Here is a 144,179-nt window from a genome sequence, read left to right on the forward strand (position 1 = left end):
ATTGTTTGGACTGTCAATGCAATGCTCTTCTTCCACCCTCGACACACTGATATCAACAACGTTGTATCTTCACAGCATAGACAATTGCCTTCAGATGATCGCAAGGATAGAAGTCTAAGTGGATCAGCCTCTGCTAGCATTTCTTCTGCGGTGTTGCTATCAGTGTATCAACACATTTTATAACACTTGTATGGGTTATATCATAAAGTACAAAAGTTACATATAAACCAAACACACCATCATAATTCAGCCTCCTTCAGCAAATTTATCTGAAAGCACCGGCCCTCTGCTGGAGATGTGGGTTGTTGGGGGCGAATGTGCATCGCATATTAGTATATTTCGATTGTTCCTTTTTGGTGTATGGTGGGACAGATTATTTTGCAGGGCTGTATGATTCCGTGGAGACGGATGTATGCCTGCTGAACGTTTTCCCAGCTGGCCTGGGAAAGCTTAGCTCAAAACTCCTGTTGCACATCCAAACCGTGGCGAGATGTTAAACTTGGTGCACCGTGTCTGATATATTTTGGACGTTGAGTGCAGTAATTTACTGCTTCGGTACGTCACCATGTTGCGAAATCAGAGTGTATCTGATTGCAAGGCAACACTCACCTGCTGCCATCACAGGACTAATTTGATTGGTCCTGCAATGTCGATTGCTGAAACTAGACAGTCGAAACAGATTGTGTCATGACAGATCATGTTATGACATATGATCCCCCAATCTCCAACGCCACCATTCTTTCCGGGAATTGCTTAATGTAATATCTAAAAATGACTCTGGTGAGAGTAGGGTAGATTTCCCAAAGTTTGCCTTCAGTACCACATTTCTGCGCAATCAGTATTTGAAGAGCTCTCTCTCTCTCTATGGCCCAACTTTATCAAAAACAGTGCAAACTGCACTATGTGCAGTTTGCCTGTGAAGGGTGCGCCAGATTCGGTTTCTGTAGCGCCCATTATTCATGAATCTGGCTCGCCGTTTTTTGGTGCACCTTTCACATGGGGTGTGCGACATTTATCATGCAGAATCTGACGGAAGAGTGTTGCACGTTCCAACTGTGCACCGGAATGCCCCTTTATGTGCAGAAATTTGTGTTGCGTCGGCCATGACAAAAATAAGTTGCATGCGCACCATGTGGAAAGTGGTGTTTCAGGTCAGTACCGCACCGCTATTCACTGGATGCATTTCAGGGTTACAATCCTTTTTCTCAACAGCAAATGATTGTGCTTTACTCTCACAAAATTGACATGGTATCGTAGAAAGGTGCCGTAAAAAACTGATAAACCAGTCATAAAAGCGAAAACAAAGTGAAAACATACTGACATATTTATCTGTAAATAAACATAAAAAATTAATTCCACCAAATAATTTTATTATCGATTTATTTAGAATGAAAAAATAAAAATAAGCGTTATACCATTTGATGATTTGCATTTTGGTTTTACTTCACTATGCATTTATTGAATGTACAAATGTCAATGTAACATTGGTAGGGTCACTAAACTTTTTAATCAAATTGCATAAATAAATATACTTTGTGCTACAGTTTGTGTAATCTGCTTTTCCTCCAGTATTTACACTGAAATTCGACAGATAAGATTTGTCACTAAACCTTCTAATAGGACTTCTTACAGGAATGAGAGAGACTGGCTTAGGATATAGACGCTGCACTACTAAGTCAAATTTGTATAAATCTACTCCTTTATGTATTTTGGCTCAGATCCCAAACCTTCGTTGTGTACTTGACAAAGATTCGGGATCTGAGCTGAAACATATTAGCCCAATAAAGAAGATTTATACCAATTTGACTTTATCACTGTTTTCCATGAACAATGACCTACAAAGCATTTCATGATGTTATTTGACAACCTACAATAATCAGTTTGTGTGGCACATAAAAAAATATGATCATCAAGTCCCAAGACCATATGGTTAGAATTATTCAACCAATTAAGAAAGAGATGTTAGGAAATTCTGAAAATCAGGCTTCTTGTTTTGTGGTTTCACTTCTTGATTCAGTAGCATTTTTAATCTTGAAAAATTTAGCTTTCCTTTCTTTGAAGACTTCATTGTTTTGGCGGGTAAAGATGTTGCAGATCCACATATCCTGCAAATTTGATAGCAACTGTATATCAAATTAATGAAGAATGGTATATAATCAATCACATTTACATCTTTAATTATCAAAAATAGATCTACTAAACATTAGGTATCTAACCTTGTGTAGTTTTAACTTTACGTTGTTTCAAGGGCGTAACTAAGAAAGGCAGGGCCCCGTAGCAAAAATGTGTTCAGGGCCCTCTCCTCGTAACAGGGTTTTCCAACTCTAAAATTCTAGGGTACCTGAATACATATTACCTACGGATATGCAGCCCAGCATTTCTGTGCATCCTCGGTTTAATACAGAAGCAGTGACGTGTATGGGATGCCATAATTCAGAAAAGCAAATCCATGCACACTAGTAGATTCAGATTGCAAAACATGATATTTTATTAGTGGCTTACAACCACCAATAAAATATCACGTTTTAAAACCAGAATCTACTGGTGTGCATGGATTTGCTTTTCTGAATTACTTGGGGTGGAACCCAATCCGTAGCTCCAGTTCACAAGCATTTGTTGTGCATCCATATCTGCTCGTAACAATCCCACAACCACATGGAGGAAAATAATCTGTAGCAGCAAAAGGTGGTATATGATTCACAGCAATTATAAGGTAATGCAACATGAAGATAGCATGCAGCCAGGTAGATGTTATGCACAGCAAAAGTACAAAATTACAAGGCACATGGCATATGTAACGGCACACCGAGGCACAGCACAAGTTCTGAATATACAATCAGACAGTGCACGATACATAGCGCATAATACAGTATATGAATAGGAATTATACATCTGTCTACTATTAGGCTATATGCAAGTGCAGTGTGTAATCCATGGGATTGACTTTTCTTTGGGTGCGTTCACATGAGGGGTTTGCATTGCATTGCTTGGTCTGATTGCATCTGCATTTCCAGTGAAACACATGCAATAAGTAATCAGTACCTGGTGTTTAGCATTGTGTACATCAAAAACACTTGGTGCTTGTTGCTGATTGCCAGCGTTTCACTGGAAATGTAGATGTGATCGGACTGAGCCTCACCCATTTATTTCAGCAAAAGGAAGGAAGGAAGGGAAGGGGGAATTGTAGGAGAAAGAAAGTTGTGAGTGTAATAAGATTTAACTTTTATTAGTTTATTTAAAATCTCGAGTATATTCTCACACTATAAAATAAAGTGTTAATTAAGCAACTAGTATGGCATTATTGTGCTTTACCATACTATGTCCTTGCCACATAAGTAATATTATTGTACTTGGGGATATAGGTTCAGGTGGGAGTCCCCTTATATTTTGTTTTATCCCACCTGTAATTATAACTGATGCCCACCGATGATTCCTTGTGTGGATCAGAGACTGTGTAGAATAATAATTTTCTATTGTAGAGATCGCAAGGAGTAGTTGTGTGTCTGTCCTCTAGCACAACACGGCACTGTGCTTCTGCTATCCATTGTTGTGCAGGGAGATTGCGGTAATGTAATCAATACGCCGCGTCTCCTATTGCTGCAGTAATGTGAGTGAGTGACTTGATCACACCGGCATAAATAGTGACTGTGTGATCAACTCCGCGATCGTCTGCGGGTGAGTAGCGCTACTAACACTGTCCCTTATGAGATTCTGTCCCTGAGTTGTGGCTACAGACATAAAAAAAAAGTCCCGACACGTGTTTCGCTGGGTCTCTCCGGCTTCTTCTAGGGGCGAGGGCGGCCGGGTTCGGGCGCCTTTTATTTGGGTAGGTAAGATTGACAGCTTAATTGGCCAATGAAATTCCACTGTTAGTTCTGTGGAACGCTATATTGTTTTAGTTATGAGAGTATCTAGTATGCTGTTATAATGTATCTATTATGTGCTCATTGTATGGAAATGCAACACAATCAATGTAATATGGTGTCATTGAATGATGAAGTGTTGTATACATCACCCAGAGGTCGCATTAATGCCTCACCACTCGTCATAGACGGGCGATGAGGCGCCTTTACCCCCTAAAATAATTGCCATGCGTAAAGTTACGCTTGGCAATTATTCCCTGTAGTGCGCAGGCTGACTGGCCCGGCGCGCGCTGCAAAAGAGATAAATGTCTGTAGCGCGATCACAGCGCGCGCCGGGCCACTCAGCGGGACACGTGACATATGTGGCCGTTTTTTGATGAGGAATTAATGTTCGTGACAGCCGAGTTGTTATTGTCATTGTCTGGATTTGTATCAGAATCGTAGTCTGTGGATGAGAACGATACTTTGCTCGCTGACCATGGTTTGTGCGAGCGATTGCGTAGAATGGATCGTGGTCTCCATGTTCCATGGTGTATACCTTGTTCTCATACCAGCCTATACCGCAAGCCCAATAGTGGCAACACCACGCTCAGGGCAGAGGGCTGTCATCCCCGTCACACAATCCGAAATTTGCCTATTGGCGAATTCATTCGGGCAAAAAGAGCCTCATCTACCGAAACTGCCTATCAGTCAGAATGCCACATTATGTCCTCACGTCTACATCAAAGAGGATACTCACCAGCAATATGCAATCGGGCCAAACGCATAGTTAATCTTAAGCCACGTTCACATTATCTTGCTGAAAAAGCGCAAAATTCTGCCGCTTCTTATGCCAAATCGACCAGTGTTCAGTACACAATTTTCTATGCAGTATCCACAGATAACGAACATCATAAAGAAAAATGTACCTATTTTAGAAACTGACACGGTAATAAAAAACATTCTATCTAATGGCATAACTTGTGTCTCGAGGCGAGCTCCTACTTTAGCTTCCTCTTCATCCCCTAATTTTTTCTCCAATAATACCTCTGCCACTACCTGGCTTATGTATAAAGGAAGTTTCTGTTGCGGCGGTTCCCACTGCAACATTTGTAAATTTATGCACAAATCCTCTTCCTTTTATTCTAAAGTTACTAAAAAAAAAAAAAAAAACTTCAAGCTCACCCGTCACCTGAATTGTGAAAGCACCTTTGTAGTTTACTTGGCTGAATGCACCACCTGCAGACTGCAGTATGTCGGTTGTACTTTCAAAAAGTTAAAGGATCGCATATCCGAGCACATTACGGGAGCCAATCCCCAGACAGTGGCTAGTACCCGCAATATTACAGGCTTGTCAAAACATTTCAGAGACTCCCATGGCGGCAATATGGCCAGCCTTAAAATTACTGCAATAGACCACATTCCAGCCAGCAAAAGAGGTGGAGATAGAATTAACCCCTTCCCGACATTTGACGTAATAGTACTGCATCGCGGGAGCAAAATGCAGTACTATTACGTCATGCTTCTGGCACCGGCTCCTGAACGGAGACGGCGCCAGAAGCTGCAGGTGTCAGCTATATATTATAGCCGACACCTGCCTCTAACACCCGCGATCGGAGATTTCTGCGATCGCGGGCGTTAACCCCTGACACGCCGCGGTCGCGCTGACCGCGGCGTGCAAGGGGCATTTCAGAAGAATCCCCCCCCCCCCCCGCGGCGCTTACCGGGGGTGTCCGCTGCTCCGATCGCAGCCCCGGGACTGCCGGTGCCCGGGGTTGCGCGATCCTCCTTCCTGTAGCCGGGTCCCTGCCTTCTGACAGGACCCGGCTGTAACACACTGAGCATGCGCAGCATTACACAGTGTAATACATCTGTATTACACTGTGTAATGTGAAGAAGAGCTTGAACAAGTGATCAGTGGATCACTTGTTCAAGCTAACCTGTAAAAGTTAAAAATGTTAAAAACATTACATAAAATAATTATTTTTATTAAAAATTAAATAAAGTTAAAGTCCCCTAAACACAAATATTCCCTATACACATGCAATAAAGTGAAAAAAAAACACAAAATCGCCAAAAAAACCCACATATTTGGTATCACCGCGTCCGTAACAATCCGTACAATAACTCAGAAACATTATTGGACCCGCTCTGTGAACGCCGTAAAAACAAAACCCGAAAAAGACGCCAAAAATGTACATTTTTCATAAAATCTCTACACAAAAATGTTCTAAAAAGTGACCAATAAAAGTTATGTGCACAAAAATGGTACCACTGAAAAGAACAACTCAACAAGTAAAAAATAAGCCCTAAACTAGCTCTGTCAACCAAAAAATATTAAAGTTACGTCTTCGAAAAGATGGCGATGCAAAAACAAATGAGATTTCCTCTATATTAGTTTTTATCCAGTAAAATTGTAAAAATAAATGAAAAACTATATAAATGAGGTATCACCGTAATCGTAGTGACCTATAGAATGAAGATAATATAATATTTTTAGTGTACGGTGTACGACCCCCAAAAAATACGAAAAGAAAGTAAACCAAAATTGATAATTTTCTTTTCACCCATACATTCAAGAGTTAATAAAATCTCATCAATAAGCTAATGACCCACTAAAATGAAGTATTTGTAAAGTGCATCTCATGTCGCAGAAAATAAGCCCTTACATGTCCAAATTGCCAAAAAAATAAAGATTGTATAGCCAATAAAAATTGACAATGCATAATCTGCTCTCAATGGCGCAGCTCCCTTCGATGCCCTGGCGTGTGCCCATACAGCAGGTTACCACCACATATGGGGTATTATTATACACGGAAGAGATTGGGTATCAAATTTTGTGGAGCGTTTTGGTATTTTATCCACTGAGAATTTGTACATTTTTTGAAAAACCTATTAATTTAGCCAAAAAAGTTTTACTTTCAAATTTGCATCCAATTTTGTTTTAACCCCTGTAAAACAATTAAAGGGTTAACAAACTTCATAAACGTTGTTTCACGTACATTGAGGGGCGTAGTTTCTATAATGGGGTAATTTATGGGGTTTACTTTTATTTAGGTCTCTCAAAGTGATTTGAAACCTGAACAGGTCCCTCAATAGCAGGATTTTGCGGTTTTAATGAAAATGTGAAAAATCGCACCTAACGTTCAAAGGCCCATAACATCCTACAAAAATAAGAGTATGCATAAAAAACCATGTCCACATAAATTAGACATTTAGTGAATGTTAGTTATTAAGTTTTTTTTGCGGTTATGACTATGTATGGGAAAAGTAGAACATTTTGAAGTTCAAAAATCAAAAATTTTTCCAAATTTTCACCAAATATCTGATTTTCTCATAAATAAATGCAAAACATACCACCAAAATTTTTCAAATAACCTGAAGTACGATGTGTCACGAGAAAACAATTTTAAAATCACTTGGATATGTTAAAGCGTTCCGAAGTTAGAACCACTTATAGTGACACAGGGCAGATTTGAAAAAATGGACCGTGTCAGGAAGGTGAAAAGTGGCTTCAGCGTTAAGGGGTTAAAGAATTGCACACTAAAGAAGCAAAGTGGATTCTAACTCTCTGTACTAGACATCCGCTAGGTTTAAATTACAAAAGAGATCTTTTGTACATTTACTTACACAAACCTTTGCATTTATATATTTTTTTTACCCTTTTTCATATGCATGGTCTTGACCCCTGTTCACACCTACCTTGTGTTTTCATTCAAATTATGCATTTGATTTCTTGATACAGGTTTTCTTTGCATTGCCAATTTTTCCTGAACTGCCATTGTCCCCCTCCTGCTGTGCAATATTTTCGCTGTATTATATGTCATCTGAGGTGATTTTATATTTTGCATAACAACTGGTATATCTGTTCTTTTTTTGCTTATTCTGCAGCCTCTCATTAGCTATCACTTGGTGTGTAGAGGTGGAGCACCTTCTGATCACGTGCTTCCTTTTCCTCTATATACCTGGTCTCCACATTTTTCAACTTTGAGGTATGACTAAGGACCCACGGATGGGGTCTGCAACGCGTAACCTGTGTTTTTGCCTGTGATCACTTTTAACTTTGATGTTCTTTCAATAAAAATGTTTTCCTGATTTTACCAACCCATTGCCTGATGCTGATGGACCTTCCGATTTTTGTGTGCCATTACCGCTAGTCCCCGGGATTGGACCGGGTTAACCCATCGAGCACGGCCCCGCACTTTGGAGCTACAGACTAGGTGAGCTGACACAATTTGTTTTTTCTTTGTTTGCATAACTACTATAATACTGCCCCCTATGTACAAGAATATAACCACTATAATACTGACCCCTATGTACAAGAATATAACTACTATAATACTGATCCCTATGTACAAGAATATAAAAACTATAATACTGCTCCTTATGTACAAGAATATAATTACTATAATACTGCCCCCTATGTACAAGAATATAACTACTATAATACTGCTCCCTATTTACAAGAATATAACTACTAAAATACTGCCCCCTATGTACAAGAATATAACTACTATAATACTGCCCCCTATGTACAAGAATATAACTACTAAAATACTGCCCCCTATGTACAAGAATATAACCACTATAATACTGCCCCCTATGTACAAGAATATAACTACTATAATACTGCCCCCCCTATGTACAAGAATAAAACTACTATAATACTGCCCCCTACGTACAAGAATATAACTACTATAATACTGCCCCCCCTAGGTACAAGAATATAACTACTATAATACTGCCCCCCCCCTATGTACAAGAATAAAACTACTATAATACTGCCCCCTACGTACAAGAATATAACTACTATAATACTGCCCCCTATGTACAAAAATAAAAAAAGACTACTACAGGCAGTCCCGGGGTTACGAACAAGGTTTGTTCTTAAGTTGAATTTGTATAGTCAGAACTGTATACTTTATAATTGTGGCCCCCAGCCAAAATTGTTTTGCTCTCTGTGACAATTGGATCAGTAATCAGTACCACGTGTTTTGCATTATTTTATATGGAAAATACACAGGGCTAGTTCCTGATCAGTAGTAACTCATCTCTAGTGCTTTTAAATTGAATTGTGTTTTAAAATGCAAACTTCCCAATAATGCAAAAATAGATTACTATTTTAGGTCATATGACCTTTATTTCTTAAAAGGTCATATGACCTAAAATCAGCATTAGTAAAAATCACAAAACATTACTAATGCTGATGTTATGGTCATATGACCTTTTAAGAAATAAAGTAACTTTAGCGAAAAAATAACCAAGAAGTGTGTCCAGCCCTAACATTCTTTGGGGCAACATTGGAGACCACAGAGTTTCCAGACCAACAGATCCTACATAGGCCAACCCCAGAACTTGGAGTTCGGCAAACAACCCCCTAAAGCTGCGGATCACCCATTCGCAGAAGAAAAGCAAAAAGGAGAAAAACTCCAAATGCGTTGTGCCAGTCTGCACAACGAAACAAGGTGAGAGTACATCTACTCTATGGATAATGCACATTCCGAATAAATAGTCTGCACATGAAAGCACTTATTCTTTCCCTTTCTCTTGCATTATATAGAGCTCTTGAATAACATAGCCATATAAATATAAAAGCAAGTATGTAAAACAAAGTAAGCCCAATTTTCAAATAATAACTTTAAAAAAGTGTTTTACCTGGGAGCTAACACAGGACTTTGTGTTTTGGAACTGAGTTTCTCTTCACTGTAAGAGAGGTTGACCTTTTGGTTAAATCCAGGCTTTCTTAAATCGGGGGATCCAAAGTTTCTCTTCCTCTGGGTGGTACCAGGACTGTTTGCAATAACAATTCTGCTTTCACCAGGATACTTTGAAACCACTCTGCAGGTATTGCATGTAACGACCTAAAAAAAAAAAATACACCAGCAAGATGAATATGAAGTTAACCCATATTATTTCCCACAACAGTCAACTATCCAATTACTTCCATAGTGAATCAAATAGTAACTGAAAAACACTATTAAAAATGTAGTTACAAGATTAAATTATGGATAAATGGCACTGCATTATTTGGGGCCAAATCCCAGAAATAGATTTAGCAGGAAGTAGTAGAATTCATTATATTCCCCTTTCATGCTGCATTCACTCTTGGATTTGGCTAAAATAAACTGGCAGAAGAAAAAACTGCCTATAACCAATCTCAGAATAAAAGAAAATGAAAAAATAAAATGGCAGTACTGAAGCAAAAGCGGCCATTCTGTGTAGAAGGATAATATGAGAGGTGTGGTGATGAACCTGGTTTTCTGTTAACAACCACTGCTTTATATAGCTAATGTAAACCCTGTTTTGTCAATAATGGGATAGCCTACGGTATCGATGTCTGGTCTAGTATTGATTAGTCAATCATGTGCTACACTGTAATATTCCTCTCATAAATTCTTCTCTAAACAAAACATGTGGGGCATTTTATACACACCTTGAGACACATTGGGGGACATGTATCACTCCTATTGCTTTATTTTTCTTTCACAGTTTGAGACTATTTAGGTGCAGAATCAAGCACAGTATCAAAGTTAGCTCCCTCAAGAATTTAATGCAGTATACCATATTTATCTTTGTGGCCCAGATGTTTGTTCAACTTGTGAGACTTTTGGCCCATGAAATCAGCCCATTGTTGTGCCTAATAAGTCCCAAAACAGAGCATGCTAGACTCAGGCTTACTTTTGGGAGTTACTATTTTGGGACTAAAAAGTAGCACACCACAAAGTCACAAAAGTGAGAATAAACAGGTAACTAATCACATTTATCACAAAGTGAAAAAACTTAAGATACATTGATTAAGTAGTCTAAAAAGTAAAAAGCACTAACCCCAGGTACTCTCTTCAGTACACAGGTAACAAATACAATTACACAAGTAATGGATAGCAGTGTGGGAGTTAGTGCCGTCATCATTCATGGCGAAATAGCAAAGGATTAATTTCCACTTACGAACTTTTGGGGAGCAGAGGATCCAAAGAGGAAAATCATACAGTCCAAAGAAAAAAGCACAGATCCTCTCTAACCCCAGTTGCTCGCCTCCAGGAGATGCCCTCCATTCTCTTCAGTACACAGGTAACAAAAGGTATTTCTCATCATGTCCTTGCAATATAGGAGTAGGAGTTTCTCTGATGTGCTATCACCTGTTCACAATTAGAACAAGGGCGTATCTTTAAGGCCAAGATGACATATCCGTAAGCTCACTTTCTCATGAGGTTATCTATGACTAAGGACCTCAATAGGTATGAAACACGTAAGATTTATCGCTTATTCTCATGGTTGTAATTTCTAGTGCATTTTATCATGGTTGAATAAATAACATTCCACGTGCATTGGAACAAGTGAGTGCCGACCCCATTTCCTTTTGTTACCAATAATTAAGTAGGCCGACTTCAGGAAACTTGAAAAAGTGGCAGCCAAAAAACTATGATAGATGTTTCCCATTGAAACTCTAATTGACCCATATAAAAGTCAACTCAGGTCCAGGGGAGTAACTACTGTGGTAGCAACCGCTGTGGGGCTCCATTATACGACCTGTAACTAAAGAATGGAGGACCACATGATAAGAATGCGTGTTTGTGTGTGTGTTTATGTATGTACATACATACTCAAGAATAGGCTAAGGTACCTAATTTTAACATAAAAAAACTGGGAAAACCTATTGACTCGAGAACAAACCTAGGGTGGGAAATGCATTGGTCAACCCCCTCCCCCCCCCCAATATAAAGCAGACCAGTGCATATCCCCCAGTATACAGCCTGCTAGCCCATGCCCCCTAGTATATAGCAAGCCCCCTGCCCCAAAGATTGCCAGCCCCTGCTCCCCTTGTCTGTAGCCTGCCAGCCCCTGCCCTTCCCCCAGTCTGTAGCCTGCCAGCTCCTGCCCTTCCCCCAATGAATAGCCTTCCAGCCCCTGCCCTTCCCCCAATGAATAGCCTGCCATCCCCTGCCCTTCCCCAAATATACAGCCTTCCAGTCCCTGCTCCTCCCCCAATATATAGCCTTCCAGTCCCTGCTCCTCCCCCAATATATAGCCTTCCAGTCCCTGCTCCTCGCCCAATATATAGTCAGCCAGCCCCTGCCCTTCCCCAAATATATAGCCTTCCAGCCCCTGCCCCTCCCCCAATATATAGGCTGCCAGCCCCCCCTCCCTCAAGTATATAGTCAGCCCATCCCCTGCCCCAAGTATGCCTTTAAAATAATAAAATAAGATTTATTGTGCCTGTTCCCTTTAAGACAATACTTAGCCATTATTTTAAACTTGAATGGTTGGTTGGCTGGCTTGCTTAAAAAAGTTCCCTTAAGCAAATGCCCTTGAAAGCTACATGTGAACTAAAGTAAATCCCATTATCGGTCTTTCACATGAATGAAAATTGATTAATTTACAAGTTACATAAAAGGATGTTATGTGCGTAAATTGTAAAACACAAGCAAACACTATATGTGAAAGTCAAACATGTCAAATTACTTTTTGAAATAGAAAACAAAAAGACATGCTTAACCCCTTAAAGACTTGGCCATTTTGCACATTCCTGACATGTTTTTTTGTTTGTTTTTTTTTTAATCTGATATGCCTATTTAAGTGGTTATAACTATGAAATGCTTTAACATATCCATTTGATTTTGAGATTGGTTGAGAAATGTAAGCAATATGTTTAGTACTTATTTATAAAATAAATGGAAATTGGCAAAAATTCTCCTTTTTGGAAAGTTAGGCCCGTTCCACACTTGCGAGTGTGATGCGATGAACTCGCATCACACTCGCAACGCAAGCTGCCGGGAACGCACGGCCAGAACGCTGCACCGCGGGAGTGAACTCAGCATGTCAGTTCACTCCAGGTTTGCAGCGTTCGGCCCGTGCGTTCCCGGCAGCTTGCGTTGCGAGTTCATCGCATCACACTCGCAAGTGTGGAACGGGTCTAAGTCATATCACCAAAATAACTTGATCTAACATTTTCCATATGTCTGCTTTAACTTGGGATGATTTTTCAAACATCCTTTTTTTTAAGGATGTTAGGCGGCTTATTTCTTTAGGTGCGATTTTTCCGACTTTGAGGGCCAATTTAGTTAGAAGTGATTTTATAAAGCCTACATGACAGAAACCCCCCACAAATTACATGAATTTTAGAAACTGCAACCCGCAAAATATGCAAAACAACCTTTGGGAATTTTGTTAACCCTATGAGCGTTTCATGAGGGTCAAAAATAAATGAAAGTGAAATTAAAGAAATGTAATTTTATCTTACAACAGATTCATTGAACACTAAAATTTGCACCTTCACAATGGGTTAAAAAGGAAAATGCCTTTTACAATGTTTAGTGCAATTCATCCTGAGTATGCCAATACCCATTGTGTTACTGCACACTTCTGTACCAGCACAGGGGGGCACTTGGAAGGGAGAGAGCGTTGTTTTGTTTTTGGAGGAGAAATATGGCTAAAAAAGTTTTCATGTGTCAGGATGAGACACCATTTTGGAAATTACACCCCTTGGAGAGTTAACAAGGTATAAATTTGTCCATTTGCCCCAACAGGTGTTTGATTCAATTAGGCTCCAAAAAAGAAAAAAGGTGAACATTTCTCAAAAAAGTCACTTTTACCCCAAATTTTTATAAGCCACAAGGGATAAAAGATGAAACAACCCCCAGAAATGTGTAAAACTATTTCTCCAAAGCGTAGAATTGCCCCTCATGTGCATATAAACTGTTGTATGGGTACACAGTAGGGCTGAGAAGGGAAAGAGAGATGTATGGGTTTTCAAAGCAAAATTTGACAGACATCCTTAATATGTGTCAGGATGCATTTGGAGAGCCCTAGTGGTACCAAAACCGAGGGGAACCACAACAAGTGTCACCATTTAGTAAAGTACACCCCTTGGAAAATTTTGCAAGATGTAATATGTGTACTTGCCCAAACAGGTGTTTGCTTCAATTAGGTCCCTAAAAGGAAAAAGATTTTCCCCAAAAAGTCACTTTTATACCTAATTTCTGTAAGCCATAAGGGAGTAAAGATGAAACAACCCGCAATAATGTGTACTACCATTTCTCCCAAGGATAAAATTGCCCCACACGTGCAAATGTTGTATGGGTACACAGTAGGGCTCAGAAAGGAAAGAGGGATGTTGGCGTTTTAGAAGCCAAATTTGACAGACATTCTTTACATGTGTCAGTATGCATTTTATCCTAGTGGCACCAAAACAGAGGAGAACCCCAACAAGTGTCCCCATTTAGGAAAGTACACACCTTGGAGAATTTATCAAGATGTGTATTATTTGCCCGTAAAGGTGTTTGGTTTAAAGGGAACCTGTCATCAGGAGACCCATTTTTAGCACTCCCCCAGTCTCCACAGAGCTTAGTACATACACTGCCAAAGTGTTTTTGTATAAAAAAAATTGGTTTTACAGAAAAGTTATATTGTTCCTTTCATTAGCATGTGCTGTGTGACTAGGTAGTTGCCAAAAGGGAGGGTCTGGAAAGGAGCAGTTTCCCCCACCCTTGGGAAACATGTGACCTTTTCAAATATATGAATAACTCCCCACACTTGGGATTGGCTGTAGAGGAGCAGGGCGCGTCGCTAAGCCAAGTGATGGGTGTTTTCAAGGGTGGGGGGAACTGCTCCTTTCCAGACCCTCCCTTTTGGCAACTGCCTAGTCACACAGCACATGCTAATGAAAGGTACAATATAACATATCTTTTTTTCTGTAAAACCAATTTTTTATACAAAAAACACTTTGGCAGCGTATGTACTATGCTCTGTGGGGACTGGGGGAGTGCTAAAAATGGGTCTCCTGGTGACAGGTTCCCTTTAATTAGGCCCTAAAAAGGAAAAAAATGTTGTATGGGCGCACAGTAAAAGGAAAGAGGGATGTTTGCCTTTTAGAAGCCAAAATCTTTTACATACATTTGGAGAACCCTAGTGGTATAAAACAGAAAAGAACCTGAAAATTAACCTTAATTTTTGAACGCACACCCCTTAGAGAATTTAGCAAATGTGTAATATACGTATTTGCCCCTACAGGCGAATGATCCAATTAGGACCTTATGAGGGTGCTGGAATCCCCATGAATTATGGTCAGAACAAGGACATCTGTCCTTAAAGAGAACCCGTCATGCAAAATAACCCCCCTAAACTAAATATATTTTCATAAACTGCCATTAGAGAGCATTGCCTCTATCCCTTCATTGTCCCTCTACATGCCTGTAAACCTAAGCAATGAGGTCCTAAAGCTGTATGCAAATGACCTGTGAAATGTCCAATGAAGCATTAGCATATTCAAGCTGTCCACTCTATTCATGAGTGGGAGGCACAGCCACACCCCCAGTGCATGACTGACAGCCTGTGTAATGATGTGAGGCTGTATAATGATGTGCTTCCTGGTGCTGGTGGCCACACCCCCAGTGCATGACTGACAGCCTGTATAATGATGTGAGGCTGTATAATGATGTGCTTCCTGGTGCTGGTGGCCACGCCCCCTGCAGCCTGTGTGTGCATGTGTGTGTGTTTAGGAGAGATACAGCAGCTCCATGCAGCCATGTTACAGCAGAACATGTCAGATTCATGTGTAGCTGATGTCTGTGTCTCTCACCTGTATATTAGGAGGATGCAGCATGTCAGCAGATGACATACACACACTAGCCATGCTTTACTATACATTACACACAGACATGAGCAGGGGGAGGAGAGGGGAGGGGTAACAGGAGTGACATCACTGCCTCTGACCATGTGACCAGCCTCATTTACATGATAAACAATAGATGATTTTACAATGAATAATGTATGAAATAACTAGATAAAGGCTGGGATGGGATCCTTGTGAGCTGCTCCAACAGGTAGTGGTGACAGGACTAGTGACACAGACCTGATGACAGGTGTCCTTTAACCCCTTAACGCTCTGCGCCGTAGCTCTACGGCGCAGAGTTGCAGGGGATGTATTAAGAGGGCTCACGGGCTGAGTCCTCTTCATACAAGGGTTGGGGTTGTTGCATATTGCAGCAAACCCCCACCGCTAATAACGGCGGTCAGTGCTTGCACCGATCGCGGCTATTAACCTTTCCATTGACGCTGGCAAAGTCGCTGTCAGCATTTAAGAGACGGCGGAGCGTGGGCGGTTGCCATGGTAGCCTCGGGTCTTTGTTTGACCGAAGGCTACATGGCTTCTGCAGATTCGTTACAATGAGCCAGTGGCTCATTTTAATGAATGACCAGCAAAAATGCCATATATTGTAATACAGAAGTTTTGCAGTATATGGTATGAATGATCTGACCATCTAGGGTTACTGTACCCTAGATGGTCTAAGAACTAGTGAAAAAAAAAAACCCTTTCCCTAAAACTGATATAAAACATAATAAACAGTAAAAATCAAAGATATTAGGTATCGCGCAGTCCCAAATGCCCGATCTATCAAAATATAAAACCGGTTACGGCCGGTGGTGACCCAAATGTCACCCAAATGTCCGAAATGCGACTTTTACACCTTTTTATATCACATAAAAAATGGAATAAAAAGTGATTAAAATGTCGCACAGACCTCAAAATGGTAGCAATGAAACCGTCGGCTCATTTCGCAAAAAATTACACAGTAAACAGCTCCGAGTACCAAAGTATAAAAAAGTTATTAGCGTCAGAAGATGGCGAACATTTTTTTTTGTACACATTCGTTTAATTTTTGAAAATGTATTAAAACGCAATAAAACCTGTATAAATTTGGTAATACCGCGATCGTACCGAACCAAAGAATAAAGTGGAGGTGTTAAAGTCGTAAAAACTGAGCCCACAAGAACGTGACACATGCGTTTTTTTTTTTCCACATTTGGAATTTTTTTTCCAGCTTCGCAGTACACATCATGTTAAAATAAATAACATTACGGGAAAGTAAAATTTGTTACGCAAAAAATGAGCCCTCACACAGGTCTGTATACGTAAAAATGAAAACGTTTTTGAAGGTGGAGAGCGAGAAATGAGCGAAAAAACCATGCGTCCTTAAGGGGTTAAATTTGACCAACACTATGTTATGATTGCTGAGTGCCTTGATGTCCCCCCTTTCTAAGTGGCTGCCTAACAAGGGTTCCAGGGGACCTCTATGGTTTTTCCGAACAGTGCGCACCCTACAGAACCTCTGTAACTGAGGGATTGGAATAAGTGGATTGCTGGGATAAAAGTTATTCACATACAAGTGGTAATACTTATCCAGCAGCGGATGCACAGATCAGTCAATTGGAATTCTCTGGGCGTTGGCATGATGCCACCAGACACGGCCCCTACCACTGATGATTGGAGCTGTCCTAGATAGCAACAATTATCGACGAGGGTTGCTCTTATTCACCCCAGTGATGCCCATGGTGACGAATATTGCCGCTATTGGCTAGTCCAGATCGACCAACCAATAGCAGCGAACAAATTTGGACAAAAAAGGGCTTTTTTTTTTTTTTTTAGACAGGATGCACTGTAAAAAAAAAAAAAAAAAAAAACCTTCATTTTAGTGGGTGTTTGGCTTATTGATGTGATTTTATTAACTCTTTACATGTGGAAAAAAATAAAATCATCATTTCTTGTTTCGGAATTTTAGCATTTTTATCACTAAGCTTAAGTAAAGGGGGGGGGGGGGTGATCTACGTCAATAGCCCCATGTTTGACCGCGGCGAGTAAGGGGTTAAAACCCACGGTCAGAGGAACCCACGTTCGCGGCTGATAAAAACGGCTCGGGTGATACATTTTGTACAGTGCCGGCTCGGAACGTGAGCCAGCACCTAGCATGCGCCATAATGGTAAGGCGAGGGTCGTTAAGTCACTTCCCGCCGCCCCTTACTATTACGGCGCGCGTCGGGAAGGGGTTAACCACTGCAAAAAGGTAGGAGTAGATGGACCCTCCTGCGAAGGCTACTTGTTTCTAACCATAGCATTATAAAAGAAAACCAAGACATATCTTCCTCTAGATTTAAAAAAAAAGGGAGTAGTCATCCACAAAAATAAGGACAAAATAACAGGGCCCTTTTGATCCATCACCTACTGGATGACATTACTAGATAATCAAATAAATACCAAACTGCAAACTGTCTTAAAAGGAAATCTAACACAAGGATAAAACTACCATGCTGGTGCCTGTGGCAGGGTCTGCTCTTTTAGCTTTTTACACCTTTGCTTAGATTATGCAAATTAGCGCGATGGGCTCTGGGCTCAATTGACAGCTATGGAAGGCCATTTGCATAATTTTAAAGCTTTTTTTGTAAGTCCTGGGATACGCAGAGACTCGTCAGGGCTCGGACCGGTGGACTTTTTCAAGTTCTTTTTTGAGTGAGGACCTAATTGGTCTGATGGTATCCCAGACCAATCTCTACGCTGCACAATATAAATCCCCAAACCCCACTTTTTATGCTCAACCCCACAGGTGGACCCTTGGCAGTACAGGAGAGAAGTATTGGGGCATAGTACTTCTTATGGGGCTGGTCAAAGCACATTGGAGCACAGACATACTGTACCAGACCCCGATGTTCCGCATGGCGATGAATAGGATGCGCTTTAAAGCAATCCATAAGTTTTTGCACAGAGATGACCCCAGTTATGATAGATTGTATAAGATCCGTCCCATATTAGAGTGCCGAGTGATGATTTATGGAAGTGTATACTCCAAAGAAGCACATATCAGTAGATGAGTCCCTGGTACATTTCAAAGGGAGATTTCAGTTCCGCCAGTACCTGCCCAACAAGAGGACACGCTATGGTGTGAAGATGTATAAGCTGTAACACTGTTAGGTTTAAGGTATATGAAAGGAAGGTGTTAAATATTGTTAAATGTAATTTGATACAGATAACTAAACTTTATGGTGTCAAACTGATTCTTCCCAAAATACGTCACTTGGGTGACACCAGAAGGACTCAGGGTAATAGTTATAAAAAGTCTCCTTTACTGCCGTCATCCAGGTTGCAGAATCCAGGATACAAGATACTTGCATAAGTTATCAGTCATGTGTCCTTGTCATTCAGTCTTTCGTTGAGAATATGTTTTGGTGATGGCCGGGAGGTTTCCCTCTTTTCCATAAGCTCCTCGTATATCTATCCACCTGTTGTGTGTGTGTGTCTTCCATATGTCTGTGAGAGACGTCCGAGACTTGAGAGCAAAAGAGTTTCAGTAGTGAGAGATGTCCAGCTGGCCTAGCTGTCGTAACCTTGTCATACCAGCCTCTCAGTACCAGCTGCCATGACATTGTATATAGTAAGACTAGAAGAGTGTCTTGTAGTGTTGCATGTTTGAATATTGTAGATACATAATATTTAACATAAGGACTCTAGAATAGTGCCCCCAGAATGCCCCCTCCGCCACCCGACCTTCCTGGGAATTGCTGGAAAGATAGTTTGCCAGATATTGGACTATTTATGGGGACCAAGAAACGAGGGTTACGCATGAAGGAGTGTTTCAGGATTTATCACACGTCCCTGTATATATAAATTGTACCCTAATGCACACACAGCTTATACTTCATGTCACACCTTCTCTGCTGAGCTCTGCCATGGGCACAGCCTGTATATTATTATCCCCTGAGGAAGCCTGCTTGACGGGCAATACGCGTGGGGCATCTGTGACCCCCCGGTTTCTCCAGCCCGGCACTCTACCTTTGGTAATGTGACTTCATTTATCTCTATTTAACATTGTTTGTCAAGCACTTTATATCTACGCTATATACCTGTGGTTTATCCTTAGTCACGCTATTATTGCATCCCATATCGGGGCTGGTAACTGGGGGATCATTTGTACTTCCCTAGTTTTGGGAATTTTAATTGTTTTTACCTTCATGTGTTATTTCATTAAATAAAATTTATTTCTTTGGCATAACATCTGTCTTTCTATCTGCATTATTTTGCCTGTAGATTATTGCCACATATAAGGTATTGCCGTACCCAGGGGAACCTGCATCATGATTTTTGGGGTGTTTGTCTCCCTTGGCAGGAGCTGGGCACAATAAAACAGAATGGATATTTTGTACTATGCACTATCCATTATGCATCCTCCTTGGGGTCCACCTGTGGGATAAAATGCTCACTGCACCCCTAGATTTATTCATGGAGGGGTGTAGTTTATAAAATAATCAGTTTTCAGGGGTTTCTACTTTACTGGTCCTTATTGGCATCTACAAATGTTTTATGATGCCAAAAAAAAAAAAAAAAAAATTTTTGCCACACATGGGGTATTACCATACTTGTAATAACTCGCAGAATGATTTTTGGGGTTTTTATCCACAGTGGCATCAGTTGCTCCGATTACATTTGTCACTACAATGGCACATTTGAGAAAACAATGCAATTTTGACACTGCTCCAGTCACTTTCCATTACATTTGGGCCAGCATCTCAGGGGTTAAAATGCTCATACAACCCTTGATTAATTCTTTGAGCGGTGCCTTTTCCTAAAATGGGGTCACTTCACAGGGGTTTCTAATGTACTGGTACCTCAGGGGCACCCCAACACCAGTCTAGTGAAAAGGATGCTCCAAAAGCCAGTTTTTATTTAAAGGGACTGAGGGTGCAGTCACACATCGTGTTTGCAACAGCTGAAGAGAGATTTGCCTAATTAAACAGCATTTAACACTTGCGTTTACAATGCACAAATGTTAACACATCTTAATGTGAATGTTAACATTGTGTTAACAGATTTTTAACATGCCATTAACAAATGCGGTAACAGTGTGTCAGTGCATCAGAGGCATAAATGTTGATTAAAAGAATACATAGAGCGAATGCAGATGCATCATACTGTGTTGATATGAAGCATGTCCCGATGCGTTTGAGGCTGCATGCGTAGCCAATAAAGAGTAAGCCTTCCCCCTTATCAGAATATTTGGCTGAGTCTCCAACCCAGGCTTGTGATAGAGATTGCAGCTAGAACATCTGCCACGTCTTTTAGAGGCGGTATGGTCAGGCGAGCAGCCAGAGATATTATGGGGCTCGTAAACAAGCAGCCAATCAGGCCATCTATGCTGATGGGCGTTACCGGTAAGCCTTTGCTGCAATATGCAGCAAAGACTTATCGACTAATACTACGTCACGTCGGTAAGGGGCTAAGGACGCAGAGTTTTTTTGCTCGTTTTTCGCTCTTTACCTCAAAAATCCATAACTTTTTCATTTTTCCATGTACAGAGCTGTGTAAGGGCTTATTTTCTGCGTAACATATTTTACTTCTTAGTGACGTTATTTATTATTCCATGCCGTGTACTGGGAATCTCGAAAAAAATCTCAAATGTGGTGAAGTTGGCAAAAAAAAAAAAACTTTCTTGTCCATATTATTATTTGTGAAATAAGCTAATGTTTTCATTGCTACCATTTTAAGGACTGTGCGATATTTTAAGGAATATAAAATAGTGTAGAAGCAGTATTCTAGACATTTGAGCACCATTTTCCAATATGGGATTAACCAGCGGGAATAGCAGTTTCTTTCATAACAAATTGTACTTCCTAGTGTCAGTATTTTATATTCCATGTTGTGTACTGAGAAGCACAGTAAAATTCTGAATGCGGTGAAATTGACTATGCATTCACACCATTTTCTTGTGGGCTCTGTTTTGACAGCTTTTACCGTCCACTCCAAAAGACACCTCCCCTAATTATTTTGGTTCGTACGATCACCAAGAGGTTTTACCTGTTTATACAAGTTTGATTAGGTTGTAATAGATCTATAAAAATGAAAACTTTTGGTACAAAGAAATTTCTAAGTTTTGCCATCTTCTTAAGCGAATAACTTTTTCATAATTCAGTGTGGGGACCTGTATAAGGTTTAATTTTTTTGGCGAGGCCAGCTGACATTTTTGTAATCCTACCAAGCTGGGGACTGTGCGACGCAATCGCGAGTCCCAAAAGTCATGACCTAACATGTTTATGATTATATTTGTTTATTGTTATATCAGTTCTAGGGAAAGGATATGGTTTGAATTTTATTAGGTTTTATTTTTTTTAGCCGCTGGTAAAAGAGAATACCATGCACTACTTAATTCCGTCTATTCAACATGTATTTATTACATAAAATATATTAAAATGTATTGTTGTACATCATATTAAAAACCTCTTTGTTATAATCTAAATCAATCTTGCCATGTGTATTATTGCAACATAATTTTCATAAACATACATCTGTAACACTGTAAAAATCCTTAAAGGAAACCTACCACTGCCCGCATGATGAAATCATGCGAGCAGACCACCCAGTAGGCTACTTAATGCTGATGCCGGCACATAGTTTTGTTAGGCTCGGCGAACTTTAGTTTAGCTAAAAAAAAAACCTATTTTCTTACATATTTAAATGAGCCCTCCGGTGCTACCCTGCGCCATCTTCGGGCTGGCGATGGCTTCCGATGTTTAATTATTCCTCCTTCAGGTGCCGAGAGCCGTGACGTCACCAAGCTCTCGGCACCTATCGCGCATACGCAGACACCAAGTCTCGCACAGCTGGCCGGCGATAGGTGCTTGGTGACGTCACGGCTCTCGACACCTTTTACAGTACTTTTTTTTTTCACTATTTTTTAGACCATCTAGGGTACATTAACCCTAGATAGTCAGATCGCTCCTACCATATACTGCAATACTACAGTATTGCAATATATGGCATTTTTGCAGGTCATACATTACAATGAGCCACTGGCTCATTGTAACGAACCTGCATAAGCCATGTAGCCTCGTGTCAAAAGAAGACCCGAGGCTACCATGGTAACCGATCGCCACCCCCCGATGACGTTCGGGGGCGTGGCGATCGGAAAAAAGATGGCGGCGCCGGCGGCGTTTAGAGAGTTAATAGCCGTTTAGAGGGTTATTAGCGGTGGGGGTTTTGTGCAAAATGCAAAAACCCCCACCTCTGTATGAAGAGGACTCAGCCCGTGAGCCCTCTTCATACATCCCTTATACCTCTGCGCCGTAGAGCTACAGCGCAGAGCGTTAAGGGGTTAAATGCTATTTGTGACGCAAAAAACTAGGTCTTTACATTGTAAAATTAAAAAATTATGGATTTTTGAAGGTGGGGAGTGAAAAATGAAAACCCAAAAACAAAAAAAGGGCCTCGGTGGGCAGGGGTAAAAGGAAATCAACCAGTTAAAAATGGTAAAAAACAGATACAAATACTCACCTATTCTCCTCTTCATCCCGATCCGAGCAGTGTTCTTCTTTAATCTTCTGTAATTCCTCCACATTTAACATCTGTTTCAGTTGGTCCTCAGTAGACCCAATTTCAACATCCATTGTTGAATAATGTCAATAATTCATTTCATTAAAGGAGTTTTCCCACAAGTCAAAGTTAACTTGGGAGTCTCAGTGATGACAGATCACAAAAAGGAGAGGTCAGACGGGGTCCCAGGTACTTCAGTCGGACCCCTCGTTGTTCCCGGAGAGCAATGGAGCAGACAGCTGGGTATGACGGTACTGCTCCATACATCTCAATGGAGCAGAGGGAAATTGCCGAGCGTCAGGAAATTGGAGTACTATGGAGGTCTGCAATATTTAGATAAATCCAGAGCGTATGGTACCAGAAGTCACACCTCTTCAGTTTCATCATATACATCAACAAGGTGGCAAGTCCAGCACATCTACATCTAGTCGACGTCAGTGGCCACATTCCGCAAAGAGAAAACTTTATACCAATCCTAAAACAGTTGCCCCTCCTCCGGCTTCCAATTGTCAACAATCGAATAAGGCACTTACCACTACACAGACTGAAGTCTTACAACTCAGGTTAACATTTCTTCCCTCAACACCCCTTGCACCTATTTGCAATAAAGTTGTTGTTCAAGAAGGCCTTTTATAGTAAAGCAACATAAACTGATCAACTGGAGCAGGAAACTACTACCATCATCTAAGAATGTTTCATTTTAAGTTAATCAAAATTGACCTCAATAATTGCTCCTTGAGCTATAGGCAGGTGATTCAAGAACTAGGACAGATGAAAGAAGTGTCATCTAAAGAAAATTAAATGGTATACAGCTGCACAAGAATATATTACATGTGATGTTAAATCATTGTACACCACCAAGAGTTAGGCAAATGGTCCCCACACTGTAGTTCCCATCTTACACAAAATCTCCTACAAGTGCTTCATTACCGGCAATTCATTTTCCTATATATATAGTTCCCTGGAATTAATGATAGCAAGTACAGCACCCACGATTTATTATATATGCGGCACAGATTACACACAGAAACCCCTATTAACAATGCATATACAGTATGGAGAATATGTTGCCCCCGCACATGCCCCCCACCCCCTTGGTAGGTAGATAGGTAGCCCAGCACACACTGCGCCACCCCCCTACCCGATAGGTAGCCCTGCATGCACTGCCCCACACCCTCCGGTAGGTAGCCCAGCACACATATCCCCCCCCACCCCCCGGTAGGTAGATTGGTAGCTTTTCACACACTGCCCCACCCAGGTAGGTAGATAGCTGAGCACACACTGCCCCAATTATATAAGCAACCCAGCACACATCCCCCCTCCCCCATCCAAGTAGAGAGGTATCCCACCACCACAAAAAAAACAAAAACAAAAAAAACAAAAAAAAAAAACCACCTAGTACAGGGGGCCCCCTACTTAAGAACACCCGACTTACAGACAACCCCTAGTTACAAACGGACCTCTGGAAGTTGGTTATTTACTGTACTTTAGTCCCAGGCTACAATAAACAGCTATATTTGTTATTAAATATGTCTGTTGTAAAGATTTATTGTTAATCCTGGTTCTTATGACAACCCAACATTTTTAAAATCCAATTGTCACAAAGACGGAAAAAAATGTGTTTGGGGTTACGATTATAAAATATACAGTTCCGACTTACATACAAATTCAAGTTAAGAACAAACCTACAGACCCTATCTTGTATGTAACCCCGGGATTGCCTGTACTACCTTCTGGCGCACTCCCATAGCTCCTCTTCTCCCCGGGATTCCTCAGTAGTGCAGACAGTGCCAGCTCTGTGTGCTCTGCTTGTGCACACACTATAACTTCAAAGTGTGTGTGCAAGCAAAGCATAGTGACCTGGGTCTGCCCACGATACTTCTGAAAAATCCCAGGGAGAAGAGGAGCTGTGGAAGAGGGCCAGAGTAATTTGTAAAAAATTTTTTAAATGTGCTGGTGTTCCCCTCGCACGGCATCAGCCATACCGAGGACTGTAGGCTCTGTGTGTATAGTTCCATGGGGTCAGGCACGGAGTAAAACTGCATGTACAACCACGACATTACTCTGCTTTCCTCTATTTTTTAAGAATTGTTGTATGGATTCCTGAATTTATTGGACCTTATGCGTGAAAGGATCATTGTACTGGTGACCATTCTGTGCTGTTTTAACACATCATCATCCCTTGACATCACGGATCTGAACCTTTTCAGAATCTCCTAATCTCTCTCTAACCACACCTTCAAACACCATCTCTACAGATTGCCTAATGCTGTTGGCATCCTAAGACCACAACTCTTCTCCATCTACAGTCCCATTGCTTTCAATAACACTCTTACGCTACATTCACATGACCATAGGGGGATGTATGCATGTCCTATGTCTCCCCGTGTTATGTCGCTGTGCATTGCAATGGAGAGGGGTCACCACCACTCCTCTACATCGCAGCGAATGAATGCCCGCCGGGCATACATTCGTGTGAATGTAGCCTTGTGCTGATGAGATGCATATTTATATATTTGGCTCAAACATCACCTCCCAGCTAGCCACAGTTCCCGTGAGTCTATTAGTCGTATCGCCCATCTTCTCTACCACTAACTATAAGTAAAATAACACTGAACATACCACTTGTACTTTTTATGTTAATCCCAACAGTGGTTTTCTTCAAGTTTGACACGCCGGTTTTCCCCGAAAAATCGGTAATTACTTATCAGTAATTTTCTTACCCTAAACCACAACAGCACCAACGGAAAGAAGGGTCTGAGTCATATGGATTTATATGTTAACTAACCATTCCCCCATCACACTTAACATCAGAAGATTCCCACTTTCCCATAAAAGCAGATCATGTGACGGGGATGCCCCACTTCCAGCATCTGCCGAAAGTGGGTCGAGAACATGGCATCCTGTGAGCATAAGCTCTGTCTAAGCGGGCAAGGAGCAGCCTAGGAGATCCCCCCCACACCTGCCAGACTTCAGCCACTACTGTGTAGCAAAACGAGCACCACTTTCGGCGCCCTGAACCTGTGCCAGGTAACTCAGGTGGGCTCACGGCCAATAGGGAAATGCTGGGGACACAGAGTCTCCCTCACTCTGATGAGCATCACAGAGGCATATCTTCTAGGAACCTCACTGAGATTCCTGCTGGGTCTCCCATAGGGACAGGAAACCATACTAAAGGCAAAAGCGGCGTGTTAAATTTTAAGGTCTAGAAACCTGGGGGCAGAACCCTCGCTCCGATGGTGCCGTCATGGTAAAAAGAATAAATACAAAGCAGGCCGGAGCGCGGGGATGCAATGTCTTGGCACTCTGGGCTGCTATTTATTCACACCTCTCACACCTATGCCGGGAGAGGAAGGGCACATCACACAAGATGTATGAATTAACGCCTCCTGCACGGTAGATATCTCTCTTTCCCATGTTGGAGAGGGGCGTTAAAATTGGAAGCCCAAAGCACTGGTCCTGCTTACTAGAAGTCTTTATCAAGCGATCCCAGCATGCCAAGCTTGAAGAAGACCACCGCAGGGATCAAGATGAAGAGGAAAATAGTGGAGTATGTTCAGTGTAATATTACTTATAGTTAGTGATAGACTTCCTTTAATGGCTGCCTTGGAGTCAGAGGTCGCAATAACATTTTTCCAGAAGGGTAATAATACTCCTCTCACCATTTTTGAGGAGTAATTTCAGCCGAGGAGGAGCACGAAATTTTCAGTAATACAAATATATAACTCCAAGTTTTATATAGTGTTAATAGACTATTGTTCGATATAATTATATTTTATTTGTAAATATCCCTTATGATATGTAAAGCGCTACGGAAATATGATATATGATTATTATAGAAGTCTATTTATAGAAGAAAATTGTTACAGCCCCTGTTTTTGTAGCTACTGGAGACAATTATAGAAATATCTGGGGCTGGTGTCGGCCCCAGAAACCCTTACAGAGCGGGACAGGGCCAGCGCTGGTCCCAGAGCCACCCACAAAGTGTGTTGATTCCCCAAACCTCTACAGAGTGGGCAAGGACTGACACTGCTTAATTTATTTCATTATTTTTTGTTATTGGGGCCTTGTGATGTCATTTTCTTTGCGGGATGAGATGCTTTTTCCAGTATTACCATTTTGGGGTTGGATTCTGTACTGGATTTTTTTTTTTATTGTTATCTTTATTCTATCAGTCGATACGATTACGGGGACCAGACTTGAATATTTTTTCTTACATTTTACTTTGCCAAATAAAACCTAAAGTGGGGAAAACAGTAGTTACTCACCGGTAATGATGTTTCCTCGAACCACGACGGCACCAACCAGAGAGAGGGATCTGCCCCCAGGGACAGGAAACCTGAGCATAAAAACATGCTCCTCCTATTCTGCCTCAGTGTTTACAGAGACTTGGAAGAGCCATATCATTAGTACATCAGAAACATATAAATCTATATATCGTTTTCCATGTATGCGTAATTTATATATATATATATATATATATATAATATATATATATCTTTTTTTTTTTTTTTTTTTGCAACACCCGTGAATTATCCTATAGAAACATAGATTTTAGGAAAGAACACCCTGGGTGGGAATATACCAGGTGCCGTCGTGGTTCGAGGAAACATCATTACCGGTGAGTAACTACTGTTTTCCCCTTCACCACGACGGCACCAACCAGAGAGATTTTCAGAGAAAAGTATTAGGGAGGGATAACAGAGGAGAGAACCTTCCTCCCAAAAGAAAGTTCAGATGACCCCGCCACATTCACCCGATAGTGTTTGAAGAAGGTGTGGGGGGTAGACCAACATGCAGCCTGACAAATTTGGTCTAAGGAGACATGTCTGAATTCTGCCCAAGAGGTGGCTAGTGCCCGGACAGAATGGGCGTGAATATTCTCTGGGGCAGATTTCTCGGCCAGTTCATAAGCCAATTGTATAGTGACTCTAATCCATCTGGCGATGGTTGCAGATGAAGCCTTGGAGCCTTTGTTTCTTCCTGAAAAGAGAACAAATAAACTATCTGATTTTCTCCAGGATTTTGAAACCTCTAAGTATTGGAGAATACTGCGTCTAACATCAAGGTTATGAAAAGATTTTTCACCTTCTGACCTAGGATTTGTGCAAAATGATGGAAGTATTACCTCTTGGGACCTATGAAAATTAGAGACCACTTTTGGAAGAAACTCAGGGTCGGGTCTTAGAATAATCCTATCATGTAGGACAGAAAAGTAGGGGGGTCTACATGACAATGCCGCTACTTCACCTACTCTCTTTGCCGAGGTGATGGCTGTTAAAAATACTGATTTTAATGTAAGCTTAATTGGGATACTTTCTAAAGGCTCAAATGGAGGACCAGATAATGATTTCAGGACCAATGACAGGTCTCAAGGGGGGAGCCTAGATCTAATAGAAGGACGAAGTTTCACTGAGGCCCTAATAAATCTAGATATCCAGGGATGACTAGCTATATCCTGGTCATAAAGAGCTGCTAGGGCTGACACCTGAACCTTCAAAGTTGCTGGTTTTAACCCTTTCTCAAGCCCCAACTGTAAGAAATCTAGAATAAGCTTAAAGTCTGGGTTATCTATGTGTATGTCGTGATTTCCTACAAATGAAAAGAAAGCCTTCCATGTTCTAAAATAAATTTTGTAGGTGATAGGCTTCCTGCTATTCTGCAGAGTGGATATTACCCGAGAAGAAAGTCCCCTATTTTGTAGGATCAACCTTTCAAGAGCCATGCCGTTAAATGAAGCCCTTTCACTTGAGGATGACAGATAGGACCCTGGAATAACAAGTCTTTCCTGTCGGGCAGTATCCACGGGTCTGCGATTGACATATCCCTGAGACTTGAAAACCAAGCACGGCGTGGCCAAAATGGGGCAATGAGAATCACTCTTGCTTTGTCCCGCTTTATCTTCCCCACTGTTCTTGGTATTAACACCATGGGAGGGAAGGCATAGAGTAGATGGTAGTGTCCCCAATTCTGGGAGAATGCATCTATGGCCAGGGGATGGTCTCTGCGATTTAGGGAAAAAAAGTTTTTTACTTTCCGATTCCCTTTGTTGGCGAAGAGGTCTACTTCCGGATACCCCCACAATTTTGTTATCATGTGGAATATTTTTCCGTTCAGAGCCCAATCTCCTTGGGAGATGATATTTCGGCTCAGAAAGTCTGCCTGGACATTTTCTGTACCCCTTATATGTACTGCGTAAAGGGATTTGAAGTGAACTTCTGCCAACTGAAAGATCTGATAAGTAATTTGCATTAGGTGTAACCCTCTTGTGCCTCCCTGTTTGTTTATGTAGGCTACAGTAGTGGTGTTGTCTGACCTTACTAACACCTTCTGTTCCCGCAAGAGTGGAAGTGCTACTTTTAGCCCTTTTAGTACTGCCAATAACTCTTTTGCATTGGAAGATAGGCCGTCTTCCTGTGGTTCCCAGTTGCCCTGAAAAGACTGATCTACTACTTGAGCCCCCCATCTCCAGGGGCTGGCATCTGTAGTAATTATTCTTTCCCAGTCTAACACCCATGGGAGACCCTGTGTTAAGTTTTGGGGGACTAACCACCAGTCTAGAGATTTTAGTACTACGTCGGGAATTCTTATTTTCTTGTCTAGGGTAGCTGGACGCTTGTCCCATGTGCTGAGGAGAAAATTTTGGAGTTCCCTTGTATGATACTGAGCCCAGGGGACCGCCTGAATGCTTGCTACTAGACAACCCAGAAGAGACATGGCCCCTCTGATGGAGATTTCGGGACTGGAGATTAGGTCGGTTACTCCTTTTGTAATTTTCTCTTGTTTTTCTAGAGGAAGGAAGGATTTTTGACACTGGGAATCCAGCAGTACACCCAGGAAACTTTTGTGTTGACGGGGTTATACAAGATTTTTCTAGGTTTCTGACCCAACCTAAGAAATCTAGGATTCTGCATACCCTGTCTACCTGGTTCCTTACTGCATGTTCTGAGGCACCAACTAGTAGGAAATCGTCTAAGTACGGGATGAACAGACCTGGCTCTTTTCTTATAAAGGTTGCCATTTCTGAAATAACCTTTGTAAAAACCCTTGGTGCGATGGCTATGCCAAAGGGAAGTGCTCTGAATTGGAAATGCAAGATCCTTTGATCTACTTGAACCGCAAGTCTTAGGTACTTCTGGTATTCCGGATGAATTGGAATATGGTAATAAGCGTCTGCCAGGTCTATTGACGCCATAAAGCATCCTGGGAATAGCAGATTTACCGCAGACTTTAAAGTTTCCATTTTGAAACTTGGGATCTGAAGATGTGAATTTAAACCTTTTAAGTTTATTATAGCTCTTAATGACCCGTTGGGTTTTTTCACCCAGAAAAGAGTTGAATAAAATCCTTGACCCTTTTCCCCCCGACGGTACCTGACACAGTACCTTTTTGGAAAGAAGAGTAGCAATTTCTGACATCATTGCTAGTCCACCTAGACGGGACTTTTGTAATTCTGAATCTCTGAGGAGGGAGAGTTGTAAAGTCCCAGGTTATCCCTTGTGAGATGGTACTTAGGATCCAGTTGCTGTCTGATATTGTTTTCCAGGCCGGGAGGAAAAAGGAGAGTCTTCCTCCTACCTGGGGCCTCATGTCATTGTGGATGGGAACGGGCCGGTTTGGACTGATTTCTAGACTGGTTAAATAAGAACCCTCTGTGGTCTGGAGGAATTTGGTCTGGAGTCTTTCTCTCTCCTTTCAAACCTTGCCCTACGAAAGGACCGAAAGGATCTTGATTTATAGGGAACATAAGGGGAAGGGAATCCTTTCCTCTTATCCCCCGCTTTTTCTAGTAAATCATCCAGGATGGGACCGAATAAAAAAATCTCCATTACAGGGTATATTACACAGTCTGCTCCTAGAGGCCAAATCACCCGACCAGTCTTTTAGCCAGAGGGCTCTTCTTGCAGAGTTTGATAGTGCCGCAGATCTTGCTGATAGTCTTAGACTATCAATCGAGGCGTCTGCTAAAAGAGCTGCTCCTTTCTGTATATTTGCAATAGAGGACTGCAGACTTTCTCTAGGGACTTTATTTTGTATATCATTCCCCAATTGGCCTAACCACATCAATACTGCTCGGGCCGTGCAAGCGGCTGCCACAGCCGGTTTAAACGCATTTGTCGAAGATTCCCAAGTTTTTTTAAGGTATCCATCCGCTTTCCTATCTAAAGGATCCTTTAGGGAACTAATATCCTCAAAGGGTAGGAAAGCCCCACGGGCCATTTTTATGATCGAAGCATCCACTTTAGGTGGAGGGCCCCAGGATGAAGTATGATCCAAATCAAAGGGGTATTTCCTTTTAATCGCTCTGGAAATAAAAGATTTCTTGTCAGGGTTTTCCCACTCCTTTGAAATTAATGTGGAAATAGTGTTGTGAATGGGAAAAGTGCGTTTTTTCTTTTCCGCTAAACTTTCAAACAATGTCCTGGACTGATTTTGGCTCTCTCTTTTCCTCAATGTCCATTGTGGCTCTAATCATTTTTAACAACTGATCAGTGTCCTCCATTAGGAATAAAGGACGCCCCGTCAATTCCTCCTCAGAGAGCGAAGAGGTTGTCTCATCCTGAATTATACCCTCTTCTTCAGAGTTTGAAGGGTCTTCCAGAGCTGTTACAGTGGAAGGACCCGGAAGATTTTTATCCGGTAATATAGGTGCCGGATTAATCGTTTCTTTTACTGTCAATTGGACCTCTTCTCTAATTACTGAACGAAGGGTCTCCAGCCATGAGGAGGATTCCTCTGAGATAATCTTTCCAATACAGGAAGAACACGTATTTTTTTCGTAACCAGACGGCAACTTCCTACTGCACATCCTACATTCCCTGTGGTGTGTTTTCCTAGTGGCTTTCTTGGGAGTATCTTCTCCCTAAAACCGTTAAGAATCAGAACATTAGTGTGTGTAAGTAAAAATGCCCCATCGGGTAACTCACCACACCTTCATTACCGGAGTTGGGTTCTTCAGGGGTTCAGGGAGCTCACGCTTATCCGCCATTCTCCTGGCCTGAGCTGCAAAGCACCAAATGCTTACTGTTGCATGGCGCTTAAATGAGAAAAAAATCCAGCCAGGCCACGCCCCCTTCCGGTTCCTGCTTTGTCGGCTCGATCTTCTATTGCATATACACATATGCACAGAACGAGCCCAGCCTGCTCAAAAAATACCCCGGTGGTTATCTCACCGGGGTTCTCTCCCCTGCCCTCACGCTGCCCACCTCCGTTCCGGGCAGCACCGATGCGACCCGGAAGTGAAGAGTGACCACTTCCGGTCGCGCGCATCCGGCACAACAGTGTGTCGCGCATCCGGCGAGGCGCAGGACAGGAGGAGATGGACCACGTGGAGCCAGCTTTCCCCAGAGAGACGCGACGCGCCCCTCGGTAAGTAGAAACTGTGGGCACCCGACGGAACCAACCAGAGGTTCCCTCAGCCCACGCTCAGGTCCCTTCCAGGGACAGGAAACCACTGAGGCAGAATAGGAGGAGCATGTTTTTATGCTCAGGTTTCCTGTCCCTGGAGGCGGATCCCTCTCTCTGGTTGGTGCCGTCGTGGTGAAGGGGAAAAATCTATAATTTTTGCATTGTCTTCCAAGTGGCATAACATTTTTACTTTTTTGGCTATGGAGCTGGTTGATGACTTTGCACCAGTATCATACTGGAGTACATGTGTTTTGTTTATCACGTTTTATTGCATTTTAACGGCGTTCCTTGTGCGGGTTCATTTATTTTTATTCTATGGGTTGTTACGGACGCGGTGATACTATGTATGTGGGGTCTGTGTTATGATTTATACTTTTACTTAGTGTTATATGTCTCTTTATATGTTATGGGGCTTAAGGGCATTTTTATTGGTTTATTACTTTCTTTTTTATTGATAAACTTTTTATTTTATTTTTTTTACTGTTTCCACCATCGGATATGAACAATAAATCATCTGATTGCTTGTTCATGATAATACCCTGTAATACTGATGTATTGCAGTGTCAGCCTATGCACATGAATAGGCTGACACTGTTCCCTTAAGATGAGGTCACAGACGCCATCTTTCAGGCAGTGCCTACAGGCAGCTCTGGAGTCCTGTTCGGACCCCAGGGCTGCCATGACAACGTGAGGGAGGGGGGGGAAGAAGATCGTGGGGGAAAGACCCCCAAAGGCAGGTTAAATGCTGCGGTCGCGCTGACTGCGGCAGTTAATGGGTTAAACACCAGCGATCAGAGTCCACTGTGCGGGCGTTACACTGGGGTGCTGGCTATTAGTTATATATGTCCCGATGCCGGTTTGGCTCAGTTCCATCAGCACGCGTCCGATACTTTATAGCCGGCGCAGGCAAGTACGCGCTCGGCGCTTACCATGCACGCGGCTCTCATTCACTTCCTATGTAGCCGCGTGCACGGTAAGCGCCGAGCGCGTACCTGCCTGCGCCGGCTATAAAGTTTAAAAAGTGTTTTAAACCGCGATACCGCGGTTTAAAACACTAACTAAAATAAGCTCCGGCACCAGCTCACCCTGAGCTGGTGCTCGGTATTGCCATCGGAACCCTGCCACTACAAGTGGTAGGTTTCCTTTAAAGGACACCTGTCATCAGGTCTGTGTCACTAGTCCTGTCACCTCTACCTGTTGGAGCAGCTCACAAGGATCCCATCCCAGCCTTTATCTAGTTATTTCATACATTATTCATTGTAAAATCATCTATTGTTTATCATGTAAATGAGGCTGGTCACATGGTCAGAGGCAGTGATGTCACTCCTGTTCCCCCTCCCCTCTCCTCCCCCTGCTCATGTCTGTGTGTAATGTGTATAGTAAAGCATGGCTAGTGTGTGCACTGTTTCTGCTGACATGATGCATCCTCCTAATATACAGGTGAGAGACACAGACAGCAGCTACACATGAATCTGACATGTTCTGCTGTACCATGGCTGCCTGGAGCTGCTGTATCTCTCCTATACACACAGGCTGCAGGGGGCGTGGCCACCAGGAAGCACATCATTATACAGCCTCACCCCATAATACAGGCTGTCAGTCATGCACTGGGGGTGTGGCTGTACCTCCCACTCATGAATAGAGTGGACAGCTTGAATATGCTAATGCTTCATTGGACATATCAGTGGCAGGTGGGCAGCCAATAACAAAGCCCCATACACGCTGCTTACGCTTACGCATGGCGATTATTTTGGGGGGTAATCGTGCCTCACCATGCGTCATAGACGCGTGGTGAGGCGTTAATGCGACCTCTGCTTGGAGTAATCTTTGATTTTGCATTATCCTTTACAGCTCACGTACAGGCCCGCATTTCAACCTGCCCCCTCCATCTTAAGAACAGCTCTTGCGTACTGTCTTTCTCAACCCAGATTTCTATTCCATGCCCTTGTAATCCAAGCTAACGCTCTACCGCCCCTCCAATCCATCTGCCTCTCCTCTCTGCCATTCTCTCCTTGGTTACCTGTTGCACAAGGATTATGCCACCAAATCCATTGAACACATAGCGATCTAAAACATTAGTCGGGAATCCCCATCAGCTAAACGAGAGATGCATGAAGCAGCACAGACATGCTGGCTGAGCAACTCCGTCAGACCTCTTGTTCTTGTGCTCTGTGGGAGTCTCATCATGGAGACCATGGGCGTCACTACTACATTTGCCAAAGAGAATCACTGTAAGACAGCAAAAGCTCACATAAGTTATAGACTTGTAACTAGAAGCAATTGCATTAGCCTTGATACAATGCCATTTACATTTGTTAAAGGAAATCTACCATTTGATTTGATAATGAAGCTCTTTCACTTCTGTCCTGGGACTTAGCACTTCTCTCACATTATGCACTGCTTCTGAGAATTATGTAATTACTGTGTTGTACCTGACAGGAAGAACTAATCAATCACTGCACCATCTCCCAGGTACTGCGTACGAGGGATCCAGTTCAGGTTGATTAGTCCTGTCTGTACAGTTCACAAAGCTCTGTGTAGTGTGCAGACTGAAGGCAATCCAGCTTTCCCAACGTCCTGGATGTTATAATTGATTTTTTAGCAAAACCACTCAGCTCATAGATTAAACAAGATATGTGCCTGCATCAGTGTAGCTACATCATTCTCAAAGTAGGTTTTGCTCATAATGCATGAAATCAAATAGTAGATTATCTTTAATTGTTTAGCTTATGAGACAGAAGACAAATATTAGAAATCATTTTTTACCAGGCAACTCCTAGAAAGTTTATATTTCCTAAGTAGCTTGGTTTGTTTCAAATTCAGTCTGTAGCAGTTGGCCTCCTTTTTGATCAGACTTTCAATCTGTGGGGTTATTTTCATTTTTGGCTTTAGACGAACTTTGTGATTATCAGGCAAAAGAATTTGATAACAATATGGACATATTCCTTTTTCTTCCATTTTTATCTCTGCAACAAAAATGATAAAGTATTAGCATGTAAAGTTACCGGAACTGAGTAATACTAAAAAACAAATAAGCAAATTTTTAGAGTGTTGAGTCAAACACTTTCAAAAATATAATAATTCGGCAAATGAATGTTATTGTTTGGAAGATGAAAAAGCATACAATTTTCTGATAGACTTTCAGCATCAATTCCTCATGGTTTTCTAGACCTCTGCTTGCTGTCCTTCTACAGAAAGCTTCATTGTTTATTTCCAGTGGAAAGAAATCTGACCATGGTCACACAAGTGAACAGCTCGTTATATCACACAGATCTGCTTATTCTCTATGATACCAATGAGCCTCGCACCTGTGTAACCATGGTATGATTTATGATTTTTCATTATACAAACAATAACATTAATTTGCTGAAATAGGAATACCAAGAGGTCGCATTAATGCCTCACCACGCATCAAGCGTGATGAGGCGCAATTACACCCCAAAATAATTGCCATGCGTAAAAGTACGCTTGCCAATTATTCCCTGTAGTGGTTCTTGCAAAAAAGGGAAATGTCAGTAGACTAAACGCAGCGCGCGCCAGACAGCTCAGCAGGACACGTGACAAAGTGATCCGTGTCAGGGGCGCATTGGAGAGGCCCGGAGCGAGAGTACAGGCCCGGGTGAGACGAGCAGGCTGCGGGGCTCCTTGCCCGCTCTGCAGAAAAATTGTAGTGAACCAGAGTATAAAGATAAAAAATTATTTTTACACTATGGTGAGAGTGAGTGTGTGAGTGTGTGTGTGTGATTTTGTTTATGTCCCCCTTGAAATCATTAATAAAATCTCAAAATTAATTATCTGTACATTGCATCAAATGTTGCAGAGCGTTTCATCATTTAATTTATTATGAAACTGTTTTGGCCTAAATGAATTTATTTTCCAAAAAAATTCTAAAGTTTCTGAATCGCAGGTCCATATTGTTTTAACCCATGTCAAACACTTAAAGGGTTAATAGACTCAATAGAAGTTGTTTAAGATACATTGAGGGGTTAAGTTTCCATAGTGGTGTAATTTATGGGGTTTAACTATTATTTAGGCCTTTCAAAGTCACTTGGAAGCGGAGTTGTCCCTCAAAATGTGAGTTTTGGGGATTTTCATGAAAATGAGAAAAATCGCACCTAGAGTTCTGCGCCTCATAACATCCGAGAAAAATGACAGGATGCATAAAATATCATCTCAACATAAAGCAGACATTCCATAAATGCTAATTATCTAGCTTTTTGGGTAGTTTTACTTCCTGTCGAAATTCGAAAGTCGAAAGATTTTACTCCGTAAATCCGAAAGAAGTTCCTTGGGGATTGGATGCCTTCTCCCTGTCCTGGGATCAGGACCTTCTCTATGCATTCCCTCCAATTCCTCTGATCAACAGAGTTCTCCCGAAGTTATTGTCCAGCCTGGCCAAGCTGATCCTAGTAGTCCCCTTTCGGGGACTACTTTCGGCCAAAGAGAAGTTGGTTTCCACTCCTACAAAAGTTGGCTCTAGACCTCCCATTCATTCTTCCCAGGATTCAAGACCTCTTACACCAGGGACCAGTCTTGCATCAGAACTCAGGGTTCCTGAATCTATCAGCCTGGATCCTGAAAGCGCCTTCCTGAATGCAAAAGGACTCTCCTATAGGTAATAAAGACTTTGAGGAATAGTAAAAAGCCTGTGACCCATGCTATCTATTTTAAGATATGGAAAAAATGTTGTGCCTGGTCAAAGGACCAACCTAACCAAGATTCTCCCAATATCTGCCAGGTTCTTGATTTCCTGCAGGAGGGATTCGATAAGTGTTTACAGCCTAGTACCCTGACAGTCCAGGTGTCGGCTTTAAGCGCATATTTTGATACAGCACTAGCGGAACACAGGTGGGTAAAGAGATTCTTTCATGCCTGTACCCGCTTAAGACCCACTGTAAAGGAATCTTCCCACCAGTGGGACCTTTCCTTGGTCTTGGATGCGTTAACTTCAAATCCCTTTGAACCTAATGACTCAAATAATATACGTTTTTTAACATTTAAAACAGCATTCCTAGTTGCCATCACATCTGCTAGAAGGATAGGGGAACTTCGGGCCTTGTCGATTTGTGAACCTTATTTATCAGTTTCAGAGGATAGAATTACTCTCAGACTTGATAGAAACAACTTTAGGTAAAAAATTTCTAACTTTCACAGGAACCAGAAGATCATATTGCCAACCTTCTGTCGCCAGCCTAAGAATGCTACAGAAGAGAAATGGCATCTTCTGGATGTAAGGCGCTCAGTACTTAGGTACTTAGAGGTCTCAAATCCTTGGAGAAAGGACTCAAACCTTTTTGTTCAATTTGCAGGAAAAAATAAGGGAACAAAAGCATCTAAGTCAACAATTGGCCAGTGGATCACAAATGCGATCAGGGAATGTTACGATCTTAACCCCATAGCGCAATAAGACGTACCTGTACATTTTATTGTGCATGGGGTAGTATGAAGAGGGTTCACGGGCTGAGCCCTCTTCATACACGCCGGGTGCTTGCTTCACAATGAAGCAAGCACCCGTCGCTAACACCCGCGATCGGTGCTTGTACCGATCGCGGGTGTTAACCCTTTCATCGCCGCCAGCAAAGCTGCCGGCGGCATTAACGAGCCGGCGGCGCGTGGGCGCCGCCATCTTGGCTCCGATCGCCGCTCCCCGTGACGTCATCGGGGAGCGGCGATCCGTTGCCATGACAGCCTCGGATCATGCAATGATCCGAGGCTATCATGTTTTAGGCCATCTATTACAATGTGCGATCTGCACATTGAAATAGATGGTGTGCAAAATCCCCATATACTGCCATACTGTAGTATGGCAGTATATGGTAGGATCAATCAGACAACCTAGGGTTAAAGTACCCTAGGGAGTCTGAAAAATAGTAAAAAATTTTAATAAAAAAAAATAAAAAATTATATTAAAAAAAACCTAAAAATTCAAATCACCCCCCTTTCCCTAGAACTGATATAAATATAAATAAACAGTAAAAATCATAAACACATTAGGTATCGCCGCGTCCGAAAATGCCCAATCAAAATATAAGAATGTTTTTTTACTGCGTTTAATCCCGTAACGGAAAATAGTGCCCAAAGTTGCAAATGGCATTTTTTTGCCATTTTGAAAAATATAAACAATTCAATAAAAAGTGATCAAAAGGTCGTACAATTCTAAAAATAAAAGCATTGAAAACGTCATCAAAAATCGCAAAAAATGACACCACTCACAGCTCCATGCACCAAAGTATGAAAAAGTTATTAGCGCAAGAAGATGGCAAAATGAAGAATTTTTTGTACAGGAGGTTTTAATTTTTGTAAATGTATGAAAACATTATAAAACCTATACAAATTTGGTATCCATGTGATCGTATTGACCCAATGAATAAATTAGACATGTCATTTGGAGCGCAGTGAAAGATGTAAAATCCACGCCCACAAGAAAACGGCGCAAATGCGTTTTTTTCACCATTTTCACTGCATTCAGAATTTTTTTCCCGCTTCCCAGTATATGGCATAGACAATTAAATGGCATCACTATGAAGTGCAATTTGTTACGCAGAAAACAAGCCATCACACAGCTCTCTACATGGAAAAATAAAAAAAGTTTTGAAGGTGGGGTGTGAAAAATAAAGACGCAAAAACGAAAAAGGGCCTGGTCCTTAAGGGGTTAAAAAGGTGTTCCTGTTCCTATGAAGATAAGAGCTCACTCTAGCCGAGCAGTCTCCACATCTTGGGCCGAAAGAGGGGGAGCCTCAATAGATGAAATTTGCAGAGCAGCCACTTGGAGCTCAAATTCCACCTTTGTCAACCATTACCGACTAAACATAGCCATAGCAAAAGAGCTGGCCTTCGGGCGTAAAGTTCTACAAGCTGTGGTCCCTCCCTAACTGGGGATAATTTGGTTTGTCTCCAGGCAGCTGTCATGGGGGACGACATGGAAAAAAGGAATTAGTCCTCACCGGTAATTCGGTTTCCATAAGTACACCATGACGGCCCTATTATTTCCCTCCCTTGTTGTTTTTGATGGTTTCCTCTTGTGATTACTGCATGTCACTATAACATGCTAAATAAAATGGAGTTGAAACCTGTACTGGTGTAGTTATTTGGTAAACACTGGTGGGAGGTGCCTTTAATAGGGGGACGTCATGGAAACCGAATTACAGGTGAGGACTAATTCCTTTTTTCCCCATATACCTGTGTACTAGATTACTTATAGGCAGGTAGGATCTATGGGCACATTGGTGCGGTAATTTTAACCGTTTTAAAGCGATATACTACTGAGGAGGCCTACGCCTTGCTTCAGTCCAAATCTGTGAATCTGAGTTTGAGACTGCATTAAAAATGGACTACTTTGAAGGCAGTGACAATGCCAGCGTCACTTCAGAATCATCCACAGGGGTTGTCCCTGGTGAAGTTGACGCAGCAGATCAGGAGGTTGCAGGACCTAGTAGCGCTGTAGCACAATGTGACGCGGTCCCTATAATTGAGACACCCACTCTCCCATGGGCACCAGCTCCATCTTTTGAACCCAGAGTTCATGCCTTTACTGCCACCCCTGGCATAACAGTGGATGATTCCAGTTTTGCCAAAATTGACTTTTTTCTTTTATTTCTAAGTGACACTCTGCTTGATCACATTGTCCTCCAAACCAATTTATATGCCACCCAGTATCTAAGACAGAACCCATCATCTGTCCATGCAAAACAATGGACACCAACAAATTAGCATGAAACAAAAATATTCTGAGACTAACCCTAAATATGGGTATTGTAAAAAAGCCCAAAATTGGGTCATACTGGTCTACAAATACCACCCAAGTAACACCTGTGTATTATGTCTAGGTCATGTTACGAACGCATAATGCGGTTCCTGCACTTCAGTGACAATTCATAAGCTCCTCCAAGCAGTGATCCAAACCGTGACCGCTTGTTCAAACTAAGGCCCCTTATAAATTTGCTAAATCAGAGTTTTATTGAAAAATATACGCCAGAGCAGAATGTGGTTGTTGACAAGTTTTCATGGCAGACTCAGCTTCCGCCAATATCTCCCTTCCAAATGGGCACGTTATGGAATAAAGCTATATAAGCTTTGTGAAAGCGAGTCAGGTTATACAACAGCCTTTAAGATTTATGAAGGACGTGACCGGACTTTTGATCCGCCTGGGTGGTCCACTAGCTGCAAGATTGTGTGGGAGATAATGCAGCTTCTTCTACATAAAGGGTACTGCGATAACTTTTATACAAGTGTGGCCCTATTCAGACATTTGCATGCTGCAAACACCAGAGCGTGGGGAACCATAGCAGTTAGTGGGGAAAGCCTTGAAAAAGGGGGAGTCCTCGGCATATGCTTGTGGCGAGTTGTTGGTGGTCAAATACAGAGACCGCAAAGATGTATATTAATTGAGCACCATCCATTCTGCGGAATCTGTATCAGTGCAGGAAAGAGGGGCACCAGCAGACAAGCAAAAGCCAGTTAGTGTGGCCAGTTAGTCAAACGAAAAATTAAAATTTAGTACAAAAAAGAAGCAATTTACCTGATTCAAAATCGGAATCCACAATGCCTTTGTTATTAATAAAAAGAAGGGAGGCAGAGACGCATATCTTGATTTTCAGGAGAAAATCATTGAAGGTCTCAAATTTGAACCTCAGGACACCAGACAAAGCTCTGAGTGTGAAAATGTCAAAAGATTAACTGAAAGGCATTTTATCAATCACATTCCATCAACAGAAACCCATACCTACCCCCAGAAAAGGTGTTGTGTCTGCAGTAAAAACGGGCATTCATCCCTGCTTTCAGAAGTACCACACCGTTCTGAATTTCTGAATTATTAGTAGTTCATTTTGAAATAGCCAAATGTGATTTTCCTTTTTTTCCAGAATTTCTCTTTATTTTGCCAAAGGGAAAAAGTATAAGGGGGGGGGTTAGGGTAAAGTGGGTCTCCCATTAAGTCAGCGGTTCTCAACCTGTGGTCGCGACCCCGGCGGGGTCATGTGTGTAATAAGCACTCACTGCGACCAGTCAGCTGCTGTATGCAGGGGAAGCTTGAGGACCTGTGGTGATTTCATCATCACATGACCCTCCAGCTTCTCCTCTACACAGACTCCTGCGGAACAGGCTGCTCTACTCACAGTGAGTAGAAACTAGAACTTGAAGCAGCAGGGGACACACACCAAAACTGGGGGCAGGAAGAGGGGCACTAGAACTGGGGCAGGAGGGGGGGGGGGGGGGTTCTAGAACTGAGGGCAGCAGGGGGGACCAAAAGTGGGGGCAGAAGGTGGGATGAAAACTAGGGGAGCTGCAGTTAAGCAGAAGTCTGGCAGCTCAGAATTCGGAACGAAGAGGAGGAGGAGAAGCCTGAAGACTCCTCTGTGTGACCCCAGGGCTGCTGCAGACACCACAGGGAGTGTGATGGTATGTGACATGTATGGATGTGTATTACTGATCTATATAGTGAGTGTATGGTATGTGTGATGATATGTTTGCTTGCATGTGTATCTGTATGTATCTGTCTGTCAGTGTGTGTGTTTGCCTCCATGCTTGCATATATCTATCTGCATGTAGCTATACTTGCTGCATGTGTGACTGTCTGTATATATGGCTTGCTGCATGTGCGACTGTCTGTTGGTTTGTATGTACATGAGAAGGAGAGAGGGTTCTGTGTCAGCAGTGATGTGTATTATGAGGTTCCGCTGCAGCTCAGGGGGTGTACTATGAGGTTCCGCTGCAGCTCAGGGGGTGTACTATGAGGTTCCGCTGCAGCTCAGGGGGTGTATTATGAGGTTCCGCTGCAGCTCAGGGGGTGTATTATGAGGTTCCGCTGCAGCTCAGGGGGTGTATTATGAGGTTCCGCTGCAGCTCAGGGGGTGTATTATGAGGTTCCGCTGCAGCTCAGGGGGTGTATTATGAGGTTCCGCTGCAGCTCAGGGGGTGTATTAAGAGGTTCCGCTGCAGCTCAGGGGGTGTATTAAGAGGTTCCGCTGCAGCTCAGGGGGTGTATTAAGAGGTTCCGCTGCAGCTCAGGGGGTGTATTAAGAGGTTCCGCTGCAGCTCAGGGGGTGTATTAAGAGGTTCCGCTGCAGCTCAGGGGGTGTATTAAGAGGTTCCGCTGCAGCTCAGGGGGTGTATTAAGAGGTTCCGCTGCAGCTCAGGGGGTGTATTAAGAGGTTCCGCTGCAGCTCAGGGGGTGTATAATGAGGTTCCTGGGGCTCTGTCGCCAGGGGTCTACTAAAACCTGGAGTCGGCCCTTGGTAGGAGGGAGGGGGAACTAGAACTAGAGGGCAGTATTGTGGCAGTGATATTCTTGTACATAGGGGGCAGTATTATAGTAGTTATATTCTTGTACATAGGGGGCAGTATTATAGTAGTTATATTCTTGTACATAGGGGGCAGTATTATAGTAGTTATATTCTTGTACATAGGGGGCAGTATTATAGTAGTTATATTCTTGTACATAGGGGGCAGTATTATAGTAGTTATATTCTTGTACATAGGGGGCAGTATTATAGTAGTTATATTCTTGTACATAGGGGGCAGTATTATAGTAGTTATATTCTTGTACATAGGGGGCAGTATTATAGTAGTTATATTCTTGTACATAGGGGGCAGTATTATAGTAGTTATATTCTTGTACATAGGGGGCAGTATTATAGTAGTTATATTCTTGTACATAGGGGGCAGTATTATAGTAGTTATATTCTTGTACATAGGGGGCAGTATTATAGTAGTTATATTCTTGTACATAGGGGGCAGTATTATAGTAGTTATATTCTTGTACATAGGGGGCAGTATTATAGTAGTTATATTCTTGTACATAGGGGGCAGTATTATAGTAGTTATATTCTTGTACATAGGGGGCAGTATTATAGTAGTTATATTCTTGTACATAGGGGGCAGTATTATAGTAGTTATATTCTTGTACATAGGGGGCAGTATTATAGTAGTTATATTCTTGTACATAGGGGGCAGTATTATAGTAGTTATATTCTTGTACATAGGGGGCAGTATTATAGTAGTTATATTCTTGTACATAGGGGGCAGTATTATAGTAGTTATATTCTTGTACATAGGGGGCAGTATTATAGTAGTTATATTCTTGTACATATTGGCAGTATTATAGTAGTTATATTCTTGTACATGGTTTGGGGTCACCGCAACATGAGGAACTGTATTGCGGGGTCACAGCATTAGAAAGGTTGAGAACCATTGCATTAACTGAATGCTGATACATTTTTCTGCATGTACATGATTATTTTTTTTTCTCTATTTTCCCCCAAAACTTCCTTATACCCCTAGATGAATACTTTGTAGATCTGCTTTTTATGAGTAGTTATTAGCAAAGAGTTTTATTGGCCACAACAGACAAAATTGCTTCCTTTTGTGCCAGGCCCATAGAGCAACTCACACACACATATTGGGTATCCTCATGCACGGGAGAAACAGCAGAATGTGAAATGAGGTCGATATTACCCACTTCCTGAACTGTGTGTGAAAAATGAACCCATTTGCTAAAATAAACATGAATATTTCATTTTTCTGAAAATGTTAAACCGCTTAATAAATAGCTTGAGGGGTCTACTTTAGGAGGTGACATGATTTATGGGGAGATTGCAATCCTCCTGCGGTCAAGGATGTCCAAAACGCTGTATATGTTATATTCAAACTGCCTCGATTTGTGCCAGGCCGTGGCACGTGCCCATACAGCAATTAACACACACATATTGGGAATCCTCATGCACGGGAGAAATAGCAGAATATAAGATTAGGTTAATTTAGCCAGAATCCCATCCCATACTTCAATTTTGAGAATGATACAAATATTAATTTTTACAAAGTCTACTGCATCAGGTTTTATAATGGCAATTTGCATATACTCCAGAATGTTATAAAAAGTGATCGGCTTAACAGCAATTAATTGCAAAGTCAATATTTGCCTAGAAAATGAACTTTTCCCCCCAAAACTTCGTTTCAACTTCATTGCAGGCCTGCCTAAAAACACATCCATAAATAAAGAATGGTACCAGAATGTCCTCCAAGAGCAACTTCTCCCAACCGTCCAAGAGCAGTTTGGTGATCAACAATGCCTTTTCCAGCACGATGGAGCACCTTGCCATAAAGCAAAGGTGATAACTAAATGGCTCAGGGGACAAAACAGAGATTTTGGGTCCATTGCCTGGAAACGACGGCCTGGTATGCCAATCAGTTTATTGCTCATCAGCTGTAATATGCACTAGATGATTACCTTATATAAGAATCGTCATCCCATTGGTCCCAAATGTGTCGGCATCCGTGCGCCTCGGGCATCATTGGTTCATGCCGGGCATCCATCTATCCCTATAGGCGAGTATGCTGGGTCTCGCGACAATCCCGGCTCTCGCATGCGCAGAACGCCAGTAAGTCTGTGCACACGCGAACTGATAGAAATTATTTCTCTCCAAGTACCGCAGTGCTTGGGAATTATGCGCAGGTCATCTTACGATAAGATGCCAGGAGGTGTAATGCGCAGTAGACCAATGGCAATACTTATTGTCGATTAATAGTGTACCTACAATAGCAATGTTAACTGTGTGGTGTCAATAATTTCCTTATCAAAGGTATACCCCGGTGGGGTACTTGCTTATAGAATCTCATCTCTCCGCTGTGAATACTGTGTACAGAAAATGATACATTTGCCATTTTTGTCCATTTAATAAATAACTGAAATGAACAGCTACTCAGAAAACACCGCCCTATTTGTTAACTAAAATGACATTAGTAAGAGACATATGGCAATTAACTGCTGAGAATTTTTCACCTAAAACAGCATATAAAAAAATTGTGACATTTTTACTGGTCATGAAGGTATATAATGGCTTAGTCCTTAACCAATTAAATAAACTAAACTATTTATAACATACTTACGTTTAGGCAAATGATGAAGTGACCTAAAAAAAAAAAAATACACAGACAACTGATTTGTTGAAGTTATTTTACAAAATAAACAATAGCACGCATGTACAGCTATGTTGTATCTTGTTTACTATATTTCCATACTATGCATTGCACATTTAAAGGAAATATACCATCAAAATCAAGCATAGTGATAAAGGAACAGCACTTGCTCATGGGTCCAGGCACTGTGACTGTGCTTCACTTGTTATATTTGAAGCTTCGGCACAGGAGGGCTCTGGCAACACCCCCAGAGCCCTTATGACTTATTAGTATAAATTTTAAAAGTTGGTTTTAGAAGGCAGTGATAAGAGGCCATGCTACAGTAGCTATGTTCTCTTGGTATCATTGACTTGGCCCTCTCCTGGATATCCTCATATCACTCACACTACTTCTTCACCTCACCAACTCTCTGTTGGCATTTTCAAGGTTCAGTCCTGGAACCCCTACTCTTCACACTGTGACATCTAACTACGGTAAGTACTATGGCTTTCAATACCATTCTTATGCAGATGACACAGATCTATATTTCTGGTCCAGATATCTCCTCTAATCTAGAGAGAATTCCATAGTGTTTATCAGCCATGTCCTCCTTTTTATCTTCCCGTTTTCTAAAACTTAACATGGACAAAACAGAACACATAATTAAAGTCATCTTTATCCTTCAAGCCTCACATACAGTCTCTTACTACAATCTGCCACCTCCATTTTAAGAACAGATCTCGCATCCGCCCCTTCCTCAATCCTGTGTTAACAAAATTAATAGTCCTTGCCCTTATCTCCCACTTGGACTACTGCAAAATTGTTCTCTGTGGTTTCCCAGCTAACTTTCTAACGCCAGCTAATGTCTCCTTGATTCTCCTCTGCCTCTCCTCTCTGCCAGTTTGCACAGCAAATTCAATTTAAAATACTAACCATGACCTACAAAGCCATCGAAAACCTGCCCCCTCCATATATCTCTTAACTCATCAGCCAACACCGCCCCACACCTTAACTCCATTCCTCACAGAACGATCAGCTGCACTCCATTACCATCCACTATTCTCACAACCACATCCAGGACTTCTCCTGTGCATCTCCCATACTCTGGAACTCTGTCACACTGTCCCCCACCACCCTCCCATATATAGATTGTGAGGGAAAAATGTTTAACCCCTTAAGGACCTGGCCCTTTGTTTTTTTAATTCCATTTTCACTCACCACCTTCAAAAATCTATAACTTTTTTATTTTTCTATATAAAGAGCTCTGTGTTGCCTTATTTTTTGCAGAACAAATTGCACTTCATAGAGACGGTATTTAATATTCCATGCCGTGTACTGGGAAGTGGGAAAAAATTCAGTGAAAATGGTGAAAACCCGCATTTGCAAAGTTTTCTTCTGGGCTTGGATTTTACAGCTTTCACTGTGCGCCACAAATGACATGTCTACTTTATTCTTTGGGTCGGTGTGATCACGGGGATACAAAAATTTGTATAGGTGTATAGCTGTGGGTGGTGTAATTTTTTTGGCGACTTTTGATGGCGTTTTCATTGCTATAATTTTTAGGACTGTGCGACCTTTTGATCACCTTTTATTGAATTTTTTGTATTTTTCAAAATGTGCCATTTTCGAATTTGGGTGTTATTTTCCGTTACAGGGTAAAGCGCAGTGAAAAACCATTATTATATTTTGATAGATCAGGCATTTTCGGACCTAATGTGTTTATGATTTTTACTGTTTATTAATATTTATATCAGTTCTAGGGAAAGGGGGTGATTAGAATTTTTATGTTTTTTTATTATAATTTTTTAACTTTTTTTTTATTTTTACTTACTATTTTTTCAGGCTCCCTAGGGTACTTTAACCCTACGTTGTTTGATCGATCCTATCATATACTGCCACCCTACAGTATGGCAGTATATGGGGATTTTCCTCCTCATTCATTACAATGATAGAACATTGTAATGAATGGGTTAAAACAAGATAGCCTCGGGAAAGACGGATCGCCACTACCCGATGACGTCATGGGGAGTGACGATCAGCGGCAAGATGCACAATGTTTTTTAAGCCGGGTGTTACCGGTAAGCCTTTGCTGCAGTAAAGACTTACCGGCTATGGAGAGGGCTTGGCCCGCGAGCCCTCTCCATGTTCCGGCTTGTGCCGTACTAGGAAGCGGTTAAAAAATGTAAATAATAAGAAAATGTATATTTCCCACCCATCCCTTGTCAATGTGCTGGGACAAGGGAAGGGCAGGCATGAAAGGCAAGCAGAAGTTGTCAGAGCCGAGCGGCCTGCCCCTTTAAAAGAAACCTACCACCACAGATTTACCGATTAAGGCAGATCCGATGGAAGGTGCCACTAACGTATGTAAGGATAGCCTTTTAGGGCCATTCCTTTAGTCCCCTTTATCTTTTTCAATCTTCAATTGTGGAAATATGCTAATTTAGCAAAGAGGCTTCTGGGCATAGAGTAGTCAAAGCTGAAGCTACATGGCGCAGCTACTCCATGCCCCAGTAGCCTCCTTGATCCTCCTACCCACATATCTTTAGCGCACAGCTCCGAGGAGCTGTGCGCCCTCATCCACAAAGCTGGAGTTCTGCCCATGCGCAGAATGCAGGTCAGCAGCTGCGCAGTCTCGCCTCCAAAGCTACTGTGCAGAACCCCAAGTTTGCGGACGAGGGATATCTGGGTAGGAGGATCAAGGAGGCCACTAGAAGGGCAGTAGCTGCGCCATGAAGCCTCAGCTCCAGCTACTCCATGCCCCAGTAGCATCTTTGGTAAATTAGCATATTGCCACAATTAAAAAAAAAATAGATAAAGGGGACAAAGCCCTACAAAGGGCTATCCTTACATACATTAAAGGCACCTACCACCAGATCTACCTTAAAGGGATTTTTCCACGAAGGAAATGGGATAGGGCCCACCTTGCTGCTCAGTGTGGGTTTCAGTGCTAAGACCCCTGCAAATTGCAAAAACGAGGTCCGTTGGACCCCTTGTTGCTCCGTCAGACTAATGAAGCAGACAGCAGCCGCACATAACCGTTCTGCTCCATTAATCTCTATCAAGCTGACGGAGATCAGTGAGCGCGGTGCTCATAAATTTCCGTCAGCTCCATAGAGATTAGTGGAGCACAACGGTTATGTGCGGCTGCTGTCTGCTCCATTAGTCTGACGGAGCAACAAGGGGTCCAACGGAACCCTCATTTTCGCAATCTACGGGGGACTCGGCACTTAGACCCCCACTGATCAGCAAGTTAGGCCCCATCCAGTGGATAGGGCCCAACTTTCCTTCGTGGGAAAATCCCTTTAATATGTAAAATGTGAAAGGTTTCCTTTACACAAAAAGGGCATGGGGTTTCAAAGGACAGCGGCGCTGGAGACCGGGAGCACCGCAGAACTACACAATTATTTTTTTCTACATCCCCCACCTGTAGACTTTTAATAAAGTTGGACACCCCTTTAATAAAGCATCCAACTCGCATATAGGCAGCGACATCGCATGTGTGTAGAGAACCGTTTAGCGAGACATCAACCGACCAGAAGCGGGATTAGTAAACGTCACGTAACATTCTCATTACACAGGGATCAATCGCTAAGGAACGCTTACGTAGCTGTCATTACTCACATGAGATGACGGGACAGTCCGGGACATATATCTTTCATGGCTACAGCCGCTTTCCTAAGGTAGCTCTCGGCCATGACGTTCGGCCTGTACGTGTAATTTCTTAACAAAGGCCTCACGAAGTTGTAAAAAAAATGGCAGCGGCTAAATCCTATAACTCAAAGGGACCTACTGACGTCAAAGAGCCACGTGACATTCTGAAATCACGTGACTCGTTGACGGCGGAAGATCCTTCTGCAGAGCACACGCAGCCTCACTTTATCCATTGACGGTTACTGGATCCTTTTAGTAGCGGGCACGGCAGGGGTGATGAGGGGTTACCATACCTCCCAACTTTTGTGGAGGAGAAAGAGGGACAAAATGGCGGCGCGCGAAGCGGCAATTTTTTTAGCCACAGAAGCCACACCCTAGCCACGCCCCCTAACCATACCCCCTGGCCACGCCACTGCTCATACCTTCAACGCATCCACTGGCACCAATGTATATTTATGTATATAATTGGGGGGCATATTCCACTCACCCCAGACAACGAGCATGTCCCCCCCCAGACAACGAGCATGCCCTCCTAGACAACGAGCATGTCCTCCCCTAGACAACGAGCATGCCCCCCCCAGACAATGAGCATGTCCTCCCCTAGACAACGAGCATGCCCCCCCCCCAGACAACGAGCATGTCCCCCCCTAGACAACGAGCATGTCCGCCCCCAGACAACGAGCATGCCCCCCCCTAGACAACGAGCATGTCCCCCCCTAGACAACGAGCATGTCCCCCCCAGACAACGAGCATGTCCGCCCCAGACAACGAGCATGTCCCCCCCAGACAACGGGCATGTCCGCCCCCAGACAACGAGCATGCCCCCCCCCCCCCCTAGACAACGAGCATGTCCCCCCCAGACAACGAGCATGCCCCCCCTAGACAACGAGCATGCCCCCCCTAGACAACGAGCATGTCCCCTCCTAGACAACGAGCATGCCCCCACCTAGACAACGAGCATGCCCCCCCTAGACAACGAGCATGTACCCCCACCTAGACAACGAGCATGTCCCCTCCTAGACAATGAGCATGCCCCCACCTAGACAACGAGCATGTACCCCCACCTAGACAACGAGAATGTACCCTCACCTAGACAACGAGCATGTCCCCCCCTAGACAACGAGCATGCCCCCCCCCCTAGACAACGAGCATGTCCCCCCCCTAGACAACGAGCATGTCCTCCCCTGTGGCTGCGTGCCCTTTTTGTGTGTTTGTGTTATTTTTGTCTTCCAGGACCGTGCCTGCTGTGGACTGCTTCGGATTCGAAGGATTACATCCATGACCGACATTTCTAACAAATAAAATGGTCAACGAGGGTGTGTCTGCGTTTTTTGTTCAATAAAATTTTCTGAAAACGGTGTGATTATTTATTTTTTTGCAACACTCTTCATAGTTTGCCGTAGTAGTGGTGCCGGCTAGGTGACGGTGCTCATTACTAAGGGCTGGCCTTAGTGTTTGCCTTAATTTTTTTGGCAAATTCACACTAACGCCCATACCATTACCCCGGTACCCACCGCCACCAGGGGTGCCGGGAAGAGCCGGGTACAAACCAGTACCTGACCGTCTATAGATGGTCAGGTAGTGGGGCGGCTGCAGGCTGTTATTGTTGCGCTGGAATAGCCCCCTAACAGTGGCCTATCCCAGCTCAGTAATGGCAGGCTGCTGCTGCTTTTTTGTATCAGGCTGATTTGAAAAATAGGGGGAGCCCATGCCGTTTTTTCTTCAAATTTTTGACAAAAATATGCGTGGGGTTCCCCCTTTAAAGGGGGCACCCAGGCTGTTTCATCCATTTTTACAAAAAAATGGGGGGAAAAACGGCATGGGGTGCCCCTATTGTTCAAATCAGCCTGATACAATAAAGCAGCAGCAGCCTGCCATTACTGAGCTGGGATAGGCCACTGTTAGGGGGCTATTCCAGCACAACAATAACAGCCTGCAGCCGCCCCACTGCCTGACCATCTATAGACGGTCAGGTACTGGTTTGTACCCGGCTCTTCCCGGCACCCCTGGTGGCAGTGGGTAGCGGGGTAATGGTATGGGCGTTAGTGTGAATTTGCCAAAAAAATTAAGGCAAACACTAAGGCCAGCCCTTAGTAATGAGCACCGTCACCTAGCCGGCACCACTACTACGGCAAACTATGAAGAGTGTCGCAAAAAAATAAATAATCACACCGTTTTCAGAAAATTTTATTGGACAAAAAACGCAGACACACATCGTTGACCATTTTATTTGTTAGAAATGTCGGTCATCGACGTAATCCTTCGAATCCGAAGCAGTCCACAGCAGGCACGGTCCTGGAAGACAAAAATCAAAAAAACCTACACACAAAAAAGGGCACGCAGCCACAGGGGAGGACATGCTCGTTGTCTAGGGGTCAGGGGTAGACATGCTCGTTGTCTAGGGGGGGGGACATGCTCGTTGTCTAGGAGTCGGGGGGAGACATGCTCGTTGTCTAGGGGGGGGGGAATGCTCGTTGTCTGGGGGGGGGACATGCTCGTTGTCTAGGGGGGGGGCATGCTCGTTGTCTTGGGGGGGACATGCTCGTTGTCTAGGGGTCAGGGGTAGACATGCTCGTTGTCTATCAGGGGGAAATGCTCGTTGTCTAGGGGGGGAAATGCTCGTTGTCTAGGGGGGGGGACATGCTTGTTGTCTAGGGGGGGGAGACATGCTCGTTGTCGCAGTAAAGGGGAGGGATCCTATGGAGCGCAGTAAAGGGGAGGGGTCCTATGGAGCGCAGTAAAGGGGAGGGGTCCTATGGAGCGCAGTAAAGGGGAGGGGTCCTATGGAGCGCAGTAAAGGGGAGGGGTCCTATGGAGCGCAGTAAAGGGGGAGGGGTCCTATGGAGCGCGCAGTGAAAGCCATAAAAACCACATTTGATATTTTCCTTCCCGCTTCCCAGTACAGGGCCTGGAATATTTAATACTGTCACTAGGAAGTATAATTTGTTACGCAGAAACAGGCCGCACACAGCTCTGTAAGTGGAAAAATAAAAAAGTTATTGATTTTTGAAAGTGGGGAGTGAAATATGGAAACGCAAAAATCGTTCCGTCAGAGTAATGGAGCAGGCGACCGTGTATGACCATTCTGCTCCATTACAGTCATAGAGCGATGACATGGACCTTATGTGGACCCCAACAGACCCCTCGTATTCATGATCTATGGGGGTCACATCACTGAAACCCCCACACATCAGCAGGTTAAGCCCTGTCCTATGGATAGGGCCTAACTTGTATTTGTGGGAAAACCCTTTTAACCCCTTAACGCTCTGCGCCGTAGCTCTACGACGCAGAGAGTATAAGGAGTGTATGAAGAGGGCTCACGGGCTGAGTCCTCTTCATACAAGGTGGGGGGTTTTGCATGTTGCAGAAAACCCCCACCGCTAATAACCGCAGTCGGTCATTGTCGCCGGCAAAGTCTTTTTTAGAATCGCTGTGCCCCCGAACGTCATCGGGGGGAGGCGATCGTTTGCCGCGGTAGCCTCGGGTCTTCTTTTGACACGAGGCTACATGGCTTCTGCAGATTCGTTACAATGAGCCAGAAGTATTGCAGTATATGGTAGGAGCGATCTGACCATCTAGGGTTAATGTACCCTAGAGGGTCTAAGAAATAGTGGAAAAAAAAGAAAAAACAGGTTTTAAAAATAAAAAAAATTTATAAAATATTAAAAATTCTAATCACCTCCCTTTCCCTAGAACGGATATAAAACATAACAAACAGTAAAAATCAAACATATTAGGTATCGCCGCGTCCCAAAATGCCCGATCTATCAAAATATAAAAACGGTTACGGGCGGCGGTGACCTCCGAGGCGGGAAATGGCGCCCAAATGTCCGAAATGCGACTTTTACACCTTTTTACATCACATAAAAAATGAAATTAAAAATGATCAAAATGTCGCACAGACCTCAAAATGGTAGCAATGAAAACGTCGGCTCATTTCGCCAAAAATGACCCCACCCCCAGCTCCGTGCACCGAAATATGAAAAAGTTATTAGCGTCAGAAGACGGCAAAAATTTTTTATTTTTTTTTTTGCACACATTCGTTTAATTTTTGAAAATGTATTAAAACACAATAAAACCTATAAATCCGGTATCACCGCGATCGCACCGAACCAAAGAATAAAGCTGAGGTGTTATTTTGAGTGCACAGTCAAAGTCGAAAAAACTGAGCCCACAAGAACGTGACACGTGCGGTTTTTTTAAAAAAAATTTCCACATTTGGAATTTTTTGCAGCTTCGCAGTACACGGCATGCTAAAATAAATAACATTACGGGAAAGTAAAATTTGTTACGCACAAAATAAGCCCTCACACAGGTCTGTACACTGAAACATGAAAAAGTTATGGATTTTTGAAGTTGGAGAGCGAGAAATGATAGGAAAAACCCTGCGTCCTTAAGGGGTTAAGTATATGGTACAATAAAAGCAGAATAGAAGGGCACTGGGGGGATTAGGGATGGGGACAGGGGGGTCTATGGGGGAAAGTGAAGTGTTTAACCCTTTAGCTGCTGCCTGCAGTCACTGTAGAGTACCTGTTATCACACTGCAGCAGCTGCACACACTCGGCTCTGCTTCATCAGACGAACTTCAGTGAGGAGCAGGAGGAGGTGGGGGCAGGGAGCTATTGATGTAGCAGAGCTGGAGAGCTCCTGCCTGCACGGAGGCTGATCCCCTGGGGCTGCTGTGCAGGGCCAGTGCAGAGAATATGACACTCTGCACTGCTCCATCCATCCATCCATGTGCCGAGTGGCAGCCTGAGGACAGGGAGGGCTCTGCCTCCCAGGGGAGGGGATGGGGGAGGTGCCGGCTCTGCAGCAGACAGCCCGGGAGCTGGAGAGGAGGAGGACGCTGCACCCCGCCCCCTGGCTTCTCTGTATCCTGAGCAGGACGGGGGCGGGACTCGGGGGGCGGGACTCGGGGGGCGGGACTCGGGGCGGGACAAAACGGAAAAATCCGTGAAAACGCAAAAAAAAACGGGACTTTCACTTAACGGTCCGTGCAGGCGGGACAAGGGTTAAAAAACGGGACTGTCCCGCCCAAAACGGGACGGTTGGGAGGTATGGGTTACAGAGGTATGGGTTGCAGTTTCCAGAGCAGGAAGGTGAGGTAAATATGGCGGCTGGGGGAGTTTATGAGACAGGGAGATATCAAGATAGCGACTGGGGGTAAGTCAGTGACGGTGTATTAGTGTCTGTGGGGGCCTGAGCCGAAGAGGTGAAGAAAAGACCGGTTAAAGAGAACCTGCCAGGCAAAATAACCCCCTAAACTAAATATATATTCATAAACTGCCATTAGAAAGCATTGCCTCTATCCCTTCATTGTCCCTAAATGCCTGTAAACTTGAGCAATGGGGTCCTAGAGATCTATGCAAATGACCTGTGAAATGTCCAATGACTCATTAGCATATTCAAGCTGTCCGGCTTATTCATGAGTCGGAGGCACAGCAACACCCCCAGTGCTTGACTGACAGCCTGTATAATGATGTGAGGCTGTATAATGGTGTGCTTCCTGGTGCTGGCGCCCCCTGCAGCCTGTGTGTGTGTGTATTGGAGAGATACAACAGCTCCAGGCAGCCATGTTATAGCAGAACATGTCGGGTATTGTGTAGCTGATGTCTGTGTATTAGGAGGATGCAGCATTTCAGCAGATACAGCAATGCTTTACTATACATCACATACAGATGAGGGGAGGGGTAACAGGGGTGACATCACTGCCTCTGACCATGTGACCAGCCTCATTTACATAATAAATAAAATATGAGTTTGCAATGATTAATGTATGAGTTGACTAGATAAAGGCTGTAATAAGATCCTCGTGAGCTGCTCCAACATGTAGTGGTGACAGAAATAGTGACAGAGACCTGACGACAGGTGTCCTTTAAGGACGCCGGGTTTTTGCTCTAATTTGTCGCTCTCCACCTTCAAAAATCCATAACTTTTCCATCTTTCCATGTACAGAACTGTGTGAGGGCTTATTTTCTGTGATATTATTTATATATGTCGTGTATTGGGAAGCTGGAAAAAAAATTAAAATGTGGAAAAATAAAAAAAAAAACGCATGTGCGTTCTTGTGGGCTCAGTTTTTACGACTTTCACCGTGCGCTCCAAATACCACCTCTACTTTATTCTTTGGTTCGGTACGATCACAGAGATACCACATACATTTTCAAAAATTAAATATCTACGAAAAAGAAAAAAAAACTTGTAATTTTTTTGCGAAATGAGCCGATTGCTATTATTTTGAGGACTGTGCGACATTTTGATCACTTTTTATTACATTTTTTTTTACATTTTTTATGTCATGTAAAATGATGTAAAAGTCGCATTTCGACATTTGGGCCCCATTTTCCGCTATGGAGGTCATCACTGGCAATAACTGTTATTATAGTTGATAGATCGAGCGTTTTGGGATGCGGTGATACCTAACATGTTTGATTTTTACCGCTGTATTTTTATTTATACATTTTTTTTTTTTAAATAATTTTTTTTCACTATTTTTTTGACCATCTAGGGCAGTGATAGCGAACCTTTTAGTGGCCGAATGCCCAAACTCCAGGCCAAAACCCCCCTTATTTATCGCGAGGTGCCAACCAAAAATTAAAGCAGTAACTTATTGCTTCCTGTTCTACAATTTTCAATCATATTGGCCTCCTGAGGAGAGCGACACAGTAGAAAGATGGAAAATTTCCAGTCTTCCTCTTTACAGAGAAATTCGTGGGGCCAGGGAAGGTCCTCGAGAGATAATAAGAGGAAAAAAATTCTGAATGCAGTGAAAATGATGAAAAAAAGCATTTGCGCCATATTCTTGTGGGCTTGGATTTTACAGTTTTCTCTGAGCTCCCCAAATGTTCTTTGGTTCGGTACAATCACGAGGATACCAAATTTGTATAGCTTTTATAATGTTTTCATACAAAAACATTAAAAAAAATTAAAACCTTCTGCACAAAAAAAAAATTCTTCACTTTGCCGTGTTCTGGCACTAATAACTTTTTCATACTTCAGTGCAAGGAGCTGTGGGCGGTGTCATTTTTTGCGAATTTTGTTGACGTTTTTAATGCTATCATTTTGAGGACTACGGCCTTTTGATCACTTATAGAATTTTTTATATTTTTCAAAATGGCAAAAAAGTGTCACTTTCGATTTTCCACTATAAACGCCGGGAAAAATCTCTGTTATATTTTAATAGATCGGACATTTTGGGACGTGATGATACCAAACATGTTTCTGATTCTTACTGTTTGCTTTTATTTGTGTTCTAGGGAAAGGGGGGTGATTTAAACTTTTACTTTTTTTACTATTTTTTAATTTTACATTTTTTTTTTTACCATTATTTCAAATACTCCAGGGTAATTTAACCATGCAGGATCCGATTGCTAATACTATATACTGCAATACTACCATATTGTAGTATATAACAATATTACAATTATTTCTAATAGCCTGCCATCTGTTGGATATTTGAGATCATTGCACATGGCAAGCCTGTGAGTCTCAATGAGACTGTAGGCTGCCATGCCAACCGATCGCCGCCCTCCGATGACGTCATAGGGTGGGGGCGGCGAGCAGCCATCAAAGATGGCAGCTCCCATGTAAAGGCAAGTTAGGTGCCACGGTTGGGTTTAACCGAGGCACTTAACAGGTTAACTGCTGCAATTGGTGCCAGCACCTGCAGTTATACAGCCGTCGCCTGCTGTGTATGGATATATAGTTTGTCCTCGGTCGCGAAGGTGTTAACCCTAGATAAGTGATGGCTAACATTTTAGAGATTGGGTGCCCAAACTACGACCAAATCCACTTATCTACCATAAAGTGCCAACATGACAATTTAAACAGTAAGGCTGGTGCCACACGCACCGCTTTGTCCGCATTTGAAAACGCAGACAAAGCCGCGCCTACCGGGGCGGTCCGCGGCCCGATCGCACCGGTGTTTCTATGGAACCGCCTGGGATCGGGCATGAGCCGCTGGTGTTTTGCGCTAATTTAATGCAAAACACCGGCGGCTTGTTCCCGATTGCAGACGTTTCCATAGAAACGCCGATGCGATCGGGCCGCAGCCAGCCCCGGTAGGCGCAACTTTGTTTGCGTTTTCAAACGCAGACAAAGCAGTGCGTGTGGCACCGGCCTAACTCATTGCTCCGTGTTCTTCCAGAACATTCAATATAGTTTAAAGCAGGAGGGCAAATTCTGACATCGTTGTACATTCTTTCCAGGGTGGCTTTGTAAAGGAAAAATCATGGGGCCAGCAAGGGGACCTTAAAAGATGTTCTGGTCTGCAGTTCCAATCAGTCAAAGGTGTGTCGCCTTAATAGAGCATTGGGAGCAGCATCTCAAGTTGTCTGGGACTGCAGGAATTTTCGAGTCCTGTCTATAGAACTCTGTCCTGGGATGGCAGCCTGGGTGCCCATATTTCCCATTTCTGGCACCCATGCCATAGGTTGGCCAGAACTGCCCTAGATGGTCTGATCCTGGGCTTGGGGAGCTGAAGCAACTGTATATTAATATTGACATCTTAAGATTCTGCATTTTAAAGGGCATCTACCACCAGGATAAAAGACTGCATGCAAATGAGCCTGAGGGGCTCCATAGGTGTTTATGGAACCTGGAGCCCCTAAGATTCATTTGCATACAGTCTTCATCCTGGTGGGGGGGGGGGGGTATGTATGTCTCTAGGGGGAAGGGCAGTTGAAGGTGGCAGCCGGAGGGATGTTTGTTGCGGGGGGGGGGGGGGGGTTGTTTGGTCTGTAGGAGAGGGGCAGGTGAGGATGGCAGCCAGGGTTATGTGTGTCTGTGGTGGGGGACGTGAAGATGGTGACCGGGGGTATGTGTGTCTGTAGGGGCGGGGGGCAGGTGAAGATGGCGGCTGAGTGTGTGTTGGGGGGGGTGAAGATGGCAGTTGGGTGTGCGATGAGGGGTTACAGAGGTTTGCGGTGCAGATTCTGGAGCGGGATGGTGACGTAAATATGGCTGCTAGAGGAGCTTGTGTGGCAGGGAGATGTTCGCATAGCAGTTGGGGGTATGTCACTGTGTCTGGGAGGGGGTAGGTTAGAGGTGAAGGTGCGGGTCGGGGCATGTGTGTCTGTGGAGGCCTGAGCCCCAGAAGAGTTGAAAAGACCGGGTCATGCATCCAACCCTTTAGGTAATTTAGCGTCGCTTTTTTTTCTGTCCACTAATAATATGTATTTAATTAAATAATGGAGCCTTGTCTATTTATTGATGGAGCCTGGAGCTGTATATATGCTTAATTAATGAAGCCTAAGGGGCTGTCAATTAATGGAGCCTGGTGGGCTGTCAATTGATGGAGCCTGGTGGGCTGAATATTAACTGGTTCACGACCGCCTGCCGTGAACCAGGCTGAGCCCTCTCCATAGCCGGTAAGTCTTTGCTGCATATTGCAGCAAAGACTTACCGGTAACACTCGCGATCGGTGGTAGCACTGCATGTGTTGCTTCCCCGTTTAGGTCTGATAGAGTTCACCTTCTTCCTGGTGCATGTAAGTGCATTGGATTGCGACACAATTTGAATGTTATATCCCACGCTCAGTCCGAATCAGGTGGAACGTTCCATTGTGCTACATTGAAAAAAAAAAAGTTGAATAAAGTTATATTTAAAAAATGGATTTATTTTTTTCTCACTTCAGATTCTAAAATATTCCCTAATGAGGAATAATATTAATACAAAAAGTTACCAAACAAAGACACACCCTAGCTTGACCCATAGAGAACAGACAGCATCACTTCCTACTCAATCAGATTACTGATTCCACAGGGAGGACCTCATCCTGACATCTCCATTTTAGTGACAAGAGACTAGATCACTTCAGTGGGGCTTTATTAATAATATCTCAAAACTGACAGTTCCGGTCTATCTGTCTCTGTCCAGTACAGCCTGGAATAGTGACAGCTCAACCTCACTGTAAATTGCTATACTATAAGGAAGACAACATGTCTACATGACAGAAGAAAAACTGCTACATTCTGCACAAAGAATGATCGTCTGCTGACACTATAAGGACTTATTTAATAGAAGTGTAAAACTGTTTTAGTTTACTGTTTTAGATGGAAAAGGTCCTTTTGGGTTATAGCAAATAGACATTTCTATATAAGATGGCTAAACCCCATAACTCAGAAGGGACCCACATGGGACCTTCTTACTGTTTGATAAATAGAAAAGGTCCATCTGGTTTATGGGAAGTAGACATTTCTATATGAGGGACCTATATCCTATAACTCAGACGGACATCTCATACATCAGCGGTCAAAACGCTGGGGTGCAGCCCACAACCAGGCTGCGGAACACCCATTCCCAGGCGCGGTCCGGCGGCTGAACTCCGCTGGTATATGAAACTTTAAAAAAATTAACCGGTTCTTACCTCCGGCGCTCCTGATGCGTTGACACGGCTCATAGTGGGTGCCTGCTGGAAATTTGAGGAGAGATGAATTCGGAGCTGCAGGGCAAAGAGTAGCATTGGAGTAAATGTTTTCTTTATTTTTTTTTATGAGGCTATGCTGTGGACAATTCATCAATGGGGAGAGCACTGCTAGGGACATTTTATGCTGAGCAGCACTGTTGGGAACAGTTATTGGGGGGGCACTACTATTAGTGAAGGAAGGCCGCTCCTGGGACATGTTATTAGTGAAGGCAGGCACTGCTGGGACATGTCATTATTGAGCTCAGGTTGCTACTGGACATGTTATTAGTGAAGGGAGGCCGCTTCTGGGACATGTTGTTAGTGAAGGGAAGCCGCTGCTGGACATGTTATTAGTGAAGGAGGCCGCTGACGGACATGTTATTAGTGAAGGGAGGCCGCTTCTGGGACTTGTCGTTAGTGAGGAGAGGCGACTGTTGTACATGTTATTAGTGAGGGGAGGGCGCTGCTGGACATGTTATTAATGATGGAGGCGGCTACTGGGACATGTTATAAGTGAAGGGAGGCCGCTGCTGGAACATTTTATTGGTTAAGGGAGGCCGCTGTTGGACATTTTATTAGTGAAGGAAGGATGCTGCTGGAACATTTTATTAATGAGGCTGGCTGTTGCTGGATATGTTATTAGTGAAGGGAGGCCGCTGCATTGGGGGAGAACTGCTGGGGGCATTGCATTGGGATGCTCTGCTGCAGACATTTAATTAATGGTGGGGAGGCTGCCGCAGACATTTTATTATTGATGGAAGGCCACTGCCCCCTTTTAGGTACCGGACCCTTCAGGTCCCCTCTCACTAGTTCTCAACACCTTGAAAAGAGCCTTTATTCTAAGGACTATGGTGACACGCGATGCGACTACATCACCTTGGACTGATTCCTTTAATTAATCCATATTTAGTACCCAACACAAATTTCTTTGGACTAATAAATACACGAAGCACTGTTGTGGTAAGTATAAATTAAATTGGATCACAAAAAATTGAGTATTGCTACTAATACCATTGGAGCAGTATAACAACTTACCTACCACGAATTTTCTGCAACCTTGGGTGGCCCTTACATTACCTCCAATTTGTGACACCATCTATCTCAGCTATAAAAACCAAAGTTGCCGGATAATCCTCAAGATATCTCCAAGCAATGAATCTTTTTCTTAATGGGCCTCTTTTACTTCGGAACTGACCCTTGAGAAGACTTAGGAGGAACATGGATCCCCCTCTTCTCTTTCCCATTTTATCCCAGGATATATATTATGTCTCGCTCTGGCTTTGGACAATCTTGATTCACGGACGATCACTTGATTACTAATAATGTATTATAAATACACCAAACAATATGTGGAGGTGGTTGTTAGGGCAAAACAAACCACCTCCCTTCCTTAAACATAAACACCTACTAAGTGTGTGTAAATAATCAAATACCAAAAATGGTTAACAAAATTCAATATGCTTTATTAAATGATCAAAAAGCTTCCCGTAGGGATAAAATATGGAAACACAAGGACAACAACAGAATGCAATATACAATGCACAAGACCCGGATATAAAAAAACATAATAGAAAGTGGTATTATCACTGACGGCACATCTGTCATTGAGGCTTCATGAATTAGATACTATTTCTCCCAATGGCCTCAATGAAAGTCTGAGCTTTGTGTCGTTCCTGTGATTGTGTATACCCTTGATCTTAAGATATTTGGTTCTTTGTGCCATATAAATCCTATAGTTTTAGGAACTTTTAACCTGACATTTTTTTAATCTTTGTTTACTAATATTTTTGTCATCTTTTTGTCTTTGTTTTGTTTCTCTTCAGTTTTATTGTGTATAGATCGGCCCATCTACTATAGGAGATCCATGGACGTTCTTGAAAAGAAAAAGGAAGACCTTATACATACTTACCTTTTACCCACGCAGCATATTCTATTACTCATGTGGCTAGCCATCTAAGGATTCGCTATCTATTTTTCATATTGCACTTATCTTGCTTTTATCACTCTGATTTTCACGATTATTCACAGCACGGGGTTTTTGCACTGCATGTCACCATCACAAAATATATTTTTTTAGCACTTCTCACATATTGTATGTATTTATGACTAAATGCTCATCAGTCTTTTTTTTTTAATTATTATTGATATGATGCACTTTATTAACTATGTATTCTGTATAAATTGTCACTTAGTTTTAACTGTTTTAACTTGTACGACTTAGATACGATTTATTTATAATATTGACTCACCTTCCGGATGTTTTATCTGCCTCATTCTAGGCACACTGAGACTCTTAGCACAAGCACTTTATAACACTGTATAAGCAGGTAGTCATGACAACCACAAAACGCTACCTGAAGATAGACATTGCGGCTAGCGAGTGGGATCACGAGCGAGATCTCGCAATATGTCACACACTTCCGGGATCTCGTGAGAGATAGCACATAGGAAATATGCTGGCACCAGCGAGATCTCGCGATGCAGCATGCCACATGACCGGAATCCGGCCAGTGGAAACAAGAGTGAACGCTAGCTCTCCCAGGTTTGGGTGATTTAAGGTTAATTATGTCCAGGTATGTGATAGGCTGGTCTATGAATAAATTAGTGTAACACTGTGTATGTGGCACTCCCCCAGAAGAAGCCTTGAAGGCGAAACACGTGTCGGGGTCCCTGCACATCACCGTGGTCTGTATATCTCACATTAGTGGTTTATCTATTGATACCTATATAAAAAAATCTTTTTCCCTGTTTGTTCCTCAGACCAATGAGGCATGTAGGATATATCCTCTATTAGGAGACTATGTACTGTGATGCAATTTGTTTGGACGGACTAGGTCCTTGTAGACAGTACTGATGTACCGTCAGTGATAATACCACTTTCTATTATGTTTTTATATATCAGGGTCTTGTGCATTGTATATTAGTCTGTTGTTGTCCTTGTGTTTCCATATTTTATCCCTACGGGAAGCTTTTTGATCATTTAATAAAGCATATTGAATTTTGTTAACCATTTTTGGTATTTGATTATTTACACACACTTAGTAGGTGTTTATATTAATAATGTATTATAGCAGGGAGGCGCTTGGCCATGGAGGCAAACGGACGCTGGGCACATTAGCTCCGTCTCTTTCCTAGGCCCCCAGTAGCTATAAGCCGACCCAGCACCCCAAATTGTACCCACACATGGGTCCTAAGAAGAGGAAGGTCTCCAAGACACCAGCGGTCCCCACAATTCGGGTCTCACCCAAAGGTATCGTCCGCTACCTACAGCCCCGGCCCGCGACAACACGAGCCACCACAGCAATGGCCCCTCCAGGATCGCGACACAGACCTCCTCTCCAGGCTCCACACCAGTCCCCAGGCCCCCCGGACGTACCTCCAGTTTGCGGTGAAACTTCTCCGCACGGCCCGGGTGGAATACAAGGCAGCCCGCAGGAGAATCCATTGGCGCAGCCTTCAGCCTGCAATGCCTCTCCGCGTGTGGTGCCGACGGACTCCCGATCTGTCATGGCCGCGGCACACGTGGCTCCCGGATCGCCGCAGGAAGGAGAAGCCACGACAGCCGAGCGGCTCCCGGCGGAGGGAAAACCCAGGTCAGTGATAGTGGCAGATTCCCTGGAGACCCCTAAACAGCCACGTGCGGTAGGGACAGAAGATGTGCCTGGCGGCCAAGCGGGTGCCTCAGCTTCTCTGAGGCGCTCAGCGGAATGCCCCGTTCAGCCTCCTTTCCCAAAGATCCTCCTACCCCGGCATGTCCTCTTACACGCCAGAAGACAGTGGAGGCGGAGGTGCACCTCCCCCCTTCTGAATGGGGCCATTGCTCACACCCCTTACTCCAGACCCCAGCCTCTCATCCCTATACTGGGGAACAAGAGGAGACCAGGTCCCCAGGCAGAACTGGGCAACCCAGCCCACCTGGTCACAGTGCTCCGGCTACTCCTTACCAGCCAGCACCTGCAATACGCCCCAACAGTGGCGCCATAAACCTGTCCCTTCCATGCTTGGACCCGGAGGCCCTCCCGCCAAATACTCCTTCCATACACCAGCGTGAGCCATACCTCCTGAGCCAGTCATCCAGGGCCTCGCACCAGTGGGAGATCCCGCCTACAGCTCTGCAGCTTAATTCACCAGCACTCTTTCCACACAGGTTCCTGGCAACTCAATCCCCTGCCGTAATGTCCTCTCCTCAGCCCTCTGAACTTAGTCAAGAAAGCACTTCTTCTCCATTCCAAGCACACATGTCTCCAACATCTGACGTGCATCAGAACTCCTTGTTTACTCAGCTCATAGAAGGCCTGTCAGAGTTACGTAATTTCAAAACACACTTGAAAGCCATGCCCACCAAGGAAGATATGGAATGCTATGTGTCAAGGTTGGAACACTCCTATAGTGCTGAGATTACTGTACTAAGAGAAGAGGTCCAACAACTTCAGGCAAGGACAGAAGCTACAGAGGCTGCTCAGAATACGGTGCGAGAACAACTGGAATCACATTCTGCCACTCTAGCTGAACACTCTCTACAACTCCAATACCTAACGGATCAATTTGATGATGCAGAAAATAGAGGCAGAAGGAACAATATCCGTATTCGAGGCCTCCCAGAATCGGTTGAGTCTGCTAACCTGCACACTGTCCTCCAAACGATTTTAAACTCTATCCTTGAAGTTCCTGAAGATACTGCGCTGGAATTAGATAGGGCGCACAGAGCCCTTCAAGCTCGACCGGAAGCAAATGGTCCTCCCCAAGATGTTATCTGCCGAGTTCACCGTTAGCAGTTAAAAAGAGGCCATTATGAACAAAGCCAGAACCAGGGAACGGATTGTTTTCCAAGGCGCTTTGCTACAACTTCTCCCAGATTTATCGAGAATGACTCTCCTCAAACGGAAGGCTCTACGCCCATTTCTGGATCAACTCCGCCAAAGAAATATACCTTATGCCTGGGTATTCCCCTTCCGTCTCCAAATCCGTCAAGCTGGCATCGCATACTTCATTAGACATCCCGTGGACGTCAAACCTGTGGCAGCCGCCCTAAACATCCCACCTCCAAATCTCACAGATTGGCCGGTCCTGCCGATCCCCAGAGATCGGGGGCGCCCCCCTCGCCCACAACATCCTCCAGGGAGAGTGGCTGGTAATGGCCAAGGGGGTCCACGCAGAAGACGGCGCCACCAAGGAGCACCTCAAGCGGAAGAACAAGGCTAAATTGGTTGTTCTTCATTCAACTACGACGGTTTTGTATCCTTTTCCATGTGTGGACCGTTCTTCCTCACCTATCAAACATAGCCACACCACAAAGTGTTTTTTCCATAGTGCTGGGTTTTTCCTGTTGACGTTCTTTTTCAGTTTTCACCACTTAGTAGGCTCCCTCCTTGGTTAGGTTATTTCCCGTGTGGGTTAGTGTATACGGCTGGCCTGTATACATACTTAAAACGACCTCTTTAGTTTCGGGGTTGAAACCCCGAGTTGTTCTTGTTCTTGTTTCTTCCTTCCATCTTTCCTTTCATTCCCCCTAACATCCCTTCCCCCCTCATTCAGCTTCTTTTGTTTTCCCGCCCTTGGCGTGAGTGAGTGAGTATTTGTCCCCCCCCCCTTTTTTCTTTTTCCTAATCCTCTCCTTACACTCCCACCTGTAACCCCCCCCCCCTTCACCCAGAGGGGGAACCTGCCCCAGGCTTAGCGTATTGCCTTACCATGGAATCTCTGAAATTGGGCTCACTGAATGCAAGGGGCCTACACACCCGCCAAAAAAGATCCCAGGTGTTGTACGGCATGCACAGACAGGGAGTTAAGATTCTCTTTTTACAGGAGACTCACTTCAAAACAGGCCACCTCCCAGTGATCAAGGACCGTTACTTTACGTCTTGGTTCCACAGCACCAACCCGACTTCTCGCTCAAAAGGGGTCTCGATCGCAGTCCACAAATCCCTCCCACACGTCGTCCTGGGCGAGCGGTTGGATGAAGGCGGCAGGTATGCATTCGTAAAGATAAAGATCTTTGACCAGTTGTTCACATTTGCAAACTTGTATTTACCCAACCGTGACCCGATCTCTAGCTGTCGGAGGATTCTTTCTGAGCTTGCAGGGTTCATGGAGGGGATGCTGATTTTGGGTGGAGATTTCAATTTCCCTCTCGATGTAGCTTGGGACACCTCATCTGGTAAGACGCATGCCTCTGCTAGGAGGGACCTGCACAAAAAGGGACCAGCACAATCTTCAGTTGGTTGACGTCTGGAGGATTCTCAACCCACAGACAGGGACTATACGTACTACTCCCCGGCCCATGACTCCTGCAGCCGTATTGACTATTTCCTAATTCAGCATAGAGTCCTAACTTGGGAACCAGTGGCGACTATTGGAAACATTGTCCTTTCAGACCATGCCCCGATATACCTGCGCGTGACCATCCCTTCAATTTCTAGAAGGCCGTGGACTTGGCGCCTTAATGACCACTTGCTCAAGGACGCCCTTTGTGTACAGGAAATTAGCCAGACTATAGACTCCTTCACACGATCCCCTAAGACCCGAATCCCTACCCCTAAAATGGGAGGCGCTAAAATGTGAACTACGTAGCCGTTTTACTGATCATGGGGTCCGGTTAAAGAAGGAAAATTACGGCCAAACTCAATTCTTTGTTACAGCGCCTACAAACTCTTGAATCTCGTCACAAAACCAAACAGACTCCAGAAGTACTGACAGACCTGTTGGTGGTTAGAGACGAGATTCGGGGCCTTTTAGATCGGAAATCGACGCACCAACTCACACGGTTTAAGGGTCGCTTATACGAGCACTCTAATAAGTGTGGCCAGTCACTAGCTCGCCTTCTTCACCCAAGATCAGGGGTGATGCACATCCCACGCATCAAATCTGACGTCATCATGCACAACCCGATTGATATTAGTGCCGAATTAGGCTCATACTATTCCTGACTTTACAACTTAAAAGGCCAGACTACTGATCTGGAATCGGTGTCCCTGACAAGACGAATTGAGAAATATGTAAAGGACACGGCCCTGCCCCAACTCGACAGTGAGGTGACCGAGACTCTAGAGACCGATTTTAGTGAGGAAGAGGTTAGCGAGGCAATTAAAAACTCCCCAGCAGGGAAGAGCCCGGGCCCTGACGGCTTTTCGACTGCTTTCTATAAATATTTTCGGAGTTCCATTTCCCCGTTCCTAACGAGAGTGTTTAACTCTATCTCCCAAGCGGCTGCATTCCATCCCCAATCCCTGGAGGCTAATATTAGCGTAATTCTGAAGCCAGATAAGGACCCTCTACTACCAGCGAGCTATAGGCCCATTTCTGTATTAAACATTGATTTGAAGCTATACTCTAAAATCCTAGCTGAACGCTTGGCCCCACACCTCCCGAAAGTTATACACACAGATCAAGTGGGTTTTATTAGAGGCAGGGAAGCTAGGGACAATTTAACCAAAACCTTCCTCCTGATGGATCACGCTAGGAAAAGATCTACTCCCTTAGGCCTTTTGTCCATTGACGCCGAAAAGGCGTTTGACAGGGTCCACTGGGGCTTTATGTCGGCTGCCCTATACCAGCTTGGTATAGGACCTAAATTCCTCGGGAGAGTCATGGCCTTATATGACCACCCGACGGCCAGAGTTAGGGCTAATGGAGTTTTCTCCAGCCCCATTCAAATAAACAATGGTACACGCCAAGGGTGCCCGCTTTCTCCCCTTCTTTATGTAATAGTGATGGAACACCTGGCAATTGCTATCAGGAATACTCCCAGCATCCATGGCGTCCAGATAGGCCACAGACACTACAAAATGGCCCTCTTCGCAGATGATTTGCTGCTATACATCTCCCAGCCCAGAATCTCCCTCCCCTCTCTCCTCAAGGAATTCGAGACCTATAGTCAATTAAGTAACTTTAAAATTAATTACAACAAATCCGAGGCTCTGAACGTCTCCCTCCCGGGTGACGAGGTCCAATCCATTAAGGAACACTTTCCCTTCCGATGGTGCCCTTCTTCCATCAAGTATTTAGGGATCCGGGTTCCTTCAGACCTAACCAAATTGTATAGCCTCAATTATTTACATCTGCTGGAGCGTACCATGAAAGACCTAGCGGCTTATGACAGGAAGAACCTTTCCTGGTTCGGCCGGATCAACGCCATTAAGATGGACATATTGCCCCGCTTTCTCTACTTATTTCAAGGAGTCCCACTAGTCCCCCCTGCCACATTCTTCAAGTCAATCAGAACAGCGCTACTGCGCTTTATTTGGGGCGCTTCCCGGCCTCGGATCGGTTGGAGATACTTGATACGCCCCAAGTCTGCTGGTGGCATGGGGCTCCCAGACTTTAAGCTATACCACCAGGCATCCATCCTAACACGTTTGATAGATTGGCACTATCACATAGCCTCCAAACAGTGGGTCTACCTGGAGCAATACAGCTCAACGATACCTATCAAACTGCTGCCCTGGGTTTCCTCCCAGAATGTTGAAATAGAACCCCTTACTTTATTCTTGGCCCAAACCTTAAAACTCTGGGGTTCCCTCACTCAACGCTCGATATTATCCAGGGCTTTTAGCCCACTCACACCCTTATTCAGAAACCCGGATTTCCCTCCGGCCCTCTACAGACTTAACTTCCTAGGACACTCTGCACATGAGGACATATGTATGTACAATATAGTGGGTGAGGACCCAATCCCGACATATAATGAACTAGCAGACCTGTCTGCTTCGGCGAACATCCCATGGCTCGAGAGTGCTCAACTAGGCTCTTTCCTTAGACAACCAGGTAACGCAGCAGCTTTCAATGCCCCTCTCAAGCCCTTTGAGGACTTCTTCCGTTCAGCATCCCCTCCGGAACATTGCATATCCCAAATATACGCTGTCCTGATAAAAGAGTCCGACACTTCAACCCTACCATATGTGACAAACTGGGAAAGAGATCTGGGAGTCTCTATCTCCCCTGAAGGTTGGGAAAAATCATTTTTGTATACCCACAAACTGTCGGTAGCATGCTCCGCTCAAGAAAGAAATTACAAGATCCTGTCCAGGTGGTACAGAGTTCCTGCCTTCCTACATTCTATATACCCCTCAACCCCAGACACATGCTGGAGATGTGGACTGGACAGGGGTGACTTCCTACATATATGGTGGTCATGCCGTAGAATTTCTCCTTTTTGGGAACAAGTACGTAAAACTACAAGTGACCTCACAGGTAACGTAGTCACTTTGACCCCAGAGGTGGCCCTCCTTTCCATTCTACCTGGGTCCGTAAAAAAACAAAAAAATAACTTGTTAAGATTCTCGCTCATAGCAGCCTGAACGGTCATCTCTAGGAGGTGGCGTTCATCCGTGTCTCCTTCAGTCTCAGATTGGGCCCAAGAACTACAACACCTCTTTAGAATGGAGGAGATGGTGGCAGACACCTCGGGTTCTTCGGAAAAATTCCTAAAGCTTTGGCAACCTTGGCTGACCTTCCGGGAATCCCAGGGATACAGAGATATTTTGGCCCAAACCCAAGGCTAGAGCGACTTGGAACGTCCTCCCCTAATGCCCTCTATTGCTAGCCATCCTCAGTTCAACCCTGTACATGTGCTCCTTAAGTGCTACAACTCGCCTCTCGTTCCCTCTTGTTTCCCCGCCTCCCTTCTCCTCTGCCTCAATCCTGTTCTCTACTTTGAATGAATGTATGAATGTACCCCCTCCATTACTTCCTTCTGTATGTAAATATGAGCTGCTGTGGGCTCCCACGCCTAAAATGTCCATGACCGATCAATACACACGAGCACTGACTTCCCTTGGGGGACATAATATCAACCCCAGCAGAGACCCGAAGCGCCCTTCACGAGGAGTAAGAATTGTCAGCTCTTCGTTCATACGGACTTTGACATTGGCCTGTCTCGCCATGCTCTGCCCCAAGCAGACATCCCGCAGGACTCATGAGGTCTTTCTCACCACGTGAACTAATATTGGAAACGATCATTTTCCTAACAACCAAATAAGAAACCACAAGCTCTTATTCTTTTTGTCTAGTTTATGTCTCCTTTCCACTTCTATGTAAAATAATTGTCATTACTGCTTATGGTTATGATAAATAAAATTGATTGAACAATAATTTATTATAGCAATATACGCACCTGGATTGATTATTGCCACATTTTGTACCGAACAATTATGTTTTTAATTAGCTTTTTCTCCACCATTGGTGTCCACCATCCCTAGCACACATGCATAACTTTCTAACACCATAGATAATGTACCGCTTAAAAATTTTTCCTTATCAGTAAAAGCTATTTTATAGTAATTATATATAAGGTTAACTACACTTGTATTTTTCTTCCATTACTAACTCGGCATCCTCACCTGGCGATTTTCTATTTTTAGCGTCGTTCTGTGCATTTAGCCGGCGCACGCGCACAATTATGACTGCCATTACGACTTACCTTGTACGCCTACTTTTTGAGACTGAGTGTCTGCGCATGCGCCTTAATTGAATGTGTGAGTTGATATTACGAGATCTTGCGCATGCGCAAACTTAGCCTGTTATCTCGCGTTCCGAGACTTAGGTCACATGATCAGAATCAAGTGACTGGATACCGTCCACCAGTCAGCGCCGACAATATATCACGCAGGTGTTTGGATTCGATTATAGGGTATGCAAACGGTTTATTATTGGTTTGGTGGACACCTGGGGGAGGTATTTATAGGAGATGTACATGTTGTTTAGTTAATGGACCCCTGAGGAAGTCGCTGCTTGCGACGCAACGCGTGGGGTATTCCTACACATTGCCTTCTACCCATTTAGCCCTTTTTGGTTCCATGGACCTCACGTTTTTGATGTGGTAATTACAATCCAAAGCGAAGTGCTAGATCTTCTTAGGTTGTGCCATCTCTTTCATTCCTATCATGTAGTTATATGTTGTTATTTTTCAGCATCTTCTCTTGCACATTTATGGGGCTTGTGGCCATGGCCGCATCTGCCATGAGGCGGGATGAAAATTTCGCCTCAGGCGGCAGATGCAGAGCCCTGATGGAGGCGGCACAACAGCTGTGGGTGATTTGGGCACTCGCCCGAATCATCCACTAGCACTACGGACCTTCAGCAGTGCTCTATGGCTCTGAAGGACGCAGGGGGCGTTTGATGATGTCACGCCGCCTGCGTCCATGCACAGCAGCGCTGCCCGGCAGGAATAGGGACAGCCAGACTGCCAATGTTTTGTATGGGGAAGGTTCCGGTGGGCTGCTCCTTGTCCGCTAATGAAAGAGAAGGGCCCTGTGCAGAGGCTTCACTGACTGGTGGAGCAGCAGTCACCTGGAGTGTTATCGCCTTGCTGCTGCTCCATCCCGGCCTCTGCACCTGTTTTGTGAAAGAAAGCCTCTGTCCCAGCAAAGGATCCTCCGGTGACTTGCTGCAGAAGATCACATTAGCAAGCTCCGCCCACCAGCTCGGAGCCTCTCAAGTTCAGCAGCAGCTATGTGTGCTGCTGTGTATGATACTGTGTGTATAATGCTGCTCTGTGAATGCTGTGTACTGTATAATGCTGTGTGTATGCTGTGTGTATGATGCTGTGTACTGTATAATGCTGTGTGTATGATGCTGTGTACTGTATAATGCTGTGTGTATGATACTGTGTGTATAATGCTGCTGTGTGAATGCTGTGTACTGTATAATGCTGTGTGTATGCTGTGTACTGTATAATGCTGTGTGTATGCTGTGTGTATGATGCTGTGTACTGTGTAATGCTGTGTGTATGATGCTGTGTACTGTATAATGCTGTGTGTATGATGCTGTGTACTGTATAATGCTATGTGTATAATGCTGTATGTATGATGCTGTGTACTGTATAATGCTGTGTGTATGATGCTGTGTACTGTATAATGCTGTGTGTATGATGCTGTGTACTGTATAATGCTATGTGTATAATGCTGTATGTATGATGCTGTGTACTGTATAATGCTGTGTACATGATGCTGTGTACTGTATAATGCTGTATGTATGATGCTGTTTACTGTATAATGCTGTGTGTATGATGCTATGTACTGTATAATGCTGTATGTATGATGTTGTGTACTGTATAATGCTGTGTGTATGATGCTGTGTACTATAATGCTGTGTGCATGATGCTGTGTACTGTATAATGCTGTATGTATGATGTTGTGTACTGTATAATGCTGTGTGTATGATGCTGTGTACTGTAAAATGCTGTGTGTATGATGCTGTGTACTGTATAATGCTGTGTGTATGATGCTGTGTACTGTATAATGCTGTGTGTATGATACTGTGTGTATAATGCTGCTGTGTGTATGATGCTGTGTATGTATAATGCTGTGTGTATGATACTGTGTGTATAATGCTGCTGTGTGAATGCTGTGTACTGTATAATGCTGTGTGTATGATACTGTGTGTATAATGCTGCTGTGTGAATGCTGTGTACTGTATAATGCTGTGTGTATGCTGTGTACTGTATAATGCTGTGTGTATGCTGTATGTATGATGCTGTGTACTGTGTAATGCTGTGTGTATGATGCTGTGTACTGTATAATGCTGTGTGTATGATGCTGTGTACTGTATAATGCTATGTGTATAATGCTGTATGTATGATGCTGTGTACTGTATAATGCTGTGTGTATGATGCTGTGTACTGTATAATGCTGTGTGTATGATGTTGTGTACTGTATAATGCTGTGTGTATAATGCTGTGTGTATGATGCTGTGTACTGTATAATGCTGTGTGCATGATGCTGTGTACTGTATAATGCTGTGTGTATGATGCTGTGTACTGTATAATGCTGTGTGTATGATGCTGTGTACTGTATAATGCTGTGTGTATGATACAGTGTGTATAATGCTGCTGTGTGTATGATGCTGTGTACTGTATAATGCTGTGCGTATGATACTGTGTGTATAATGCTGCTGTGTGAATGCTGTGTACTGTATAATGCTGTGTGTATGCTGTGTACTGTATAATGCTGTGTGTATGATGCTGTGTACTGTATAATGCTGTGTGTATGATGCTGTGTACTGTGTAATGCTGTGTGTATGATGCTGTGTACTGTATAATGCTGTGTGTATGATGCTGTGTACTGTATAATGCTATGTGTATAATGCTGTGTGTATGATGCTGTGTACTGTATAATGTTGTGTGTATGATGCTGTGTACTGTATAATGCTGTGTACTGTATAATGCTGTGTGTATAATGCTGTATGTATGATGCTGTGTACTGTATAATGCTGTGTACATGATGCTGTGTACTGTATAATGCTGTATGTATGATGTTGTGTACTGTATAATGATGTGTGTATGATGCTGTGTACTATAATGCTGTGTACTGTATAATGCTGTATGTATGATGTTGTGTACTGTATAATGCTGTGTGTATAATGCTGTGTGTATGATGCTGTGTACTGTATAATGCTGTGTGCATGATGCTGTGTACTGTATAATGCTGTGTGTATGATGCTGTGTACTGTATAATGCTGTGTGTATGATGCTGTGTACTGTATAATGCTGTGTGTATGATACTGTGTATAATGCTGCTGTGTGAATGCTGTGTACTGTATAATGTTGTGTGTATGCTATGTATGTATACTGCTGCCTGCTGTGTATGATGTGTGTGTATACTGTGTATGTATGCTGCTGCCTGCTGTGTACATGATTCTGTGTGAGTGTATGCTGCTGCCTGCTGTGTGTGTATGATTCTGTATGTATGTTGTGTGCTGCTGCAGTTGACCCCCTTAGTTACCCTTTTGCCCCCTCCATCTACTACCTGCTGATGTACCAGCAAGATCCACTAAAGAAGAATGGTAAGTCGTGATTCATTACAAGAGAATGTGTAGATTAGAAATGTGTATTAATAGGAAATGTTAATGTTGTAAGTTGTATATATATATACATATATATATACACTCACGGCCACTTTATTAGGTACACCATGCTAGTAATGGGTTGGACCCCCTTTTGCCTTCAGGACTGCCTCAATTCTTCGTGGCATAGATTCAACAAGGTGCTGGAAGCATTACTCAGAGATTTTGGTCCATATTGACATGATGGCATCACACAGTTGCTGCAGATTTGTCGGCTGCACATCCATGATGCGAATCTCCCGTTCCACCACATCCCAAAGATGCTCTATTGGATTGAGATCTGGTGACTGTGGAGGCCATTTGAGTACAATGAACTCATTGTCATGTTCAAGAAACCAGTCTGAGATGATTCCAGCTTTATGACATGGCGTATTATCCTGCTGAAAGTAGCCATCAGATGTTGGGTACATTGTGGTCATAAAGGGATGGACATGGTCAGCAACAATACTCCGGTAGGCTGTGGCGTTGCAACGATGCTCAATTGGTACCAAGGGACCCAAAGAGTGCCAAGAAAATATTCCCCACACCATGACACCACCACCACCAGTCTGAGCCGTTGATACAAGGCAGGATGGATCCATGCTTTCATGTTGTTGACGCCAAATTCTGACCCTACCATCCGAATGTTGCAGCAGAAATCGAGACTCATCAGACCAGGCAACGTTTTTCCAATCTTCTACTGTCCAATTTCGATGAGCTTGTGCAAATTGTAGCCTCAGTTTCCTGTTATTAGCTGAAAGGAGTGGCACCCGGTGTGGTCTTCTGCTGCTGTAGCCCATCTGCCTCAAAGTTCGACGTACTGTGCGTTCAGAGATGCTCTTCTAAACAGTGATTGGAACCGGGGTTCAGTATGATTGTCCAGCGAATGATGGCGCAAAGAGGAAAAGAAAGGAAAGGCAGTCCAATATTCCTTGCTAGTAAAGAAAAATCTGTAGGTTTTTCCTCTGCCTCTACATCATTTGGACATATAACTATCTAGGTAAATGTCAAGGTATAGCCAGTGAAAACAGTACCTTTGGTAAGGTGGGAATGAGGTTAATAAAAGCCCTCACGTTCTCAAGCAGATCCTTCCTTGTGATGCGATTGTTAGTCCGCTCGCGGGACGCAGCGAGCAGCTGTGTTGGTCTCTTTTCCTTCCGGCTCAGAAACCGAGCGACCGCTCTTTTTCGTTCCACCTTGATCCAGAAACGTGTATATAGAACGAAATACAAAGCAATAGTGTAGCACAGCTTTGATTGAAGACAGTAATCTTTAATTTTTATACTCACAATGATAGGAATTAAAAAGGCCTTAAGTAAAAAATCTTTAAATAAAAGAATTCTCATGCACATTCGGCGGTAGTTGCCCGACTCGAGTTTCGCCAATTGCGGCTTCTTCCAGGGCTAGCCGCCGTGCATGCATAATGGATTTTTATAGCTCAATGTGCAATATGCTCATTTGTAAAAAGGAAACAGCTGTGTGTCCACAAACGATGTCCAACTGGATACAAAGTAACCCATTAAAGTGTCAGTGCAGAGTGCAATGGCTTATAAAATAAACAATTACAAAATTACAATTATAAAATTACAAAAGTACAAAATTACAAGGAACATCAAGATTAATAAATAGTGAACAATAGGCATATGACATTCTATAGCTGTTATTCTTTTTTTTTTTTTTTTTTTTCCAAAAGTGGAAAAGAATAACAGCTATAGTAAAGCAAAAGAGAAGACATCAGATAAATTGACCATTCCCTTCATCACCAATCATACACGGGATTCACACAAGATAAGAAGTATCATCAAAAAACACTGGTATATTCTACAGCACGATCCGATTATAGGACACATGTTAGATGAACCAAGAGTCATTCACTATAGATCACAACATTTACGAGATCACATTGTTCACAGTAGTCTCAATATAAATTCACGTTTACTAGAGAAATCGCATACAGGTTTCTATAACTGTTCAAGATGCAAAGCATGTAAAAGTATAGGTAAAATAGACACGGGGGGCACACATAACTTTTCATCTTCTGATAACCGAAAAGTATTTGATATAAAACAATTCACTACTTGTGACGCAACTAGAGTCATTTACATGATTATTTGTCCGTGCGGTTTAAAATATATCGGAAGAACGGTAAGAAAACTAAAAACACGAATAGGGGAGCACCTTAGAAATATTAAAAAAGGTAAAACTGACCATTCTCTATCTGCACACTTTTTGAAGTATCATGACAAAAATCCTAAAGGTATTTCCTTCTTAGCCATAGAACACATATCCCCCCATTGTAGAGGTGAAGACACAGAGAAAAAGATTAATCAACGAGAATCATTTTGGATTTTTCAGTTAAAAACACTACTCCCCTACGGCTTAAATGCCGAGTTCGAAATTAAATGTTTTCTCTAACTTTCTCTTTGACTCTATTCACACACAAGTCGTATAAAACTCCTACTGCTTAAGGTATATTGAGCAAAGAATGTCATATGCCTATTGTTCACTATCTATTAATCTTGATGTTCCTTGTAATTTTGTACTTTTGTAATTTTTCTAATTGTAATTTTGTAATTTTGTAATTGTTTATTTTATAAGCCATTGCACTCTGCACTGACACTTTAATGGGTTACTTTGTATCCAGTTGGACATCGTTTGTGGACACACAGCTGTTTCCTTTTTACAAATGAGCATATTGCGCATTGAGCTATAAAAATCCATTATGCATGCACGGCGGCTAGCCCTGGAAGAAGCCGCAATTGGCGAAACTCGAGTCAGGCAACTACCGCCGAATGTGCATGAGAATTCTTTTATTTAAAGATTTTTTACTTAAGGCCTTTTTAATTCCTATCATTGTGAGTATAAAAATTAAAGATTACTGTCTTCAATCAAAGCTGTGCTACACTATTGCTTTGTATTTCGTTCTATATACACGTTTCTGGATCGAGGTGGAACGAAAAAGAGCGGTCGCTCGGTTTCTGAGCCGGAAGGAAAAGAGACCAACACAGCTGCTCGCTGCGTCCCGCGAGCGGACTAACAATCGCATCACAAGGAAGGATCTGCTTGAGAACGTGAGGGCTTTTATTAACCTCATTCCCACCTTACCAAAGGTACTGTTTTCACTGGCTATACCTTGACATTTACCTAGATAGTTATATGTCCGAATGATGTAGAGGCAGAGGAAAAACCTACAGATTTTTCTTTACTAGCAAGAGATGCTCTTCTGCCTACCTTGGTTGTAAAGGGTGGCGATTTGAGTCTTTTTTTGTTTGTTGCCTTTCTATCAGCTCGAACCAGTCTGCCCATTCTCCACTGACCTCTGGCATCAACAAGGCATTTCCGCCCACAGAACTGCAGCTCCCTAGATGTTTTTTTTTTCGGACCATTCTCTGTAAACCCTAGAGATGGTTGTGCGTGAAAATACCAGTAGATCAGCAGTTTCTGAAATACTCAGACCAGCCCTTCTGGCACCAACAACCATGCTACGTTTAAAGGCACTCAAATCACCTTTCTTCCCCATACTGATGCTCGGTTTGAACTGCAGGAGATTGTCTTGACCATGTCTACATGCCTAAATGCCGCCATGTGATTGCCTGATTAGAAATTAAGTGTTAACGAGCAGTTGGACAGGTGTACCTAATAAAGTGGCCGGTGAGTGTATATATATATATATGTACAGATAGAATGTGTTGTGGATTTATATGCTTTTAGTGTAAATACTATTTAATTCATGGGGGACACTTATCACTGCTTCTATGCCAGTTTCTGGGGTAGAAGCAATGAAATAATCACAATTTTTGCAACGGTAAGCAATCAGAACCTGGAGTGGGCTAAATATAGAAGGAGATCAGGGCTAAGATTTTTTTTTTTTGGGGGGGGGGGCAGCATTTCAGTTTTCGCCTCAGGCAGCAATGTAGCTAGAATCGGCCCTGCTTGTGGCAATATCTATTGAATTAATTATTATTTATGCAATGTGATGTGTCTACTTATCATGGTTAGATACACTGGTCTTTGTAATATGTACTTATGTACTTTTTAGATGGTTTTAACTGTGTCTTGTTTGGTACTGTGTTATGTAATTAAATAAACTTTGTATATTTTTTGGCCCTTATACACACGTCCTTTTTTTCCTTCTTTCTACTAATTGCTAGCATTGTGTGTGGGCCTTTTCACATCATGGAAAGAATTCGTATGTATTGAGCTGTGCAAGGTTTTTCTTCCAATATTAGAATTGTTGTTTTGGGCCTCATCTTTCTGTGGAGACCCGTTTCTACAACCTTTTTGCACGCAGTCCATTTGGACGATTGTATTTAAATATTGTAATCAACTTTCAATATGGATCTTAAAGCTTGTGAATCATTTTGGTCCAGTCAGACTGGATCCTTGTTTGATATGCCTAGAGATGGGGCTGGCTCAAATGAATTTCAGGATATTACAAGGGGCTTAACGGAAGCACATAAAACCTTAACCAAGACCTATTGGAACATTAGGAGTCTTTAGGAATACATGAAATCGAGTTTGATTCCTAGGGGACTGAGAGTCCAAATTTTTCCCTCTTGGGAAGTGGATGAGAAGTTTAAACAGACCTGGGAAAAGGGTTTGTCACAATGTTCTCATATTATTATGCATATGTTGTTAACACATGATAAGGAATTGATGGCACAAACTAGGGATCAAATAAAAGATCTGGAGAGTAAATTGAAAAACTTTGACCATGCAAGTATGGTACAGCCCTTTAAGAACCAATTAAAGGAGACCATAGAGAAACTAGAAAGGGAAGTCATACAGAAAAAAAGGGAGAAAATGTCACGTGACAAAACGGACTTTGATCGTAATAGACCTTACAACTGAAACCACAAGGGAAATAGTAGAAGATTCTTTAGGGGACCCCTTAGGACACAAAATACTACAGACAGTACATCAAGTGATGATTTTTTTATCAGGAAGCAGCGGCATGGACGAAAGACCCGCAGGGGTAAATCGAGATCCCATCAACACCAGAAAAAGACAACCACGGAACAGAACCAAATTGCCCACCTACAAAAGGGGAAAACAACGGAATTAGAATCCACCTCTGATGAACAAGGTACTACGACCAATAGATTACGCATTATTAATCTATCCCAGCATACATTAAACCCTGTGGAGACTGACGTTTTGACTAAGGGATTAACTTTTTCTCCTATGAACAAACTCGATAAATTTGAGTTGACAAAAGATGTATTTCTTTTCTGCAGGCAACTGGCGTTTAAGGTGATGTTTCAACAACCGTCACTCATTGACAATATACCAGATGAGGATCGCCAGACCTTTAGAGAACTCCTTGACCTACTACAAGAAAATGAGGAGCTGAACCACACAGGTAGGCAACCCTGCCCTTTGAGAATACCCTCCCAAATTACCCCAAATCTGGGCCTAATCCCGGCTCTCCAATTATTCTTTAATAAGGTTGCATTGGACATCGAAGCCCTTCCATCTAATAACCATACACAGGAAAACTCGGAAGGAGAGGATGGCCATCAAGTCCCTTAAAGAGAACGACAATATCATAATAAAAGAGGCCAATAAAGGGGGCAACGTGGTGTTGTGGCCCACTGAGATGTATCTGGAGGAGGCCAAACGACAACTGGGAAACAGGACCTTTTACAGCCCTTTGCCATCGGATCCCACTGAGGTATTTAAGAGAAAAATGGATAAAATACTACACTCGGCTTATAACTATGGTATAATTACTAAGAGTGAGCATCGATTTTTGACAGTGGAACATCCTGTGGTACCTACATTTTACATGTTGCCGAAGGTCCACAAGTCCCTGACCCGCCCTCCGGGGAGGCCTATAGTGTCAGGGATTGGGGGCCTCTGCGAGAAGGCATGCATGTATATTGACTATTACCTCCAACCCTTGGTACTGCGTCAGCGTTCTTATATTAGAGATTCAACGGATCTGATTTGTAAGATATCCGACCTGACAGTACCGGATGACACATGGATTGTTACCCTCGATGTCGAGGCCTTATATACCAATATAGCACATCATGACGGTATTAGGGCGGTAGCCTATCTGGATACATTTTGTACAGGAGATCGACTACATGATTCCTTTCTTTTGGAACTAATGGAATTTGTATTGAGACAGAGCTATTTCATCTTTGACCTGCAATACTATAGACAGGCTTCAGGAACCGCAATGGGTGCACGCTGTGCGCCCTCCTATGCCAATCTCTTTTTGGGATGGTGGGAGGATGCACAGGTGTACCCATCCGGTGTTTTTCAGCAGCACATACTAGGATGGTATAGGTTTATCGACGATGTGCTGCTTTTTTGGAGAGGTCCCATTGAGGGTTGTCATAAATTCATAAAAGAACTAAATAACAATGGACTGAACATTTTCCTTATCTCTCATTTCTCACAGAACTCCGTTGATTTTTTGGACTTGAAGATTAACATCCGGAATAACCACATCCACACAGATCTGTACAGGAAGGACACTGCCACCAACTGTCTCCTACATTACAATAGTTTCCATCCACAGCACTTGAGGAACAGCATACTGATAGGACAATTTGTACAAGTGAGAAGGAACTGTACCATGGATGAGGACTTTCGTAGAAACGCTTTGGAATTGACTGAATGTTTTAAGAACAGGGGATATCCCAAAAGGATTATCTCCAGGGCCTACCAAAGGGCAGCCCAAAGTAGAAGGGAGGATCATTTAAGACCACGCGTAAAACCCATGGAATTCAAAGGGGGAATAGTTACCACATACAACAATCAGTGGGGAGCTGTCAAGAAAATCTTGGATAATAATTGGAACATCTTAATGGCTGAAACACGTCTGAAAACTCACATCGCTCAGAGACCCCGTCTTATAGCAAAGAGAGCAACCAATTTGAAGGATAACTTGATGAGAAGCCACTTTCAGAGAACAAAAACTTCACTTAATTGTGGCACCAGAATAACCGGCTCCTATGCATGTGGTGAATGTATGATTTGTCCCCTGATGAGGCCAACGAAACAGGTAACCAATCCTAAAAGTAACAAAATCTTTACCTTACATAACTATATAAATTGTAAAAGCCAAAATGTGATCTATGGCTTAATCTGCCCATGTGAGAAAATATATGTGGGCCAAACAACACAACAACTAAGGAAAAGGGTACAACAGCACCTTTCGAGTATCAGAAATGCCACCAAACATTTTGGTAAGGGGAAAACGTTATCCACGGTAGCCACTCATTTCAGACAATTCCACATGGGACAAACAAATGGGATTCGGATCATTGGTATTGACAAGGTCCAGATGAACATTCGGGGGGGAGACACCACACAGGAGCTACTACGCCGAGAGGCACGTTGGATTTACAACTTAGGTTGTGCGGCACCCATAGGAATAAATGAGGACCTACTCTTCTCAGGATTCTACAAACAACGTTAGGACAAATAAACACCAAAAAAGAAAGTTCTCCTTAAATGGTAAGTTATGAAACATTTTATTTATCCATTCACTCACATCAGACACCTGTCTTCTTTTCCTTTTTCTTTTTATGGTTATTCATAGAACTCACTTTTTGGAAATAGGTTTGTGACAGGGACATTCCCTACTCACACTTCTTTTTTCCTCATATTCACTTTTTCTTTATCACATCCGGGGTGTTCTGTATTCTGTATTTTTTATTCTTCTACCCCCTTTTAGGTACCGGACCCTTCAGGTCCCCTCTCACTAGTTCACAACACCTTGAAAAGAGCCTTTATTCTAAGGTCTATGGTGACACGCGATGCAACTACATCACCTTGGACTGATTCCTTTAATCAATCCATATTTAGTACCCAACACAAGTTTCTTTGGACGAATAAATACACAAAGCACTGTTGTGGTAAGTATAAATGAAATTGGATCACAAAAAACCATCTATCTCAGCTATACAAACCAAAATTGGAATTTACCCAAAGGAGTCTTCTTGAGAGATGAGAGAGTGCCTCTGTCTTGGTTGCCGGATAATCCTCAAGATATCTCCAAGCAATGTATCTTTTTCTTAATGGGCCTCTTTTACTTCGGAACTGACCCTTGAGAAGACTTAGGAGGAACATGGATCCCCCTCTTCTCTTTCCCATTTTATCCCAGGATATATATTATGTCTCGCTCTGGCTTTGGACAATCTTGATTCACGGACGATCACTTGATTATTAATAATGTATTATAGCAATATACGCACCTGGATTGATTATTGCCACATTTTGTACCGAACAATTATGTTTTTAATTTGCTTTTTCTCCCCCATTGGTGTCCACCATCCCTAGCACACATGCATAACTTTCTAACACCATAGATAATGTACTGCTTAAAAATTTTTCCTTATCAGTAAAAGCTATTTTATAGTAATTATATATAAGGTTAACTACACTTGTATTTTTCTTCCATTACTAACTCGGCATCCTCGCCTGGCGATTTTCTATTTTTAGCGTTGTTCTGTGCATTTAGCCGGCGCAAGAGCATAATTATGACTGATATTATGACTTACCTTATACGCCTACTTTTGGAGACTGAGTGTCTGCGCATGCGCCTTAATTGAATGTGTGAGTTGATATTACAAGATCTTGCGCATGCGCTAACTTAGCCTGTTATCTCGCGTTACGAGACTTAGGTCACATGATCAGAATCACGTGACTGGATACCATCCACCGGTCAGCGCCGACAATATATCACGCAGGTGTTTGGATTCGATTATAGGGTATGCAAACGGTTTATTATTGGTTTGGTGGACACCTGGGGGAGGTATTTATAGGAGATGTACATGTTGTTTAGTTAATGGACCCCTGAGGAAGTCGCTGCTTGCAACGGAACGCGTGGGGTACTCCTACACATTGCCTTCTACTCATTTAGCCCTTTTTGGCTCCATGGACCTCACGTTTTTGATCTGGTAATTACAATCCAAAGCGAAGTGCTAGATCTTCTTAGGTTGTGCCATCTCTTTCATTCCTATCATGTAGTTATATGTTGTTATTTTTCAGCATCTTCTCTTGCACATTTATGGGGCTTGTGGCAATATCTATTGAATTAATTATTATTTATGCAATGTGATGTGTCTACTTATCATGGTTAGATACACTGTTCTTTGTAATATGTACTTATGTACTTTTTAGATGGTTTTAACTGTGTCTTGTTTGGCACTGTGTTATGTAATTAAATAAACTTTGTATATTTTTTGGCCCTTATACACACGTCCTTTTTTTCCTTCTTTCTACTAATTGCTAGCATTGTGTGTGGGCCTTTTCACATTGTGGAAGGAATTCGTATGTATTGAGCTGTGCAAGGTTTTTCTTCCAATATTAGTCACTGCTGAACATGTTATTTGTGAAGGTAGGCCACTGCTGTACATGTTATTAGTAAAGGGAGGCCACTGCTGGATATGTTATTAGTAAAGGGAGGCCACTGCTGGACATGTTATTAGTAAAGGGAGGCCACTGCTGGACATGTTATTAGTGAAAAAGGCCGCTGAAGGACATGTTATTAGTGAGTGGAGGCTTCTGATGGTCATGTTTCCCAGAGGCCTCTCCAGAGTCTCCTCTGGCCTTCCCAGAGGCTGCTCCAGAGTCTCTTCTGGGCTTCCCAGAGGCCGTTCCAGAGTCTCCTCCGGCCTTCCCATAGGCCTCTCCAGAGTCTCCTCCGGCCTTCCCAGAGGCCGCTCCAGAGTCTCCTCCGGCCTTCCCAGAGGCCGCTCCAGAGTCCTCCTCAGGTGTCTTACCACCAAGAAGAATCCTTGGTACGGATCGTGGGTGCACCAGTGCCTGCACGCGTGGTCCCCTCTCCCCCAGGTCTCATCCGGCTTTCCCAGAGGCCGCTCCAGAGTCTCCTCCGGCCTTCCCAGAGGCCGCTCCAGAGTCTCCTCCGGCCATCCCAGAGGCCGCTCCAAAATCTCCTCTGGCCTTGCCAGAGGCCGCTCCAGAGTCTCCTCGGGCGTGTCAACAGCTGTCTCGGTCTCCAGTGTGCCAAGACCTGCCCAGGCCTCCGCAACTTCCCAGTGCTGCTCCAGTGGCACCGCAGCTTTCCAGTGCTGCTCCAGTGGCATCCCAGCCTGCGCAGCTTCCCAGTGCTGCTCCGGCGGCGCCCCAGCCTCAGCAGCTTCCCAGTGCTGCTCCAGCGGCTCCCCAAGAGTCGCCCCAGCCTCCGCAGCTTCCCAGTGCTGCTCCAGCGACTCCATAGCTTCCCAGTGCTGTTCCAGCGGCTCCCCAAAATACACCCTAGCCTCCTCAACTTCCCATTGCTGCTCCAGCGGCTCTCCAGGAGTCGCCCCTGCCTGCGGTTTCCTGAGGGCCACTCCAATCTCTGGCCAAAAGACGTTCTAGACGTCCTCAAGATGTCCTCAGCTTGTTCCATCCCAGGTCCAAGCGCCACATGGTTTGTCCTGTCTTAACTGTTCCTGCTCTCCTCCTAAGGTGTCTCACCACCAAGAAGAATTGGAGAAAGCGGAGAAAGAAGAAGTGGAGGCTGAAAAAGAAAAGAAGAGGGGCCCTGAAGGAGGGGGTAAACTGTCATGGTTACACCTGCAATGGGATGGCATTTCCGGACTTCTATATAGCCCAGCGGCTCCCAGCATCCCTGGCCGGATCTTCAAGTCTTTCCAAGGTAGAGAAAGCCCTCTGTTTCCTGTGTGTTTCCAGATGCCTCCATGTTTCTGTGTTCCTGTGGCGGTCCTGTATCCCGGTGGCCATCCTAAGGTCCTGCCATCCCAAGGTCCTTCCATCCCGAGGTCCTGCCTACTCGAGGTCCTGCCTACCCTGTGTCTCTACCTTGGCTGCCACCGCGGGCCTAGTTGCACCCGTGGAGTGACCTCGTGGCTCCCTGCGGCAGCAAGACCATTCCACTTTGCGGCGGGCTCTGGCGAAGACTAGGGGTCCACTTAGTCTCCGCTCCCGGGTTGTGGCTAGTACCATCATTCCCCGTAGTGGTCCAGGGAGTCCACTGATTTTAGCCTCAAGAAACTCTTCCCTTACCCCCCGTGAGTGACATGGGGGTTGCCATAGAAAAAGGGGTTTTATGTCCCCCTTTCTTTAGCCATCTTCTTATCAAAACATTAACAGGGGATACAGTAAAAAGGGCAGCTGCAGTTAAGGTGACATTTTATACCAGGGGCTGCAGGAAATAGCACATTATTTGTGTTGGGGTTAGATATGGAATATTTACAAGCAACACAATTTTATTTTCCAGCGACCACGGTAAGAGGGTTTTTGGTGCAGTCGGTCCCAAAAAGGTTGGGGAACACTTTCGTATATGACACATTTTCACTATATAATAGATAGAAAAGATCCTTCTGGGTTATATAAAATAGACATTTCTATATGAGACATCTGTATCCCTCAGAAGGGCGTCTCCTACATGAGATCTTCTTACTGTATAGTAGATTGTAAAGATCCTTTTGAACTATGGGAAATAGCAGCGGTTGGTGCTGTAGTGTATGTTAAAAACTGAACCAAATATTTAAAAAAAAGTCAATTAACTATGAAGAAACTAAAGAGTATGATAGACCAGGAAAGGAAATACTTTGTCCTTCCAGATTATGGTAAATAGACAGCTGCTGTAGAGTTGCCTAATTCCCATGACGGAGGACCAGGTCCTTCTGAGTTATAGGAAATAGCCATTTCCCCCTGAGATGACTAAATACTATAACTATTCAGGACCTCACCACTAGGGGGTGAATAGGTCCTAAACATTCAGAAATGATGCAACACTTCTTGACACCTATTATATCCAGTGATGGGAATTACTCATAAGCCAGCTCCCTATTACATGTTGTATCGGGTTAAAGGGGGGCGTGGTGAGCCTGTTTCCAGCCGGGTTGAGTGAGGGAAGCAGGCTCGTTCACAAACAACACATCACTACACATCACAGCGTGTGACAGCAGTGTGGGAAAAACCCATCAGTCTGCAGAGAAGATTACTGCTACTCGGACTGCAAAACAAAATGTGATTAAAAAGACCTTTCACCATGTTTAATTTTGTTTCCAGCCACCAACGTTGCAGTCTCAGTGTCTGATCCTTGTTACTTTCAGAGAGGAGGGCCTGTGTTTGGATAGTATTAGAAAAAATTATCATAATCAGCAGAAGATACTGAAGCCACGGTGTATGAGCAGTGTGATCTTGCTGTGCTTCAGCCAGCTTTATCGCATTACCTTCTGCTGCTGCTGCTTGCTTCCAGCAGAGAGCCACATCACTCAGCCCACACACATCACACTACCTAATGCTAGGGTCAGAGACTTAAAGCCATAGATGCTCCACTAGGGAATTCTGGGAAGAATGCAAATAAGTTTTCCAAGGTGTTAAATGGAAAACAATACCTCCTTTTGCTACCCTGAAAGGCAGCCCCCTTAACATCAAGTATGACCTACAAGAAGTCTAAAAACATGATGTGGGATTAAGCCAAACCAGTATATCTATTCCATAAAGAACAGACTCCCAACTGTAGACCGCACTGGAGGTATTGTTTTCCATTTAACACCTTGGAAAACTTATTTGCATTCTTCCCAGAACTACCTAATGCTGGCAGGCGGGATTCTTACAGAAGGATATGCAGAGGGGTGAAGTACCAATGTGTAAAGCCCCTATGCAATGTGTAAGTCATTCACAGTAATATGGCACAGCATTAGTAACCCTAAGCAACAAGTATTTGATGGAGCTGAAGCCCCTAGGCAACAATCATTTTCACATAGCAACTTCCTTAGTATTAGCCCCCTGACAATTAGTATTTTAAAGAGCTAAAGTCCTCTAGCAACAAGGATTTTCCCTTTGCAAAAAGTAAGTAATATAGTGTTGGCCACTAAGCCATGGAATCTTTGGCCAATGCAATCTTATTCAATTACCCAGTTCAAGGGTTACAACTATGGTAGGTGATATGCATCATAAGATGGATAGTACTGCAGATGACCTAGTATTATATGTAATTCAACCCCATACTAGCTATTTTATTTTGAATCATTTTTATTCACGAACATAATACATCAACGAGACGATAAACATTGTCTTTACAGAATAGCAAATGAAGAAGAAAAATGATCGGTTTGAAAATGGCTGAGCACATAGAGATGATAGTCATGGGAGAGATGGGGGAGGGGAGTTCCCCTCTGCATGTGATCCCTGGGTCTAGTCGTTTTATGGGGTGCTTATTGCTAAAGGGGCGTGAGGCTTCTTCGCGAGCATTCACGCTATGGATCTCTGGGGCTCAACAGCCTTAGGAGGTACCTCCTTTTCCCTTCTATTATAGGATATTGCTTGAAATAAGCTACAGACGGCTACTACTGCGAATGAACTCCAGCTTACTGACATTTCCAGTGTCAAAAATCTAAGCATCCAGCGGACTTCAAATTATCCCAGAGTCGTGTTGAGTAAAACAACCCCTCTTGTAGTGATTCTAGTGCCTCTTGCTAATAAACTATCAGTTCAATAATTTGAGGACCAAACAAAGAAATAACAATTCTACAGAAATACACACATTAGGGAAAGTACATCAGGAAAGAAAACAAACAAGAACAAAAACAGGGACAAAAGCAGGGGGGCAGGAGGCATCCTACCAAAAATAACAACATACGTGGACTAATGAAATTAAAATACTCAAGGGTCAGCTGGTTGCCTGGGCCCAAACAGATCCCGGGACTCCTGTGAATCCTTAAATACCAGCCACGGGCTCCACACCTTCAGATATCTCTCATAGGCATCTGGTTCTATTGCTGACAGCTCTTCCATGCGTGACAGTACCAACATCTCTTGAGCCCATTCCATAATGGACGGACAATGTCGGGGGATCACTGCTCTGGCCGCAATCAGACAGAACCGCAGAAGACTTTTCTTTTGTAGGCCTATAGGGCCTGGGAGGATAGATAATAGAGCAATATCAGGAGAAGCGACCACCTGCCTACCTGTGATCTGCGTATATGCTGTGAATACCTGATCCCAAAACTGCCGGAGAACAGCGCAGGTCCACCAGATATGCAGCATATCCCCTCGCTCTGTGCCACAGCGCCAACATGAGTCCGGGACAGATGGGAAGGCCTTATGGAGTACTGTTGGTACACGGTACCATCTCGACACAACCTTGTAACCTTTCTCCTGAGCAACACATGCAGAAGACATTTTGTGGGTAAAGAGAAAAGAGCGTTGCCATTCCTCCTCAGATTTAGAAGCACCCATCTCCCGCTCCCAATGTTTAACAAATGAGAGCTCAGACATGTCTGAGCCTTGGGACAAGAGGGAATAGACTTGTGAGATAATGTGTGTTGGGGGGGGGGGGGGATCCGACCTAAACAAGTCCTCAAATGTTGTGAGAGGTGTCCCAAAGGCTGCATTTGCACCAGCGCTAGCTATAAAGGACCTGAGTTGCGAATATTCAAACCATGATGGTGGTTGAGCGCCTGGACATGGGGGAAACTCTTCAAGAGGAGGTAATGGGGAGCCTTGCAGTATGTCAAATATCCTAGGGTCCTCCAAAATTCCCCACCCTAAAAAAGACAGCTTAGACATTCCAGGAGGAAATCTTGGGTTTCGAAATATCGGGGTGAGCGATCTAAATTGTCAGGAGAGGGGGCCTTTGGAGATTAGGGCTCTCCATATTCTTAGTGTTGTGGTGTGATGGGGGATAAATGGTGAGGGTTCACAAGCTGAGCTCTCTCCACTCACAGCAGCTGTCAGCTGTATAACACAGTAGACACATGCCTCAGACTAACCTGCTAACTGGTTCGACTGCTGCACTTAAACAGCGCTGCCAGTGGTTGCCGCCATCATTGGTGGTTGATTGTCACCCCCTGTGACGTCAATGGAGGGCGCCGATCAGTTGCCATCAGGACCGCTTCTGCCATTAGACGGGATGATGATCTTACCTCAGGTGTCAGAATGCACCTCCCTGAAGGAATCAACATCATCTGGGCAGATGTGCTGAGAGCCGCAGAGAGAAATCTCTGTTATGACCCTCTTCACACATCTGACTTGCTGACTCTGACTTTGGAGAATGCAGACGGCCTGATATCATCAAACTACGCCTGTATCCTACAGCACAGATGCGACGGCCCGGGAGAAGAGGAGGATGGCCTAAGGGTGGGAGATCAGAGAGGTGAGGTATCTGTATCACACAGTGGATATTTTATATGGTCAGTTGTATGTCAGTTGGGGTGTATATTATTTAGAAACAATGGGGCTTATTTGCTAAGGGTCCCACATCCGCATTTCCGTTGGGCTTTCCGATGTTTTCGGGGATCGCACAGCTGTGAAAAGTACTTAGCAGGCAATTTTGTTGCACGCGATCGGATTTAGGCCCAATCGCCCCAGCTTTCATGCAACCGCGGGATTTAACTTAAAAATTGTGTCGCAAGCCATACCTTTACATACACCGGGAGGAAGATGGTGAACTCCGGCGGACCTGATCGGGGAAGCCCCACATTCAGCAAATCAGGCGCAAAATCTTCTTGAATCGCGGCACAGTGCATTGTCGTCGGACAATGTACTTTCAGGATCTCCTCCGGACCGGATAAGTAAATGTGCCCCAGTATAATATCCAGGTGATATTATACTGTAAGTAAATTTTTTTATGACTGTATTTTTACAGGTACAGTGTGGAGACATGCTTGCATGAGCTGAAGACATCTAGTGACAAATTCAACAGTGATAAACCATTGTTGGGAGAAGTTTTAACAAAGCCTTCTGAGCCACTGACGCTGGTTATTATTAGTAAAAGCTAATTAAATATTGGTCTGTAAATTCAGATGGAATGTAGCAATTAAGGGCTATTTTAATCTTTGCCTCAGGCAGCAAAAAGGCCGGAGTCGGCCCTTGTTGCCGTGACATCTTACAGCCTCATAGAGACTTGAATACCGATCTGAAATTGCCTTCCAATGTCCGTTCTATCAAAATTTAAAAAAAGATTACCATATATCCTCTCGGATAAGCCAAGTTTTCCCTAACTGAGCTTATACTTGAGTCAATGAAAAATTAACACTGTACGCACCTTTCCGACGCTCCACGTAGGTCCTCTTCTTGCTTCCGATGCTCCAGTGCTTCTTTGGGTCTTTCCGCTCCTCTTCGGCTCCCTTTTTTGGGTCATACTGCTCCTCCTCGGGTCCACTCAATGCCAGCGGCTCACAAACAATGACAATGCAAGTGACTGACGTCATTCTGTGCACCGGCCAAGCGCAAAGAGAGCTAAAGGACCCAAAGAGGAGCCAAAGAAGACTGAAGGACCCGAAGAGGATCCGAAGGACCCAAAGATGATCTGAAGCAAGAAGAGGATCTACGGGGGCGTTCGGAAAGGTGAGTACAGTGTTAATTTTTTTTTTTTACTACAGGGGGTAGTCACGCTATATACTATGGGTCTGGAAGGCTATATACTACAGGGGCTGGCAGGCTACATACTAGAGGGGCTGGCAGGCCAGGTGGGCTTAGCTGATCTGTTAAATTTTAAGTGCAGTAGACAGAATTCCACCTCTTGTGATAATTATAAGGGACAATGAGAAAGCTATTCTCTAGGGACTTTTAGTGATTGTGGGTGTGCTAACCCAACAGGGACATCTCTTCCTGGTGTATTGTGGCGTGTACTATACGCGATCATTCATTACAGAGGGAACTGATCAAACCCTCTGCATTCACAAGACTATACAATCTCAAGGCCGGAGGCCCTGTATCCCGGATAATCAAAAGTGTGGATACTGTCTAGCTGTGTTTTTAATACACGACTCACTGTTCTTAAGTAGCATATCTAATAAAACGTACTTTTTAATATTTACTAATAACCTGTGGATAAAATAGGGTTTATTGGTCACAAGCCGGGCGACTATTGGAAAATTAGGGATTTGTATAAGGGCAAAACTATGTCTTTATCATGAGAATCTATTCCTATCTTTATACATCCCATAATTTTATTTGCTTTAGCAGCAGCCGCCTGGCTCTGGTCACTAAAATTAAGTTTACCATCCACCAATACCCCCAAGTCCTTTTCAGCTCCAGTTTTACCAAGTAATTGACCGTTTAGAACATAATTTTACTTTTTGCTTCCATGGCCCAAGTGCATAACTTTACATTTATCTACATTAAATCTCATCAACCATTTCTCTGCCCACGCCTCAAGCTTCCACAAATCCCTCTGTAATGCTAAACTATCGACCTCAGTATTTATTACTTTACACAGCTTAGTAGGATCTGCAAATATTGAAACTTGACTGTGTAAACCCACTAAAAGGTCATTAATAAAAATATTAAAAAGAAGTGGCCCCAATACTGACCCCTGTGGCACTCCACTGGTAACGTCAACTCAATCTGAGAATGTGCCATTAATGACAACCCTCTGTTTTCTATCACTAAGCCAATTACTTACCCAAATACACAGATTTTCTCCTATTCCCAGAAGTCTCATTTTATATACCAACCTTTTATGTGGCACGGTGTCAAATGCCATGCTTTATCTTTCTCGCTTAAAGGCGGTAACGTGGTCTTATGACCAAATGCCATGTATTTGAAAGAGGCGTATAGGCAACTACGCGACACTAAATGTTATAAGAAATTAACATTTAACCCTCTTTCCTCATACAGTTCCCAATTGGCTAATATTATCAATGAGGCAATGGATGACAATATAATTTCGAAGACACTTGCAGAAGCCCTACTAACAAAGGACCCAACCATCTCCACGCTAAACTTATTACCGAAGATCCATAAGAACGTATCAACACCAGCTGGACGACCCATTATCTCGGGAAGAGGTAATATTACAGATAATATATGCAAATATATTGACTCACTTCTGCAACCATTGGTGCAAAATCTACCCTCATACTTAAGGGACTCAACTGACCTCCTTCGAAGGCACGATGGTGTGCAGTTAGACCCGGAGGACATATTAGTGACATGTGACGTCGAGTCACGATACACTTCAATTGTACATAAGGATGGTTTGGAGGCAGTCACATATTTTTTACAAACAACAGACTACACTGGTCCAGAACAGACATTTATTGTGACGCTCCTTGAATTCGTGTTGAGTCACAACTTCTTCACGTTCAATGGCTCCTTCTACCTGCAGCTCCAGGGAACCGCTTTGGGGGCAGCATGTGCTCCCTCATATGCAAATTTATTCCTGGGGCTGTGGGAGAGGGAGCTATTTTTGTTGGATGATTCATCAATGTGCCGGATCCCATTATGGGTCCGGTACATTGATGATATACTATTCATCTGGCGGGGGACCCAGCCAGATCTTAAATCCTTGATTGATATACTGAACTGTAACACCCGTAATGTCAAATTGACATACGAGTGTGATTGCACTTCAGTCAACTTTCTGGATGTAACGGTGACCCGCGACTCGAATTGTTTTCTTCATACTAACACCTATAGGAAAACAACATCGGCTAACAATTATCTTCATTACTCCTCAGCCCATCTGAAGCGTGTCCGGGATGCCATTCCAACCAGACAATTTTTGAGGATAGAACGGATATGCCCAACCGATGCTAGATTTGAAGAACAAGCGTCAGATCTTCGTCCACGATTTATAGACCGTGGTTACAGCAAACGGTCCATCAAGAAAGAATATAGAAGGGCCAAATACACCGAACGTTCATCCTTACTATACCCACAAGCATCCTCTACAAAAAGTAATCGAACCATAAAACCTCCACGGCTGGCAACCCCCTTCCATGATCAATGGAACGAAATGACGAGCATCCTTAAAAATTATTGGCCAATACTTTTATCTGACCTGATTCTCCAACAAATACTCACCAAATACCTGGCGCAAAAAAGCCTCCAATCTTCGAGATATTTTGGTCAGAAGCTACTTTCCACCGGTCAAGACTCAATCATTACTTTTTGGGGCATCGAAACCAAAATGGGGCAGCAAACCATGTGGCCGATGTATTTCCTGTCCGAATATGGACCACGCAACTTCTTTTTCTGATTTGAGAGGGGGTCAGGAATATAAAATCAAATGCACAATTTCATGTGATACTAAAGGCACAATATATTTTGCCCAATGTCCCTGTCCAAAGATATACATCGGGATGACAACCTGCGAATTATGACTACGAGTCCGTGAACATGTCAATGATATTTTGAAAGCATCATCGACCGAGCTATCTCAAATTGATAAATTAAAACCAATACCCCGGCATTTCAAGCAACATCATGCAAGCAACTCAAAATTGTTGAGAGTTCGTGGAATCGATTATGTGAATCTTGATATGAGGGGCGGTGAACTAAAGAAGAGACTCCTTCAAATTGAATCTAAATGGATTTGGACTCTAAACACTGTATATCCCTTAGGGCTCAATGAAAATTTGGGGTTTTCTGCCTTTTTGTGATCATCTTGATCTTCTACCCAGATTTAGTATGACCTTTGCCTGCTAAGCCTGCGAATATTCCTAATTGTTGTTCTTGTTATGTTTGTCACTGTCATTTTAATAATTCCAGTTTGTTTTTATCAAAATATTGGTGGTTGCACACCTCCAGGTACTATTATCTCTTTCCACTATAGCGGATCATTTACGTGGATACAACGCACTATTGTACAGGGGATTAAAATTCAATTCTTTACTGATATACCTCCGGTAGTTTCAGTTGAGAGTGTGCCCCATGGGTACACTCCGGTGCCGCACTCCAGATACAGTTAACTTCTCATTAGATGATCATTGCATGTCTTTGAGTACTTGTAACCCTGCACATGTATATGAGCTCTTATCTTTTCACCAAATTGACCCAGTATCATTCCTTAACCAATATTCATCCAAGGAATATGGAACGTTAAGTATAAACTCACTTTTTGTGGAACCCCTGGCAAATGCACTGAGATCTAACCCTGACATACGTGGCCTCTTGGTGGGCGGGAAACATTGCAAACTATCAATATTTGCAGACGATTTATTATTATACATCACATCCCCGAATATGTCCTTACCCGCAATATTGAAGGAATTCAGTTCTTACGGAGAGGTGAGCAATTTTAAAATTAATACGCACAAGTCAGAACTTCTAAATGTCTCCCTCCCTGCAATCGAACAGGCATGGCTACAGGCTAACTTCCCCTTCAAATGGGCAACTGAATCTATACATTATTTGGGTACACATATCCCCTCTGACATGACCTTGCTCTTTGACCTCAACTATAAACCTATGCTCCAGACTATCGGAAAGGACTTAGAGAAGTGGGCACAACTCCCCATATCATGGTTTGGGCGGATTAACGTCCTGAAAATGGATATACTGCCCCGCATCCTATATCTTTTCCAAACGATACCCATCCCCCTCCCTAAGTCATACTTTGATAGACTCAGACGCATAACTCAAAATTTTGTATGGCGAGGCTCGCACCCACGCATCAGGCACACAACTCTCACACAACATAAACTTGATGGGGGAACAGGGCTCCCCGATTTCTATAGCTACTACAAGGCAACAATTGCCACCTATATTCTAGACATCTTCCACAAGCGTTCCTCGAAACTTTGGGTAGAGATGGAGCTAGAGCAGAGCCCCACTCAAGCCCTGGGAGCATTTTGGTGGCCTTCACTACCGCCTAATGTAGACTTCTCTCCCTTTCTAACACTCATTCTAACTTAATGGCGGAAATTTGCACGCGCCTCGGGACTAATCAAAATCCCAGGCCCACTCACCCCACTAATTGGTAACCCAGCTATTGCTGGACTTTATTCATTAGCACACACAAATCTACCACATCTTCCCAGAATGAGAGACATTGTCACAGACACAGGTATCAGGGCCCAGAAGGAGGTGACGACCTTACTTGGCGTCCCAGCCACCAGATGGCTTCTATATTTCCAGATTCGCGACTATGTTTCTTCACTGGGAAAGGTAGAACAATTCTTGACCAATACCCCATTTGAAGATATTTGCCTTTCAACCACTGCACCTCCACACGCGATCTCCTTGGTCTATTCCATGCTGACACAGTTGGATATTGCGGATGCCCGCCCGGATTGTGCAGGGGTTTGGGAGAGAGAACTTAATAAATCCTTTACTCCTGCACAATGGCAAAAAGCGTTAATCTTGACGCATAAGTCATCCATTTCCTGTCGTATGCAGAAACTGAACTACAAAATTCTGACTCAATGGTACAGGACTCCAGTGAGGTTACATAAAATGTTCCCCTCTGTCCCGGACACCTGTTGGCGTTGTGGTACAGGAGTGGGCTCCATGCTTCACATTTGGTGGGAGTGTGGTCCTATTCGGGATCTTTGGCGGGCTGTCTTTGACCTCTACAACTCTATTTACAAGGGGAACATTTCTCAAACCCCCGAGGTGGCGCTTCTATCCATGCATTCTGGAACTATCGCTAAATACAAAAAAAGAGCATTACGCCACTTCCTCATGGCTACACGACAAATAATCCCCAGGCTCTGGAGATCGCCCGTGACACCCACCAGGTTGCAGTGGATAGAGGCGCTAGACGTAATTAAACAAATGGAAGAATTGAAGGCGAGTGATGAGGGCAGATACGAACAATTCAACAACATATGGTCTGCTTGGATTGATTATCGAGATACCCCTGCCTTGCGTGATTGGTTAACCTCAGGTAACAGTGTGCATGACCCACAAACATAGGTGTATGGCAGAATGCACGGTCCACCCCCCCTCTTTTTCCCTTCCTCTAAACCTTAAATCCTTGTATGTGTTGTCTTGTCTTATGTTTGACACCCAGTTTCATGTTTTCCAATTACCTTTGACAGGCCGTATGGTCGTTTTGATAATTGTTGTTGTTGTTGTTGTTCTTAAAAGTTTACACTTTTCACCAAATGCGATGTATACCACTATAAAAGTACATATGCACCAAAAGTGTAAATGTATACGTATTTCTACATGTTGCAAACCAAACAATATATCGCTACTTTTTGTATCACCATGCAACAGTCAATAAAGCCTGATGTTGAACCATAAACTCACTTTTTGCACCTTCTCATTCTGCACATCACCACTCACTGTTTTGCACTAGTTTTGCATTTCACATTTGTTTTTCCACTTTCACGTCGCACTTATGCCTGTCACCGACTACTCCTCTTATACACGCAGCAGATCACACAACTGTATCTTTATCCCCATATACCTAATTCCTGTTGGCATACCTCACTCACAATTCTTGAACACACGCATCATCCTTCAGTCATCATCATTTTTACACATCCCTCAGTTCATTAACCACATTTCTCATCACCCATTACACCCCCATTCACATCAATTCCTCGATGTCACAACACTGGAGATCGCACTCTTATTTCCATTTGTAATCATATTATGCGACATTATATAACACAATACACCCCACGCTCTAATTCATTCACACGTCACTCTTACATATTAATAACTTTCTTCACTCTCTCATCGTATTTAACATTATGTACCATCATCCATTAAGTCGATCGTATCATTCTGGGCCATTTGTTTCTCTGAGTCATATTACAATTTGATGATTACATAAACACCATGTTAACAATTACGGCGCATCCTCTTTATTCATACATAGGTTTTGTGTATTCCACGTTCCCTTACCTACTTTCACCTGGTGCGCATGCCCGGTCTGTCGCGGCGCCGAGGTTTGCGTGCGGGAGGCGTGTCCGGGAGGTCATGTGAGACGGAGCTTTTGCTCTGCCCCCATGATGTTGCGGGCCCGTCCCCGCCGCTGACGCGGGGCCGGCAGGCTGACCATGCGCCTCACACATAGGTGAACGCTATCCCCCAATCTGATCCGGGCCATTCATTGGCCACCAGTTAAATTTAATCCTGGAGTCTGTGCAACAACACCACCCCTTGAGAAAGACCAGGCGGGTTGAAACGCGCGTTGGGGGCTACAGGCACGCACTTGATACACTGCATACTATATTTAATCCTGCAATTCCCATCATGGTATGATGCTATATAACAGGGTATAACCACAGGCTAATACAGGCAATATGTGATTAGTGGTATATTTGATACATTGTAGTATTTTATTGTTAATACCATCCAAGTATATGTATGAATTAATATTTTTCATGGACTATACCCTTGGCATGCTTGATCTTTTATGTCTCTCCTGAGATGTCATTTTATATTACATTTTTATCTATTTTTGCATTCAATAAAATTACGTTTTATTATTATTCTTCAGCTTGTTGTATCCTCTTTAGTCCTTAATTTGTAATATGCAAGCATACCCAAGAGGTACATTTACAATAGTACAATAACACTCACTTATTATGGTTTTGCTTTTGAGCCACAATAGCACATAACCATCACGCTGAATAATCAAACACTTGGTCCTCTTATTCACGATTACCAAAATTATTTAAAATGACACTTCAGGCACACAGATATACTTACCTTTAGCAACGCGATCTTCCTTCCGCTGTGGGCGCACACCGGGACTCAACCACCGCGAGACCGCGACACAGCCACAAAAGGTACCCGCCCATGGCAATGACGAGGCTGAGGAGGACACTCCCCGAGCCGAGTCAATTGCGCATGCGCGGGCCCGGCTGGCTCTGCTCGCGGTCTAATTTACAACAGCGAGACTTGATCTCAAAGTGTGCGCCAATCAACAGTTGGAAACACCTACATTAACCTCCGTTGACCCGTAATTCTCCTCCCACTAATGCATTCTTCGATCCCATTGGACATTACATTACTTAAATGATAGGGCATATTCACCTGTATTCATTCCTCCTGACAAAGCCGTCTGGCGAAACGCGCGTCGAGGTAACTGAGGGGCAGGGAACCTTCCACTGGTGACCGGCACACACCACTTATTTCTACACAAAAAGAAGGTAATGAATATCTATTTCATAGTGAGCATTTAGATAATAAGTACAAGTGCAATAGTAATTTAACTAGGGAACGATATTGTGGCCGGGCACATAATGATGCAATAAATTTAAGTTTACAAACACCAGATGGAAACTGTTTTTCCCCCCCTGCTAAGTGCATAACTTTTTAACTTTCATCACTTTGTCTCTTAATCTTTTTTCATGTTTTTTAAAAGTGTATTCTGTACCCACCTAAACTTTTCATTGTACAATTGTTTGGCATGTTTTTAACAAAGTAAAAATCCATGTATTACAAAAAAAATTTTCCTTTTGAAGTTTAATAAAATATATATCTTCTAGTACTCTACTGCCACCTGGTGCTACTTTTTATAGGTGCGGTCGATAAAACAAAACTGTGGTATAGAGTCTCCTATACTGGTGGACACATTGATGTCTGTGAGAGGATAACCCTCTTGTTTTGAAATACCCAAGAGGGCAGCTATAGCGTTCCGTGCGCTATGTAAATGTGTTTATCAACTGAATCTCTTTAGATCTGTTTATTCATGATTGTCACACCTTCTTGAATTTTGTTGATCTGGGCAATGTAGTTTCCTCCCCTCCAGCTTGGATTCACTTTTTCTAGTGAAAAAGTGTCATATATTGCATTAGATGCCCCTGTAATAAACTCTATGTGGGTCGGACTAAGAGAAAATTAAAAAATTGCATCAATGAGCACAGACGAAACATCATAAAAGGATCGGAAGAACACCCCCTATATAAACATTATAATTTATTCCATCAAAAACAATTTGCGGGTTCAAAGTTTTTCGCTATAGAAAAAGTCCTTTGTTGCCCGAAAGCGAGGCTACGGTGGCGCTCTGTACACACTCCACGCGGGGTCCAACCCCCCAGCTTTTCAGGCTTTTGCTCCCGCAAAAGACCCCCGCGTGGAGTCTGTACGGAGCGCCACCGTAGCCTCGCTTTCGGGCAACAAAGGATATTCACACACCGTTCCTGGATCCTGGTCCATCAGTGAACGTGGAGATTCGAGGTCGGCAGCTATGTTCTTCTACTTGCTCATATCATCCAAACCAAGGTGAGAGTTGTTCCTTCCACTCCTACCATTGAGCCTAACTTTATCACACGATTGTTGCGCCTTTTTCCCTTTTTTTCTGTCTTGGGCACCGGGGATTCTTTCCACACCACCCTGATCCCAGGTCAAATTAGCTATAGAAAAAGTGAATCCAAGCTGGCGGGGAGGAAACTACATTGCCCAGATGTCTAGGACAGAAACTAAATAGATCTTCTTACTTGACTCTTTAGCACCCTGTAAAATATTAATATCATCAAAATGACTTTAGCATAGGGTGAGACCATATGATTACACGTATATGATATTGTGTTATTCTTAAAAGTATTCATGTAGGATAAACATTCATTCAAGATGAACAAATATAAATTCATGATAGTATTATGTATTATGGTATTATTGTATGTATTATTATATCACTAGTAGAATGTAGGGTTATGTATAATATATAGATATGCTTTATATTGGGAATCATAGACATAATGAATGAGATAGTTGGGATATTCCATTGTACATAAAGGCAGATGGTATATGGTCAGTGCCTTTGGTAAAATGCAAATTTCTTTTATTGTTCTGAACTATTGTCATTTATCTTGACTTGTCATGGTACATTATGGTCTCAGAGTTCCCATGGAATGCTGGTATCTGCCAGACGAGACAACCTTTATAATAGCACATCTATATGTTAATAACATATGTATATATAAGTTAATTAGTTTAAGTTTACATATTTATGAACTAGAATGAGATCATCTATGGTCCTCAGATGGTATACGGACTAATATGAACCAATAGGAGATTGGGAATATTCACTTGGGAAATGTTAGTTTGTGTATAAAAAGTTATCATACTAGTGACTAAGGGGGATGACGGTGTGTGAGAGAGGGTGAGGAGGAAAGAGACATCATTGGACATTACCATCCGTCTTTTGTCTCTTTGTTTACACACAACACAAAGACTCTTCATTCTCAAAAGCTTTGTTCCACACCAGGTCTTTTTAAATTTTATCTTTAAGTTATTTTGCTTTTTGTAACTTTATATTTATTTATAATTTTTATCCAATTGTATATTGTAACTTTATTTTTACTTATACTTTTCATCCGAATTGTATATTGTTACTTTATTTTTATTGAAGTCCATTAAATCCTTTTTACTTTACATCTGGAACAAAGGATCACTTCTGATTTTTTGAAACATTGCTCATCATCGTGGTTCCTAATTCTCAAATTAGGAATTGCAAGAAATATCTATTTATATTGATATTTAACAGTTAATGGCGAGCCAGCCAGGAGACCAGAAGTAACATTTATGATGAGCACTAGCTGTTGTTTTTGCGGCATTGTTTTGTCATCTCTTTCGTTTGGAGAGAAGAGAAAGTACAAGAGACAAGATTTTCAAAGAATCTAGAAGCAAGACTGGTGAGCACGTGATCTACTACAAGCTGCATGTGTTCCAGTGTCCTGTGACAAGTGTGAACCTATGCGAGAAGACCTCAACAAAGAAGACCTCTGCATAAGACAGACTGAAGTAGAGACGACTCCAGCAAGACATTAACAGAGTGAGTAATGGATTTCATTAATACCTTTTCAGATAAACGTAACATTGATTTTAAGTTTGTGAGCAGTCATAGTAATGCTCAGTTATGGAATTCTTTATATTCACAATGTGAGACAGAGAATTCAAAAATAGACAAAAAAATATTTTGTGTGAATAAGCAAAAGAAAAAACTTAGGAATGTACTGTATTTGGTAAAGGTATTTAACAAAATGGTAATTGAGGATAGACAGACAATATCACAGACCCAAAGTGTATGTGTAAATAGCAAGAGTATTGTAAATGATTGTACAAAGGAAGATACAGAGGAGAATGATACAGAAACAAGTTTTTGCTCTCATTGTGAAATGCTGGCTGAACAAATTGAAATTTTGGAAGATCAAATTGATATAAGGACTCAATTAATATCAAAATTACGCAATGAGAATAAAAAAATATCTGTTATCACAAAAAAAGGTGACAAAAGTAGTGAATCCTTTCTTCCTAGTCCACAATCCTCCCAAGCTGATGAAGAGTTAGAAGAGGAAGAAATCAAACGTAGGAGGTTGCATGAAAGGGCGGCAAAATTAAATTTAAAAATTCACGATCAATTGATGAAAATTTTGAAAGATGTTCCAATTTATGATAATAAAATGGACAGTTTTCATAATGCAGACATTTTTGAGTTGCATACTGATAAATTTAATTTGACCAATGAACAAAAGAATAAATTATTCCGTGTGTGGTTGCCATCACATATGGCTAGAAGATTAGAAGTTACCCCAAGGTTTTGTCATGATAATGTAGTTATACACAGTACTGAATCAGATCGCTTAAGACAGCTGATTCTATTTACAACAGGAGAATCTAGTCCTTCTGTAGATTTATTAGATAGTCTTAGACCAACACTACAGGACGATCCTTTTGCATTTTTGATGAAATTTGAAAAAGCTTATAGAATGGTTATGGGTGTAAAGGAGGATGAGGAACCAGAATCCATGATCAAAGCTTTTGTCAGAAAGTTCAAATATTTAGATCCGGTATCAGTGCAATTTGCTTCTGAAAAAGATACATTAGAAGAGGCTGCAATATTCATTGATCAGATTAGAAGATCAATCAAACAAAATAATGTTAAAATAAAAGTATCTGTTGTCCAGGAAAAGGTAGATAAGAAATGGGTAAAGTCAAATTAGGACAGTCGTTTTAAATCTCAGACTACTCCTGCTCTGAAAAAATATGAATTTACAAAACAAAATGGTATCAGAAGAAATGTAAATTGTTATTTCTGTGGAAAGAAAGGGCATTTAAAGTGGAATTGCAGACTATTCTTGAGGGAACAGCAGGGGGTTGGAAAAGAAAATGGGATAATGGCTTCAGCTCCTCCCATTCTAGACCACATACAGTCTAGGTCACCTTATGCTCCCTTGATAAAAGAAATTCATGAATTGTCCATGAATAGCAATATGTCCCATAGGAGAACAAAGGATGATGTCAGAGAAGACAGGGAAACCCTAATGCCTTCTCAATGACTAAAGAAAAATGTAACCCCATGTTCACTGAAATATTTAGCTCCAATTTCAATGGACAAATGTGGGAGGCCTTTTGTGAAAGGTTTTTTACAAGGGAAAAATGTTACATTTCTGATTGACACAGGAGCTCAGCTAAGTGTGACTAATCAAAACTTACCTGTACTACCAAATTCACCAGTTTGTACAATTGTTGGGTTTAGTGGAAAAGGCAGTACTCAGGCAACTTTGGTTTCTGATGTTTTGTTTGAAATACCTGGTTATTTGAGAACTGAGATTGACATTTGGCATTGTCCTAATTCAGAAAACATCATAGGGACTGACATAATGAAGAAGAGAGGTTGGATTATTGACTTAGGTAACCAAGTGATTTGGAGAGATTCTGATGGTAACAAACCTGTAATTATTGATCCAAGAGATTACAGTTGTGTTGCTGACATTTGTTTAAATGAAATTGTGTCTTCTGAGCATGTGTGGCCTGAGATTGGTGATGATATGGATCTCAGGGAAATTGTACAAAGCTTTCCTTCTTTGTGGGCTCAGTTTCGAAATGAAGTAGGCACAATGAAAGATGTGGTTGTCAAGGTGGAAGGGAAAGATGCCCCTCCCCAAAACAATATAAATTGCCTCCAGAATCCTTAGGTCCAATGTCAAAGATAATTCAGGAATTGCTTCAACAAGGAGTTATACGTAAGGCTAATTCAGTGACCAACAATCCATTATGGTGTGTGAAAAAACCGGATGGTTCTTATCGAATGTTGTTGGATCTCAGGAGATTTAATAAGTGTACTCCCAATGTAGCACCTATTGTCGCAGATACACCTGATATTATGTCAAGATTGAATGCAAAGGCAAAGTTTTTTTCTGTGTTGGATATCAGTAATGTTTTTTTCAGTATCCAAATAGAAAGGAGTTGTCAGTACAAATTTGCTTTTACGTTTTTGGATGAACAATATGTGTGTTGCAGATTGCCACAAGGGGCGCACTTATCACCGAGTGTATTTCATCGGGCGTTGGCCAAAGTGTTGTCAAAGTTTTCTCGGCCTGATTGTATACTACAGTATGTGGATGATATCTTTTTGGCAACTGAAACAAGAGAATTGCATCTGACTTTGTTAGCTGAATTGTTTGAGTTGTTACATGAAGCTGGATTGAAGTTAAATCCAAAAAAGGTCAAGATGTTACAAAGTGAGGTTAAATATCTTGGAGTTTTGATCAGTGCAGGCAAAAGAAAACCATTGCAGGAAAGGATAGAAGCTATTATTTCACTTCCTATTCCTACATCATTCAAATCTTTGAGACAATTTTTAGGACTTGTCGATTTTTCCAGAGAGTTCATTGAGGGCTTTGCTGAAAAAGCAAAACCATTATATGATTTATTGAAGAATAATGATGATGATGACTCTTTTGGACCCTGGGGAGAGGAGCAACAAAAATCATTTGAAAAGTTGAAGCTTGACTTGCAAATGGCACCAGCTTTAGCTACTGTCATGCCTTCCAAACCATTCGCTCTACAGGTTCATACCTCAGAGATAGCAATCTCAGCAGTTTTACTGCAACTGCAAGGTAAATGTTGGAGAATACTGGGGTACTTCTCCAAACTTCTCTCACCTGTTGAGAAGGGTTTTGAAATCTGTGCTAGACATTTGGTAGGTGTACATTTTGCTGTCAAAGCAACTGAACACATTGTTGGGTTCAATAAAATTACATTACAGACTCCACATTCTACTTTAAAACTTCTTCTGGAAAAGAACATTCCAGGTGTGTCAAATCAGAGATTTGCACATTGGTTGTTGTCTTTATCACCAAAACAGATAGAAGTAGATCATAAGGCTAAGTATGTACTTCCTCAATTGATGCAATATGAGGGACAGTCACATGAGTGTATACATACATTTCAAGAAGAAATCTCCTCTCTTTTCAGAAGAGAAGCAGAGATAACAGATGAAACTGTGTTTGTTGATGGTTCAAGATTCTGTTCAGGGGGACAGTATTATACAGGGTATGCTATTTGGTATCCTGAAAGGAATTATGCAATTCAACACAGGTTACCAGCGCATTATTCCGCCCAAAGAGCAGAATTGGAAGCTGTAAAAATGGTATTGGAAATTGATGAAAAGGAAAACAGAAGTCCACTGGTGATCTATAGTGATAACAAGGAAGAAATGAAATTCAGCTCACCACTTTTCCTGCCCGTCTTGTGATTCCTGCCGATGCACGGACATTCTGTGCGGGGACCAGAGTCAGTAGAACCAGGAAAGAAAAGTCAGTCCGGCGTCCAGGCAGAGAAAAAATCTTATGGTGAATCGTTAAAATTTCCACTTTATTTGAAAATAATTCGTTAAAAACAATAGAGGCGTCTCATAACAAAAAGAAATCTGACGCGTTTCGGACTATGTATAGTCCTTAGTCGTAGCCTTTTCATATGCTGTTAACACAATGTATTTAAGCATTGCCGGCAAACCGGAAACAAGTTCACACAAGGTCATGTGATGTGCTAACCTATAGCTTGAAACGGAGGATTTTCACCCGGTAAGTTTACATTTTAGTAGATCTATAATAAATCATTTCTGTAATTAAGACCTAGGGAAAATCGTGTTTTTAATCCAGTATGCCTCTCGTGATTTTAGTGCCTTAGTCCAGTCTCCTCCTCTTTTAGGGCGGAATACTTTTTCTATGGGAGTAATGCATAAATGTGAGATGTAATACAGAATCTCCCCAGAGGAGAATACATACGTGCCAAACGCATATGTTCAGATAGGGATGCCTATAAAGAAGCTGCCACACAAATTTCACAACGTCTACTCAAAAGAGGTTATAATAGTAATCACGTACGTAGGATTGAAACAGCTGTAAACATCAAACCAAGAATAGAATATTTTAAAAAGAAAAAATCTCAGAAAAATAGTAGTAATGATAACATCAACCATCAGTCCATCACATTTAGTACCACATATAGCAAACAATACAACCAAATATCACGTGTCATTAAAAAACATCTGCCAATATTATATCAAGATGATAAACTGTCCCAGGTTTTGAACAAAGGAGTAAGATTTGTAGCTAAAAATGCACCAAACCTGGGTAATCTATTATCTCCTAATATGTTCATAACACAAAAGGACACACAACAAATATGGCTTAAATACAAAGGCAGTTACAAATGCGGAGGCATACGATGCAATTTGTGTCATATATTACACAAAACCACTTCCTTCATGTCCACACAAACACAAAAACAATACAATATCAAATCATACATGAATTGCAACAGCGATCATGTGGTTTATTTAGCCACATGCACATCATGCAATAAACAGTATATTGGATGCACTACCAGAAAATTAAAAATGAGAATTTCAGAACATATCACAGCATCAAAAAAACAAAAAAGCTCATTTCACTCTAACATGTCAGGGCTTTCTAAACATTTACATGAACAACATAAAGGAGATATCTCACATTTATGCATTACGCCCATAGAAAAAGTATTCCGCCCTAAAAGAGGAGGAGACTGGACTAAGGCACTAAAATCACAAGAGGCATACTGGATACTAGCATTAAAAACACGATTTCCCCTAGGTCAGTGATGGCTAACCTATGGCACTGGTGCCAGAGGTGGCACTCAGAGCCCTTTCTGTGGGCACTCAGGCCATCACCAGAGATGACTCCAGGTATCTTCCTGCAGTCCCAGACAGCCCAGGACTTGCTGTGCCCAGAGCTATTTTAAAGTGACAGCTCTACCTGGGACTATTTTCTGCTTTATTGGTGTCCTCAGGTGCTGATATGAATGAAAACTGTGACAGAGAAGGGAGTATAAATCACAAATTAAATTTCTGTGTTGGCACTTTGCGATAAATAAGTGGGTCTTTGTTATAGTTTGGGCACTCGGCCTCTAAAAGGTTTGCCATCACTGCCCTAGGTCTTAATTACAGAAATGATTTATTATATATCTACTAAAATGTAAACTTAGCGGGTGAAAATCCTCCGTTTCAAGCTATAGGTTAGCACATCACATGACCTTGTGTGAACTTGTTTCCGGTTTGCCGGCAATGCTTAAATACATTGTGTTAACAGCATATGAAAAGGCTACGACTAAGGACTATACATAGTCCGAAACGCGTCAGATTTCTTTTTGTTATGAGACATCTCTATTGTTTTTAACGAATTATTTTCAAATAAAGTGGAAATTTTAACGATTCACCATAAGATTTTTTCTCTGCCTGGACGCCGGACTGACTTTTCTTTCCTGGATCTATAGTGATAGTTCATATGTTGTACGATCACTTACAGATTATCTACCAGTTTGGAAGAAAAGAGGTTTTGTAGATTCCTCCAACAAAGTGTTAGCTCACAGTGACACATTGCAATCTATTTTTGATTTAGCATCTAAGAATCCTAATGGTTATGCTGTAGTTAAAGTTCAGGGACATAGTAAAGGGACACATGAGTTAGCAATTGGAAATGCTACTGCGGATTCCCTAGCAAAAGAAGCAGCTTTGACAGGAGAAAAGGTAATTGAAACAGAGACCTGCAAAGTCTTGCCGGCTAGGAAGACGGACACTAATGTGCCATCGTTCATAGAGGAACAAGCAAAGGATCCGTTCATTGCTGCTTCTAAGGTTAATATGACACATCCCTTTGTTTGTGAAAACGGTGTGTTATGTTATGACTCACAAGGCCATTTACGTCCAGTTGTGCCCAAACACTTGCAAGTTGAATTCACCCGTTATAATCATGAGAGTTTAGGTCACTTGGGTCAGCAAAGATTGCTGGAAGTTCTCAAGGAGAAATTTTATTGGGACAAAATGGAAGACTGTGAGACACTGAAGGGGTTAACTGTGGATGGGCGGTATGTTTCCCCTAGGTTTTGCTTCTATGCAAGGCCTTAGTGCTGAGGTGGGTTTGTCCAGCACCTTGGACACAGGTGATGGGAACAGCCTAATTAGCCTGGATAAAATGACTCAGCAGAGTTGAGTGGGTTGTCTCTCTGTGGAAGGAGGCTGAGAGGACACAGCTCTGACCTGTGTGTCTGGAGCAGCCACGTGATCTTTGTTTAGTGTGAGCTAGTGGACTATTTGTATAGTTAGCACCCTGACGGGTAGGTTTTCTTTTGTTTATTCAAATACCTGAGTGTAAAGGCTGGTTTTATTTTGCTGCAATAAACGCAGGCGAGACCTGTTTGGACTGTACCCTGGTGTCCCTGTCTTGAACTGCATCCCAGCACCCCGCTACCACGGTCTCTACTGGGCCAAATCCCCACATATGGTGCTTCGGATTGCGGGCAGTTCAAAAAAGACATACACCTGAAAGGCTTGATACATCCTGCAACATTGCATGGCCTGGGTGAAAGCAGCAGGCAAATTGCAGGATACAGCCAAGATGGAGGACTTTATTAAATACCTGCAAGAGGAGGCCAGAGCTAATCGGCAGCAGCAGCAGGAAGAGTCCCAGGCTAATCGGCAGCTGCAGCAGCATGCCATGCTCCAGCAGCAGGAGGAGAGGTCCCGTCAGCAGCAAGCCATGTTCCAGCTGCAGGAGGAGAGGTCCCGCCAGCAGCAGGAAGAATCCCGAGCCATGTTCCAGCTGATGATGGAGAAGTTTTCTGGCATGATGGCAGCACCGCAAGCGACGACTACTGAGGGGTCCCATACTGGTCTGCAAGGGTACCCGGTTGTCCAGCATTCCGCACGGGCTGCAGTACAAAAGGCTTTACAAAAAATGGCGACGACCGACGACGTGGAGGCGTTTCTCACTGTGTTCGAGCGAGTAGCTGAGCGAGAGGAGTTACCGGCTGAGCAGTGGGCAGATGTCCTGGCACCGTTCCTGACCGGCGAGTCGCAGAAGGCTTACTACGACCTGAGTGAAACGGAGGCCCGTAAGTACCCCCAGCTAAAGGCGGAGATTCTGGCTCGTCTTGGGGTCACCGTTCAAGTTCGCTCCAGCCGGGTCCACCAGTGGGCTTACTCAGAAAAATTACCCCCACGCTCCCAAATGCATGACCTGATCCATCTTGTCCGGAAGTGGCTACAACCAGAGGACTGCACCCCAGCACAGATGGTAGAGAGAGTGGTCCTCGACAAGTTCACCCGTTCTCTGCCCTCTCGGCTCCAGCGGTGGGTTGGACAGGCCGGTCCCACAAAAGCTGAGGAGCTTGTGTCCCTTGTAGAGAGGTATCGGGCTACGGAGGACCTTCTACTTACCTCTCCCATACGAAGCAGTGCCAGTGACAGGGTCACCAAACAAGCTGGTAAGACTACTACTGCGGAAAAGGGGAGACATGTCAGGTTGGGAGGGGGTTCATTGGGGGGCGTGGATACCCAGAAACCCAGTGAGGCTCGTGACAGAGGTCATGGCCGTATCCAGTGCTGGCGGTGCCATGAAATGGGCCATATTGCTGCCAACTGTCCACTGTCAGTGGAGCCAATGGACTGCAACCAGACCCGGCGAGTGTCACTGTTTGCCCGGCCAGTTCTGGCGGCAGAGTCAGTCACGGGTGCAGAACCCCAAGTATGCATGGTCACAATCGGTGGTCACACAGTGGAAGCCTTGCTAGACTCAGGGAGTCTGGTCACCCTGGTGCGGGGAACTTTGGTTGATCCTGGACTATACAGTGGGCGGAGAGTGGGAGTGTTGTGTATACATGCGCGAATATCCCACTGCTGTCATCAACCTACATACCCCTTGTGGTACTGTTACCCATGAAGTGGGGGTGGTGGGGACCCTTTTTCATGAGGCTATTATCGGCAGAGACTTACCGGTGTTTTGGGACCTCTGGAGACGAAGACCCACCTCAGGTGCTGTTGCAGATAATGGACATCAGGTATGTCCGGCCTTGGCCCCTGAACCCTTTGAGGCCGATGTACACACACCAGCAGTAGGGGTGACCCCATGTGATGAATTCTCTCCCCTAGAGGTCCTAGCTGGTGAGGTCGAGGGCCACGAGGAGGTGGCCGACATGCTGGACCTTGAGATTTCCCGTGACAATTTTGGGGCTGCACAGCTACAGGACCCTACCTTGGTTAAAGCACGGGAGAATGTCAAGGTGATAAATGGGGTACTCCAAATACCAGGGGCTGATAAAATATACCCCCGAATGGTGATTATTGGGGAACTGTTGTACAGGGTCGACCAGATACGGGGTGAGGAGGTTGAGCAACTTGTAGTACCCCAATCTCACCGTAGGCTAGTGCTAGAGTTGGCACACAAACATGTGCTGGGAGGGCACTTAGGTGCTGAGAAGACCCGAGAGAGGATCCTGCAGCGATTTTTCTGGCCCGGGGTATGGGAGGAGGTAAACCGGTATTGTAGCTCCTGCCCTGAGTGTCAACTTACTGCCCCGGTCTCCCACTTCAGGAGTCCTTTGGTCCCGCTACCGATCATAGAATTGCCCTTTGAACGGATTGCAATGGATCTGGTTGGCCCCATAGTCAAATCCTCCAGGGGGCACCAATACATCCTAGTTATCCTGGACTACGCTACGCGGTATCCCGAGGCGATTCCATTAAGGAACACCTCCTCCAAAAATATTGCTAGGGAGCTGTTCCAGGTGTTCTCACGCACAGGCCTCCCCAAGGAAATCTTGACTGACCAGGGTACCCCATTCATGTCTAGGGTAATGAAGGAGATGTGCAAGTTACTACAGGTAAAACAGCTCCGCACCTCTGTGTATCATCCTCAGACAGATGGCCTGGTCGAGAGGTTTAATAAGACCTTGAAGGGGATGCTTAAGAGGGTGGTCAGCAAAGATGGGAAGGACTGGGATTGTTTGTTGCCCTATTTGATGTTTGCCATACGTGAAGTTCCCCAGTCCTCCACGGGTTTCTCACCCTTTGAGCTGTTATATGGCCGTTCCCCACGTGGGCTTTTGGATGTAGCCAAGGAGACCTGGGAGCAGGAGAGGACCCCCCACCGTAGTGTGATAGAACACGTCTCCCTTATGCAGGACCGCATAGCGGCGGTAATGCCCCTTGTAAAGGAACACATGACAAGGGCACAAGAGGCCCAGTCTAGGGTCTACAATAGGTCAGCCAGACTCAGGACCTTTAACCCAGGCGACAGAGTGCTAGTTCTGGTGCCCACCGTGGAGAGCAAGTTCTTGGCCAAATGGCAAGGGCCATATGAGGTCATGGAGAGAGTGGGGAAGGTAACCTACAGGGTATCTCAGCCGGGGAGGAGGAAACCCGAACAGATATACCACGTGAACCTCCTAAAGCCATGGAGGGAAAGAGAGTCCCTGATGGCCATGGGAGTAGAGAAGGCGTCTGTCTCCAAGAAGGGGACACCGGAGGTAGGTGTACCCGATGCCAAGGTGCCTGAAGTACGGATCTCGGAGTCCCTCTCCAGGGCCCAGATTCAGGAAGCGAAGGAGTTTGTGCTCCGAAATATGGAGGTGTTCTCTAAGTTACCGGGACGTACTTCAGTCATCAAGCATGACATCATAACCGAACCCCACATCCGGGTACACCAAAAACCTTACCGGGTCCCTGAAGCGCGCCGGCTTGCCATATCCGAAGAAGTCAGGCAGATGTTAGACCTGGGGGTTATCGAGGAGTCTAAAAGTGACTGGTCGAGTCCTATTGTGTTGATTCCCAAACCTGATGGTTCCCTACGGTTCTGCAATGATTTTAGGAAGTTGAACGAGGTGTCCAAATTTGATTCCTATCCCATGCCCAGGGTTGACGAGTTGATAGAACGACTTGGACAGGCTAGGTTCTTCTCCACCCTTGACCTGACGAAAGGGTATTGGCAGGTACCCCTGACTGACAGGGCTAAAGAGAAGACCGCTTTTGTTACCCCTGATGGGCTTTTTCAGTACGTGGTACTCCCCTTTGGGCTACATGGGGCTCCCGCCACATTCCAGAGGTTAATGGATCTCGTGCTAAAACCTCACTGGAGTTATGCCTCGGCCTACTTAGATGACATTATAGTCTATAGTAACGACTGGGAGAGTCATCTAGCCAAAGTACAAGCAGTGGTAGACTCCCTGAGGGCAGCAGGGCTGACGGCGAACCCCCAAAAGTGTGCACTGGGTCTGGAAGAGGCCCGTTACTTGGGGTACCGTATTGGGCGAGGGGTCATCAAACCCCAAGTAAATAAAGTAGAGGCGATCCAGCAGTGGCCACGACCTTTGAGCAAGAAGCAAGTGAGGGCTTTTCTGGGCATAGTGGGCTATTATCGCCGATTTATCCCCGATTTTGCGACAATAGCGGCACCTCTGACTGACCTGACTAAGGGTAGCAGGGCGGTGATGGTAAAGTGGAGTGAAGAGGCTGAGGGGGCGTTTCAGCGACTTAAGACGGTTTTGTGTGAGGGACCGATACTGATCACCCCTAACTTCACCAAGACCTTTATTGTGCAGACTGACGCTTCTGACGTGGGCTTGGGGGCTGTCCTGTCCCAAGTAGTGGAGGGTGAGGAACATCCTGTAACATTCCTGAGCCGCAAGCTCACACCTCCTGAAAAGAACTATAGTATAGTTGAGAGGGAGTGCTTGGCGATCAAATGGGCTCTGGAATCCCTGAGGTATTATTTGGTAGGGCGGCAGTTTACACTGGTGACCGATCACTCTCCCCTAACCTGGATGAGTCAGGCCAAGGAGAGGAACGCCAGGGTCACAAGGTGGTTCCTAATGCTCCAGAATTTTAAATTCACGGTGGAACATCGAGCAGGAAAATTGCATGGGAATGCCGATGCCCTATCCCGTACCCACTGTCTGATGGCCAAAAGTGTTCGTCCCCACAGGGTCAAACAGAGGGGGAGGGTATGTGAGACACTGAAGGGGTTAACTGTGGATGGGCGGTATGTTTCCCCTAGGTTTTGCTTCTATGCAAGGCCTTAGTGCTGAGGTGGGTTTGTCCAGCACCTTGGACACAGGTGATGGGAACAGCCTAATTAGCCTGGATAAAATGACTCAGCAGAGTTGAGTGGGTTGTCTCTCTGTGGAAGGAGGCTGAGAGGACACAGCTCTGACCTGTGTGTCTGGAGCAGCCACGTGATCTTTGTTTAGTGTGAGCTAGTGGACTATTTGTATAGTTAGCACCCTGACGGGTAGGTTTTCTTTTGTTTATTCAAATACCTGAGTGTAAAGGCTGGTTTTATTTTGCTGCAATAAACGCAGGCGAGACCTGTTTGGACTGTACCCTGGTGTCCCTGTCTTGAACTGCATCCCAGCACCCCGCTACCACGGTCTCTACTGGGCCAAATCCCCACATATGGTGCTTCGGATTGCGGGCAGTTCAAAAAAGACATACACCTGAAAGGCTTGATACATCCTGCAACATTGCATGGCCTGGGTGAAAGCAGCAGGCAAATTGCAGGATACAGCCAAGATGGAGGACTTTATTAAATACCTGCAAGAGGAGGCCAGAGCTAATCGGCAGCAGCAGCAGGAAGAGTCCCAGGCTAATCGGCAGCTGCAGCAAGCCATGCTCCAGCAGCAGGAGGAGAGGTCCCGTCAGCAGCAAGCCATGTTCCAGCTGCAGGAGGAGAGGTCCCGCCAGCAGCAGGAAGAATCCCGAGCCATGTTCCAGCTGATGATGGAGAAGTTTTCTGGCATGATGGCAGCACCGCAAGCGACGACTACTGAGGGGTCCCATACTGGTCTGCAAGGGTACCCGGTTGTCCAGCATTCCGCACGGGCTGCAGTACAAAAGGCTTTACAAAAAATGGCGACGACCGACGACGTGGAGGCGTTTCTCACTGTGTTCGAGCGAGTAGCTGAGCGAGAGGAGTTACCGGCTGAGCAGTGGGCAGATGTCCTGGCACCGTTCCTGACCGGCGAGTCGCAGAAGGCTTACTACGACCTGAGTGAAACGGAGGCCCGTAAGTACCCCCAGCTAAAGGCGGAGATTCTGGCTCGTCTTGGGGTCACCGTTCAAGTTCGCTCCAGCCGGGTCCACCAGTGGGCTTACTCAGAAAAATTACCCCCACGCTCCCAAATGCATGACCTGATCCATCTTGTCCGGAAGTGGCTACAACCAGAGGACTGCACCCCAGCACAGATGGTAGAGAGAGTGGTCCTCGACAAGTTCACCCGTTCTCTGCCCTCTCGGCTCCAGCGGTGGGTTGGACAGGCCGGTCCCACAAAAGCTGAGGAGCTTGTGTCCCTTGTAGAGAGGTATCGGGCTACGGAGGACCTTCTACTTACCTCTCCCATACGAAGCAGTGCCAGTGACAGGGTCACCAAACAAGCTGGTAAGACTACTACTGCGGAAAAGGGGAGACATGTCAGGTTGGGAGGGGGTTCATTGGGGGGCGTGGATACCCAGAAACCCAGTGAGGCTCGTGACAGAGGTCATGGCCGTATCCAGTGCTGGCGGTGCCATGAAATGGGCCATATTGCTGCCAACTGTCCACTGTCAGTGGAGCCAATGGACTGCAACCAGACCCGGCGAGTGTCACTGTTTGCCCGGCCAGTTCTGGCGGCAGAGTCAGTCACGGGTGCAGAACCCCAAGTATGCATGGTCACAATCGGTGGTCACACAGTGGAAGCCTTGCTAGACTCAGGGAGTCTGGTCACCCTGGTGCGGGGAACTTTGGTTGATCCTGGACTATACAGTGGGCGGAGAGTGGGAGTGTTGTGTATACATGCGCGAATATCCCACTGCTGTCATCAACCTACATACCCCTTGTGGTACTGTTACCCATGAAGTGGGGGTGGTGGGGACCCTTTTTCATGAGGCTATTATCGGCAGAGACTTACCGGTGTTTTGGGACCTCTGGAGACGAAGACCCACCTCAGGTGCTGTTGCAGATAATGGACATCAGGTATGTCCGGCCTTGGCCCCTGAACCCTTTGAGGCCGATGTACACACACCAGCAGTAGGGGTGACCCCATGTGATGAATTCTCTCCCCTAGAGGTCCTAGCTGGTGAGGTCGAGGGCCACGAGGAGGTGGCCGACATGCTGGACCTTGAGATTTCCCGTGACAATTTTGGGGCTGCACAGCTACAGAAACCCTACCTTGGTTAAAGCACGGGAGAATGTCAAGGTGATAAATGGGGTACTCCAAATACCAGGGGCTGATAAAATATACCCCCGAATGGTGATTATTGGGGAACTGTTGTACAGGGTCGACCAGATACGGGGTGAGGAGGTTGAGCAACTTGTAGTACCCCAATCTCACCGTAGGCTAGTGCTAGAGTTGGCACACAAACATGTGCTGGGAGGGCACTTAGGTGCTGAGAAGACCCGAGAGAGGATCCTGCAGCGATTTTTCTGGCCCGGGGTATGGGAGGAGGTAAACCGGTATTGTAGCTCCTGCCCTGAGTGTCAACTTACTGCCCCGGTCTCCCACTTCAGGAGTCCTTTGGTCCCGCTACCGATCATAGAAGTGCCCTTTGAACGGATTGCAATGGATCTGGTTGGCCCCATAGTCAAATCCTCCAGGGGGCACCAATACATCCTAGTTATCCTGGATTACGCTACGCGGTATCCCGAGGCGATTCCATTAAGGAACACCTCCTCCAAAAATATTGCTAGGGAGCTGTTCCAGGTGTTCTCACGCACAGGCCTCCCCAAGGAAATCTTGACTGACCAGGGTACCCCATTCATGTCTAGGGTAATGAAGGAGATGTGCAAGTTACTACAGGTAAAACAGCTCCGCACCTCTGTGTATCATCCTCAGACAGATGGCCTGGTCGAGAGGTTTAATAAGACCTTGAAGGGGATGCTTAAGAGGGTGGTCAGCAAAGATGGGAAGGACTGGGATTGTTTGTTGCCCTATTTGATGTTTGCCATACGTGAAGTTCCCCAGTCCTCCACGGGTTTCTCACCCTTTGAGCTGTTATATGGCCGTTCCCCACGTGGGCTTTTGGATGTAGCCAAGGAGACCTGGGAGCAGGAGAGGACCCCCCACCGTAGTGTGATAGAACACGTCTCCCTTATGCAGGACCGCATAGCGGCGGTAATGCCCCTTGTAAAGGAACACATGACAAGGGCACAAGAGGCCCAGTCTAGGGTCTACAATAGGTCAGCCAGACTCAGGACCTTTAACCCAGGCGACAGAGTGCTAGTTCTGGTGCCCACCGTGGAGAGCAAGTTCTTGGCCAAATGGCAAGGGCCATATGAGGTCATGGAGAGAGTGGGGAAGGTAACCTACAGGGTATCTCAGCCGGGGAGGAGGAAACCCGAACAGATATACCACGTGAACCTCCTAAAGCCATGGAGGGAAAGAGAGTCCCTGATGGCCATGGGAGTAGAGAAGGCGTCTGTCTCCAAGAAGGGGACACCGGAGGTAGGTGTACCCGATGCCAAGGTGCCTGAAGTACGGATCTCGGAGTCCCTCTCCAGGGCCCAGATTCAGGAAGCGAAGGAGTTTGTGCTCCGAAATATGGAGGTGTTCTCTAAGTTACCGGGACGTACTTCAGTCATCAAGCATGACATCATAACCGAACCCCACATCCGGGTACACCAAAAACCTTACCGGGTCCCTGAAGCGCGCCGGCTTGCCATATCCGAAGAAGTCAGGCAGATGTTAGACCTGGGGGTTATCGAGGAGTCTAAAAGTGACTGGTCGAGTCCTATTGTGTTGATTCCCAAACCTGATGGTTCCCTACGGTTCTGCAATGATTTTAGGAAGTTGAACGAGGTGTCCAAATTTGATTCCTATCCCATGCCCAGGGTTGACGAGTTGATAGAACGACTTGGACAGGCTAGGTTCTTCTCCACCCTTGACCTGACGAAAGGGTATTGGCAGGTACCCCTGACTGACAGGGCTAAAGAGAAGACCGCTTTTGTTACCCCTGATGGGCTTTTTCAGTACGTGGTACTCCCCTTTGGGCTACATGGGGCTCCCGCCACATTCCAGAGGTTAATGGATCTCGTGCTAAAACCTCACTGGAGTTATGCCTCGGCCTACTTAGATGACATTATAGTCTATAGTAACGACTGGGAGAGTCATCTAGCCAAAGTACAAGCAGTGGTAGACTCCCTGAGGGCAGCAGGGCTGACAGCGAACCCCCAAAAGTGTGCACTGGGTCTGGAAGAGGCCCGTTACTTGGGGTACCGTATTGGGCGAGGGGTCATCAAACCCCAAGTAAATAAAGTAGAGGCGATCCAGCAGTGGCCACGACCTTTGAGCAAGAAGCAAGTGAGGGCTTTTCTGGGCATAGTGGGCTATTATCGCCGATTTATCCCCGATTTTGCGACAATAGCGGCACCTCTGACTGACCTGACTAAGGGTAGCAGGGCGGTGATGGTAAAGTGGAGTGAAGAGGCTGAGGGGGCGTTTCAGCGACTTAAGACGGTTTTGTGTGAGGGACCGATACTGATCACCCCTAACTTCACCAAGACCTTTATTGTGCAGACTGACGCTTCTGACGTGGGCTTGGGGGCTGTCCTGTCCCAAGTAGTGGAGGGTGAGGAACATCCTGTAACATTCCTGAGCCGCAAGCTCACACCTCCTGAAAAGAACTATAGTATAGTTGAGAGGGAGTGCTTGGCGATCAAATGGGCTCTGGAATCCCTGAGGTATTATTTGGTAGGGCGGCAGTTTACACTGGTGACCGATCACTCTCCCCTAACCTGGATGAGTCAGGCCAAGGAGAGGAACGCCAGGGTCACAAGGTGGTTCCTAATGCTCCAGAATTTTAAATTCACGGTGGAACATCGAGCAGGAAAATTGCATGGGAATGCCGATGCCCTATCCCGTACCCACTGTCTGATGGCCAAAAGTGTTCGTCCCCACAGGGTCAAACAGAGGGGGAGGGTATGTGAGACACTGAAGGGGTTAACTGTGGATGGGCGGTATGTTTCCCCTAGGTTTTGCTTCTATGCAAGGCCTTAGTGCTGAGGTGGGTTTGTCCAGCACCTTGGACACAGGTGATGGGAACAGCCTAATTAGCCTGGATAAAATGACTCAGCAGAGTTGAGTGGGTTGTCTCTCTGTGGAAGGAGGCTGAGAGGACACAGCACTGACCTGTGTGTCTGGAGCAGCCACGTGATCTTTGTTTAGTGTGAGCTAGTGGACTATTTGTATAGTTAGCACCCTGACGGGTAGGTTTTCTTTTGTTTATTCAAATACCTGAGTGTAAAGGCTGGTTTTATTTTGCTGCAATAAACGCAGGCGAGACCTGTTTGGACTGTACCCTGGTGTCCCTGTCTTGAACTGCATCCCAGCACCCCGCTACCACGGTCTCTACTGGGCCAAATCCCCACAAGACACTGTACAAGAAGTTGTTCAGTCATGTCTCATTTGTGCTCAAGTGAACCCAAGGCCTAAAGGACAGAAACCTCCACTTCTGAGAATTGCACCTGCAGATGGTCCATGGTCATCCCTTCAGATTGATTACATAGGTCCTTTACCGTCTGGTAAACATGGTCTCAGGTATGCTCTAGTTGTGGTAGATGTGTTTTCAAAATGGGTTGAAGTTTTGCCTGTCAGGAAAGACGATGCTTTGTCTACAGCCAAAGTATTGATTAACCATGTGTTTTGTACTTGGGGGTTCCCAAAGTTGATTTCTTCTGACAGAGGAAGCCATTTTACTGGCAAAGTGATGCAAGCTGTATGTTCTATCCTAGGAATTAGGCAAAGATATCATGTGGCATATCATCCTCAATCCGCTGGAATTGTGGAAAGGATGAATAGAACAATCAAGACTAGAATAGCAAAGATGTTACTGGATAAAGGAAACACTTGGGTAGATGCTATACCGTTTGTACTCATGAGCATCAGAGGAACAGTTTCTTCTACAACTCAGTATACTCCATTTGAGTTAATGACAGGAAGGAAAATGCCATTGATTTACCCACATGAACCATTTTTATCAACTCCACAGAAAGATGCAATAGCGAGGTCACGGTGGTTGCAGTTATTGCAGGAGAACTTAAAAACAATTCTCCCACATGCAGCATCTCGCATGCAGCATATGGTACCACCTTATTCTTCCAAATTTGTGAAAGGAGCATTTGTTATGATCAAAACTTTTAGGAAGAGTGGACCTTGGGAGAGTAATTGGGAAGGTCCCTTTGAAATAATTGACACAATGGGACAAGTGATGATACAAGTACAAAGAACGTCAAACATGACAAAGAATGCTCGTAGACAGCAGAAATTCTGGGTACATGTAGATCAATGTAAATTGTTTGTTTCAAAGTAATGATACTGCTATTTTTGCAGGCACAAACTTCAATCAAAAAGATTTGTAATTTCTTTGGACAAAGAAACCAGAAGTTCCAAGGATCCTTCCTAAGCAGAAGCAAGTCATCGAAAGAACATGGAACTTCATTTTCACTGATATGTTTTACAACTGTTATTGTGTCAGAATTGTTCAATTTTCACCAATGAAAGAACAATTATTTCCACTGAGAATAAGAGAACTTCTCATTGATAATTTACTATCACAATTTTATATCAGAAATTCCAATGTGGATTAAGTTTAAGAAGTCAATCAATAAGTGGACAAACCTTTCTGCAGTTGTGAATATTTTATCAAATCCGATAGTTATTATGTTTTTTATAGTTTTAGTATGCATTTTATATCAAGTTTTTGTAATGTGTAGAATAAGAAAGTTTTATAGTGAGATAAAACAAGAAATATCTAAGGGTGATATACTTATAAAAGAAATGTTTGGTAGGATACAGCATGTTAATCCAATCATGAATATAGAATCGGAAATGACAAGTATCAACAAACGTTAAAGTATGGTCTCTTGGTAATGTATGAGATACGAATGAGACATGAATGAGGAATGAATCTTTTTAGAATAGAAGGTTATGATAAAATTGGTATTTAATCATAATCAGGGGGAAATGTAAAATATTAATATCATCAAAATGACTTTAGCATAGGGTGAGACCATATGATTACACGTATATGATATTGTGTTATTCTTAAAAGTATTCATGTAGGATAAACATTCATTCAAGATGAACAAATATAAATTCATGATAGTATTATGTATTATGGTATTATTGTATGTATTATTATATCACTAGTAGAATGTAGGGTTATGTATAATATATAGATATGCTTTCAAACAGAGAAGAAAAAGCACCAGCGCTTCAGGAGATGTATGGCATAAAATCTTCTTTATTCAATCCAAAAAATGATACATGGCTTGGTACATAGGTAGATGGACCAACAGGTTAAAACCAACGCGTTTCGCCCCCTGCGGGCTTAGTCATGGTTAAACAAGCTACTAGCTATGTGAAAACTATTTAAAGATTGCGCCCTGGGTGGGCGTGTGACGTAACCGGCACGTGATGTAAGTCACGTGATCGGAACTAAATACTTCCTCTCATTCGTTAACCCTTACTCCCAGGGCGTAATAAAGTTAAAAACTTCTATCAAAGATAAGAATAAGAACAAAATATCAACCAGGGTAAGATTACTATGAAGAACTAATGTGTATATAAGGAGCATTTCTTATTGGATATAAAGAACTATTCCAAATGAATATATATATATATCCACGGATGACCAATACATTGTACGGTGAAAGAATACAGCCTAATATGATGACACAAGAACTTTTAGATCGGAAGTGGGAAGAGGAAGAAAATAGAGGTTGAAGAACAAATTGATACACCCATTAATCATAACATAGGATCAAATCCTGACGTAGATTCAGACCCGTGGGTTGTGTCGTTTTAAGTATAAACATCCAATAGGTCTCTCTGCTCATAAGTTTCTTCCTATGATCTCCTCCTCTATCCGGTCGTTTGACTTTTTCTATTCCCTGCCATGTAAAGTGTCTATTGTCACCATTGTGGACATCACGAAAATGTCTCGAAGCCGCAGACAAATTAGTTAAATTACTATTTTTTATGTCAGATAAATGTTTCCTTATGCGGACTTTGAGGGCATTTGTGGTGTACCCCACATATTGTTTGTTACAAAAAGTGCATTTTATGCTATATATGGCAAATGATGTATTGCAATTTAAATATGAAGTAATTTTATAACTCTTTTGGGTAGTACACGATGTGAAAGAGTCTGAGACGTATACAAATTTACATGCTATACATTTTTGATGTCCACATTTATGACTACCTGGATGTTGTAACCAGGTGTGTACGGTAGGGTTCATGATGACACTTTTGAATAAGCTGGGAGACAACATGGATCCAAGGGTAGGGGCTTTTTTTGAAATGCATCTAATACCTCCTGAGAGACAAAATTTCAATTCTTCATTCTGTTCCAGGATGGGTAGATGCCTTTCAATAATCCTTTTTATATGGCGAAATTGATTGCTATATGTGGTTATAAATGTAACCGGTTTATTGGTTGACGTCTGTACCCTCCTTTTTGGTGCGTCAGTCAAAAGTATCTCCCTTTTGACATTAGCAATTCTTTTTTTAGCCATATTAAGGACATGTGGTTTATATTTACGTTCCCTGAATCTCTTTTCCCAAACATTTACTTGTGTGTCAAAAGTGGAGTCTAGTGAACTGTTCCGGCGAAGTCGAACCAATTCACCATAGGGGACATTGTCCACAACGTGTCTGGGATGGCACGATGTGGACAACAGGATTGTATTACCCGCAATTGGTTTGCGGTATGGTGATATATGTATTTTTCCATTTGTCCCTTTCAGGGTAACATCTAGATAATTAATTTCTACCCCTCCAAAAAAGTGTGTAAATCTCAGATTCATGTCATTTTGATTTAAATATGACACAAAATTGTCAAAATCCACACTAGACCCTTCCCACACCCATAACAGGTCGTCAATGAAGCGACCAAACCATTTCATTGTGGGGTACACCACAAATGCCCTCAAAGTCCGCATAAGGAAACATTTATCTGACATAAAAAATAGTAATTTAACTAATTTGTCTGCGGCTTTGAGACATTTTCGTGATGTCCACAATGGTGACAATAGACACTTTACATGGCAGGGAATAGAAAAAGTCAAACGACCGGATAGAGGAGGAGATCATAGGAAGAAACTTATGAGCAGAGAGACCTATTGGATGTTTATACTTAAAACGACACAACCCACGGGTCTGAATCTACGTCAGGATTTGATCCTATGTTATGATTAATGGGTGTATCAATTTGTTCTTCAACCTCTATTTTCTTCCTCTTCCCACTTCCGATCTAAAAGTTCTTGTGTCATCATATTAGGCTGTATTCTTTCACCGTACAATGTATTGGTCATCCGTGGATATATATATATTCATTTGGAATAGTTCTTTATATCCAATAAGAAATGCTCCTTATATACACATTAGTTCTTCATAGTAATCTTACCCTGGTTGATATTTTGTTCTTATTCTTATCTTTGATAGAAGTTTTTAACTTTATTACGCCCTGGGAGTAAGGGTTAACGAATGAGAGGAAGTATTTAGTTCCGATCACGTGACTTACATCACGTGCCGGTTACGTCACACGCCCACCCAGGGCGCAATCTTTAAATAGTTTTCACATAGCTAGTAGCTTGTTTAACCATGACTAAGCCCGCAGGGGGCGAAACGCGTTGGTTTTAACCTGTTGGTCCATCTACCTATGTACCAAGCCATGTATCATTTTTTGGATTGAATAAAGAAGATTTTATGCCATACATCTCCTGAAGCGCTGGTGCTTTTTCTTCTCTGTTTGGATTCGTATGCCCTAGGTCCATGGGGTTGTTGCTGCTCCGTGCGCGGGAGAAACTGTTTGGAAGAGGTGAGCTGCACTAAGCTTTTCTGTATTGTCATAGATATGCTTTATATTGGGAATCATAGACATAATGAATGAGATAGTTGGGATATTCCATTGTACATAAAGGCAGATGGTATATGGTCAGTGCCTTTGGTAAAATGCAAATTTCTTTTATTGTTCTGAACTATTGTCATTTATCTTGACTTGTCATGGTACATTATGGTCTCAGAGTTCCCATGGAATGCTGGTATCTGCCAGGCGAGACAACCTTTATAATAGCACATCTATATGTTAATAACATATGTATATATAAGTTAATTAGTTTAAGTTTACATATTTATGAACTAGAATGAGATCATCTATGGTCCTCAGATGGTATACGGACTAATATGAACCAATAGGAAATTGGGAATATTCACTTGGGAAATGTTAGTTTGTGTATAAAAAGTTATCATACTAGTGACTAAGGGGGATGACGGTGTGTGAGAGAGGGTGAGGAGGAAAGAGACATCATTGGACATTACCATCCGTCTTTTGTCTCTTTGTTTACACACAACACAGACTCTTCATTCTCAAAAGCTTTGTTCCACACCAGGTCTTTTTAAATTTTATCTTTAAGTTATTTTGCTTTTTGTAACTTTATGTTTATTTATAATTTTCATCCGAATTGTATATTGTTACTTTATTTTTATTGAAGTCCATTAAATCCTTTTTACTTTACATCTGGAACAAAGGATCACTTCTGATTTTTTGAAACATTGCTCATCATCGTGGTTCCTAATTCTCAAATTAGGAATTGCAAGAAATATCTATTTATATTGATATTTAACACACCCGAAGGACTAAATCAGGAGATAGAACTATTTGCTTTTCTGTAATGGGTGTCTTAAAATAGATTTTAACTCTTGGATACACCATGTTTTTTAGGTATATCATGTATGATATTATAAATAAGCAGTTGTAGTGCCTTACAAAGAACACTTATATTTTTAATGTAGACCCAGGTACTATTTTAACTTTTAGTTTTGAGTAAAATAGTTTTTAACAAAACATGTAGAAAGATAGATTTTACTACCTAAGAGGTTTTAGTTCAGTATACTTACTTGGACATGTTATCGCTATAAAAACACACCACATGCACAGTGACACAAATTCCCTGACGAAGAAGGCAGCAGCCTTTGAAATGCGTAGGAACAAGTTTGTCTCTCTGGACTTACCGTATTTGGTGATGTCACCACACGGATTGCAAACAGAACTGTGTATGGAGCAGTAGCCGCCGGCCGGGGCTCTACTCCGCGTGCGAACAGCGATCCTCAAGTCTAAGAAAGCTACGTTGGATTACCTGTGGAAATTTTTCTGGAAAATCTTATCCGTGGATTCATTTACACCTCCACACTCCAGTACCGAGAAGGACCGGCTCCACATCCGAATAGGAAGTCTGTTGTCCTCCCCCACCAGGAATCCACATAGTCATTTACTGTCCACACTCCACTATATCTGATATATATATGTGAACGAGCTCTATATTATATTGTATGAGTTTCATTTTATGGCTACGACGGTATAGAGGTGGTTGTTCTATTGACAGACTGATTGGCTCAGGTACTCAGTTTTTATGTATTGTATACTATATGGCGGCTCGCTGTGTGTATTTTATATTACATGGCGACACACTGTATGTATTATATACTCTATGGTGGCACACTGTCTGTATTATATACTATATGGCGGCACGCTGTGTTGATTAAATACTATTTGATGGCACGCTGTATGTATTGTATACTATATGGCTATACAAGAAAAGATGTGGACGTTTGACTGAGTCCATATATCGATACTATTCACAAAAAAGGCCTTGGGCCTCACTGAGACTCATTTGTCATTAAAACTTCACTTTTATTAGTATTTCCTTTAAAAGGTGTTGTTAACTACAAACACTTAGGTGAATTTTTGACTTGGACAAATGCCTGACTTATATTAAAATTATGCAGACCATCGTGGAGACTTTATTGTGTGGTACTCCATGAAATGAGGAAGACTGTATTTAGGAAATCATAGGATCTTAATATGTAGACTTTAACACCACTAGGTGTCAGTGTTGTACTATTAGTCTGACGGTAATTTTCAATTTTGTTTTACTGATGGTGAAGCTACAATGTTGCAGCTCTTAAAATGACTGTTCTATGAATAGATACAGTATCAGTTCGTTAAACCATCTCATATGCCGTCTCATGCACACACATAACCCTGGTGTTCCATCTTTAAATGCATGTATAATCTCATGCCCAATACTCTGCTTTGAAGTGAGCCAGTGAGTGTATTACTAGCAGTTGACATTCACTGCCAGTCAGCTCGCTACACTACAAAGGTACTAGAGATCCTATGTATACTAAAATTAGTGGTAGATTTTTCTAACTATCTTCTGCAGTATCGATAATTCTATGCTGATCTCTCCCTCGTATTCATTCAGTCAATTTAGGTCCACACACACACTTTGTCTGCTAGCTAAAACTTGTTCACACTGACACCCCCCCGACATGTTTCGCCCCGGCGTCCTCAGGGGTTCCGGGGCTAGAATGTGCTCTCCCGAGCCGTGCTCTGATTCTTAAAACCTCCGTTTGTGTCGTCACTGTATCCTCCCCATCATTACCAACCTATGGTGATTCCTGTTGTAAATAGGTTATCCAATCCGGAACGGAGAACTGAAGGTGTGAGGGCATGATTGCACGCCCCCCCTGGATATCCCGCACGCGCGCGCAAGTCCTGTTCATCCAGCTTTCCTTCCGACGTAAGAATATTCAGGTGCGCATGCGCGGAAACTTTAGATTATACACTAGCTCACCTGATAGAGTGCGCATGCGCGGGGACTTAAAAGTTTTCGCTGCGCTGACGGAACTTCACATTATGCGCACGCGTGGGGACTTCAATTCAAAAGCTGGTATTTATACGTATCTATACAGAGGTTCACATTACTTTTGTCTATACATGACTCCTCCTCCTGTCATGGGTGGATTACTCTGTTTTTCAGAAAGACTCCGATTGCAAAAGGAATATCAATGGTGGATAGGTGAGTATTTATTTCTACGGTCTAATATTATGGGAGAGTTTACCAGACAATATAGTGGAGTTGTTATGTATATCATATCCCTATGTACATCAATATTAAGTGTTACTATAGTAGAGAAAATATGTATAAGGAGCTCAAGAATGGCATTAGAATTTGTCCATTATTCTATTAATGCGTCATAAAGTTAAAGGAAACCTACCATTTAGAATGGTAGGGGTAAGCTGTAAGTACCGAGCACCAGCTCAGGGTGAGCTGGTGCCGGTACTTACTTTTGTTAGTGTTATAAACCGCGGTATCGCGGTTTTAACACTTTTTAAACTTTAGAGCAGAAGGGGCTTCGGCGCTGCGCGCGACCGTGCGCGCGCAACATCTCCACTATTTCCTATGTAGGCGCGCGCACGATCGTGCGCACGCAGCGCCGAAGCCTCTTCTGCTCTAAAGTTTAAAAAGTGTTAAAACCGCGATACCGCGGTTTATAACACTAACGAAAGTAAGTACCGGCACCAGCTCACCCTGAGCTGGTGCTCGGTACTTACAGCTTACCCCTACCATTCTAAATGGTAGGTTTCCTTTAAGGTATATTGTATTCATAGTCCTACTTTAGTAGTGATTCAATATCTTAATGTTATTGACCCATCATGGTGTCAACTCACATTTACATGTTTGGGTCTCCAGAGTATGGCGATATAAATATAATTAAGTTATTGTTAGTCAATGGTATGAAAACATATGACAATGTGAATAAGATTAAGTTCATTGTTGGTCAATAGAGGGAATGTGTTGTGTATCATAACCAACACTATATAAAGAACAGAGAGGCGCTATCTGACATTAGAAATAGAGAGGTGTTATAAGAATACGGAGAAGTAAAGCCTTCATTCAGGCCTTTTGGACTTAGGCATTCTAACCGCTCTAATCCATTATCCTTTATCTGATCTATAGCCCAAAATCTAAATGGTTCATGTTGCCTCCATGCTTTAATTTTACATGTTTCGCCAAAGATTTTTCCTTATCCTTCCTGATTGTACTGAGATGCGCCGATATTCTCCTTCTCAACTCCTGAACTGTTTTGCCCACGTATATTTTAGGACAGGCACACTGTGCTCTGTAAATCACACAGGTGCCTTACAGTTCAGGGATTTGCGGATAGTGTAAGTCTTACCATCGACGGAGAATTCCTTTAATTTTAACATATATTTGCAAAAACTGCAATCTCCGCAAGGGTAGGAGCCCATTAGTGATTTTGTTAGCCACGTTTCTTTCTTGTTGTACTTCAAAATGACTGTGGACTAAAGTGTCCTTGATGATCTTGCCCTGGCGATAGGTAATGCTCGGACTATTACTAATTACGCCTTTAAGGTCGTCATCCGACTGTAGAATGGGCCAATATTTGCTTAGGATGTTAAGGATGTCTCCAGTTCGGGAATCAAACGTCCCTATGCAACGAACTGTCTTCTCCTTTTCTTGTCTTCTTCTTTTCTTGTCTCCTTGTTGATTCGGAGATTAGAGTATCTCTGTTTACTTGTTTGGCCCTCCTATAAGCTCGTTTTAAGGGCTTTCTGGGATAACCCTTATCAAGGAATCATCTGTATAGTATTTTGGATTCAGTCTCAAAAGCTTCATCCGAAGAGCAATTACGTTTAGCTCTCAGATACTGACCAATCGGGATTCCCTGTTTCAGGGGCTTAGGATGCCAGCTTTCCCAGTTTAATAGGCTGTTGGTTGATGTAATTTTTCGATAAACTGCAGTTTCTAAGTCACCAAGGTGATTTATGCTTATTGTTAGGTCCAGAAAATTAATTTTTGATGCGTTGATCTCAGGTGTGAATCTCATACCTATATAATTTTTGTTCAGTGTATCAACCATTTTGTAAAAAGTGTCCTCGTCCCGCTCCAGAGGATGAGGATATCATCTATATAACGGCCCCAAAATAAAATGTGATCCGTGTGTAATGTGTTTTCATCACAGAAAACAGACAGATTCCCGCCACCCAAGAAATAAATTGGGTGCGCAAATAGTGCCCATGGCGGTACCTTTCACCTGATGGTAAAAGGTACCGTGTAAAGGAAGTGTCTATTCATGTACATAGATATTTGTAATATATATATATATATATATATATATATATATATATATATATATATATATAATATCCCTCTGTCATATTCCTATCCCCTGGGAAAGAACACACCTGCTGTCTTACTCAGGATGTACTGAGGGCCTTTGGCAACAGGAGGTCAACCCCCTTTATTATGGGAAAGTCATTCAAACTCCTCAGGGTCAGTTATTCGGAGACAATTTATATCTCTATATCTGGATGGGAATCCAGGTCCTTTTGTCTCTAAAGTTGTTTAACTACCCAGGGTCAGTTATTCGGAGACTATATGTCTGGATGGGAATCCAGGGTCTTTTGTCATTTCCCACCTGAGGGGGGCTGAATGGGTGACCAAATGGATATACAAGATATGAAGGTAAACATCTGTTGTTCACCATTCTGGGGGGAAGGGACAAGGGGCAGACTTATAAGGGCATGAGTGTGGAGGAGGGGGGAAAAATCTTCCATGGAGACCAGCTAGGAAAGGAGGAAGAAAAATCTTCCCTACAGACCAACTAGGAAAGGAGAAGGAATCTGCCATCACCACGAGCTAAGAGGATCATAGAGAAGACACTATAGCACCTTCCCGGATTGGGCTGAGTACCTGTATCTCTGTACCCCTACTTCCCCGCTTCCATCTATTAACCTATCTCTGTACCCCTGCTTTCCTGTTTCCATCTATTAACCTACCTCTATACCCCTGCTTTCCTGTCAATCTCCCTGTCCCCCTTCGTTCTCTGTAATAATAGGGATAGTTAGGTGTGAGGATTATTATAGTGTGTGTGTGTTTATATGCATTGTTGCGGGTTGGATTCTGTGGGTTTGTGGGTATTGTGAGTAACATTGTATACTTCTAGTGTGTTAATAAATATTATTGGTATTAACCCTGAGTGTGGTAAATTATAGTGTACAATACAGAGACTAGGAACAGAAGATATAAAATATAGTAAACAGTACAAGGAAGGTAGTGATATTAATCGTTATATTGCATAACAATTCATAGAACTACCAGCGTCCTATTACATTGGCGAGCCAGGCCCGACTGTTAATTAATTTGTTCTTATGTGTTCATTAAGTTAAGCTGTTTTATACTGTGAACTAAGATAGGTAGAAGCACGGACAGGTGACATTGGTACACGGTGTAGTGTGGTGTCATACTGTGTGCAAGGCCTTGAAGTTCGGACAGGTAACACAGCCGTGCTTGAGAGGACAAGGAAGAATTAATAACAGAGAACCTATTTTAATTTTTTTGTGTACTGTTGTATGATTATTAATAATTTTCTGTTTTCTTTGCAAATCTGTGTGAGGCTCTTTGACAAGGAGTAGTTGGAAGAGAAATCCATCCGGGTGTCGTTCCACTGCATCAATGTTGGTGTTCATGTTGTACGGTTGAAGTCCAGTTGGTCGGGAAAAGGTGTTCCGGAAGATAAAGGACCTTTTTCAAGCAGCGCAGACAAAGAGGACAGCACCAACAGCGGAGATGGCCATGGAACAAGTAAGTATGGATCTTTCCACACTGTCGAAGTTGGCTAAGAATAGTAAATTTAACCCAGAGCCACCCACATCATACAAGTCAGCTGAAACGCTGTGGTCTGATTTGTTAGAACAAATGCAGAATTATGACAAGGAATATATGAAGAAGCAGTCAATATTAAATAAGGCTACTAAACGGCTCCACATGCTGGCGAAACTTATTTATGTTTATAATGAGACGCTGTGGAGGCCAGAACATGGTGTTTTGGTGTCAAGTAATAAATGCCCAGAATCTCACTGCAAATGTTGTGTCTATAACGCTGAGCAGGTTTGTGCCTTACAGACACAACTGGCAGAAAATGTGAATCTGGAGTCAAAACTGATAGAAATTTGAAAGCACAATGCTGATATTGAGGCACAGTTGACTCAGTCCTATACTGAGGTCAAAAGATTTAAGGATCAGGCAGCATCTACTGATGTAGTGATTGCTAAGCTCAATGATGAACTTGCAGCCCGGTCTCAACTGATATCTAGCTTGCAAGACATCATTAGTAATTTTTCCAAAATTGTGCCAGCCTTGTCTTATACCTTAAAGTCAAGGCTAGAGTCCTCAGAAGTTTTGCCCTCTGCAGGGCAAAAAGGGGGGAATAAAGCTGGCAACAGATTAAACATCCCCAACAGTGATCCTAGCCAGAAAGGTAAAGGTAAACCCATGCTTTCTGGTATAGTAAGGACCTGCAAAAGTAGGATTGTTAGAAGTGCATCCCTAGCTATGGAGAAGTTTAGAAGATGTAGAGACAATCTAAACTGTCCTAAGCCAAGCATGAAATGTATTGCATGTTTTTCTTGTGGTGGCTTAGGTCATATAGCTAAGGATTGCAAATTGACAAATAGTGAAAGGCAGAAGAAACACTGCTATGTGAAATGTTTTAAATGTGGCAGCTTTGGTCATTTTGCTAGACATTGCTCGTGTGCAAGTAGCTGTAAGGTGTCTAGCAATGTCACCTTAGAAAATTCATCAGTGTGGCACAAAGAAAATGGATATAAAAAGGTTTCTTCCCAGCCACGTGTGCCCCACCATGTGCTGATGATTCAAAATGACCAGTTAAAACTGGGGAGGATAATCACAAGTAGGCCCTAAATTACATTCTGTGGTCCTGTCTATGTGGTGTCTGTTTGTGATTACCTGTTGTCTTTGGTTTTATGTGTAACCTGTATGTGTAATGTTTGTTTTCTTGTTATAGATCCTTATATGTAGACTGCACCCTGTAGGCACATTGTATGCTGAGGGATTCAGGGGGATGTAGGCCTCACACAATTTAAAGACCAATTGAAATGTTAAAGTTAAACTGCAACAACTCTGTTAGAATACTATGACAGCCTAGTAAAACTGGAAAGCTTATGTAGAGCAGCAGTGTGAAGGTACATGCTGATGGACTCGATCAGATACATAATCAGATAGAGAGATCTTCTTCCATACAATCATTTATGTTAATCATTATGGGGACAGTTGTGTACAGGAGGTGGCATAACACTACTTTGTCGTCTATGCACAATGGGTATTAGATACTGTAATGTTAATGGAAGATACTAATATGTAATGGAGTGGATTCTCCAATAGTTGTTGTATGGTTGGGACCCCTATGACTGAGGTATACTGTGGGAGATATAAATTTCCTGGTGGGAAGTGTCCCAGAGGCAGATACATTAACTTTAGCATCATTATAGATGGTTTGTTTAAATTGCTGTTACGTACATTGAGGAGGGTGCTGGACGTTTACTCAGTGGATTTATCTTGTCAAATGTAAACTAATTTGGAACCTAGTAACACAGGATGAAACTAACTGCTCAAAAGGAGGAGAACTCCTCCCAGGAGGCCATTGTTCCTTTTATTTATTTGTAGGTATTGATGTAGCAGATCTGAAGGAAAGAACATCAATTAACCCTGAAAAGTGTGTGGATATCTGTCCAAATGAAAATCAAGGACTTTGACCAGATAAAGATTGCAGGGATTGTCCATGCCATGGAAAAAGGCTCTGCGGTGTTCTGCTCGGAGAGACTGTTTGGATACAGCCCCAAAGCAACTTTGTTCTTTGATATGCTAATTTGCCCAATGACAGAGATTCTTCTATTCCTGGTCTCTGTTATGTATAATGGACTATTTTCAAGTTAAAATTAGAGAGGACTGATCAACCCTCACAACAGAGACAGGAAGAGCATCATGGACTCATAAGAGGGCAGACGTTAAGAACTTGATGACTACAGTCCTTACTCTAATTGGGTTAATTTTTATATTTTTTTTTAAATGATGAGAATTTGTGTGTTTGGTAGATGAGGGTGACACAATATTTAGAGTGTGCCTGTGTTATTTATATGTGTAGGGACCTTAGGGACAGGTAAGGTATCCCCACACGATGGTGAGTAATTGCCTTTAAACCTTATATATGGTATGATTAATAACAGGATGGATTGAATGTCAGGTATTGGGGACATGTTAGGCAATGCCCCTCCCCTCAATTTGACCTTAGGTTCTGAGACATCGCCTCCCATTCTAGTCTGCTGTCTTGCCTTGGTAAAGATCCAGGTTTTCTGTCCATGGATACCACTCCAATCAAGGTTCTTCATTGTTCTTCATTGTTAACACCTCTGATGAAAAGAGACTCATACCATAGTAAAGGACTGTGATTCAGAGAGGAAGAGACAAGAAGCGGATGACGTTCTCTGTGGGCAGAGGATACTGGGTTACGGTGACGGGCAGGAAGGTGGCTCTGTGGGAAAGTGATGTCTTGGTACCTAAATCCAAAATTATACTTCGTTCCATCCTGAATCATTACCAGGGATAAATATGGTTAAATAGGCAAATTCAATAAAACACTTCCCTCAAATTTAATTGTCACGTCCCGTGAAAACAGGGGGAATGTAAAGGAAGTGTCTATTCATGTACATAGATATTTGTAATATATATATATATATATATATATATATATATATATATATATATATATATATATATATAATATCCCTCTGTCATATTCCTATCCCCTGGGAAAGAACACACCTGCTGTCTTACTCAGGATGTACTGAGGGCCTTTGGCAACAGGAGGTCAACCCCCTTTATTATGGGAAAGTCATTCAAACTCCTCAGGGTCAGTTATTCGGAGACAATTTATATCTCTATATCTGGATGGGAATCCAGGTCCTTTTGTCTCTAAAGTTGTTTAACTACCCAGGGTCAGTTATTCGGAGACTATATGTCTGGATGGGAATCCAGGGTCTTTTGTCATTTCCCACCTGAGGGGGGCTGAATGGGTGACCAAATGGATATACAAGATATGAAGGTAAACATCTGTTGTTCACCATTCTGGGGGGAAGGGACAAGGGGCAGACTTATAAGGGCATGAGTGTGGAGGAGGGGGGAGAAATCTTCCATGGAGACCAGCTAGGAAAGGAGGAAGAAAAATCTTCCCTACAGACCAACTAGGAAAGGAGAAGGAATCTGCGATCACCACGAGCTAAGAGGATCATAGAGAAGACACTATAGCACCTTCCCGGATTGGGCTGAGTACCTGTATCTCTGTACCCCTACTTCCCCGCTTCCATCTATTAACCTATCTCTGTACCCCTGCTTTCCTGTTTCCATCTATTAACCTACCTCTATACCCCTGCTTTCCTGTCAATCTCCCTGTCCCCCTTCGTTCTCTGTAATAATAGGGATAGTTAGGTGTGAGGATTATTATAGTGTGTGTGTGTTTATATGCATTGTTGCGGGTTGGATTCTGTGGGTTTGTGGGTATTGTGAGTAACATTGTATACTTCTAGTGTGTTAATAAATATTATTGGTATTAACCCTGAGTGTGGTAAATTATTTGTCCTATTACATACCGCCAAACAAAAAGTAATTGTGTGAAAGTAAGAAATCAAGAAGTGTCAAAGTAAAATAGTTATGATCAGCAAATTGTGTCCCTTTTGTGTCCAAAAAACTTTTAACTGCAGTTATGCCCAAATGATGTATAATGTTCGAATATAGACCTTCTACGTTGAGGCTGGCTAGAAATGTCCCTGGGGGGTACCCTCCTATCTTGTATTTTGTTTATCACGTCCTTCGTATCCTTCAAATATGAAGGTAGTGAAGATACGAATGGATGCAAGATGTTATCGACATAGTCACTGATACCCTGTGTCAGGTTGTTGGTACCAGATACTATAGGGCGACCTGGTATAGGGGAGACCTGTTTGTGTATTTTTGGGAGGGCGTACATAGATGGTAGGTTTATTGTTGAAGACATATTTGTATTCCTCCAGTGTGATCAGATTTCTTCTGAGACCATCATCCAGGATCTCTTTGAGATCACTAAGATATTGTTTGGTCGGATCCTGTGTCAGTATTTCATATGTATCTCTATCCTCTAGGATTTTCTTCACCATATCTACATATTGTTTACAATCCATTACAACAGTGTTGCCACCTTTATCAGATGGTTTCAAAATTATTTGGTTGTTTTCTTTCAATCTCTGGAGAGCTTGTTGTTCTTGTTGACTTAAGGTTTGAATTGATTTCATTTTTGTGAGCTTTGATTCGCTTAATGTCTTTTGTAACTAATTGTACAAATGTTTCTATTATAGGATAAAGTGAAAAAGATGGTGTATTTCTGGACCTGGGTTTTAAGGATGTAAGAGGTGGGTTGATGCCTGTTGGGCGGTTTGTATTTTCTTCCTCTAGATCTAAAAGGGTTTGTAGTGTTTTTTCATCTCTACATCTTTCCTGGGTCTCATTATCCCATTTAAGATGTTGCTTGTGCAATGCCAATTTCCGTGCGAACAGATTTATGTCCTTTATCCAGTTGAAAGCATCGAAAGATGGGGTTGGGGTAAAGGATAATCCTTTTCGTAGTAGTCTCAACTCATCCTCATCTAGGGTGTAGGAGGAGATGTTCATCACTAGTTTATCTATCTCATTCAATGTTCTAATATCGACATCTTCTTGATGGACCCTCATTTCCCATTGAACCCCCATTTTTCCCGGTCTCGTAGTTGCATATTGGGGACCGGTGTCCCTAAAAAAGAGGTCTTGGGTACCATAATTGTGTTCGTAATAGTCATTGTTGGGGGGTTTGTTGTTATTCCTTGGTTTATCCCAATTGTAGTGTGTGTTGCAGTATTCACACTTGGTACTCCCAAGGTATCTCTTGGCATGGGGGTTTGTACATTTCCACATACATTGGATTCTCTTTGCATAGGGAAGAGCTGATTTCCCCCTGGATGAGTTGTGGTATGTAATCCTATAGTGTTCGGATTCGATACTTGCGTACCCCATGTCTGTTTGTGGTACATGTCCAATTGGGAAGGATGGGTTGTATGGATGTGAGGTAGTGGACAAGGAATACGATTGGGAAGGCCATTGTTCCACTTTCTTATTTGATGCTTTTTTTTGAATGTCCACCTTTCCGATGGTTAATTTTACGTTTGTTCCTACTTCCTTCTCTTGATTGATTTGAGTCTAGATCTGAAGAGGACACTTCTGATTCTGAGATGTCTGTATTGACGGTGTTCCTAGCCCTGAATTGATTGGGGTTTCTTCGAGCATAAACCTGGCCTGTCTCAAAATCTTTTACGTCCCTAAGGAACTTTTTGTGTTTCCGTTCTTTTATATCGTTTGTAAGATATAACGTTTTTCGGTAACACCTAGTGGTGTTAAAGTCTACATATTAAGATCCTATGATTTCCTAAATACAGTCTTCCTCATTTAATAGAGTACCACACAATAAAGTCTCCACGATGGTCTGCATAATTTTAATATAAGTCAGGCATTTGTCCAAGTCAAAAATTCACCTAAGTGTTTATAGTTAACAACACCTTTTAAAGGAAATACTAATAAAAGTGAAGTTTTAATGACAAATGAGTCTCAGTGAGGCCCAAGGCCTTTTTTGTGAATAGTATACAATATGGCGGCACGCTGTATGTATTATATACTATATGACGGCAAGCTGTATAAATTATATGGTCTATGGCAGCGAACTGTATGTATTTTATGGTACATGGCAGCAAGCTGTATGTATTTTATGGCATATGGCACGCTGTATGTATCCCCTGCACAACTTGGTGTCTCTGTCATACTTGGCGGGCATGGATAAACGCAGTCTGGGTTCTGCTGAAGACACTGTAGCTACCGTAGTGGAAAGTGCCCCGAAACTGGATGTAGCAGAAGGTCAAGAAGTCACAACAGATAATCAGAGGAGTCACAATAAATGCTTTCTCTAGGGCTGTGAGGCACAAAGATCCAGCATGGGTCACAGGAAGAGGCCAACTATTTTACAGGTCAGAGCAGTCCAGTGCCAATTAGCGGCTTGCTGCCCATTTAAATCTCACAGAGCAGGCGCAGGCCGCAGGAGAAGCTGCTGGAGTGTGGAGAAGTGAGGCTGCATCTGGAATGGAGGGGCACAAGGAGACACACGGGCCTGTGACATGGTTCACAGGGGCAGTGACAGTTGTAAAATTTTTGGTGAAAAAAAGTTTTAGTTCTATGGCTTGCCAAAGATACCCAGTTGTATTTCAACAGAAATACAAGTGCAATCATATTATGAGTAACAAAAACTTTTATTGACAGAAGGAGTTAATGCAGTCTAATAAAGTCTATTTTTGCAGTGTTGACCCTTCTTCTCCAGGACCTCTGCAATTCTCCCTGGCATGCTCTCAATAAACTTCTGGACCAAATCCTGAGTGATAGCAGTCCATTCTTGCACAATCAATGCATGCATTTTGTCCCAATTTGTTGGTTTTTGTTTGTCCACCTGTCTCTTGATGATTGACCACAAGTTCTCAATGGGATGAAGATTTGGGGAGTTTCCAGGCCATGGACCCAAAATCTCTATGTTTTGTTCCCTGAGCCATTTAGTTATCACCTTTGCTTTATGGCAAGGTGCTCCATCATGCTGGAAAAGGCATTGTTGATCACCAAACTGCTCTTGGCGGATGGGAGAAGTTGCTCTTGGAGGACATTTTGGTACCATTCTTTATTCATGGATGTGTTTTTAGTAGAGATGAGCGAGCACTAAAATGCTCAGGTACTCATTATTCGAGACTAACTTTTCCCGATGCTCGAGTGCTCGTCTCGAATAACGAGCCCCATTGAAGTCAATGGGAGACTCAAGCATTTTTCAAGGGGACCAAGGCTCTGCACAGGGAAGCTTGGCCAAACACCTGGGAACCTCAGAAAAGGATGGAAAGACCACGGAAATGGACAGGAAACAGCAGGGGCAGCATGCATGGATGCCTCCGAGGCTGCTTAATCGTACCATTATGCCAAAATTATGGGCAACAGCATGGCCATGACAGAGTGACCGAATGAGGCTAAATAGCATCTAAAGCATACAATAATTGACCCTGACACTATAGGGGACGGCATGCAGAGGCAGCGGCAGCAGTGGCAGGCTAGAGAGTGTCATGGCGACATACCCTAAATGGACTCAGGCTTCACCAAAGGAGGTGAGCAAGAAGTGCTGAAATGATTTCCTATGTGAACAAAAGGTTGACAATATATTTAGTCGATAACATAGCATGGTGGCGACATAGTGACCAAGTTACATAACGTATCTGGTGAAACACCCGAAAAATAAGCCTTACACAGCTCTTTTGATAAGGGGACGACATGTAGAGGCAGCCATGGAGACAACTTCCATGATTAAGAGCGACAGTATGGGGCATTCATATTGCGCTGCTATGATTGCAACTTCAGGTCTCCAGCATGGTGGCGACAGATGGGCCGAGTTCCACTTTGTATCTGGTGAAACACCTGAAAATTCTGCCTGACACAGCTCGTTTGATAAAGGGATGATGTACTGCATATCCTCTCGTGCTCCAGTGTCTGGGGTATAGAGAGTTGAAAGTTGCGCATGGAGACATTGGTGGACGCTGTGGAGGATCGTGGAGGCAAAATGGACAGGAAACAGCAGGGGCAGCATGCATGCATGCCTCTGAGGCTGCCTAATCTTGGGATGAAGCTGGCGGTCCGCTGCCAGGCGAGCTTTTGCCTGTCCAAGCCCCTGTCTCTCGGCTCCTCCCCACCCAAAATGGGCCTAGGGGCCAGAAGCGTTTACTTTGAAAAAATTATAATTTTCAAAGCAGGCCGGGTCGTTTGAATATTTCACCTAGGAATAATGGAATAGCATAGTGGTTCTATTTTTAATTGTTTTTTTCGGAAAAGGTTCCATGATTAAGAGCGACAGTATGGGGCATCCATATTGCGCTGCTATGATTGCAACTTCAGGTCTCCAGCATGGCGGCGACAAATGGGCCACTATGTATCTGGTGAAACACCTGAAAATTCTGCCTGACACAGCTCGTTTGATAAGGGGACCATGTATGGAGGCAGTGAACTAGTAGTAGATTAAAGGTGCTGCAGGTAAAACTATGTTACTTGGATCTTGGGATGGAGCTGGCGCTCCGCTGCCAGGCGAGCTTTCGCCAATCCAAGCCCCTGTCTCTAGGCTACTCCCCAAACAGCACTTCTAAGAACCTTTTGTATAAGATCAAGTGTAGTAGCGTTCTTATAAGTTTGGGTTATGGCGGGTGAGGGGAATGTAAACAGATGCGCAAGAAGCGCTGAAATAATATCAGTAAATGATAAAAGTTTGCCAGTATATTTTGTGGATTACACAGCAGGGTGGTGACAAAGTTAACAAGTTTGATGTGGAAGCCATGAAAACAACCCAAAATTCTGCCTGACACAGTTTGTTTGATAAGGGGACCGTGTATGGAGGCAGCTATATGGACGACTTTTGGAGGCAGCTATGGCGATGACGTGTGGAGGTAGCAATGGAGACAATTTAATTTGGATAATGCCTGTATGTGGCAGTCCAAAAAAGTTTTCAAACCAGAGGAGCAGGTAGGTGGTCCTCCAGAAAAATTAAATAGATTGAGTGCCTGTATGTGGCAGTCCAAAAAAGTTTTCAAACCAGAGGAGCAGGTAGGTGGTCCTCCAGAAAAATTAAATACATAGAGTAATATAGCTAGAGCCAGTTGGCCCTGGCAAAAAATAGCCAGTTTCCTCTGCTTTAGTGTACAAAGAGGAGGAGAAGGAGGACAATGAGGAGGAGGAGTGCATACATTATTCAGGTTGAGCTTCTTTCACCTGGTGGAGAATGAAAATCCTGAGAAATCCAGGCTTTATTCATCTTGATAAGCGTCAGCCTGTCAGCTCTGTCAGTCGACAGGCGTGTACGCTTATCGGTGATGATGCCACCAGCTGCACTGAAAACCCGCTCGGACAACACGCTAGCGGCAGGACAGGCAAGAACCTCCAAGGCGTACAGCGCCAGTGGAAGCCATGAAAACAACCCAAAATTCTGCCTGACACAGTTTGTTTGTTAAGGGGACCATGTATGGAGGCAGCTATATGGACGACTTTTGGAGGCAGCTATGGCGATGACGTGTGGAGGTAGCAATGGAGACAATTTAATTTGGATAATGCCTGTATGTGGCAGTCCAAAAAAGTTTTCAAACCAGAGGAGCAGGTAGGTGGTCCTCCAGAAAAATTAAATAGATTGAGTGCCTGTATGTGGCAGTCCAAAAAAGTTTTCAAACCAGAGGAGCAGGTAGGTGGTCCTCCAGAAAAATTAAATACATAGAGTAATATAGCTAGAGCCAGTTGGCCCTGGCAAAAAATAGCCAGTTTCCTCTGTTTTAGTGTACAAAGAGGAGGAGAAGGAGGACAATGAGGAGGAGGAGTGCATACATTATTCAGGTTGAGCTTCTTTCACCTGGTGGAGAATGAAAATCCTGAGAAATCCAGGCTTTATTCATCTTGATAAGCGTCAGCCTGTCAGCTCTGTCAGTCGACAGGCGTGTACGCTTATCGGTGATGATGCCACCAGCTGCACCGAAAACCCGCTCGGACAACACGCTAGCGGCAGGGCAGGCAAGAACCTCCAAGGCGTACAGCGCCAGTTCGTGCCACATGTCCAGCTTTGAAACCCAGTAGTTGTATGGAGCTGTATGATCATTTAGGACGATGGTATGGTCAGCTACGTACTCCCTCACCATCTTTCTGTAAAGATCAGCCCTACTCTGCCGAGACTGGGGACAGGTGACAGTGTCTTGCTGGGGTGACATAAAACTGGCAAAGGTCTTGTAAAGCGTACCCCTGCCAGTGCTGGACAAGCTGCCTGCTCGCCTACTCTCCCTCGCCACTTGTCCCGCAGAAGTACGCCCTCTGCCGCTAGCGCTGTCAGAAGGGAAATACGGTTTCAGCTTGTGCACCAGGGCCTGCTGGTATTCATGCATTCTCACACTCCTTTCCTCTCCAGGGATGAGAGTGGAAAGATTTTGCTTGTACCGTGGGTCCAGGAGAGTGAATACCCAGTAATCGGTGCTGGAATAAATTCTTTGAACGCGAGGGTCACGTGATAGGCAGCCTAGCATGAAATCTGCCATATGCGCCAGAGTCCCAACGCGCCCATTTCCTCCTCCTCCAACTCCTCTTCCCATACACGCTGAACAGTGAAGGACTGAACAATGGTCCCCTCTTCTGTCTCGCCAACATTCTCCTCCTCTTCCTCCTCATCCTCCTCCACCTCCTCCGATATGCGCTGAGAAACAGACCTAAGGGTGCTTTGGCTATCAACAAGGGAATCTTCTTCCCCCTTCTCTTGTGACGAGCGCAAAGCTTCCGACTTCATGCTGACCAGAGAGTTTTTCAACAGGCCAAGCAGCGGGATGGTGAGGCTGATGATGACGGCATCACCACTGACCATCTGTGTTGACTCCTCAAAGTTACTCAGCACCTGACAGATATCAGACATCCACGTCCACGCCTCATTGTAGACTTGAGGAAGCTGACTGACCTGACTACCAGTTCTGGTGGAAGTTGACATCTGGCAGTCTACAATCCCTCTGCGCTGCTGGTAAACTCTGGATAACATGGTTAATGTTGAATTCCACCTCGTGGGCACATCGCACAACAGTCGGTGAGCGGGCAGTTGGAAGCGGCGCTGCGCTGCCCTGAGAGTGGCAGCATCTGTGCTGGACTTCCTGAAATGCGCACAGATGCGGCGCACCTTCATGAGCAAATCAGACAGATTGGTGTATGTCTAGAGGAAACGCTGAACTATGAGATTTAACACATGGGCCAGGCATGGCACATGTGTCAGTCTGCCGAGTTGCAGAGCCGCCACCAGGTTACGGCCATTGTCACATACAACCATGCCTGGCTTCAGTTTCAGCGGTGCCAGCCACAGATCAGTCTGCGCCATGATGCCCTGTAATAGCTCTTGGGCGGTGTGCCTTTTATCGCCTAGGCTCAGCAGTTTGAGCACCGCCTGCTGTCGCTTAGCGATAGCACTGCTGCTGTGCCTAGAGCTACCGACTGATGGCGCCATGCCCACAGATGGTAATTCGGAGGAGGAGGTGGAGGAGGGGTGGGAAGAGGAGGAGGGGTGGGAAGAGGAGGAGGCATAGTAGGCCTTTGAGACCTGGACTGAGGTAGGCCCCGCAATCCTCTGCGTCGGCAGTATATGACCAGCCCCAGGGTCAGACTCGGTCCCAGCCTCCACCAAGTTAACCCAATGTGCCGTCAGCGATATATAGTGGCCCTGCCCGGCAGCACTCGTCCACGTGTCCGTGGTCAGGTGGACCTTGTCAGAAACGGCGTTAGTCAGGGCACGGATGATGTTCTCTGACGCATGCTTCTGCAGGGTTGGGACACATCGGGAAAAGTAGTGGCGGCTGGGGACCGAATACCGAGGGGCGGCCGCCGCCATGAGGTTTCGAAAGGCCTCGGTCTCTACCAGCCTATAGGGCAGCATCTCCAGGCTAAGCAGTTTGGAGATGTGGACGTTTAGGGCTTGGGCGTGTGGGTGGGTTGCGCTATACTTCCTTTTGCGCTCCAGCGTCTGGGGTATGGAGAGCTGAACGCTGGTGGATGCTGTGGAGGATCGTGGAGGCGAAGATGGGGTTTTCGCACGGGAGGTGTTTGGGCCGGGGTCCTGGGCAGGGGGCTAACTAGCAGATGACACAGGGGAAGGAGCAGTGGTGTGCCCGGCCGGAGGTGAACGGGCTTGGTGCCATTGAGTGGGGTGTTTAGCATTCATATGACTGCGCATACTGGTGGTAGTTAAGCTAGTAGTGGTGGAACCCCTGCTGATCCTGATTTGGCACAGGTTGCACACCACAGTCCGTCGGTCATCCGGTGTTTCTTTAAAGAACCTCCAGACTTCTGAAAATCTAGCCCTCGCCACGGGAGCTTGACTACGGGCAACATTTGGCGCTGATGCACCAGCTCTGGCCCTGCCTCTCCGTCTGGCCCCACCACTGCCTCTTCCAACCTGTTCTGCTATAGGACTCGCCTCCGTCTCAGAAGCACTGTGTTCACCCGGCCTATCAACCCAGCTTGGGTCTGTCACCTCTTCATTCTCCGATCCCTCAGTCTGCTCCCCCCTCGGACTTCCTGCCCTGACAACAACTTCACCACTGTCTGACAACCGTGTCTCCTCATCGTCCGACACCTCTTTACACACTTCTTCCACTACGTCAATAATGTCATCATCACCCACAGACTGCGACCGGTGGAAAACCTGGGCATCGGAAAATTGCTCAGCAGCAACCGGACAAGTGGTTTGTGACTGTGGGAAGGGTCCAGAAAACAGTTCCTCAAAGTATGGCGGTTCAAATGCCAAATTTTGCTGGGAGGGGGCAGACTGGGGGGGAAGGAGGCTGAGGTGGAGGAGCTGGAGGAGTGCTGATTTCGGTGACATGGGTGGACTGCGTGGAAGACTGACTGGTGGACAAATGGCTAGAAGCATTGTCCGCAATCCACGACATCACCTCTTCGCACTGTTCTGGCCTCAACAGTGCTCTACCACGAGTCCCAGTAACTTGAGACATGATGAACCTAGGGAGTGTAGCTCTGCGGCGTTCCCCTGCTCCCTCATCAGCAGGTGGTGTCTCACCCCGCCCAGGACCACAGCCTCTGACCCCTGCAGTAGTTGGAGGCCCACGTCCTCTACCCCTAGCCCTCGGGTTAAACATTTTCCAAATTAAAGTGTAAACTTTACTTAGTTTTTTTTTAAACAAAACGATGCTATCCTATTGCTATGGCTAGTTTCTAACCTACACTGACAGCACACAACTGGATTTCGTGCTGTGCCTGATGACTTTGAGTTATAAAAAGAAATAAACGTAAAAATAAATAAATCAGCAGACTCTGCCTAATTCAAATCAAACCCCTAATAAATTGTCCCACTTCTGTGTTTGAGGTGGATATGTGTGCCACTAAGAGCTAAACACAAAGGTCGCAAGTCCCCCTGCAAATTACTCACAATATGGTACTAGCTGCACTACTAATGGCAGCAAGCCCAGCCACAAGCAAACAAAAAAAAAGGAAAATATAACGCTATTGTAGGCCTAAATAAGCCGTTGGGGTTCTCCTATGGCTATTTTCTAGCCTACACTGAAAGCACACTGCTTTGCCAGATTACTTTGAGTTCTAAAAAGAAATAAACGTAAAAAAAAATAAATCAGCAGACTCTGCCTAATTCAAATCAAACCCCTAATAAATTGTCCCACTTCGGTGTTTGAGGTGGATATGTGTGTCACTAAGAGCTAAACACAACGGTCGCAAGTCCCCCTGCAAATTACTCACAATATGGTACTAGCTGCACTACTAATGGCAGTAAGCCCAGCCACAGGCAAACCAAAAAAAAAGTATAATAAAACGTTATTGTAGCCCTAAGAAGGGCTGTTGGGTTCTTGTAGAATCACTCCTGCCTCACACTATTCTAATAGAACACCCTAACGCTTTCCCTGACCAGCAGCATCTCTCTCCCTAGCAGCATCCAGACAGAGAATGATCCGAGCAGCGCGGGCAGGGGCTAGTCTATTCCAGGGTCACCTGATCAGGCCAGCCAACCACTGGCTTGTAAGGGTACCACGTCATGCTGGGTGGAGTGCAGAGTCTCCTGGCTTGTGATTGGCTCTGTTTCTGGCCGCCAAAAAGCAAAACGGCGGGAGATGCCATTTTATCGAGCTGGCGAAATACTCGTCCGAGCAACGAGCAGTTTCGAGTACGCTAATGCTCGAACGAGCATCAAGCTCGGACGAGTATGTTCGCTCATCTCTAGTTTTTAGGCAAGACTGTGAGAGAGCCGATTACCTTGGCTGAGAAGCAACCCCACCACGAAAGGTTGCAGGATGCTTTACAGTTGCCATGAGACAAGACTGGTGGTATTGCTCACCTTGTCTTCTCCGAACAAGCTGTTTTCCAGATGTTCCAAACAATCGGAAAGGGGATTCATCAGAGAAAATTACTTTACCCAGTCCTCAGCAGTCCACTTCCTGTACCTTTTGCAGAATATCAGTCTGTCCCTGATGTTTTTCTGGAAAGAAGTGGCTTCTTTGCTGCCCTTCTTGACACCAGGCCTTGTTCCAAGAATCTCCGCCTAACAGTGTGTGCAGATGCACTGACACCTGCCTGCTGCCATTCAAGCTCTGCACTGCTGGTAGCCCGATCCGGAAGCTGAAACACTTTTAAGAGATGGTACTGGCACTTGCTAGTCCTTCTTGGGTGCCCTGGAGCTTTTTTGGCAACAATGGAACCTGTCTCCTTGAATTCCTTGATGATGATAGATTGTTGACTGTTGTGCAATCTTTCTAGCTGCATACTCTTCCCTGTTAGGCCAGTTTTGTGCAGTGCAATGATGACTGCACGTGTTCCTTTAGAGATAACCATGGTTAACAGAAGAGAAAAAATGATGCCAAGCACCAGCCTCCTTTTAAAGTGTCCAGTGGTGTGATTCTTACTTAATCATGAGATTGATCTCAAGCCCTGTCTTGTGTTAATGGAGCAATCACTGAAACGATGTTAACTTCTCCTTTTAAGGCAGGCCTGCAATGAAGTTGAAATGTGTTTTGGGGGAACACATCTAGGCAGATATTGGGCAGATTTACTTACCCGGTCCATTCGCGATCCAGTGGCGCTTTCTCTGTGCTGGATTCGGGTCTTCCGGTGATTCACTAAGGCAGTTCCTCTGACGTCCACCAGGTGTCGCTGCTGCGCTGAAGTCCTCCGAGGTCCGCCAGAGTTCACGATCCGTTGCTGGCTACAGGTAAGCGCGTGTCCAGCGACACTTTATTTTTTTTTAAATTCAGCGGTTTTTCAGAATCCGTCTGGTTTTCGTTAGGCCGCGCCCCCCGATTTCCATCGCGTGCACGCCATCACGCCAATATCCAATCGTGTGCGCCAAAATCCCAGAGCTATTCAGGGAAAATTGGCGAAAAACAGAAAAATTCGGGTAACCCGCCGTAAAAACGCGATTCGGGCCCTTAGTAAATGACCCCCTTTGACTTTGCAATTAATTGCTGTTAAGCTGATCACTCTCTATAAAATTCTGGAGTATATGCAAATTGCCATTATAAAACCTGATGCAGTAAACTTTGTAAAAATAAACATTTGTATAATTCTCAAAACTTTTGGCCATGACTGTAGGCCCTTCTTGAAGCTCTCTGCTGTCCCTGCTGTGACCAGCACCTGAGGCAGGCTATTCCACAGATTTACAGTTCTCATAGTAAAAAAAACCCTGTCGCCTCTGGTGATTAAACCATGTTTTCTCCAGACGGAAACAGTGCCCCCTTCGCTTTTCATTTAATTTAATCTGGAACAACTTTCCACCATACTTTTTGTATGGACCATTCATATATTTATATAAATAAATATAATGTCTCCTCTTAGTCATCTCTTTTCCAGACTAAATAAATCTAGTTGTCGCAACTAGTCCTGGAGCCAACAAGAGGGGGGGCACTGCTGTACCTTATCCTTACCAACAGACCTGATAGGGTATCAAAACTACAGGTTGGGGGGAACCTGGGTAATAGTGATCATAATATCATTGATTTTGTATTACCCTTTACTAAGAGCGTTAGGGAAGGGGCAACCAACACTCTAAACTTCAGGAGGGCAAATTTTCAGCAACTAAGGGAAGACCTTAAAGGCATAGACTGGGATAATGTTCTCAAAGACAAAAGCCCCCCCCCCCAAAAAAAAAAAAAAAAATGGGAAGCATAAGAGGAACAAGAAAAAGCCAATGTGGCTAACTAGTCTTGTAAGGAAAGCGAGAAAGATAGGGCGTTTAAGGTGCTAAAATGTGAAGGTAGCAATAAGGCTTTACAGGATTATAGAGAGAAAAAAAAATCCTGTAAAAAGCAGATAAAGGCCGTAAAAATAAAGACTGAGAGAAATATTGCCAGGGACAGCAAAAATAATCCCAAATTATTTTTCTAGTATATAAATGATAAGAAACTAAAAAAAGAGAGTGTGGGTCCCCTTAGAAATAACATGGGGGTCATGGTGGAAGGAGATGAGGAAAGGGCCAATCTACTAAATGTCGCCTTCTCACCTGTCTTTACCCAGGAAAATCTCTTGGTGGAAGACACAATGAGGAATGGTTTAACTCAGGAAGAGGTACGGCGCCGGCTTGCAACCACTAAGATAGATAAATGCAAGCTGTACTGTGTCAAATTCGTAATTGCCCCAGTGAGTGCGGCTCTTACACCAGTATAACACTGTAAACATACCACACAACAAACCCCAACTGGGTGCTGGTGTTATAGAGCCTGGACTACAATATAATGTGAGTATAAAACATGATTTTTATTTATATGCATTAAAAACATCTAAAACATGGCAAGCTCCCATCTGTCATGATGGGAACAACCAGATGCCTCGGTGTAGGCTAACTGGTATGCTCACTCCCTCCTTTAATCTATGTAAAGACACATTGGATGACCCACAGGAAATAGTAATGACATAGCATGGATAACATACAATATACAATCTCTAAAGCCATGTAACTTTACCCGATATGGTCAGTCAGTACTCCACCCCCCTGTACTGACCATATCGGGTAAAGTTACATG

General features: G+C 43.5%; 2 protein-coding genes and 1 long non-coding RNA gene across 6 annotated transcripts; 2 read left to right on the forward strand and 1 right to left on the reverse strand.

The window, feature by feature from the left end:
- Positions 1 to 1,363: 1,363 nt before the first annotated feature.
- Positions 1,364 to 49,237, reverse strand: C5H18orf21 (chromosome 5 C18orf21 homolog). 4 transcript variants are annotated; one of them, XM_072152978.1, is made up of 7 exons: positions 48,892 to 49,236; positions 45,262 to 45,284; positions 35,146 to 35,345; positions 9,498 to 9,703; positions 4,936 to 4,996; positions 4,603 to 4,733; positions 1,889 to 2,105 (listed from the first exon to the last, which is right to left on the reverse strand). In XM_072152978.1, the coding sequence occupies exons 1-6, from the start codon at positions 48,963 to 48,965 to the stop codon at positions 4,650 to 4,652; spliced, it is 648 nt and encodes a 215-aa protein (XP_072009079.1). In that variant the 5' UTR covers positions 48,966 to 49,236; the 3' UTR covers positions 1,889 to 2,105; positions 4,603 to 4,649. The 4 variants fall into 4 exon arrangements, with proteins under 4 accessions (XP_072009077.1, XP_072009078.1, XP_072009080.1 ...); XM_072152976.1 differs by lacking the exons at positions 4,603 to 4,733; positions 4,936 to 4,996 and having other exon boundaries at positions 1,364 to 2,123; positions 48,892 to 49,235; XM_072152977.1 differs by lacking the exons at positions 4,603 to 4,733; positions 4,936 to 4,996 and having other exon boundaries at positions 1,364 to 2,105; positions 48,892 to 49,230.
- Positions 49,238 to 70,519: 21,282 nt separating this feature from the next.
- On the forward strand, positions 70,520 to 96,159 carry LOC140133178 (uncharacterized). Its single transcript, XR_011855829.1, has 3 exons — positions 70,520 to 73,105; positions 90,707 to 90,876; positions 91,549 to 96,159. It is a non-coding gene; the product is annotated as an uncharacterized lncRNA (long non-coding RNA).
- LOC140134184 (uncharacterized) lies at positions 78,093 to 82,290 on the forward strand. The gene is made up of 5 exons (XM_072154809.1): positions 78,093 to 78,230; positions 78,382 to 78,506; positions 78,593 to 78,818; positions 79,557 to 80,617; positions 80,838 to 82,290. Exons 3-4 carry the CDS (start codon positions 78,657 to 78,659, stop codon positions 80,577 to 80,579), a joined length of 1,185 nt encoding a protein of 394 aa, XP_072010910.1. The 5' UTR covers positions 78,093 to 78,230; positions 78,382 to 78,506; positions 78,593 to 78,656; the 3' UTR covers positions 80,580 to 80,617; positions 80,838 to 82,290.
- Positions 96,160 to 144,179: the final 48,020 nt, after the last annotated feature.

The sequence above is a fragment of the Engystomops pustulosus genome, chromosome 5, assembly GCF_040894005.1.
Source record: "Engystomops pustulosus chromosome 5, aEngPut4.maternal, whole genome shotgun sequence".
In the NCBI taxonomy this organism is placed as follows: Eukaryota; Metazoa; Chordata; class Amphibia; order Anura; family Leptodactylidae; genus Engystomops; species Engystomops pustulosus.

What these genes read in the sequence shown, in the direction of transcription:
- C5H18orf21 (XM_072152976.1), bottom strand. Translation starts at nt 48,965, where the DNA reads ATGGCCGAGAGCTACCTTAGGAAAGCGGCTGTAGCCATGAAAGATATA. An exon ending in GGACTGTCCCGTCATCTCAT is followed by an intron (nt 45,285 to 48,891) that starts GTGAGTAATGAC and finishes TTTTTTTTTTAG; the next exon opens with GTCACTTCATCATTTGCCTA. An exon ending in ACTTCATCATTTGCCTAAAC is followed by an intron (nt 35,346 to 45,261) that starts GTAAGTATGTTA and finishes TTTTTGTTGCAG; the next exon opens with AGATAAAAATGGAAGAAAAA.
- LOC140134184 (XM_072154809.1), top strand. Translation starts at nt 78,657, where the DNA reads ATGGCCATCAAGTCCCTTAAAGAGAACGACAATATCATAATAAAAGAG. An exon ending in TGCCATCGGATCCCACTGAG is followed by an intron (nt 78,819 to 79,556) that starts GTATTTAAGAGA and finishes CATTTCTCACAG; the next exon opens with AACTCCGTTGATTTTTTGGA.